Source organism: Paroedura picta, chromosome 6 (assembly GCF_049243985.1).
Source record: "Paroedura picta isolate Pp20150507F chromosome 6, Ppicta_v3.0, whole genome shotgun sequence".
NCBI classification, from domain to species: Eukaryota; Metazoa; Chordata; class Lepidosauria; order Squamata; family Gekkonidae; genus Paroedura; species Paroedura picta.
In genome coordinates, this window is record NC_135374.1 from 95,498,139 (window position 1) to 95,642,317 (window position 144,179).

General features: G+C 43.1%; 1 long non-coding RNA gene across 1 annotated transcript; it reads left to right on the top strand.

Moving 5' to 3' along the window:
• Positions 1–3,020: 3,020 nt before the first annotated feature.
• Positions 3,021–116,191, top strand: LOC143840739 (uncharacterized). Its single transcript, XR_013232364.1, has 10 exons — positions 3,021–3,278; positions 10,125–10,249; positions 34,756–34,829; positions 35,888–35,980; positions 47,667–47,784; positions 59,003–59,153; positions 91,225–91,347; positions 92,063–92,177; positions 95,650–95,854; positions 114,652–116,191. It is a non-coding gene; the product is annotated as an uncharacterized LOC143840739 (long non-coding RNA).
• Positions 116,192–144,179: the final 27,988 nt, after the last annotated feature.

The window sequence follows — 144,179 nt, forward strand, 5'->3', positions numbered from 1 at the left end:
ACTCCCTGTTGCTTTAAGGCTAAGCGAATGGTTTTGTTCTGGTCCTTTTCTTCTCCGCGTTGAGTGACGTTCAGCTTCCTGCTATTGATGTTTTCTTCCAACCCAGTAGGAAGGATCGGGGGGAATGTTTGACCAATGCACTTCTGCTTCCATTTATATAATCAAACTTTGCAACTTGGGGGCGGAGGGAGGGAATTAAGGGGAGAGGCAGTCTATCAGAGGACCTTACCCAGCTTACCTTCAGCAAGCACTTTGCTGTATTGTTGAGTCAGCCTTTGCATGTTGAACATTGCAAAAGGCCATAAATGCAATGTCCCATACATATGGCAGTAGTTAGTGTAAGCTGCACATACCCACTCTAATAAGAAACAATAAAATAGAAAACTTGGTCCATTTTCTCTAGCTGCTGTTCAGATAATTGACAGCAGAATATATAGCAGCAGCAGACAGAAACATTGTGCTTACATTGATGGGCAAGAGAATAGAAAGAAATACTATACCTACTCTGCTCATTGAGGTTTTTGCCTAAGCAGGTAATTATTTAATATAACAATAATGGGGGGGGGGAGGTATTGGTACAGTCCTGGTGGTCTATTGGCCTGGGCCAGTCTAGCTTTGAATGGGCAGTTCCATTCAAGGTGAGGAAGAGTCCCACCTTGTATACAGCATCCCTAGACCTGGGTCGCTCCCTGCAGCCACTGCCACCAGCCAACCCTGCCTCCATGGAGTGTGTAGTTAGTGGAGCGGCACAGCCCTTTCCACAAGCTATTTGCCTCCCCCCTGTGCCCCTAAACTGTGCTCTTATCCTAGCCCAGTAATCTACATAGAGCAAGAAAATATATGGGAGGGGGGAACCTTGTAAGAGAAAGACACAAAGAGAAGTAGAAGGGAAAGAAAGAAAGGATGCTAAGAATGCTGCCCTTCACCCTCCTCAGTTGCCAACACAAATGAAGTAGAATATTTATTGGTGCTTATGACAAAGTTGTGGATGGGCTGCAAAACCAAATCGGCAAGTGATTGAGGGCTCCTTCCAGCAATCAGTAGTGGACAGAGAGATGCAGTATAAGACACCTCTAAGAAAGTTTGCTCCTAAAAGAGCCAATTTGGTGTTGTGGTTAGGAGTGTGGTCTTCTAATATGGCGAGCCGGGTTCGATTCTGCACTCCCCCCCATGCAACCAGCTGGGTGACCTTGGGCTCACCACAGCACTGATAAAGCTGTTCTGACCGAGCAGTGATATCAGGGCCTCACAGGGTGTCTGTTGTGGGGAGAGGAAAGGGAAGGCGATTGTAAGCCGCTTTGAGACTCCTTCGGGTAGAGAAAATCAGCATATAAGAACCAACTCTTCTTCTTCTTCTTCTAAAAGAAATGTTGAGGTGGTGGTCTATGAAAAAATGACATGTTCAGTAATGTTTCGTGATCCTTACAAATGGAATTTTACTTGTACTAAATACAACATTTAGAACTGTAGTTTTGGGGGAAAGAGAACCCTTTTATGCTATTTTGCCCTATACCATTACCTCCAAGTTTCTTCCTCCCTTAAAAGAACACTACAAAGCTGCAAGATTTTTTTCCTCACATGGAACAAACTGGGGAGCTGATTTCTGTACAGGAAACAGGTCAAGAGAGATAACCTTTCTGTCCAATCCCTTGTGGTTAGGAGTGTGGTCTTCTAATATGGCCCTTCCCTTACCACCATGGACGCTTAAAAAAAAAAGTTGATCTGGTGATCCAGGTACAAATTTCCAGCATTTTGTTTAGCTGAGCTCTAACCAAAATGGAAGGGAAGAGGGTTGGGTGGTTGCTCTACCTTCTGTATTTATCTGCTGACGGTATTAAAGTTGCTATTGTTATGCTGAGTTTTCTCTCCTCCCTTTGTTAGGTCAGTATTGCTTAAAAATGGCCATCGATACCTGACCGACCGGAAGACCACTAGGTCTTTGCCTTTGAACTCTGAAATCCCAGTTCATTCTATGCGAAACTTGCCAGAAAGAGTGCTATTTAACTCCCCCTCAGAGAGAGTGTGGCAGCTTATCAAACTTTGCTACCAAGTGAAGCATCTCTCATAAAAAATTCAGTGCCAAAATATGAACGTGTGAATTTTTGCAAAATGCAGTATTTGTCCCACCCTCGATTCGTCTCCACTTTTAGAAACAATGTCAAAACAGTGAAGTGTAAATCAGAAAGCCCACTGAAAGCCAACATTACTTGAAATTAATATATATGTAATTTCTCCTACTATTAACCTTAATGTAGAACAATCGAATTACCAAACATTCATGTCTATTTATCTCGTGAGCCTGTAAGCGGCTCAGCTTGCAACCTCTTGGCTTCCCCCCCCTTTTTTTTTTGGTCTACATCACACTGGGTTTCTAGTCATCATTTTTAAAATAAATAATACCTGCTGTTAATGGCTTGCTTTTGTTTTGCTTAAATGTATACGGCAGATGCTCAGCCTGAGCCCACAACAGCAGAATAATTCTGAAGTTGTAGCATTGCCTATGAATTCCAGCGACACAGTTGGCACCATTACCCCCACATTCCCCGATATCATTAACCTTGGCGTTCCTCAAAAGATAATGAAGCCAGTCTCTAGTGCATCTTTCCATACATGGCAATATCGTTTTGGAGTTAATAAAGCGGCGTCAATTGTGTCACACCAAGGTATTCTTCAATGGGTTCGCTTGGTTGCCTTATCGTTGTTAGTTCCCTTTTTTGGTCAGAAATTGCAGCGTTTTGTATGTCTCTCACCTTGCAACATTCACAGTTTGGCTCCAATAGAGCTCTAATCTTGGTTCTGAAGACAGGAATGCTGTCTGTAGACTTCAAATGGCAGGGTTTTGTCAATACAAAAATGCAAACATTTACACTCCAGTATCTAACCGACATGAGAAACAGCTTTTATAAGGGCAGACGCTGTCTGTTTTTAAAGAACACTCATCAGTCATGTCCATCAAAGAGAGAAAGAACATGCATTATGTAGGCGCATAGAGGATTGTCTGTGTGACTTTCCTGGGGAAGGAGGCACTGTCCTTTGGTGCTAATCAAAAAAGCACGTGAACCTAGAAAACTATCTGCTCATAGAAGTAATGGCTTGCTTTTCATTGCCTCATGCATCCAGCCTGCTCTTTCAGCCTGTGAAAAGAAAATCGTTGCATGTAGTGGTACTCAAATTGTGGGCCATGATTCAAAAGTGAGTTGACTGCAGCAGAGCCATAAGGCCAGGAGGGAGGAGAAGGATCTCCATGACCTGAGAGAGGAGCTTCAGGAGACTTGCTGGTAAGTTTGGGCTTCTTTTATTTACTATTTATTGATGTCTAATTTGATTTATAGACCACTCCTCTCGCTCTAGCCATTTTGGGGGCAGTGTGCAACAAAAAATAAACAACAGTTGACTGTACATAAAGCAACAATTAAAAGTTAAAAGGGTTAAAATTAGTTGCTGCCTGCATTGGTCTGTATGGTGTTATAAGGCAAATCAGCTAGACTGAGAGAAGTTGGAAGCGGGGGGATGAGGGGAGAGAGGCCCAGTTTCTGTGTGGTATAGTCTGCTTTCTTGGTTGGCCACAACCAGAGGCCCGGTGGAAGAGCTCTGTCTTGCAGACCTGTGGAACTTAGCAAGTTCCATCAGGGCCCTGATGTCTTTGGGGAGCTCATTCCACTAGGCAGGCACCAGGGCAGAGAAAGCCCTGACTCTTGTTGAGACCAAGTTAATTTATTTAGGGCCAGGGATCCTCAATTGATTGGTCTTACTTGATCAAAGCATTCTCTGGGGAATGTATTCCGAGAGGCGGTCCCTCAGATACACAAGTCCCAGACCACATAAGGCCTCAAAGGTAAGTACCAGAACCTTGAAATACAACATGCTGCTCAGTAATGTTGTATATTTAGAAACATGACGCATGAGCTGCCCTGACCTGGATGTCCCAGGCTTTCCTGCACTTGAATCTCAGAAGTTAAATATGGTTGGCCCGAATAGGAGACCACCAAGGAACTCCAAGGTTGCTATGCAGAGACGGGCAATGACAAGGCACTTCTATTCATCCCTTGCTTTGAAAAGACTGTGAGATCAACATAAGTTGACAGCACTTCCCACCACCACCAAATAGGAACGTGGGTGGTTTTGACATTTTTTTTAATTGGGGGAGGGGAAAGTAGCACGGACCTATTTCACAATAAATTTAGAATGGTATCCTTCAACATGGTGGAGAACCATTCATCTATGGGCCTGTTGCTATGCTGCTTCTCCATTGCTGAAGATAACGCCATGTAGCTTGTTTTCCACCCCACTCTTATATCATAGAAAGCCTGAAAAGACATGGGAGGGGATGCTGATGGCTACTACTGCCCTTTACTTGAATTACTTCTGAAGGTGACCATTGCATGGAGCACCGTGGCCAGGTGATCAGAGGACAGGTAGGGTGCTAGTAGCCATGCCTGACAAAGATGGTAGAACACCTGGCAGGCTACACTGTTGACCTGTGCCTCCAAAGTTAGCGAGGCATCTATGGTCACTCCCAAATTCCTGGCCTGGGGCATGGTAGTAAGTAGCATCCCAGTCAGGACAGGTAAGCTTTATTCAGCTTTTCACACAGCCATATTTAGCAGTTATCCCTTCTAAGCCTATTGAATCTAATGGACTTCAAAATTGTTTTGACTGGCACTATCAGAAACTTAGCTGCATCAAATATTCTGTCTTTCTGGTTAGACTGGAGTGTTTTAATTTTGATGTTTGTAATTTTGATATGCTATATGTGTAAGATTGTAATGACCTTTGGCCACTGCCAATCAACTTACTTGTCTATCGTCAAATATTCTGTTGCTCTGAACAATTTGTTGTTTGAGATGTATTCCTCTGCAGGTTCTAATGCAACATTATCATCACCTCTACATTCCATAGTATGTTTTTTGTACCTGGTTCCATGCATTCAAAAACACTCGCAGCATGTGACAACGTGCTGATGGAGAAATAATTACACTATGTCTCCTTTGCTTTCCTGCCCTTTAATCTCCAAGCTCTACACAAAACAATGCCAAAGTATGAAGAAAATGAATTCTCTGGAGAAAATTCTTACAATATATTTTATATTTGGGATGATATAGGGGAGTCTTTAGGAATTCCCACTGAAGTCTTTTCTTACACTGAATAGCACCAAACAGGCTCTGGCAGTTGTTTTTTAAGGCCAATATGACTTAAAGGGTGTTTCTCCGGTCCCCATCCCCAAAAATCTCTCCACACTTTTTGACTGATGGGAGGTAGCGGAGTAGGGATGCCAGCCTCCAGGTGGGACCTAGGGATCCCCCAGAATTACAGCTCATCTCCAAACTACAGAAATCATTTCCCCTGGAGAAAACAGAGGCTTGGAAAAGTAGACTGTATGGCATTGTACCCCACTGATGTTGCTGTCCTCCCCAAGCTCCATCACCAAATCTCCAGGAGTTTCCCAACCTATCCCCTATCCCTATCCCCACCCTCCCCCAAGTGGTGGTGGTGGGACTTGGCAACCCTAATTTGGAGAGGTTCCTCAAACACAGTGAGCCACTGAAATGCTTGTTAGGAATTGCCAGAGCTTGCTTGGCCTCCTGCCTTTGGTGCAGATACCTAAAGAATTGTCCTCATACCTTTCCAAATGGCCTGAGGAGGCTTCAGATAGTTAATCCTGGTGATCAACACTTCACTCTGTTTTTAGAGGTATCAGGCCTGGAGAACCATCTGTTTTTGCAACCTCTTTGTTTCTTCGGAGAAGCCAGGCCAGCATTGGCCTGGTGTTCTGCAGCTCTTTCCTTCCTTATCAGCCAGGCCTCCTGCTGTTTTCAAGTCCTTGGTGTGAAGTAGCTTGATCAATAATAGTTTATTTAGAAGACAGGTGCTTTGTCGGTTCCCTTAACCTAGGACTTTCTTCAGTCTCTCCTTAATATTGTTTTGCAGCAGTTTTAAACTGGCCTGGAGAACTACCTGTCAGTATTCTGACTCACTCCTTAAATATTCCACTGAAACTCTGTGTTTATTCTAGCCAGAAATGTTCAGAATTCACACCATATATTCACTTCAGTGAAATTATTATCAGATATCTATCCAGGAACACGTGCCCTTTTTAACATGCATTAAGTCCATATTTTTTAAAACATATATACATTCACATGACCAAATAATACCATGGAATCCATTTTTCATGTTTCTGATTATTAGAAAGATAACATTACATCATCATAGTAAATTACACTCATGACAAAGATAATCCAAATACAAGAACATCAATATAAGTTAATACAGGAAGCGATTTCTCAGTTATTTGTCCACGTGTCCACCTATTGAATCTCTGTCTACTAGTCAGTTTTCCTACACAACTATCATAAATACTTATTATTATTGTTCACGTGGATTGGCTTGAAATTTCCAGTTTCAAGCTGTGGCTCTCCTTAGGGTGGAAAGATAGAGCCACTGTAGTTTATGCCATGGTAACATCTAGTTTAGGTTACTGCAACATACTCCAGTGGGGCTGCCTTTAAGGACAGTCCAGAAACCACAGTTAGTGCATTATGCAAATTAATCCAAATCTAATAATAAATAAATTACATTAAATGCTACGGTCGGAATGTTGACTGGAGTTGCATGGAGGACTATCACTTCAGTCTTGTTTCATCTACGCTAGACCCCAGTTTGTTTCTGACCCAGTTCAAGGTGCTGGCATTGATTTGGGGGGGGGGCAGCATACAAGAAGTTGGATTTTTGTACCCTGCTTTATAAAATCCGGAGAAGTCTCAAAGTGGCCCTTCCTGCCTGCCCTTCCTCCCCCCACCAAAAATACCCTGTGAGGTAGGTGAAGTTGAGAAGAGCTCTGAGAGAGCTGTCACTGGTTCAGGATCACCAAGCTGGCTGTATGTGGAGGAGTGGGGAATCATACCAAGTTCTCCAGATTTAGGCCACATAGAATCATAGAATAATAGAGTTGTAAGGGATCTCCTGGGTCATCTAGTCTAACCCCCTGTAATATGCAGGATATTCACAACCCTGTTGCTCATCCACTGTAACCTGCCACCCCCTTGAACCTTCACAGAATCAGTCTCTCCGTCTGATGGCTATCCAGCCTGTTTAAAAATTTCCAAAGATGGAGAACCCACCACCTCCCGAGGAAGCCTGTTCCACTGAGAAACCGCTGTGTCATGAACTTCTTCCTGGTGTTGAGAAGGAATTTCATTTGAATTAATTTAATCCCATTGGTTCTGGTCCGTCCCTCCAGGGCAAGAGAGAACAACTCTGCTCCACCCTCTATATGGATGCCTTTTAAATACTTGAAGATGATTATCAAATCCCCTCTCAGTCATCTCCTCTTCAGGCTAAACAGACCAAGCTCCCCTAACCTTTCTTCATATATCTTGGTCTCCAAAACCCTCACCATCTTTGTTGCCCTCCTCTGGACACAGTCCAGTTTATCTACATCCCTCTTCAGCTGGGGTTCCCAAAACTGAATACTGTATTCCAAGTGAGTCCGAACCAGACCAGAGTAAAGTGGGACCATCACCTTCCACGATCTGGGCACAATACTCTGTTTGATACAGCCCAAAATCCCATTCGCCATTTTAGCCACTGAGTCACACTGTTGACTCATCTTCAATGTGTGGTCTACTAAGATTCCTAGATCCTTTTCGCACTTGCTACTGCCAAGACAAGTCTCGTAACCACTACACCAAGCTGGCTCTGCCCTATGAAGTGACCCATCCACTCCAGTCCTTTTTGAAGGACCTGCTCTGGGTGTCCCTGTTTCACAAGTCCCACAATAAAGTTATTGGCCTCCACCCCAGTTTGGGGTTTTATGACTGTTTATATGTTTTGAATAAATTATTGTATGCATAATTTATTTTAATTTTTTCATGTTGGTTGTTCATTGCTTTGAGGACCCTATTTGGGTGGAAAGGCATCACAGAAACGTTTTAAAGAACTACATATTTAAAAAAAACATTTCTAGCTGCCACAGTGAAATACTACAATCCTAAACATAGTTATACTCTTATAGGCCCATTGATTTCTATGGACTTAGAAGGGTGTAACTCTCCTCTATTAATACTGTACAGCAGGCTTTCTTGACCAGATTTTCATGAAACCCTGGGATTTCTTGACAGCCCAGGAAGAGTTTCCCAAATGGGGGAAAAGTTATTTTTAATATATGTTTTACATGTGTTAAACATTGATCTGGTGATACGACCATCTATGGTCATGTCAACCCATGCCCCTCCAAATGGCCAATGTTGAGCCTGAGAGTGTGGGAAGGGGAGGAGCCCCTGGCAGACATGTTTACAACTGTGCTTCCCAACAATTGCACCAATTCTGATGTTTCTTGAATCCTGAAGAATGTTTCAGGTTTCTCAACAACAACAAAAAAAGAGTTGAGAAAGACAATGAAGTTTAGAAGATATTTCAGAATCAAAAAACAACTGAATTTTCATCAATATGGTGTTCATTATATAAATGAGTCTTGGTGGGCGAAAACTGGCAAAGTCATCCAAAGATGAAGGGAATTGCGAAGTTTACCTCTTGCAGCTGCCTGTCTAGAGAGCCTTACAACTGGTGAGTTAAATTTAAAAAACAAACAAACCCTCCTGCCCAGAATAGAGCAAAGAGATAGAATCAGGCCTTTCTCAGCACATATTTGGGGTACAGCATTGAGAAGGTACAGAAATACTGTTGTGTGGAGGTTTGAGACAGGGCGATTGATGCCACTCACATGGGCAGCCTACTGGCACCACCAAATCTGCTAGGAAGCCACTAAGATAAGAAGTCATGTTGCTGACCCGGTTTTAATAAACCCTAGCTTCACTTGTTCTTTGAATCCCGTGTCTTTCTTCCAGAGCGCAAACAAACGACAAGGAGAGATATGAGGATGATCAGAGCAGTCTTAACATGTCTGCACACAAGCTGGCGAGTTCGTTATTAAATGATCCGAGCTTTGCTCCTTTCAGCCAGGCCGCCTGTTCATAGAAGCGCAAACACGGAGACAAAAGGCATTGAGAGCCATTTGAGCTGATTTCCAAATTTGTATCTGAGTGGCACCCATCCCTTTACGGGAGCAGAGCGAGGGCTGGCTCCACAGCACTACTGGAATGCTCTCCTTGTGGGCTGCCATCCTAACAAACACGCCAGATATGGCTGCTGAAATGAGAAAGAGTGGGATGGGATTGCGTTTGGATGCTAAATAATGACACTGAGAAAAAGTGCCTGCCAGGTGGGGTATGGTTCAGTGCATCAGGCTGAAGGGTGCAAAAACACTAGAGGAGCTGCTTCAGCTGGGGAGAATTTAACTCTTGGCTCTGCTGAGTAGCAATTAAATTCAGGGAGGAGGAGGAAAAGGGGATTATCGGAATGTGCCGCCTGGGCTTCGGGTCGCTGTTGTTCTCGCTTTGCTTGTAAATGCGGTTCTCTCTCAAATCTGAATTCTTAATGAACCTCTGAAATTAATCGATTTCTGAAATGTAGAAATAACTACCTTTCACGAAAGCTAAAATGTTCTTTTAAAAAAAAAATCTCCAAAGCAATTAACCATTTATAAATGTTTTTAAGCCATTTATCTATGACACAGCTCTTGTGACGGAATGGCATTTGTGTATGTGGAGGAGGGGGTGGCAATTTCTCCCAGTTCTCCCTTCTCATTGCCTACTCCACTTTGACCTTTGAGGAGGGCAGGATGCTGTTCCTGTTGGCTGCAGAGGAGAAGACGTGCAGTAATGGGTTTAAACTTCAAGTACAATGATATACAGGACAAAATTTTTCACAGTCAAAGTAGTTCAGCAGTGGAATAGGCTGCCTAAGGAGGTGGTGAGCTCCCCCTCACTGGCAGTCTTCAAGCAAAGGTTGGATACACACTTTTCTTGGATGCTTTAGGATGCTCTGGGCTGATCCTGCGTTGAGCAGGGGGTTGGACTAGATGGCCCCTTCCAACTCTATGATTCTGTGATCTCAGTGCTGTTTTAGCAGGCCTGCACACCTGCAAAAAACATTGTGAGAACTCAGTGGTCTGCTGCAGGAGGGGCGAAAAGGGAAAGTCCGTGGATGCTTGGATAGATGCCAGGATCCAAGTTGCTCACTTCCAGGGAACAAAAAGCACAATAAGCTTTATTTTATTTTTTTAGGAGAGGATGTATCCTGCAGAAGCTGAAAAAACCTATTAAGGGAGACTGATGGATGAAGAGATCTAGGTCTCACGGAGGAATGAAGAGAGAACGAATATGCCAGAAAAGGCTGCTGGAAATCTCAGGTATAAGAACAGAAACTGGGGGAAAGAGGATGAAGAGAAAAACCATGGTCTATGGCCCGAAGGATGTGTAGGGGGAAGAAACATTTTAAACATGCTGGTATTCCGTTCATATGTCATTTTGGGTTTTAGAGCTACCTACCAAATGGTTAAAAAGCATGAATGGATCATTCTCCTTTAAGTAACTGAGCTTCTTTGCACCCTAATTTGATCTATGATTTTCTTCTTCTGATTTTCAGGGTAATCCTAAACAGAGTAATACGCTTCCATGCCCACCTATATTTAGGATTGCACCGTTAATTCCTTCAGCATAGAACTCTGTCCATGATCACTAAACTTGGAGATGTGTTATGGAATTTCCCCCAGTTTTTTTTTTAAATAGTAGCCATTTTGTAGGAAAGACGTTTGACTTCTGTGTTTTGCACAGATTTGACATTCAAAACCATCTCCTGCCTGTCATGAACTGTTTCATCTTAGCATGGAAGGATGAGTCCTCATTGGAGTACGAGGATAACCTGTCCCAAAGGCCTGCCTTGGCAGGTCTTCCTCATGGGGCTGAGGTCTCAGGGTCTTCCTAAAGAGACCCTGAACCAGCACTGATACAAGGCTTGGAGGCGCCAGCAAAGACTTGCCCATGACCAGACCCATCACAGACTCCCAAAGCACTCCAGAAGCAGAGCAGGAGATAGCTTTCTCTTTTGTAGCCCTTCAGCTTAAATGGTGTTGCATAGCTCATCTTTCCTCTATGTAAAATACTTCTGTTTTAATCATGTTCTGCTCCCTTATGTTTTGTTTTTAAGTTGGGTGTGGGGCTATGTATGAATAATCTTTACAATTCATGGTTATAAAAATTACAAAAGTAAAACAGTATTTTCCCATAATCTAACAATTATTAATTGCTTACGAGAGTTATGGTAATTCTACCTGTTTCCATAAACTTAACGTTTCTAGCTTCTTGATGAGCAGTCAACTTCTGTCCCACATCTTAAAAGGCCATTTTTTAAAAAATAAGGGAGGAGCTAACCATATTTAGCATCATTTCTCTATATGGAATTTAGAACATACTAATAGAATTCAATATAAAAGACTTCGGCTCATTGGAATTCTAGTCTGCCAAACATCAAAAGTTACCCTCTGTATCATTTTTATGTCTTTTCCAAAAAGGAAACCCATATTCTTAAAATTAATTTCCCCAGCCTATATAGTATATGTACCAGTATTAAGTTTAAATGAAGTGCAAAGGTACTATTGACTCCTGGGCTGCCTCATTTGTTGCCTCATGTACAGCAGTCAATTAGAGGGGCGCAAGAGAGGCAATTTGAGCTCTGTCCTTTTGTGAAGTTGATGTATCCACTATCCCTGGGCATGATGTAGGATCAGAAGTTTGCCATTTGAGGGCCTTCTTCAGATTGGCAGTGTGTCATGGTGAGTGGTGGTATTCTCTAATAAGGCCCTGGTTATGGTTAGGTCATAACCGTGCAAGGAATAAGGCAAATTACTACAACCTAGGTAGAGCTAATTGGTGAGCACCCTGGGCCATCTCAGTGGGGCTCTTCCCAAGGTAGCTCATTACTAGCTAGAGTAGCTGTGTGGGCTAGGGAGGGAATGTGCTTGATAGCTGAACAGTATCAACTGAGCCCTTACCTGCTTGAGTTAGCAATGCCAGCCTCCAGGTGAGACCTGGGGATTCCCTGGAATTACAGTTCATCTACAAACTACAGAGATCAGTTCCCCAGGAGAAAATGGCTGCTTTGGAGGGTGGGATCTGTGGTCTTGTACCCAACTGAAGTTGTTGCCCTCCAAAAGCTCCACCCCCAAATTCCCAGGAATATCCTAACCTGGATCTGATGTCCTGCCAGTAGCCAGAGGGGGCCTGGCAGCCCCAGCTGGACATACATGAAGGAAGGGAGATGAGACTTAAAACTTCTCAGTACTGTTTTGTATGCTGGAGAAGTTAAACAAAAAGGCTAAGTGAGAGTCAGAGTAAGTTTACCCAACATGCTGGTATGCATAGTAGGCTGCTTCTTGTCAGAAATCAGGGGTAATTATCTGATGTATTATAAAAAGTGGTTAACCCACACAGAGCTGTCCTGTCCTGTCCTAATCTTGAGGAATGTATATCTTCAACACACTGGGACTTTCATTGGCTAAGCATTGTGCTTTAGAAACCGCTTTATAATATCCATTCCGTCATATCACTCCTTTGTGTTTTATAACTCAAGATCGTACAATTTCCTAATGAACTTTAATCATCTTTTTTAAAAGAAAGGGCCATGAGTCCTGATAGGCAGAAGAGGAAGGAAGGGGTAACATGTATCACTGGCTGCATCAGCTCCCACAACCAATAGGTGTACATCCAGTATGGTTGCCATGGAATGCCCCGCCATTGGCAGGAGCTTGGGGGATGCAAGAGGTGTTGGTGTTGTGTGCATCATAGTGTCACTTCCAAGGGATGATTGGAAATGACATTGTGTAATTATGAGAAACTCTAATATCCACACACATCAACCACAGCAGGACTGAATCACACTGGAGTATTAATTTAAGGATTTCATGTACCTGTGCTTTCACACATCAAGTTCTTTAAAATGGCTAATAATTTATAAAATGATTATTTATAAAGTTATTTTATGTAAATTTAATACAATGCACATTCAAAATTAAAGTATACAAAGATTACCGGATGTGGTAAAATTAACTTAATCCAGTATTTCTCAACTTTTGAGAAACTCCTGAAATATTCTTCAGGCGTCAAAAAACCCCAGAAGTAGTGCAGTCTTGTAGAATATGGTTGTATAACAATAGCTGCATACCCACCCACTTGGGACTCCTGCCCTTCCCATCCCCTTCAAGCCCATCATTTACCTGGGGGGGGGTCAATATGATGGTCATATCACCCAATAAATGTTTAAAATTTTCTTTAAAAATATTTAAAAATGATTAACTCTCACCCATTTGGGAAATCCTTCCAGGGCCATCAAGCAACCCCATGATTTCATGAAGCCCTGGTTGAGAAAGCCTGCCTTAATCTATAAATCAACCCGTAAACATCACACCATACACAGCAAACACGTTCCAATACACAATCTAGACTTTCTGGAAGTTTTTGGACAGTCTTTAAGGATAGTTCCAAATCTCATGTTTTGTTTTGTTTTTTAATGGGGATAGGATTCCTGTAGTGCCCCATAAAGCAGTGGTTACAGCATTAAGCAGAAAGGGCTCAGCAACACCTTCTGGAACACCTTCAAGCAAACACTGAACACATGTCTCCTAGGCTCATATTTGATCTAGTTGACCAGAAAAACATAACCAGAAAGAGCCAGAAAACCGTCAGAGTTGAACTATGCTTATCAAAGCCAGTTCCATAACGCAATCAGATTGAATCCAAACTAAAAAGGCTGTGGACAGTCAACCTCATCCAATAATAACAAAATACGATGGTGGGAGACATCTATCTTCTACCAGTGTATGGGTTTCTGTGTGCGATTCTTACAGGGAGGAGGAAGAGGAGGAGTTGGTTCTTATATGCCGCTTTTCTCTACACAAAGGAGGCTCAAATCGGCTTACATTCGCCTTCCATTTCCTCTCCCCACAACAGACACCCTGTGGGGTGGGTGAGGCTGAGAGAGCGCTGATATCACTGCTCGATCAGAACAGTTTTATCATTGCCGTGGCGAGCCCAAGGTCACCCAGCTGGTTGCATGTGGGGGAGCGCAGATTCGAACCTGGCATGCCAGATTAGAAGTCCACACTCCTAACCACTACACCAAACTGGCACCCGGGCACCTGGTGAAGTGTGCTAAACCCTCCACCACTTGTTTTGTACACTCAGCATACTAACTCAATGATATCTTTCCCTTATTTAGACCTGATGAGCCCAGTTTACAATCACCTTCCCTTCCTCTCCCCACAACAGACACTTTGTCAGGTAGGTGAGGGTGAGAGAGCTTCTGACGGGACTGCTTGTTCAGAACAGCACTATCAGGGCTCTGCCTAGCCCAGGGTCACCCAGCTGATTCATGGAGGAGTGGGTCGAAGCCGAGTGTGCCTCCCTGGGGCCGGGTATGACCAATAAATTTGCTCCTGCAGAGTGTAATACTCTGCGGGGGGCATAGGGCAAAAGGCGGTCCCTAAGGTATGTGGGACCCAGACCACGAAGGGCTGTAAAGTTAAGTACCAGAACCTTGAACCGGATCAGGGCAGCAATCGGAAGCCAATGCAGCTGCCTCAGCACAGGCTGCATATGGGCCCTCCAAGGTGTTCCTGTGAGAACCCTAGCAGCCGCATTCTGCACCAGCTGCAATTTCTGGATCAAGCCCATGGGCAGGCTCATGTAGATCGAGTTACAGAAATCTATTCTGGAGATGACCGTCGCATGGATCACTGTGGCTAAGTGTTCAGGGGACAGTAGCCGAGCCTGGAGAAGATGGGGAAAAAGCCTTTTTGACCTGAGCCTCCAAAGTTAACGAGGCATCAGAGGTCACACCCAAGTTCCTGGCCTGGGACGTGATGACCAGTTGCGTCCCTGCCAGGGTGGGAAGACGCGCTTCCTGAGCTGCCCCCCTACCTCCTAACCACAGGACCTCCGTCTTGGAGGGGTTGACTTTTAGGCGACTCTGCTCAAGCCACCCAGCGACTGCTTCCAAACATCTGGCAAATTGTTCTAGGGGAGAGTCTGGGTGGCTGTCCATCAGGAGATACAGCTGGGTGTCATCCGCATATTGATGACAACCCAAGCTGTAACTCTGCACCAGTTGAGCCAGAGGGTGCATAAAGATGTTAAACAGCGTGGGGGAAAGGATTGAGCCCTAAGGAACCCCACAAGGGAGCCGAACTGGGCCCGACAGTTCTTCCCCCACAGCCACCCTCTGGGTCCGGTTTAGGAGAAATGAGCATATCCAGCACGAGCCTGTGCCCCGTATCCCCATCCCGGCAAGGTGGGAAGCCAGCAGGTCATGGTCAACCATGTCAAATGCAGCTGACAGATCTAATAGAACCAGCATGGCTGTACCGCACTGATCCTTACCTCCCTCCCAGGAATCCATACACCCATTCTGAACCATGGACCTGTTCGAACTGTTATTTCTAATAGAATGTTACTTTCAGTTATGATTGCCAGTGTCATTATTGTTGTAGTCTGTTTATATGTTATGTAGAGCTAGGTAATTATATGTTATATATACAAAGTCCCATGTACTGTTTTTCCATTCCATGTGAAGTGCCCTGAGCCTCAGGGGAGGAGGGTACACAAATATAATAAATAAATAAATAAATAAATAAATAAATAAATAAATAAATAAATAAATAAATAAATAAATGAATGAATGAATGAATGAATGAATGAATGAATGAATGAATGAATGAATGAATATGGAGATAGTACACAACAAATAAAAACAGTATCACTTTTATCATTAATTTATTTTGGATTTAAACTATTTTGCAGGATGGCCTTGCCTTAGATTGCTTGGAGTTAAATGAGGTAATAATCTATCCTGCTGTGCATTCAGGTTAGAACAGACGGCAATTAAATGCAATCTGTACCTTAAGGCATTGCCGCGCAATACAAGAATGTGATTCATTGGCAGTTTAATCAATGTCTCACTCTCTGGGACGACTTTCAGTAATTTACTCAATGATTCAAGGAGATGCATGAGTCCTGATGGTGGACGATCTTTCTTCTGTGAAGCTCTCTCCTTTTTTAAAGGATGCATTTACAAGTTATTCTAAGTAACGTTTTATTTTTTCTCATATCGCTTGGTGATGTACACTGCAATTCTGAAGAGTTACACCAGGGGTAGTCAAACTACACCCTCCAGATGTCCATGGACTACAATTCCCTGGTGGCAGGGGCTCATGGGAATTGTAGTCCATGGACATCTAAAGGGCCACAGTTTGACTATCCCTGAGTTACACTCTTCTAAGTCCATTTGAGTCAATGGCTTTAGAAGGTTGCAACTCTGTGCAGCATTGCACTGATAGGCTGTAGTCCTATTAACCTTCCCAGAGCATAAGCCCCCTGGGTGAAATGGGGTGGATGTCTGACCTGGATGGCCCAGACTGGTCCAACCATGTTGTATCTCAGAAGTGAAACAGGGTCAGCCCTGGATAGTATTTAGATGGGACACCAGGGTTGCTAGACAGTGACATACTGTTCATCTCTTTCTCCTGAAGGCCCTACAGGGTTGCCTTAGGTTGTCTGTGACTTGACAACACTTTCTTTTCTACCACAACTTCCGAATAGGGATGTTTGAACACCTGCCAGTTCAACTCATATCCTGTTTGCCACAGCTGATTAATCAATGGACTGTTCGCAGCCTGGTCATGTCTATTTGTAGAATCAAGAAGCCATCAGAATCCATATGCACCCCCCCCTCCCCGGTGACGAGGATCTGCTGGGAATCGTATTCTGGTCTCCTACTGAGGAAATGTTGCTTTCTACTCAAAGTAGTTTTTATGCAGGATCAGGAGGTGTTGACTTGAATGGCAGAGAAAAGGAGCAGATTGCTTTGGTTTTAGAGATAAGATGAACTTTCTCCTCTCCCGCAGCAACATGGTTTGCCAAGGAAGGATCCTTTTTTCCTTTCCCTTTTGGCAATGGGAAGATTAGAAGCACTGATTCTGTTCCTCCCAACTGGGCAGGTCAGAAGTACCTTTTCTTTCTTCTTCTATAGGGAGATCAGGAGCTGTGTGAGAGCCAGTCTGGTGAAGTGGTTCGAATGCTGGGCTGGGATCTTGGAGTCCCAGTTTTGAATCTCCACTCTGCCGTTGCATCTTGCTAGTCATGCACTTTGAGCCTAACTTGCCTCACTGAGTTATTATGAGAATGAAATTATTTTAAGTACTGTAGGGAGAAAGGCAGGATGCAAATGCAGCAGTTCTTTTTTTGATCAGCTACTGGTATAGCTGTTTGAGTGACAAATAGGGTTGAAAAATACCTGGAAATTTGGGGAATGATGTTTGGGGAGGGGAGCGACCTCAACAGGGAGATACCTCTGAAGAGTGGAGAGATACATGATGTGATGTGATTAGAGACTGCCTTATGAAGTCTTAAGAGTCAGTTAACTCAAGGAGCATACTGGTGGATTTAGAAAAGAAGTTTAGAAACCAAAGAGTCAGACTGTTTCTGCAGCTGTTGCAGTGGCCTCCCTAAAGTCTCACAGAATAACAAATCTTTTACATACAGGTGGGAGGGGAAAGAGAGCTGGAAGATGCATTTAAAGTGTGGTCCCTTCTCTGCCTGGAAACGGGAGCAAGTGCATACAACCACCCCCGGCCCCTGGAAACTTTTTGGATTTAGCCAAATTGATCCAGCTGAATCTTAAAAAGGGAAGAGTGCTTTGGGAGCTTCGGCTTGGGCCCAGATTGGTTCAGACCATATCCAAAACAGTCCAATTTTTTGCATGTGCACATGCTACACTGGAAGCATATCCATTCACAAACCACCACAAACATCATCATGAACATCATGGCAGTTACCCTGCCATGACCTTTACTTTGCAAACCGCGATCTGTCCAAAATTCATGAGGAACCTTTGTTTGTGAGCTGGTTTGTGGCCATCTCTATCAATCACTGAAGGGCAGAGGCCAGAGGCCCTTTGTCTAAAGTCATCAAATATTTGTACCCAAAGTTTAAATGAAAAAAAGTTTTGACATTCCCACCCAATGTAGTTCTGTCATACATAAGGCAATATATGAATTCACTTTTCAGAACATAGATGGATTATTTCTGATGTTAATGTTTGACATGATGAATTCCTCATGTGGAGATACATCATTGCAGAGTTGCACGAGACCCCTCAGGTGAGAATAAAACAACACCAAGGGGAAGTTATTGCATCAAAGGAACAGCTTGAATAAAAACAGTGTTTGGAAATTCCTGTGGAGCCACTGGGACTGAACTGTAGTCTTGCCAGCAGGTGCTCCCTACTCAGGTTGTATCCCTCAATGACATTACCTCCTGTCGTCTTGCACAGGGAGTACTTTGTGCTCCAACAAACCTGTTGAGTTTGTGCTACCAACATTTAACAAAAGCAGGACCTGGGAGGAGGATAAGGTGCTCAGGTAACAAGTTGGCTAACCATAAAAAATCAGGCATTTCCTGTAAGGACCACAAATAAACACTGATATTACAGTTGTTTAAGCATGGCTGGCCAAAGTTCTGCTCCAACGGTTGTGGTATTTACAGGTAAACAGAGGAGTTGAAGGGCCTGCTGTGGCAAGGTGTCCTTGAAATCTGTCACCTCTACTGGCTCAACCAGATGTTCAGAAAAGATGGCAAAAGTAGAAAGTTTTGAAGTTGGAGAAGCTGACTTTTCAGATTTATATTGAATCTGCCTTTTTCCCCCTAGATATTAATTAAAATTATACCAAGGACGGACCTACAAGACTCACAGAGGATGTACCGTCTCCCCCATCACTGACCCCAGAATGGCATTAGCATTCACTTTTGAGCCCAATCTCAGAAGCAGCAGTGTCTAATAACTGCTCTGAGCATAGAGCGACTCCCAGAGTCCAGAGCAGCTTCTGGAGTTCTCTGCCACCATTGATGGGCTCAGAGCAGTGCCCGGAGTCCTCCTCTACCACCAGCTCTGCAGAAACAGGGTAAATGTGTGATCTGTGCATGTGCAGATTTAGTGGTTGGTGGTGGGGTGTTTATTCTCCCAAGTTTATTTTTTCATGTTTTCAGATTTTTCTGCAAACCGGGTGAGTTCCTCCAAGTTTGCAGAAGAATCTGCTTTTAATCACTGTAAACTCAATCTGTAGATATCTGTTGATCAGCCCATGCTTGGCTATAAGATATAGAAATGACTTGCTCGCTTTGATCTTATTTATGCTTGATGGATTTTGTTATACGAGCCATTTGAACCAGAGCGGCAGGAATGGAAATCGGGGGAGGGGGGGGCGACCCAAATTATTTGAGGGTAACAAACACACCCACAATTGACTTTTCTTTTAAGGGTATTAAAATTAAAATACAGAATTGGGATGATTGCTTGATCACTTGCTTTAACCACCCATGTGCAATTTGAATTAGCTTGTTTTGTCCATTCAGTTCACTCCTTCTTTGATTATGGTGGATGGAGGCTATTTTTTATTATATGTTTGCATACATATTCAACAACACCTGACATAAACAGATTCTCTTCTGAATACAGAAATTCTGACCTCTCTTTATTGAGCAGTCATGTTTTACAAGGGATTGAAAACTACTGATTACTTTTTACAACATTTCCTTTGCAACTAAATGGGGAAATTATAGCTAATTGTCACTAACCGGACAAAGTGCCCAGTGTGTTTATTGCTCTACAGTTGTTTTTATAACACTTGACCTTTTTTTGGGGGGGGGGAATTCGCTCATAAAATGTCTCCCATTACTATAGAACATCTTAGCAGAGAAGCCAAAGAAAGTTATCACTTCTCTCTCCTACTTAAGGAAACCATCTATTTTCTATAAATCAGACCCTCCTGAGTCAATGCTTTGAAGAAATATAATTCAGGCATTAAATATGCTTTGTATTGTGTTGGTTTGTTTTAAGGCAACGGAGAGAAAGACTGTTTAAATGTTCAGTGAAATTCTACTTGTTGATAATTTGGCAAATGTTTTATATGTTGATGCATATGTACAGTAACAGTTATAAAACTACAAAAGGAATACCCCCAACTGGACTAGGGGTTAAATGACCAGGTTTGCCATTTGCCTGAATAATTTCAGGAGTAGGAATAAAATGGAAGCCATGGTGCTAATTCCTTTAGGAATTTCCCGCAAATCTCTGTGGTAAACACCCAGAAGTGATGTCATTGACCCTCCATCTGGAACAGTAATCTTATCCCCTATGACTTCTAGAAATTTCCTCAACCTCTTTTTCAAAAAGTGGTAAAAATATTCAAGGGATCAGGGTGTTTGCAGGTTTATTTTTTTTTCCAAAAGAGAGTTCAACATGCACAGCCCTAGCTGCTACTATACATGTAATTGGTTCAGGAATGGGATCAAAAAATTATTTCAATTGTAAGCCAATCTCAAGAATAATTGCTGGTTAAAGAGAGGTATAGTAATCATGGGGTTGTTATCTAACAAAATTAAGAAATATATTATCTAATGCTTAGTAAGATCATAATTAAAATTATAATACAAATTACATGATAAATTTTAATAGCTTATTCTCTCTCTCTCTCTCTCCCCCTCCCCCCCCCTTTCTTCCATTCTCCATAAGTAAAACAGATACGTTTTAAGGTTTATATTTTTTATATTCTGTTATCTTGGTTAAAATAAGTAATTTATTATTCTTATTATGTAAGTATACCCATAGAAATCAAATACTAAATTAAATTAAATTGCTAAATTTTACAAGATTTTGGGAAATAATTGTATATGTTTATTAATATCAATATCTGTTCCACATAATATATTTCTGGTAAGGGCTTGGAGGAGGAGTTGGTCTCATGGCTTAAGTGCCACTCAGTGCTTAACACCCACTCAGGGTGGCTATCTCGCCCCTGAGTGCTGCCTCTTCCTCCAACCAGCTTGTTTGTCTGTCCAGTGGCCAGCCAATCGCCTTCTGTCCCCCACTCCTAACCACCCCCTCCTCCTTCCACTTCTCTCAGAAGCTGCAGATCCCTCCTGTGTGAGAGCTGCCCCTGCCGATGAGTTCCCTAACAGCTGCCTGCAGCTTTTCCAAGTCCTGGGGGGAAGGAGAGGCCAGTAATTATGGCAGCCAACTGAATGTCTGCAGAATTGGAGTGATATGTACTTTTTGCCTAGCTCCAGATAATAACCAACCTTTGACATTTTGAACTAACAGGAGTCTCCAAACTGACTTTGAGGGGAGGCCGACATAGAGTGCATTACAGTAGCCTAATCTTGATGGCATGGATTCAGCTTGCCAGATTGGCTCAGTCAAAGCAGGAGGTCATCCTGTAGGCTAGGTTGGGTTAGAAGAAAATAGAGTTTGTTTGGGGTTTGCAACGGTGTTGACGTGCTTCTCCAGTATAACCTCAAGGCTGGAACCCATCAAAAGTGGGAGGCACAATGTCCTTCAAGACATCTGCCTGCCCAGCCCCCATTGCTCCTATCTTCTCTAAGTTTAGTTTATTGAACATCCAGTCTCAGGGAGAGTTCTAGGGAACTCAAAAGCTCATAAATGTTTAATGTCAGTTTTTTGGTCCTAATAAAAGGTGCTAAACCGATTTCAATTCTTGTTTCTGGTTCAAGATTGTCCAGGCAGCTTCTATAGCAGAGTGGGTATTTGAATTCAGACTTGCACCTGACAAAACAATGTTTTAATCATGCCATAGAGTGCTGGATTATTAAGAACAAAGTTTTAGTCCAGCGGGACCTTTAAAGCCAACCAAGTTTTATTCTGGGCATAAGTATGTGTGTGCACACTTCTTCAGATACCTGCTGCTTCAGACCAACACGGCTACCCACCTGAAGCGATGGGATTATTGAATCACTTTTTATTGTGTGCTTTCTTCAAAGGAGCTCTCTTCAAACAGAACTACCCTATAAATTTGAAAAAACAAACAAATAAATAAGCAAGCTATGCTTGCAGTATAGTGATTATCCCAGGGGGTCAGTTTATGCAAGAGTGGGCATTTGAACCCAAGCCCCCTTAGTGCTAATCTGATAGTTTAGTAGTGACACTATACTCAAATCCCAATTCATGCCTGGAATGATCTTGGCATTATATAAAGGAACTATAGAAAGAACACAGTTCTTGTTCAAGTTAAGATCATAAGAGCTGTTTTTCTGGCAACATTCTATTTTGTACTTGGATGTAAATACATAATTGAGTTAATTCTGCATATTTGGAGTAATGAAAAATTGGGGTGGGGGAGCGACTGCTTATTATCTGTGCTAAAAACCTGAAGTTCAGCTATGCATCTTAAGTAGTAGTTATTTCCATTTATATACATCCTTATTACTTGAAAACGGGGTATGTAAGTTGGTAATTTTTTTAAAAAATCGCAGCATAGCTTTTCATAGTTGCGACGTGATTACATTTAACAGTATAATTTGGATATATTTGATGTTCTATATATTCACTATAAAGTTAAAAAGTGATCTTTTATTAGATGTTTCAGTTGGATTCCTGTCAGTGGCTGCAAGTTTGCCACGAGGTCCACTCTGAAATCTTTTGCTAGGAGTCGTTAATTATTGTCTTTTTTTCTTTAAAAAAAACCCTCATCAACGACCCATCTGTCAAAATCTTATAAATTTAGTATAAAGCTCTAAAATATTTTGAACGCTCTACTCGTCTGGAGAATTTATGACTTTATAAACTACATTAATATATTCATGACTTTCCTCTTACTAATGAAGGGGTTGTTTTGTATTCACACCCCTCTGCAGGGTTTGATGTGGCCCACTCTGTTAGTGTTGATGTTAAATCAAGCTCCATTTAGTCAAACAGCCAACATGATGTCATGTTTTGAGCATCAGTCAAGGATCTAGGAGAAGTGAATTTTAATCCCAACTCTGCCATGGAAGCTCACTGGGTAACCTTGGGCCAGTCACACACTCTCAGCCTAACCTCTCTCAGAGGAAGGTTGTGGTGTAATGGTTAGGAGCAGTGGCTTCTAATCTGGTGTGCCCATTCCTCCACTTGCAGTCAGCTGGGCGACCTTGGGCTCTTCACAGCCCACATCATGCTGTTCTCATCTTGTCAGAGCTCTCTCAGCCTCAACTACCTCACAGATAGTCTGTTGTGGGGAGAGGAAGGGAAGAGGATTGTAAACTGCTTTGAGACTCCTTCAGGCAATGAAAAACAGGGTAGAAAAAAACAACTTCTTATAGGGATAAAATGGCGAGGGAGAGGAGAGACCAGCGTAAGTCACTGTGGACCCCCGCTGAGGAGAGAGGCAGGGTATATTGTTGGCTATTCCAGTTTGGAAAACCTTGGAGATGGTGGCATTTGGAGAGGGGAAGTTGTTCAACAGGGAGGCAATTCCATATAATCCATCCTCCAAACTGCTGTTTTCTCCAGGGGAACTGATCTCTTTTAATCTGAAGATCAGTTTGTAATTCCAGGAGAACTCCAAGCCCCATCTGGAGGCTGGCAACCACAGCGACATATAAAGGAATTAAATAACTAGATGTCTGAATTTGTACTTGTAAAACGTTAGAGGCATTGAAAAATGGCTCCCCCCCCCACCCCCGGAACACCAGGCTCTGAAATTGTTTTGTCCTTTCTCTCACTACGTGACTGTCATCTCGTTCCCATCTTGCATGTGTTTGACCTGGCCTAAGTACCCTTTCCTGATGGCTTATTTTTGTGGGTGATTTTTCCAAGGACAACTTGGTGCCCTTCCAGAAATTGCAGCTGGCCTGTCAACGTCAAAGGTCCCCTTTTCCCTCAGAAAGGAGATTCTAAAGCAACAACACTTCGCAAAGATACCCCATTGCCCACGTTTGAAGAACCTGCTTTCCTAGCAGAAAGTCTGTTCAAACACCACAGATACTCAGCTAGAAAGCTGTTGTCCTAAAATATATTCCTTTGTTAAGTTCTTGCTGCTAACCCTGGAGGGTATTGACAGCCTATTATTTTTTCATATGTGCCATCTCTACCCAGGAAACTGAAAGAATTACTAATTATATCCTTTGCAAACGAGGCTAGCAGAATGGCTTTTGTTCACCAAAAATTCTTAAGTCTATTTGACATGCACACAGAATTCACTATGGATTCCCCCCCCCCTTCCTAATGTACATCCACTTCAGTTGCATGTGAAGTTTGGCATTTGAAGCTAATTGTACACTCTGCTTGGGCTGCTGTGTATTCAGCCAGTTTGCTTGGCTGCGCATTGCATTTGTACTTAAGGCTTAATTGATCATTTTGCAGAAGGTTTTGTATGTTGTTTTTTGTGTGATTGACATTGGCACTATTATTTTTAAAGGTTGCACTAGCACTGCTGGAAAAGGCCATGGTGGTAAGCAATTAAAATGAAGGTCACTAAAATAAATCTATTAACAAATGCACAATGTTTCTGTAGACCAGTTTATACCCCCTCAACCCCTGCTACAATGCTGTTTCATAAACAATTGTACAAAGGGGGAAAAATGATGTTGAAAACTTGACCATGGAGCTGTGAGTTTATTTGGCTTAAAAGAGTGAGTGAGTGAGTGAGTGAGTGAGTGAGTGAGTGAGTGAGTGAGTGAGTGAGTGAGACCCTTTCCGCACTACTAGTGGTGCCATGCTGGGCTGCCACTGGGTGTTTGCGACAGGGCAGTTTGCCCTGTTTCTTCCTGGGTCCAGACGGGCGAGTAGGCTTAGATTCGCCACTCCCCTGCATTCAGTCAGCTGGTTGACCTTGGGCTAGTCACAGTCCTGTTCTCACATAACAGTCCTGACAAAGATCTCTCAGCCTCACCTACCTCACAGGGTGTCTGTCAAAGGGAGAGGAAGGGAAGACGATTGTAAACCACCTTGAGACTCCTTTGGGTAGTGGAAAGCGGGATATAAAAACCAACTTTTCTTACCATCTTCAACTGTTTTGTTTTGTTTTTTTATCAAATTGACACTGACTTATGGAAACTTAAGGAAAGCCCTGGCCTCGCTAGAAGATGAGGCCAAAGAACCATAAGAAATCTATGTTAAGAATGTATAAAGAAAGTGTATGTATAAAGAAAGTGTATGTGAAAGAGAGAGAGAGTCATAGGCCTGTTCCAGTCCTGTTTCTGGCACTGGGGGAGCTTGGCCTATGCCACTGAAGGCTCCCTTTGGTGAAGAAGAACAAACTGGTAGCCAGCCCAGAGTGCTGTAATGGCTCTATTCACAAATTATCTGAAAATCTTTCTGTGCTGTCACTTCCTTTGCTGTAGGAGTGGCCCGGCCTTTGTGAAACGTGCTGAAATACATATCATTAGGAGAAAGGAATGTTTTAGGCTTCTGAATGGAGACCTGCTCTGACACTATCACTGTTTGAACATTGCTGGATTAAACTTTGATTCCAGAATGGAGTTTCTATGGGCATCATTTCCGTGCTTGATTTCCCCACTTCTGCTTACACAGGCAAGCCAAAATGCCCCGTTTCAGTGGACTGCTGCAGAAGTAATGTGGGAAACTATTTCACAGAAATGTCATTTTGGATCCAAGCCTGAGACCATGGAATGTGACCTGGAGGTATGACTCACTAATATCAGTATGCCATGTATATGATTCATATATAAGAGGCCCACCCAGGACAAATTTTGAAGAATAGTGGTCCTTCTCTTGTTTGTTTCTTAATGTAGCTGCTAGAGCCATATTTGTGTCATTGTTGTCAATGAATTCTTTGTCTTTGGTGACACTGGAAAAACACTGAATATTTAAGAGTGAATCATTGCCAACAAAAATGGGGAGGGGGGAGTGTCAAACCAAAGTGATATTGTTTGTTTGTTTGTTCTATTTTCTTCCAGCCCAAATGGTTGTCTCATTGCTATATCAGCTATCTCTTGAAAACCTGAGTCTACAACTTGGCTATTGAAACCTGTAAATATATGCCTTTATTATAGGCCTTGCCAGGTACTGAGGGCTGACATTTTGACAGATGCTTGCACACAAGTGGCTAAAAATATTGTTTGCAATATTGTCCCCTGGCACTCCATGGTTATACATTTGTTTATCTTGCTGCAGTGTTGCATCTCCTGTACTTTTTAATGCAGGGGGTGATGGATTCAGAAGCTGACAAAAATGAATGCATCCACAATTAATTTGCCATCTGCCATAGCTGCATGAGAGAATGAGGAATAATTTTCCACCCCTTGTTACCATGATGTTAAGTTAATTGTTGAGAGTCTACAAAAGATCTTTTGAGTCATGGCGGAAGATGGTCATTACTTGGCATATTGAGGGCAGCATTTTGTAAATCCACATATCTACTCTGGGCAGGGAGTGGGCATTTCTCTTTCACAGTACAGAACTAGTTAAAACTGATACAATGAAAGAGGGAAATTCCTGTCTTACTGAAAGTAATCTTCTTTCTAGGAGATTGAAAGGTTCCATATATACTTGTGTAGATATACATATGCACAGCCAGATATATTAAGTGGCAAGGAAATCATAGAGATGGTATCCTTCTTTGCTAATCACATATACTACTCCTTAGAAGTATTATTCCCTTTGACTAGGGCTGAGCTGAGTTTTTGTAATTTACAATTTCTACATCCAAACATATATTTTGGATAAAGAAACCATTGTTCAGTGAACTGTACTCATATTGCTTGTAACATCCATTTGTTTTCAGAGCAGTTTGCACTATTTCCCCCCATAATCTTTTATGCTGCTCTCCTTTTCACATAAGAGCTAAAAATGACAGGTGTAAAAGAGTTGCCTAAAATTTGACCAGTCAGGTAAATCCAAGTAGGATATATATTTTTTTCTAAAGATTTAGTTGGAACGAATCTAGCCTCTAAAGGAAACTGACCAATTTGTGCATATTTGGTTTTCATAGTTGAACTACTGTGTGAAAGTTTCCAAGATCATTTCCAAGTCAGTTCTGCTTAAGAATTTCAAAGTAGTTCATTATGGAAGTCAGAACTAATAGTGAACTAGCAGTAGTTTTTCATCTCCTGCCCTTCATTTCACAAATTTATTATTTATTATTTATTTTTTATATTTATATACCGCCCTCCCCGAGGGCTCAGGGAGGCTTCCAGGAAACAGAAAACGATACAGATAACATATGGTAACAGGTGATAGCAGTAATAACAATAAAATTAGAAAATAGAAATTGCAAGAACTTCTTCAAAACAACACAATAAACTGTTATTCAGTCAGTCCCAGACTGCCATTCTTGGAAATAAAGATGACCATTTGTAATGAACTGATTCCCCCCCCCCCCACACACAAGACAGGTATTTGTTGTGCTCTACTATAAAAGACTGCATAAGAGTTAGGTGCTTTCTTTTAATACATTTGTGGCCCTCAAAATCAACAGGAAATTACTACATATATTTTGAATAAAAAGGGAAAGGGAAAAAGATATTTATATCTTCTCTGTATCAGCACAAATTAGATAAGTATCTGTTCTTTCTCAAACCACACTTAAGCTGTCATCTGCATGCTTATTGTGAGAGACAGTTCCCTCAAAGTATTCTTTTTATCTCAAAACCTTTTCCTGACCAGACAGAAAAATTTGTAGAAGATGGAGTGCTGCTTGTTTTAGGGATGGCTATTCTGGTTCTCATGTAAAGCACTCATTTTTGCAGGCTAGCACAGAAAAACGTGTCCGCATAAAATGTGTTAGAATTATAAGGAAAAAACAAGTATGTTGGGTCATCGAGGGAAAAAGTGTCATCCACTTATCTCACACTGGAAAACAGATGGCAGAAGAATGACTTTGTGCTATAATTGCTGTTTCCGCCTATCTGTGTTTCAGCTCTTTTCAAAATATGCCCCCAATGAGGCTGAATAAAGTGGCATGTGGGAAAAGCTCGTCTGATCTTTGCAGCTGGTGACAGGAGAGACAGTGGTAGGTGACCAGAAATGAAGGCATCAAGTGGTTAAGGAGCTGAAGAGACCAGAGCTCAACCAGGGTGATGAAAAGTGTGAAGGAGATTAGAATGTAAGAATGCCAAAGGGAACGTTTAGTCTATGTGTTGGGTCAAAATGGAAAGAGCAGAGATGGAGATTAAGGAGGAGGAGAAAGAATGGTTTCTTCTTTTCTTCTTGGGAAACTAGGAAGAAAAATACGGCAAGTCAGCTCACCTCTTCTCAGAGAGGAATTGACCTTCCTCCTTCATTTGTGTTTATATAACAATGCTACTCCTTTGAGAACGTATCAGCCTTGCTCTGTCATTTGACCTTAAAGGTGTGTGTTTAAATTGAGTTTCTTTATCCCTTTCTGGAGCCAGAGGGACCTGACATATGAAAACTTGAATGTAGCCATTGTATGCAACTTTGCCACCATGCAAGTCTTCCTTTCAAACTTCAGGATTATTTTCACATCCATCATTTTGCAAGGCACACCATATAACTCATACCCAACATTTATATTATTTCCTATCTTAAGTACACAGTTCACAACAACCCATAAAGACAGGCATTCTGTAATCTTCATATTACGGAATGGTGTCAAAATTAGGAATAGACGTTCATGTTTAAGATCGTCAATTAACCCAGAATTTAGACCATCTGGCTGATGCTCATACTTTGATTTAACATCAATTGGCATTCCGCTCTGTTCATTTCCCAACTGGAAGCTTCACGTTTTGAAGGGACTGCAAACAGAACCTCTCTACAGAGATTGGTTTGATCTGCTAACTACAAATCCGTTTTTACAGAACTGCACAAACTCCTGTATGGGAGGAGGTGAGCAGAAATGTGAGGAACACCCTTAGTTCTTTTTGAACTCCAGATAACATAAAAGAACCCATTCGATGCAAAATGAAGCACAAAGTCAGCCATTGCTTCCGTTCACAGGCAAGGCTGTGTTTAGGCTGGGGGAAATCTTTTTTTGTTACATACCATTAGTGATTTGACCCATCGTTGCAAGAGCAGCCATGAAACTGAGGGACTGTGTGCGTGTTCCAGCTATTGGACTGGATGGGGGAGTGTTTGAAGGACATATACACAATTGAAGGAATTCACACTGGTCTCATAATTTAAGTATAGAAATATAGCTGTGTGGGTTTCTGAAGGTGTGTCCTGTTGCCTCTACTAATTGTAGTGGAAGTGAACACACAACAGCATCACAGTCTCCTGGAAACTATGTTTATATCTAGAAAACAGTTCTGGTCACCTTACTTCGGAAAAACATGTATTCATTTTAAAAGTACCCCTTTCACTCCATAATTAAATGCTTTAAGCAGTCTTGGGTGGTTTCGTTCTGTATGTCAATTGACCTCATAGTTATAAACAGTTTGTGAAGCCTCAGTCCAAAGCAGCATGAGCAGAGATGTGGGCATTTTGGCATTTTCGTTTGTTTGTTTGCTTGTTCATTCATTCATTCATTCATATTCATATACCGCCCTCACTTGCGGCTCAGGGCAGTTTACATAGAGCATTGGGATAATAAGTACAGTATAATACAATGTCAAACCCAATAGCAAAAGTGGTTTCAGTAACTAGTAATAACTGCTCCAATAACTTTCCCATATAACAATTCCAGCACTAAAGGTGATAACGTTAACCTGTTAACTGTGGTCCCATAGGTTGGTCGGCTTGGGATTCAGTTCACAGGGGGGAGGGGGTCTGTTGTTTCGGTCATCCTTAACATAATGTCTGGTGGAAGAGCTCCATCCTGCAGGCCCTGCAGAACCATGGTAGCTTCCAGGAGCTCATTCCACCAGGTGGGGACCAGGCTGAAAACTGAAATATCTCTTAAAAAAAAAAAAAAAGTATTAAGAACAATGTTCCATCCACAAATAAATAACAAATAAGTAATCTATACAAGATTACAAAAATAAAATAATGATTTAAAAGCATATTTAACAACAATCCCGGCCCTGGTTAAATGCAATATCATTATCCAAATCAAATGCATTTAACGCAGTCTCCATTCTTAGCATAGTGGGTCCCCAAATACTCTCAAATCTCTCTACGTTTTTGTTCTTTAGGTTTCTTTAACTCTGTTACCCCAAGCATTCAAATAGGGGAGTTTCTTATCCTTCCAAACTTTAGCAAAGTTCATTTCAGCGTTCCGCAGGGCCTGCAAAACAGAGCTCTTCCACCAGGCTTATGGTTGAGGCTGGTGCGGCAAGGAAGATCTGGTGGGCTCCCCAGGATTAAGAGCATAGCACCCACAATGTGATCTGTGCTCCCTCCTCATACTCCTATATTAGATTTTTGAGGGGCTAGTGGGTTAGCGAACCATGTTTTTTTAACTGTTTTAGGAGTCACTTTTTAGGAATCTGTATCAATGTATGTCCAGATGGGTTTTAATGGGGTTTTAACAGACTGTTGTAACCTGCCATGAGCCTGCCATGAGAGTGGCGGGTAATAAGTTAAGTTAATAAATAATAATAAAGAAATAATTGTTGTTAACATATAAAGGACCACAGATAGACATTCTCCTGTCAGTCCAGGAATATAGTTTAGTAAAACTATTTCTGGTTTCATACAGATATCTTTCTCTAAACGTATCAAAATTATTTTTATCACTTTCTCCCAACACATCATAGCTCTAATACAATCACACCCCATATGACAAAAATCTTCCTTTTCTTCTTTGCAAAACCAACATCTACTTTTGTCTGCTTTCACTTAAAAAAATTTTTTTTTATTTTATAAGGAGTTAGATGCCACATATGTATCATCTTAAACAAGTTTTCTCTAAATGATAAACACTGTAGCATTTAAACCTTCCATAAAAGTAAAATGCCATTGTTTATCTAAAATATCACCAATTTTCTTGTTCCATTTAATCTGGGAAGTATCTGTCTTTAAAAATTTTTCTGTAGTATTATTGGGTAGACTTTACATGTACAAAGCTTTCATGATATAATCAAGGTTCCCAATTCATTCACTTTTTTGCAGGGAAGGAAGAGAAGGAATGGGCCAAACCTTCCTCTTCTAAACACTTTTTCAAAAAAGGGGCTGTGGTTGCACAACTTTAGGCACTGAATCAAAATAGGCAACCATACATGCAACATTTGTTTGTCAATTTGCAATTCCACAACTGCTGGGAATATGCATTTAGATGACCATGTTTCTCCAGTTCCTTTGTATTTCTATTTTTCCTTGTTGGTAACATGGATTATAATCCTAAAAAACCCTTCCCTGGGAATAAACCTCACTGAATAGAATGGGACTTGCTTCTGAGTACATCTTCTTAGGATCGCTCCCTACGCAGAGTTCTCAGCTAACATACCACCAAGCATTGACCAGAAGAAGACCTGCTTAGATCTTACCAGTCCTGAATCACATAAGATTTTCAGGTGATAACTCCAGGTAAATTAGCAGTGCAGTCTCCTACAATAGTTACACCATTTTAATTTCCTCATTTTCTTCAGTGCATGTAGAAAGGTCTAACTTTGTTTTGGCTTGCAGTGTAACTGGGAAATCCTGAATATTAATTTCCCTCTCCATTTAGTGGTAGCAAATGATTTTGAAAGCCAGTTCTTTGACTAAGCAGCAGGTTCAGTCTTTGCCTATTATTGTATGAGGTAGGAAGAAGCTACAGGGAGACATAAGAAATCAGTTTATACTGGGTATGGGACACTAGTCCTGAAACTAGAGCATAGTGTGGCCAGATTGCCCACCAAACTTCCCACTGTGTTCCCCACCTCCATTCAATCAGATGGCAGGAGGGAAATGGGGGTAAAACGGCATGATACAAAATAATTTATGGCTACATAACTGGAAGTGTCATGGAAAACTCTAGTATTAACCCCCAAACTCTATGGCTTTTAGCAAAAAGTTTTGAGGAAGCTCTATCTAGCGCATCACATGGTGACTTTACTTTGTGTTATGTAGCTGGAAGTGATGCTGTGGTATTTGGGGACACCAGTTTGGTAAGTCTTCATTTCCCCAGTTTTGTAGGGGTTGCTAGACAGGCAGAGTTACAGCCTTCAGAGAGCAATGAACTAGAAGGATGGTTGGTTAGGAAATCTGGTGGAATGCTAGAAAGGGGTGGGGACTTCCCATGGAATATTTTCTCTTTTAAAATGAGTGGGATGTTTTGAAGACAAGGTTGTAATTAGTCAGAATATATAGCATGAAGATTCTTATGTCAGAGAAATGACGGGATTAGATGTTGTAGACATACACAATGCACTTGCATATGAGAAATTTTGCATGTTCGAATCCACTAGGATTTACACTAGGAATCCACTAGGTTTTCTTTGTATTATGTTAACTTGATGAGATGTTTGTTGGAAGTTCAGATCTGTAACCACAGAGTCCATGTTCACTGGAGGCCAAAGTCACTAGACGAGACACAGAGCTGAGCAATGGCCAGTGAGTAGCTTCCCAAATGTTTAACATCTGTGTCAAGTTACCACAGCTGTACAGAATATCCCAGACAGATGATATTGTCATCCTTGTGAGGGCCAATGACCTCACTGCTTTTCCAGGACTGGAATTGCTTAATGCTTCTTAGGTTATATCTATGGAACAGATGTTTACTGGGGTGATGCTAGCACTGGTGGAGTTGCAGCTGCATAGAATTTGTTAGGAGAGGGCTGCTAACTTAATGAAGGTAGATTGAGCAGAGGCATGGCAGGTGTGGTATTAAAATAGCCAAGAATTTCATATTGCAGCTGAAGGTCAAGTGTGTAGAAGAAGAAAAAAACCCAGAAAGAATTACAAAGAAGAAGGGATGATTCTGAAAATATTCTCTCTTCTGAGTTGGGGAATGGCAGAGAGAATCTTACTCTTTGGGTGAAGAAGATTTGGTTTTTATTTCCCACTTTTCACTGTCCAAAGGAGTCTCAGTGGCTTACAATCACCTCCCTTCCTCTCCCCACAATAGACACCCTGTGAGTTAGGTAAGGCTGAGAGCGCCCTGATATTGGTGTGAGCAGCACTATCAGGGCTGTGATAGAACTTACTAGTGTATCTGGCATGAAGCCCTGGGCATTAAAAAAAATGGGCTCTTCTTCATACACCCCTTCCTTGTAATACTTGTGATGGATGTAGTGACTTCAAAGATAAAGGCTGGGGTTAACAAAGTGGCAGCCTAGACAATCCATTCTATTCTAGGCCTCACCAGGGCCTAGTCTGCACACACAGGATAATGCACTTTCAATGTGCTTTGGCAGCTGGATTTTCCTGTGCGGAACAGGAAAATCTACTTCGAAAGTGCATTGAAAGTGCATTATCTATTGTGTGCAGTATAGGTCCAGGATAGCTTGAGTTGGAAATTTTAAAGTCCAGCTTGGGTAACCTAGACTTCTCTTTTCATTGGTTGTGTTGCTCTCGGTGCTCATGTTTTTTTTCATGGAGCAATGATTTTTTAATTGTAGCCATTTATGGCTGCCTCTTGTGGCGCAGGATGGTAAGGCAGCCGACATGCTGTCTGAAGCTCTGACCATGAGGCTGGGAGTTCCATCCCAGCAGCCGGCTCAAGGTTGACTCAGCCTTCCATCCTTCCAAGGTCGGTAAAATGAGTACCCAGCTTGCTGGGGGGTAAAACGGTAATGACTGGGGAAAGCACTGGCAAACCACCCCGTATTGAGTCTGCCAAGAAAACGCTAGAGGGTGTCACCCCAAGGGTCAGACATGACTCGGTGCTTGTACAGGGGATCCCTTTACCTTATCTTTACCTTTATTCCTTGTGGAACAAAGTTTGAGTCCAGTGGCATCTTTAATACTAACAAAAATTTATTCAAGATGTGGCGGAATGAGTCCTGGAGGCGGATTTGTGTCCTGAAATGGCTGCCCTGGGCCTGTATTTTAAAATGGCTACTAGGGGGTGGAAAGGCTGTAATGGCCTATGCTTCTCAGGAGACTTAAGGAAGGCAGAGAGTCGCATGCCCCAATGAGAATGGCAGAGTCAGGCTCCACCAGGGGGAGGAGCTTGTGGCTATTTAGGCTCCAGACCTTCTGGGAGGGGGCAGTCTCCAGGATCTCCAAGGGAGAAAGTGGCAGATCTCCTCTCCAGAGAGGTCCCTGGTTGCCCCAGGCAGAGGGACAGGGCCTGGCTTGGCCATAGGAGACAGTGTGGGAGGCCTGAGAAGCAGCCACCCAGGAGGTAGACGGTGAGACTGGCTGGCAAGTGGGAGCCTCTCCCCCGCTTCAGCAGGGAGTGCAGGGGAAGAGGAGTTTGTCTAGGCATCCATTTAAGCTCATGCCCAGAGTGTGTATTAGTGCTGTGGCTTGATTTCATGGGGGGATGTACATTTACCAATCTAATTGTTCAATAAACCTGAGTTTTGGACATAACCAAGTGGCTGGTGCTCTGGACCACCTAGTCGCCCCCTGCTTGGATGGTACTAGTGCATTGGGAAGGCCCAGGGGAGGAAAACCAGGCAAAACTGGGTGGTTGCCAACTCTCCAGGCGGGCCCTGAAGATTGATGGTTTTGGTGATAAAACACCAAGAATCTAGCTGAGGGGACTCACTGTCCCTCGGGAAGGAGTATTCCAGTCAGCGAGTGGTGGCAGTGACGGACAGGAAGAGATAGGCTTGGCACCAGTCGAGCGGGTGGCCTGTTACACCACATGAGATATAAACTTTCAGAAGATGTGTACTTCCACACAAAAGCTTATATCTTCAATAAAACTTTTGTTGGTCTTATAAGTGTCTCTGAACTCAAACTTTGTCCTACTGCTTCAGACCAATAGAACTATCCATCTGAAATCTATGCTTCTTGTTACAGATACAACACTAAATTCAACAAGGAAAACTAGAATCATTATGTATACCAACACATTATAGCATGGATTAGTATTTTGAGCTTTATGGCTTATCCTTTACATTTGTGGACTAATGTTTGAACTATTATTATGCCATATACAGAGTTTTTAATTTAATCAGAGGGTCTGAGTTGAATCAAGAAAGGTATTTAAGGTTCCAGGAAATGTACAATGCAGTCCTATGCAGAGCTTCTCTATTTTAAACTTATTTATTTTAAACTTATTTATTTCAACAGATTTATATTGTAAGCACTCTGCATAGCACTTGAGTCATTTTACAATTCCAGAACGGGATGAAGATGGGTTAAAGGTAGGCTTCTGGATGTTTAATGTCCACAATAGTCACAATATTCAAATGATCCATATTCAAATAAAGAACAGCTTTTCATTCGTAAGCTTTTAAATGGTGCTCAGAGGAGTTCTCGTTTCAAATGACTTAAGATGATTTTGGTGGCTCTAATGCTATGAATGTATGTGTACTCGATATCCAGCCTAATTTACACTGAAGTACTTCTTCCACAAATGACTTTATAAGGACTAAAATAGGAATTATTCTTTGTCTTTTCTTTTAAACAAAATCACACTCCCAGCAGCTTGTCTCTGGAGTCGAATAGGGTTGTCTCTGTCTTCATCATTTTTACATATAGATTTCCATGAACGCTAAAAAAATTATAATCACCTAATTATAAATTCACCGTTAATATAGCCTTAGAGCCGGGAACATTTCACTCCAGTAGTTAATTTAGTCTGTGGTAAATTCTCACTGTTATTTAATGTCATTTATCACCTGCTGTTTTGTCTTACTGTGAACATCCTGTCTGCCCTGTACTGCCTACTGTACATGGACCTTCTGTGACTTTAATGTACTCAGAACAAAGGCTCCTAAGTGCTTGTATCGGGAGGATTTTGGCAAGTTGCCTCCGATATATTCAAGCCATTTTGCTGCCTGTCACTCAGTGCTTTACAAATTGAACTCTGAGGAGAGGTAAAAAGGGTTCGGGAGGCATTTTTTTTTCTGGGAAGAATATGCTAATAAAGCGCCATCAGCAGGAAGCAGGTTGTGTCTGAAAGAGTTTTGTCAACTCTGAATTAATTTGGTGTGTTAAGAAGCACGCGGGGTGCGTCTAGAGCTGGCCCATAGTAATTAATCCTTCCTGTTTCTTGGAGGACAGGACCACAGGGGAAAAAAAAAAAGTAAGCCAGATTCCACAGATGTGTGTTTCTCACAATGTCTGCTTTATGAGGAGCCCAAACACAATGAGGGGTACAGAACATGCACACCCTCGCAAACTTAGAAATTAAAGCAATATGAAGATTATCTAAGCTTGCATTCCCTCTGCTGATGCTCATACTGTTATTCCTTTAAAGGGTAAGGGAGAAAGAACAGCGAGTTTTGGAAACCTTAGTCCATGTGAAGAAATGCTGTGAAGAAACTGAAGAGGACAGATGTGACTTTTACCGGTTCGTGTTTTATAGTTTACCACATTCAAAGAAAGGGATAAGGCTGTGGACTTGGAAGCTGCGCCCTGAGGAAATAGGTACTGAAAGCCAAATGCTACATAATCTTCATCCATGTCCCAGCCTATTATCAAAAGTTGCTAATACATTTCCCTTGTTTCTTATAGATGGCCAGGAGAGTTTTCAACTGACATTGGCCTGCTTATAAATGTGTGCCAGGCTCTAGCAAACATGCAGTGCCTCTGTACATAATTTTATATCAAAGAGGTACTGGTTTCTCCTTTCACCCATTTGAGAGCCTTTTTGGTGTAATGGTTAAGAGCAGCAGCCTCTAAACTGGAGACTCTGGGTTTTGATCCCCATTTTCTATGTGCAACCAGTTCTGTGACTTTGGGCCACTCACAGTTCTCTCAGAGCTCTCTCAGCCTCACCTAACTCACAGGCTGTCTGTTGTGGGGAGAGGAAGGGAAGGCGATCGTAAGTCATTCTGAGACTCCGAGTAGTAAAAAATGGGGGACCAAAAAAAGAAAAACCAGCTCTCCTCTCTAAAAAGGCAACAACAGAGAACAACAGAGGTGGGTTCTGGGGGGGGGGGGGGCAATTCAAATTGGGGTCCCCTACAGACCTTAAGCCAAGCCTGTAGAGAGAGTTCTCCCCACAGGATCAGCTGTTTGGTGGGCTCTGCTTCCCAGGCATTTAAATGGATGCTGGTCCATTTAAATGCCTAAACATTGAAAAAATGGCTTGCTTGAATATTTTCTGAATCCCAATACCATATGGGTATTCAGGAATATCAGAAAATACTGGTATTATCTGGCTTTCATATACTGAAACCTGAAAAATGCTGGGGAGGGGGGGGGTGCACACGCCTACATGTATATAAGAACCATGGAGGTTTCTGCCACAGGGTAGAGTAATCTAACAGAAGTAGAGACCCTTGAACAGTTGCCAGAAATAGTGAAAGGTGATTGATCATTCTATGTTCCTTGGCATCCAAGAAGCAGACCTCAAGAGCTTTTATTTGTTTGTTTGTTTATTAATTTAAATTTGTTACTCACCTCTCCCCGGAGACTCGAGGTGAGTTACAGCAGATAAATACCCCAATGAACCCATACATTAAAACCCACAAAACAACAGAACGCACAATTAAAACACAATAAACCAAGATGCAGCAAAAAAACTTAAGCCTTAACTAAACCACCCATCAATATCCCATCCTAGAGAGGGGTGGGGGGGGGAAGAAGAGGGTGCTAATTGGTCTTCACTACTGCTGCTATACTCTGTGAGACTTCGTACAAGTTCAATATCTCATCAAAACTATTCTGAAATCCGCATAGTTCAAACCCAAAGAGCCATAGTCCTGGTTGATATGCTATCTAAGCATGCAGAGCTGCTTTGCACAGACTGAAGCGCAGTTTGAAAGAGACACCGGGCCCCTCTGCAGTTTGCATAGGTGAGGCTGAGAGAGCGCTGATATCACTGCCCGGTCACAACAGTTTTATCAGTGCCGTGGCGAGCCCAAGGTCACCCAGCTGGTTGCATGCGGGGGAGTGTGGAATCGAACCTGGCATGCCAGATTAGAAGTCCGCACTCCTAACCACTACACCAAACTGGCTCTGGTTTGTCACAACTTTGCTTGATGTGTGACATACTGTATAGATTGGTGATTCCCAATGTGGTGGTCCCAATAGAGATCAGTAGTCCTCAATGTGGTGCCTGAAAGCACCTTTCCTGCTACACATACCAAGTGTTTTTAGAAAGTGTGCAGGTTCGCATTGTGTGCTCAGCCAGGCTTCTAATTGGCAAGTGGAGACTGAATTGGCTGTGCAGATTTTTCAGATTCTTCACTTTATGACTGAAGGTAAGCTGCAACCACCATTTTGTTGGGGGCTCTGCTTCCCATGGCAGCCATTTTGTGCTGTACCTCCCGCATGGCAGAATTCCAAAGGTGCGCTAGGAGTGCAGACTTCTACAAGCTTTAAAAGGATGGTAATCCTGATATTAGATGGTCCTATTGCTGCATAATAGTGCTTAAACTATCCCTGTTCACAAGTTACACTGAACACATGTAATAAAAATAATAATAATAAACCTTTATTGGCATAAAACAATTACAGGCAAATACAGCCAAGCAGGGTAAAAATATAATAGGGTAAAATAAGCTCATATTATAAACTAAAACAGAGTAAAATTGGCTGATTAAAACATCTTAATTCTCGCTCGATAAACAACCATTAAAAATTCAGCTACACACAATGTAGTCTCTGCAGAGAGATCATTGAGCAGGAACTGGAGCATAGCTACTGAACACATGTATAAACTGTGTGCAATGTACACTTAATTTTTCTTTATAAGTCCATTAAGAAATTTGCAGTTGAATGTGTGATTTGAACCCATACTGGTCTCCAGTTTCCTTTGTAAAGTGAATGTATGTTGGCTGTTTTTGACATGTAAGTCCATTCACTGTAATACATGAGCACGGCTATTCAGTCATATCATTGGCCTATCATCAGCCACTTCGATTGGGAGAAGTTCTGCAAGAGACATTTCCTACCATGCAGGGTTTGCTGTAAGACCTCCTGCATCCAAATCATGTACTGCACCATCTGAGCTGTGGTAATTTATTTGGTGTTGCTCTCAATATGTTGTCACTTGGTGGCTGTGGAAGTGAAAGGGATGTATGGTAGACTTTAAAAACTATGATTGCCTACAAGAGATTATAGGAATTTGTTTCACACAGATATGCCTCCCTCTAAATATATGGGGCAATTTTTAAGGGTCCACAGGCAATACAAATTTGCATTATCTTTGAACCATTCAACAAAAGGCAATGAAACCAGATGACATGGCTTTATACTGTCTCATAACGTTGGTCCATCTTCTACTCTGACAGCGGCTCTCTAGGACTTCAGGTAGAGGGCTTTTACTATCAGATTCTTTCAGTGGGTGAGCCTAGGGATTGAACCTGGGACCTTCTGCATGCCAAGCAGATATTCTACCAAAAAGACATTGTCTCTAGACCTGTAGCAACCATGAATAAAGATGATTAATGTATGGACTACTTTTATACTGTTTTATGGACTAGTTGAGGTCACCACTGAGCCGTATGGGAGGGTGGTATAAATATCTAATCAATAAATACAAAATAAATATTCATACCAAGCAAAGTAAAAAAGATATTTTTTTAACTTAAAGTGCCTAATGTATCAGATAATACATCTTGAAAAGTTTAGTGAAGCTGTCAAACCATTTGGGGGTTGTGCACTCTAGGTTAGAAATGTTGCTTCTGTCAGGCTGACACTCTGATGGCTACCATCCCTGAGGCTATTTCAGAAATTAACATCAATAATGAGGGATGCAGAATTGTCCTTATCTCTTGTCACCTGTCATCCTGTTACTGAAATGGTTTTAAATAAAGAAAGGGGAGGGAAATCATTTTGAATTTTTCATAATGCTCCTTTTCCTGAGTAAAAGAGTTTATGCATAGGGATAGGCATGAACTGAAAAACTGTGATTCATGTCTGTTTGTGGCTCCCTGCTGTGCAATTTTAAAGGAAGTGTACAAGACAGCCCAAAACAGATGTTCTTGTGGCTTTCAGGCAGAACAGAAAGCAGGAGTTTAAAGGGAGTGAGAGTCCCTTTAAATCACTGCTTTCTGCTCTATCCACAGACCACCATGAACTATTTTAAAAGTTTATGAAAGTTTCTAATGGTAGACCTGTCATGAACTTTGGTTTGCAAATCATACCAGGGAGTATTATGCACCATTTTTCACCGAAATCAATTAACGGGCCCTTTTAAATTGCCCCTTTTAAAAATGGTCCCATTTATGTATGTGCACTGATACTGTGGGGCTTTTTTGCATACCATAATAGACCATAGTAAATGATGTTACATTTGAAACAATTACAATGACAAATCCCCAAGTGGGAGGGATACTTCCTCTGTTGTACTAGTCACTCATTGATAGGCTATGGTCAGCTGCAACTTCATCTCACTGCAACATGCTGCTGGCAGGGCCTCATAGGAGCTGTAGTTCATGATCATTGAGACTTCAGCAAGAAATTCCCATGGGGGTACACAGCCTTTTGAATGCCAACCTGTATCTCTGGAAACTACCACCTTTCCCCCTCTGAGGTATGCAGTGCCTCTTAGAGAATGGATTGAAATGATTCTGAGGGAATGACAGAATTATTTTCTGCTGGTGTAATGTGTTCTAATAGCAGAGGTGGGAGGGGCTGCACCAAACAGTGGGTCCATCAGCCTCCCATTGGTGGACGAGTGACTACAAACAGAAAGTATATGATAGCACAGGGGAGGAGAGAAAGGAAAAGTCATAGCAAAGCAAGTTTATAGTAGTACAAGGAAACGACACCAAAAAGTTGTGCTCGCTGTCATGAGGGTTGAATGCCATGCAGAATAAAAAAAAAATGGTGGGGCTTCTGTGCCACACACAGAAACTGTGGTAAAGATTAGTTTTTTGCAGAGTATTTGCGAGGGTTTCCTCAGTGCATAATACCTCCCAGGACAAAATTCATGACCAATTTTGCTTTGTGGTTCAGTTCATGCCCATCCCTATCCGCACCACCTCTATGAGGACCTTGTAAGGCAAGCCAGTATTATTTCCCCGCATAATAAATGAGAGACTAAGAAAAAAGCCATTCTCGCATAGAAAGTGCTGGCACAAAAGGAAAAACCCTGGCAGAGAAACTATCTACAGCGCACGGAACTTGTTTGTAGGATCCAGACCATCGTCATTAGTGGCAGGGAAATTATAAAACTTTTCACAAGAATTGGATTTTGCACGAATGTCGGCCATGCAGCTCTGTCCTGAAATCTGCCTTGTTTAAATCGGATTTCTAAGTGAATAGCTTCCAGTACCTGTTCTAATGGTTTCTCCATTGTGGTGCCTCTAGTGCCACACAGGTGTTTCTGAGGCATCTGACATTATGCATAGAGTGTTTGAAAAGCGGCGGCGTTAGAAAAGGTAGATCATGCCCCCTCCGCTGACAGAACACTCAGTGACTGCCAGGCTAAATAGGGTAATGTGAATAGATTAGTGGACATCTATATGGTGGTAGAAGTAAATAATTATCTACTTTTTAACTTCATCTCTGTGTGTTCTTTTAAACCTATGCTTGCAAGGAAAGCCCACTCTTAAAACATCTGGCCTCCTTCTTGAAACAATAGCATAGTTTCGGCGGTAATCTCATATAATTTCTGCTGAATAGCAGGGTACATTTAAACAGTTCCATTGGGGTGAACAATACTATTTTAAAGGGGGCTTTGATCATTACTTATCTTTCAGCTGATTATAGGAATCTCGTTGGAAGCTTTCAAAGCATTTTTAATTTTGACTCTCTTTATGTCTTCAGCCTAGTGCTGACATTAATTTCCCCGATTGCCTGTGAAAAGAAACACAGTTTTGTCTCAGACGGTTTTTGTTCCTTGTGTCATGTCTTTTGTGCATGCAGATGGGACTGATTAATTCCACGGCCTGACTTGCGTTGCCACATTTCTTTCTCCACCCTCCCCCCCCCCCCCGCTTTAAGAAATAAATAAAGAAGGAGGGACACAAAAGTAGATCTGTCTCCCCTTTAAAAAGGGTTCAGTCTATGTTTTTGGTAGGCTTCTTGGAAAAAGGACTTAGAGGCTTCTTGAAAAAAAGTAAAGAGTGCTGCTATGTTTGGGTGAGAAATATCCCCCCAGCCATGGGGAATGGGGCCACTTATGCTTTCCCTGATGCCACAAAAAGTAATTGTGAGATCCATCGTTCCTTAGCAGGTCAGTGAGAGGACTCTGAGGCTCTTAAGTCCCCCGTAAGCTTTCAAAACAAGGTTTAAGTGGAACTTAATTGATGCATAAGCTGGTGCTGGCCTCGAAGGTCAACGTCGCCTTTTCTGAATTCGCAAGGCTCCCACTTCACACCTGCGAAAATTGAGGGAGAACTCAGATCATAAATTTCCGAAGAGGAAGAAGGCGTGGGTCAAACACTTCCAGACTGACACCTACACCTGCGGGGGGGGGGGGGGAGCAAGGCAGAGATTATTGGTTGTATAAGCAGTTTGTTGAAGGGCTGCAATAAGTGTCTATAAAAGCACCTAATCATATATACCAGGGGTAGTCAAACTGCGGCCCTCCAGATGTCCATGGACTACAATTCCCAGGAGCCCCCTGCCAGCAAATGCTGGCAGGGGGCTCCTGGGAATTGTAGTCCATGGACATCTGGAGGGCCGCAGTTTGACTACCCCTGATATATACCATGCATAGATGAAGATGTCACATGTAGATATAAATAGAGATGCAGATATTCGCAGGTCACTAATTACGAAATTATTACATTTCAGTTAAAAACACAGCCTAGTAAATAGCTCAGGATCGTGGCCGAGTCACTATCTTAAAGGAGGAGATTGCCGGGAAAGAGGTTTAGGATTAAGGTAAACTCAAACCCTACAAAGTCATAATCCAACCTAGAAATCTTAAAACTCTGGTTTCGAAGAAAAAATGCACATAAAAACCACCAGCAGCAGTAAACCCGACTATTTAGAATGCACAGTTCACTTTCCAACTCTCCGTTTGATTCAAACATAAGGAGGATCGGGACGTTCGGAAGGGCATTCATACATATTCTGTATGCAAAGTTGCCTGAGACACAGTGGATCCAAACAGCAGAAAGGAGCTATAGATTATGGAAAAGCGTAAGGATTGCATTCATTAAAATGCAATTGCCCTTCTTTTGGAAATCAGAACGTATAACACCGGCCATTGCAAACTGAAAAGGCTGCTTTGGAGCTTTGAAGACAGGGTTGGAAATGGCAATTTCCCAGCCCTAGCAGCTACACCTTGCTGCTCGGTGGCTGCAAATGCAAATCTGTTTCAAAAACACGAATACCGCTCAAGCACCGAACGGGGGCTTCTGTGCAAGCATGCTGCCCAATTGCTTGCTCGGACAGAGGAGATAAGAAGCAGCGTTTAGTTAAAAGACCGTTTCTGAAGTTGTAATTGCTGTTTTGCATGACAAAAGCAACAAGCGGTGTTTAATTTATTTTGAAATCGTGAAATGTGTTGTTAAAAACTCTACAAAGGACCGAGGGCATGCCCGACATCCCCAGCGCAGCCATGACAAAGAATTATGCACAAAATGCATTCCTGCGGAGATGACAACTGTCAAGAACTGCAAACAGATGTGACAGGCAAAACTGTGAGTTATTCAAGGCTGCAAAGCTGTAGGACACAACGTGAAATACTAGAAGCCAGAGACGAGGAGAGCTACAGAAGTTGTTTGCTTCTCTTTCTCCACCCTAACATAAATCATGACACACACTAGCATGGGAAGATGTCATCCATCTTCAGCATACAGTTGTTCATGATCAGCATATACAAAATGAGAGAGAACAAAATGCACACACGCGCAAAAAATGGCATGGTTTCATATCTCAAAATGTTGCCCTCGCCAGAGAGTCAGTGGCTCAAATATAATGAGAAAAAAGAATGAGAGGGAAAATCCCCCCACAACCTGTTGCAAACTTGTATTTCTATGGGCTGTTAGCAGTTTTCAATTAGACTTCAAAGCAATGAATGAAAAATGCCAATCAAACGCATTTAAACCTACTGAATCAATCTATAATATAAATCCCTCCCTCCACCACCCTGGCTGAACTGCAAAGCAAACAACAAAACAAACAAAAAGTCATCTCAAGAGGATTGGTCCAGATGTAATTTCTGCTGACACAAGGGAATTTCTGTGGAATGGAACATTGTCACCTCACCCATCCCACTGAAGCCCAAAATGCCCTTTTGAGAACCCCCACCCCAAACAAATAAGGTCATATCGTATCTGCAGTGGAAAGGAGAACAGGTGAAAATGTAACTATAAAAGTTCTATACCCTCCTCAAAGAGAGCCTGCTTGATGCAGCTTACCAAGTAAAACGTGGACAAACATTAAAACTTCAAAATGAAATCGTGAAATGCTTAAAGGTAAAGGTATTGTGCACGCACCGACTCTTGGAGTGACGCCCTCTAGCGTTTTCATGGCAGACTCAATCCGGAGTGGCTTGCCTGTGCATTCCCCAGTCATTACCGTTTACCCCCCAGCAAGCTGGGTACTCATTTTACCGACCTCGGAAGGATGGAAGGCTGAGTCAACCTTGTGCCGGCTGCTGGGATCGAACTCCCAGCCTCATGGGCAGAGCTTTCAGACTGCATGTGTGCTGCCTTACCACTCTGCGCCACAAGAGGCTCTCATGAAATGCTTAGGCTTGAGCCTAAAAGCAGCATGAAAAATCTAGCAGCTTATAGTTAGTCTCACAAAATGGTTTTAGGCTAGAAGCAGAATGTAATAAGTTCAAGGTTTGGGTGTTAACCTTTAAGGCCATCTGCAGTCTGGGCCCATCGTATCTGCAGGACCGCCTATTTACCTATGCACCCTGAAGGCCACTTCGCTCTGCGGGTGCTTATCTTGGAGGTCCCTGGTCAGAGGGAAGAGCGCCTGGCCTCAACCAAGGCCAGGGCCTTTCTGGTGGAATGAGCTCCTGGGAGAGCAGAGGGCCCTGTCAGAACTTTCTCCCTTCCGCAGGAATTGACAGAGCCTTGCTGACCTGGAGTGTGGAACTGCTGACGGGTGGTGTGGAACATTTTTTGCAGTTTCTTAAAGGTGTCTTTCTTTTAAAAGAAAGAAATGCTATGCATCGCCACGAAGCACAGGGAAGCCACATGGAGCATTTAAAAGTTTTTAAGGAGTTATTGTGTAATAATGTTATCATTAATTGAAAAAAAAATGTTCCACGTGGTTCTGCTGCACTGCAGGGTGGCGTGGAGAATTTATGTCATTTATTTCATTTTTAAAAAATTAAGACTCCTTTGAGGAACTGCAAAAAATGCTTCACACCACCTTGCAGTAGCGCAGATCCCGGGAAGCATTTATTGTAGTTTCTTAGAAGGAGTTTTTGTGGGTGAGGGCAAGTAGGAGCCAGGCCAGGTTCTGTTGATTGAAAACTTCTAGGATAAGTTTGAAAAGTATAGGAGGAAACAACCACTGATAAAAGGTCTACTTTGAAAACGGAACAAAATCTAGAGTCCGTTCTGGTTGTTTCATTTATCATTAAAATAGAGATTGTATAAAAGATATTTCCAAGTGATTTTGATAGCCTGGGACAAGTTCTCTCTGTTTCTGTTGATGGCGGCAGAAGCAGACAGATGATGAGCAGGCAGCCAGTGGAAGTGACGCTGGGGGGGGGGTGTTGTTGCAAGGGCAAGGAAAGCACACCGGGATGGTCTGAGTTTTGCCAAACACACGGCCCAGCCCCAACATATGGCCTGTTCCAGCCCGGATTTATCTGCTGATGTATCCATGTTCCCTTGTTGGGGGGCAAATGTGTCCCTGGATCATGGCTGCCCTGGGGCCACCCCTGATTGGATCGGATTCTATCAGGAAATGAGAATTAGACCCATCCCCAATCAAGCAGTGAGGGCAGCCACAGGCTCTCTTCCCTCATGCAGAAGTGGTCAGAGAACAGGTTTCAGTAGTCTCATCTAGGTGTTATCTAGAAATACTAAGACAAGAAGGTCCCTGGTAGAAGAAACGCTCCCTGAGAAAATGAGGGCTTCATACAGCACTTAGAATTAGGCTAAAAAAATTGTTGACTGGAAAATTTTAGCCACCAACAATAGTCTTGAGTGGCCTGAATCATCTTAAGGGAAGATTCAGAGTACCTTTATTGGCATAAAATTGCAAAGCATAAAATGAAAATTTCAAACAGTTCCAGATGTAAAATCCATCGTAAAAAGATTTTCATTTAAAATTGCCAGCAAAAACTTTGCTACTTTTATAATAGCTGCTGAGTCCCTCACATTTAGTATCATTTTAATCCAATGTTTCTCATTAACACAGCTACATTTCAATTTCTTCAGATAATTAGCTAACAGGCGATGATATACTTCAAACATAGGACACAGCAGAAGTATGGGGTACAACGTGTCAGGGACACTACATCCATGTAAACAGCATCTCTCCTGAGGAGGGATCTTCAAAAATCTACCTTGGGTGACACTTGAGGGAAAGATATTTAAGCGAGCTACTAGAAATGCTCTTCTTAACTGGTGTGTCTAGGGAAGTTCCACATAGAAGGCATTACAGGAATCCAATCTAGAAATCACCAACCCATCAAGATAGCCCTCATTAGATGATCTCAGATTTTCCTTGGGCTAGTTGTTATTATGTAAAGACTTTCACTTTAAAGTCCAAAAAGAGCTCCATTAACTTTCCCCCTCTTTTGCCATATTGTGTATCCAAATCCAGGGTGGAATTAAATCCTGCAAAAGAAGTTTGGTTACTGATGCCAGCAGCCATACATTTCCTCCCCATTTATCCTCTTGCTAGCATTTATAATGTATAATATATAAGAATGACCTCACTACCCAACCAGTTCCCCCACCTCTGCAAACAGCAGGCAGGGAATTTGAGTGGGTGCTGATGATCAAGGTAGAGTACAATGACATCACTTCACACATTTTTGACTTCAAGGATATTACTGGGCCAAGTCAAAGGGGAGATCTAGCATTGCTGTATCTTTTTAATGTTGCAGCCTCATTTTTGTATTTAATGACTTCGAACAAGATTGTGTTTCTAGAGTTTTTTGCCTTGATATGCAGACTAAACAAGATATGGTGGAGTGTGTAAGCTTCATGCTTAGTTTTATTAGTCTCCCAAAGTACATGGGACTTGTTGTAACTTTGAGTATATATTCCTATATAACTTTTGTTTCTTTTTAAAAGAAAACACCAAAGGGGGAAGTAATCCAAGGGTGAGGCAAACGACTTTATTCAGAGCATTTCATTTGGAGAGGGGTTTAGTTTTAATCTATCTACTGAATTAGTTTCTCAGAGAACTGACTAATTGGTTAAATAGGCTCTGGTGAAGCAGTTAGAGATGAGCACGCACCAGAAAAATGTGGTTTATATCAGTTTGTGGTTTGTGACCAAACCACAAACTCAGCTGGTTGGTGGCCCTGCAAACCCCATTGAAAAGAACTGCAATGCCTTTAAATGGAGGAGAAAGCCTGAAAAACAGCAAAGAAGGGGGCACCAGCCTGTTCCTCACCACTCAGCTGTTTTGGGCCGCAGTCTGTTTAAAGTATAAAGAGACTTCACAGGGTAGCCAACAACAATAACAACAACAACAACAGCTGAGCAGCAGGGAGTAGGTTGCTCCCCACAACTCAGATTTTTTTTCAGCTTTCATGGAGAACAGAAAGCAGGGATTTAAAGGGACCCTGAGTCCCTTTAAACCCTGCTTTCTTCTTTGTCTGAAAACCATCGCAAACCACCTTGAGCTGCTGTAAAAGTGGATAGATGTTCATGCTTCTTGGATCAGTTTGTGCACATCCTGTGATCTAATGCCAGGCAGAATGTCATTATCTGTGCTCAGTCACTTTTCTGTAAATCCTTCATTACAACAGATACACAACACAGCAAAAATAAAAGAAAAAAAACTTTATTTTTATTGACTATGTATCTTTTCTGCTGCTCCTTTTCTCCTTTTCCAAGTAAGAAACCTTTGGAAGCAATCATTAGTTCATTTATTTAAACACTGCCAAAGTATGTCGTCTTAGATTTCTCTTGATTATTCCCATCCATTCACGTTTCCAAATGCGTCTAATCTACCTCTTTATTCTTTTTTCCCCATTAAAGTCATTCATGAGAGTCCAAGGTCTTCCTGATCACCAGTCGGAAAATATACTGATTATTTTTGGGGAACAGAAGATCAGCCTAACCAGCAAACACTCATTGGTTGAGTTGCAACAAGGAGGTACAGTCCTAATAAATTCATCAGATTATTTTTCAGGTTTTTTAGTGTAAATGGTTTCATTATAAAGACAGACAACACTCTGCACCCATAAACAATAACTGCCAATGTAAATTTTCAGTTGAGTATCAGAGGGTCAGATTTTGGGTTATACTGATTTTCTGTTTTTATGAGCATCACTGACAAATTTTCCAGGCCTCACCTTTCTTCAGCCAGCTTCTTTCTAGGTAGTTTCTTCATATCTCCAGCACAAAGTCCTTTCTAATTAAGGAGTGATATTTTGATTAGACTCATAGCTTTACCCACACTCTTTAGACCCAATCTTGTATGCCATGTTTAAATAGGGTTGCCAGGCACCTCCAGAAAGCTGGAGGTAAGTTGAGTTTATCTCATGTTTCAGTGATGTGCCCACATGAGTCCAAGAAGTAATGTAGCTTCCATCCTAGATTTTTTGTCCCAAAACCAAAGTGTCACCCCACCACCCCAAACGTGCCTACATCACTTCCAGGTCTCATTGAAGTCACATGGGCACATCTCATATTCCTCTCTTTTTGGTGAAATAAATTTCCCCCCACATGCCAGCTGATCAGCAGCAGAGAGGTGGGGCCTGACAGCAGGGGAACTCCACCCCACCAGGGGAGGGGGTCTGGCACCCCTATGTATAAACAGTAATTTCCGCCCTAAAACCTGCATTTAAAATCCAGCTGATATGGTTCTCACTATATTGTTTTCAGGTTTTGAGAGGACAAAAGTCTTCATAGGGTATACCTTCAGAGGGTATGCCTAGCTTGTTCCATTCACTTTGGAACGGGTCTGCCTGTGCCTATTGTGAAATGTGCCAACTAGGGAACAAATGAGGGCTTGGTGAGTCTCTGAAGACTCGTTAATGAAATTAGGGATCCTCACATTGCCAAAGTTTGAGAACATCTGGGGTGCTCTAACTACCAGTCCAGGGACTCAGGCAGAGAAAGGCCTTAATGTCATTGTCTGTGGTCTGGTTTCAACATTACACAATACATTCCTAGTCAGCGATGTAATATGTGTCATGCGTTCTTGCCATGTGTGATGAACATTGTAGACAATATGGCAGACAATATTATGCATTTCTTTTTAAATTAAAAGACCCCTTTTCCATTGCAGTGGCTTTCTTCCCCTCCTTTCTCTTGGAATTTTATATCCATGAGTCACTGCAAACATTCAAGGAAGTTTTAAAAGCCACTATTTTAAAGGAAAGCCATAAACATAGAGAAGGCCATTCATTTGGATGGCTTAAAATCTAAACACAGTGCTTAGGCCAGGCTTTCTCAGCCAGGTTTTTGTGAAACCCTGGGGCTTCTTGATGGCCCTGGAAGGGTTTCCTGAATGGGTGGGGATTAATTAATTTGTTTTTAATGTGTTAAACATTTATTGGGAGATATGACCATATATGGTCATGTTGACCCGCCCCCCCTCCAAAACAAATGACCAATGATGAGCCTAGAAGAGTGGGGAGGGGCATGCACACAGCTATGCTTCCCAAATAATTGCACCATTTCTGGGGTTTCTCAACAGTAAAAAAGTTGAGAAAGGCTGGCTTAGGCAGATACATGACGTCAACAAAACGCTTATCCCAGGTGAGCCAATTGCAAGCTGGCCAAATGCCACAAGCCAGAAAGGTCACATCAAATCATTACAAAACCCTTGAGGTGGATTCCTAACGTGGCAAGTCACTAATGCAACATGCCAAACTTATGTGGTGACTTTTACAAAATGAATAAATATGTCACGTGAAAACAGAAAACTTCATATAATCCGTTTAATCTAATGTTGATCACAAGTATAATGTTTAGACCCAGTATGGGATCTTTCAATTCAAAATGCTAGTGTTTGTTCCCAGTCATTTTTGGTAAACTGGTGAGTTGGAAGTGCCCGTTTTGGTCCATAAACAAGTCTAATCCTCAGGGACTCTCAAAAAGCTCCTTGGCTCCAGTTTTTTGAACACAAGTTCTCTTGTAAATCTTGAGATGGAGGATATTTCTTTTTTCGCTGTAAATCAATGCAAAAAATCAGTGGCCAGTCTGATTGATGTCAGAGATAAGAGCAATATTCACTTTGATGCTCAGACATGTTCTCCTATGGCCTTGGGCCTCAGGTTAACTCCCTTACTGAGATTCCTTAGTTAGCCCAAAGCTATGTAGGGCCTTTATGTGTTCACAATTCAGTTATCATGCTGGCTCGTCTGTTACGGATCCATTTTTCAGATGGTTATGTTCCTGCCCCCTCCGGTCAGTGGACTCTGTGGTATATATTCTCCTGCCATGTCCTTATGTGCTCTAGTTCAGGCTAAAATGTATTATGCCATGCCTTGATAAATGGACTCTTCCTCTAGCAAAAGTGGGGGCATTTCTGCACATTAGTAAAAATAGCATCATACCCACTGAATGGCAAAGCGTGACATTATATTGGTCCCCCCCCCCCCCGGTCCTCCTCACCTTTTTGCTGTCTCACCTTTATCTGCCTTCTTTTTGCGCATCTTACCCTCCTCGCCTGCTACTGGAAGAGGTGAAAGAAAGCAACACACCTTATAGGCATAGCACTTCTACTTGTGAGTCAATTTAGGTAACCAATCCCCTCCCTCCATATTATGACACAGTTTATAGGTAAATTAAATGCCCGGTAAATTTTTAAAAAATCATACTTCTCTGTTGCAATGCCTGTGCGTAGAATCATCGATGCATAGTGCTTTTGAATGCCACACGTTATGGGATCATGAGTAGGCTTGTGCACGAATGGCCCGATTTGGCGGATTCAGCTTTGGCGCCCATGGAAGTCAATGGCTCCATAGACTATAATGGGAATGTTGCCATTCCCACCTTTCCCGGGGCCTGGGGGTTTGGGGGTTTGAGGTACAGCCTCCAATCTTTCAGGGTAGCTCTGGGAGGCTCTTTCCTGACTCCCCTCCAAATTTCAAAATTATTGGTCCACGAGGCTCCTGAAGAGGGTGGTCCGATCCCTCCATTATATCCATTGGAAATGACTGCATTTGGGGGCAGGGGAGAAAACTTTCAAGAGGCATGCTTTGTTGAATGAAATATTCTTTTATTTCTGGCATTGCCTACATGCATGTCCGATTATCCGTTGCTCCAGATAGTTTGCCATTTAAAAAAAAGTAATTATCGTCCCCAGGAACAAGGAGTGAGGGAAAGATGCTGCAGGCTACTTTAGTGCATTTGAGCCTCCATACTAGAGTTGAGCATTCTGGTGCGCTTCAGCGAGCACCGACGCCCGAGGCAGCCAGTGCCGCAGAGGGGTAGTGCCAATGACAGCACACTAGCCAGTGCCCACACGCAGGTGCAGAGCTCTCTGCATCACGGCACTGACCACCTCGGGCATCAGTGCTCGCAGAAGCATGCCGGAGCATTCAACCCTACTCCATATCTTCCTTCTGCTGATTGCCTGCTGGTTGCTCTCCGGTCACTCGTGCCCTTAGGGTGGTGAATCCATTTTTGGGGATTCCCAGAGCAGCGCTTTAAAATGGAGGATGTAGTAATCAGTCAGTGGGACAGACCCTGAATGTGGGCAATGTCATGCGGAGGGGCCGGAATATTAAGCTTGAATTTGACTGGCAGCATGCTACATTTAAACGATTTCCCTTAAATGATTCTGATTCTCTAAATACTTATTTTGTTGCTCGACTTCAGAGAAAGGCCAAAGGGAGATGTGTTTAGATTCGGGGTTTTATTTAAGTTTTTAGGTTTTATTGTTCAGAACCTTGGCCTAAGCACAGGGGGCGAAAGAGAGAGCTGCACGAAATGCCTTTTAGTAAAGTAAGTAGTTTCATTATTCCCATATGACATAAAGGGGGCATCACCAACATTTTCTGTTACCTGTGTTTTGCACCATGCCCCAGACAGACAGAAGGCTTTGTGCGTCTTTCTGGCCAAGTCAAGCAAACGTTCCAGGACAAACAAACCTATCCTCACCACTGTCCCAGGACACACTGTTGGGCTATTTTCTCCTCTCTCGAATCCATTCAGCCTGGCTTCCACTGTACAACTGCCAAACTATTCATTACATTGCTAAATAATGAATTTTGCCTCCTGTTCCTGTCGTGGAGGCGAAGAAGGTAAGATCTCTGCCGCTGGTGCTGCTCTTTTTAAAGTTTTCCCCTCCAGGCTGATTTTATCAATTAAACTTGTGATCTTATTAACACCTTCCAAAGTCGTCCCCCCCCCCCAGTGGAGTGAGAATATTCTTGCCAAGGCTCACAGCTGTTCTGCAAACAAAAAAGACTCGCTCACTTAGTTCATTAAAATTAAAAAGAAAAACCTCTTGCCATTCGGCATGCTTAACTATCTCTTGATTTAAAGACATCATGCTAATAATGGTTATGACTGAAGCAGTTGTAGCTGATGAAGACCCTGCTTGGGTGGGTTATAAAAGCTCATTTCTTAAAGCACACAGTCGTAATATATAAAGAACGCAAGGTGGTGAATTGGGTGTGCAGATGGTGATCCACCGGTTTCTACTACTGCCTCTATTCTGGCAGCCAAAGAAACAAGTCACTGTTCAGGTAATAAAGTGGCTTTCCTCTTCAGCCGTGGAGTTTCTAGAGAGAAGAGTTAATTTTTTTCATTTGAACTCCAACATATATCTATGCAATGAATCCAAGGGCTTGCAAGGGGGAAAAAAACATTAGTTTTATTTCTATGACTTTAAGTGTTTACAGACATTACAATCAGCTTGTTCGTACCAGCCTGTCTCCCAGCCCCATGAAGACACAAGAGAACAACATGTGAGTCTAACTAGTTTTTAAAAATTAATTGATTGATCTGATTGATCAATTTACTCAGTTTTGAAGTGCAGGTCGCATCTAATGCCGCATACTAGCTAACAGCATTTGGGCAGCACAACCTTGGATCCAAATGTAACCAGCATTGACAGGCAGGTGGGCATCACTGGCCCAATAAAGATGCTCACACTTGTTATGGAATTGGTATAACCAGGCCACAGCTTTTTATTATTAACAAAGTCAGGAGTGTTGGATAAGCATAGAGGGGATGCCTGCGGCAGTGGTCAGCCAACCACGCTCACCCTTATTAACTTATCCCAGTGGTTACAAAGTATATCCCCCCCCCCCCGTCTCCCAGTCGGGAGCATGGGCTCCTTTGCCACCTGGTTCCTTGTATGGGATGTGTTCCACCAAAGGTACCTCTGGAGGCCCACACCATCCTCGGTCCACCTTGAGCCACTTGGCTGTATGAGCCCCATGCTGTCTGGCCCACTCACACTCAGTCACCTCTTAGGAGGCCCCCAAACTTGGGAGTCCGGGTCCCAGGCCGGACCTCGCTACAAAAACACAGTCTCCCCCATGCCATCCCGCATGCTGTGACAAAAATTCCATTCCAAATACAACCAGTGAACAATAAAACCAACAGAACATTCATAACCAAGAAACAAAGCTGGTTCATAGTTAGCATAACTCCAATCACAGACATTTTCTCAGACAAAAGCACAGAAATAACTTGTTGTGGCCAGATTTGCTTGGAGAGCTATCAAAACAAGGAAGAACTGGGTGGATTCGGAGCAGGTAGAGATAGGCCTAGTCTGCACACACAGGATAACGCACTTTCAATGTGCTTTGGCAGCTGGATGCACTTCGAAAGTGCATTGAAAGTGCATTATCTATTGTGTGCAGACTAGGCCCTTGTCTCAATTGCTTGAGATAATGCTTGTGAGTTTTAAAATCAGAATGATTCTTATAGTTGGAATGTTTTTAAATTTTGTAATATTTTAGTTATCAATGATTCTTTTATCTTGTTAATGCTCCTCGTTCCCTTTTGCTGCAGTGAAGTTAAACATTAATAAGCCCATGGTTTGTTTTTAATTTGCCATGTTAAATGACCCAAGAGGCAAGTCTGATTGGTAGATAGAAGTGATACATTTGAAAATACACAAACAACGATCCTCACACCACATGTGTGCATAAACCCAGAATGATTGATAAGTGGTCTGTGAAATCATTTGCCATTCCAGACTAGGATCTTTTATAGGCTGATACTTGTACTTACTTCATTCCCATTTCCTCTATCTAGTCATTTATGTGCAATTTGGTTTCTATGCATTTTACATATTGCAATGTAAGGAGGGGTGGCCCTATTCTCACTCATTATGTCACTGCGTTTAAATCAGAAAGCAACAATGTGCTACTTGACAAAAGATGAGCGCCTGTGTGTGTGTGTGTATGTCTCTCCCAATTGTTTGTTTTTTTCACACTGCTGATAGTGCAGAAGCACTTTCCATGCACTACACTGGCATCTCTGCCACGCATCCTGCCAGGAGGTGAGCAAAGAACTGGTGTCATGCAGAGGTGTCTGTGCAGGTGCATGGAAGCCCCAGGATACATACCCAAATACAGTATTAAAGCCAGGGAGGGGGCAAAGCAGAGGACAGTGTCCGATTCCAGATTATTTTGTTATAGATTAGATTGGCCTGCTTGGCTTCTATCAAAGTTTCACAAGGCCTGAAAATAGCACTCTTCCACCAGGCCTAGGGTTGAGGCTAGGCCGACCTAGAAGTACTATAGACCTCCCTCCTCCCCTCCCCTCTCCTTTCTATTTTATTTTATTTATTTTTCATTTATTTTATTTTATTTATCCTATTTATTTTTGGGATTTATAGGCCACCCCTTTTGAACCTATCATCTTGGAGCAGCGTACAATATTGTAGATAAAACGAATAAAACACATAAATACAGGAGAATACAATAAAAACTACTAAAGCTAATAATAAATATTCTAAGCTGATTCCCCTTATGAGGGAGGATGTAGGAGGAGACCTCCAAACTGGTAGGGGAGGCCCATGTGATGTTCTGATCTTCCATGAGTACTGGCCTCAACCATGTGACTGCCAGAAGAGCTCCATCTTGCAGGCCCTGCAGAACTGTGTTGGCTCTATCACGGCCCTGAGGTTTGCCAGGACCATATTCCACCAGGCAGGGGCCACAGCCAAGAAGAACTTGCCCCTGTTCAAGCCAGTTGCACTTCTTGGGGGCCAGGAACAGCCAATCAGTTTGCCATAGTTGACCGCAATATTCTCTGGGAAATATATCCAGACAGGTGGTCTCTTAGACCTCGCCTTCCCCTATGAGGCTCCCTCTATGGAGGATAGCTTTACCACCATCATGATGTTGAACTTACCAGCTACACTGCAGTGGTGATGGAATGCATTGTATTTTATTATGTTTTGGGAGTGTTATGGTTTTAAATGCATATCATTGTTGTAAACCGCCCTGAACCCACCATTGGGGAGAGGCAGTCTATACACTGATTGATTGAGGATGATGATGATGATGATGATGATATAACCAGGCTGACGTATTTGGCGCCTGTTTTTAAAATGGCATAAAACTGTGATGTGGAACAAGCCAGTTTGCAAAAACCAGGACTTTTTCTTTTTGGTGCATTGATTACAGAAGCCTATTTTACCGCCAGTGTTTCATCCTATTATCTTATGTAGGCCTGTTAGCTCTGGGTTGGGAAATACCTGTAGATTTTGTGGCTGAAGCCTCAGGAGGGTGGGCTTTGGGATATAACACCACAGAGCTCAGCTTCCAAAGCAGCCATTTTCTCCTGATCATCTGATCTTTGTCACCTGGGGATCAGTTGTAACAGGGGAGCGCTCCAGTCACCATGTGGAGGTTTGCAAGCTTAATCTTAGTCCTGTTCCATAAATTTTAACTGTCTGGAATCATTCAATGAACTCCCCTGTTTCTATCAGATGACCATGCAGGGGGAGGAGCTAGCCCTTCATTCCATTTGTTTTGAATGGAGATCTCCTCAGCATAACATCTATTCTGGTTGGCTTTCCCTAATGTCCTGCATCCTGTGGCTGTATAAACCAATTGCAAGAGGGAGAAGATGCTCTTTGCCATCGCTGTGGGCTTTCCCCTTTAACACCTGCATTTGGAGAATCCCAAGGATTCAGGTTTCCTCTTTCAATGAATTTAGAAGTTTCTGACCAGGAAGTCGATTTCTTTTTTATCCAGACAACTTTGAGAACAGCATGGAGATCAGACTCTACCTTCTTCCAAGGACCCAGTTTCAAAATAGTGTGAACAAATCCATCCAGAAACTAATTAACTTGCAGCCTGATAGTATCTTGACCCCTTGATCACCTTGACAGCAATGAAAGGCTTACTCCTTAGGTTCTGTTTTATTATCTTTGGTGAAAGTTGTATTCTTTCGCTGAGTCCTCAGCAGAACTGCACAGATTTCATTTCATTAGCATCTCCTGTCTCTGGAAATTGCCACATAATGCATACACATGAACGAACTAACACTGGGAAACATTTGTGCCTGAGAGGACATGGGCGTTCTTCCTGCATTGAGTTGTGATGGCTCATCCTCAGCGGCCTGCAAATGAGGAGAAAATATGTCTGAGTGGACCAGCCCTGCAAAGCAGAGAAGCGAATATAGTGTGAACCAATTCAGTAACAAAACCAGAAGTATAATGACCTTATTATCCCTACTAGCAAGAAAGCCCATTGCAACCAGGAATGCAATGGGCGCTAGGACCCAGGGGACACCAGGAGGTGCTTTTTTTTCCTGCTGCGTGGAGCTGTGAAAGGCTCCTACAGGGTTTTTTTTTTTCTGCTGCTTGGAGCTGGGAAAGGCTCCTACAGGGTTTTGTTTTCTGCTGCTTGGATCTGCGAAAGGCTCCTACAGGGTTTTTTTTTCTGCTGCTTGGAGCTGTGAAAGGCTCCTGCAGGGTTTTTTTTTCTGCTAGCTCTCGTGGGCGTTCCGGCTTGGAGCTCCTACAGGGGTTTTTTTTCCTGCTGCTTGGAGCTGGGAAAGGCTCCTTCAGGGTTTTGTTTTCTGCTGCTTGGATCTGCGAAAGGCTCCTACAGGGTTTTTTTTTCTGCTGCTTGGAGCTGTGAAAGGCTCCTGCAGGGTTTTTTTTTTCTGCTAGCTCTCGTGGGCGCGGCGGCTTGGAGCTCCTACAGGGGTTTTTTTTTCTGCTGCTTGGATCTGCGAAAGGCTCCTACAGGGTTTTTTTTTTTCTGCTGCCTCTCGTCGGCGCGGCGGCTTGGAGCTCCTACAGGGGTTTTTTTTTTCTGCTGCCTCTCGTCGCGCTAGCGGCGAAAGGCTCCTCCGGGGGTGTTTCTTTTTTTTCTGCAGCTTCTCGGCGGCTGGAGTCTTGTGTTGTGTTTGCGGCGGGGGCTTCCTTGGGGCCGGCCTGACGCGGTGAGAGACGCTTCGCGCCTCTCACCGCGTCAGGCCGGGAGCAACTGCGAGCCGCGCTGAGCGCGGCTCGCAGTTGCTGGGGCTGGGAATCGGAGGGACCAATCGGCAGGCGCTTCGCGCCTGCCGTTTGGTCCCTCCGGTTGTCTGTCATGAGGAAGGGTCCAATCCGGACCCTTCCTCATCCCGGACACATCCCGCCCCAGAACCCCTTACTGTTTTATTTAGTCCGTGGCACCCGCGGCGCCACGGGCGGTGTACAGATTATACATAGGGATCAAAAGAGTGTGAAAATAAAGCAAGTACCAGAAAACCTAGGAATCTTGTTTTATTTGGAATCACATAATTCTAACACCTCCAAAGAGGCTATTAAGATGCCATTTTTTGCGAACTTCTTATTTATGAATTTAAAGCAATGCATTTTATTATCCCCCCCTACCTGCCCCTTCTTATTGTAATTGTAGCAGCATATTTCATGAAGATGCTAAAAATAAACCAAATGTGTAAAGTGCAGGACAAATGAAGCTGCCAATGCTGCGTCAGCCATTTGGTCGATTAAGATCAGTACTGTCTGCTCTGACTTTCAGCAGCTCTCCAGGAACTCAGGCAAAAGTCTTCCCTATCCCATACTAGTACCTGATAATTTTAGTGGGAGATTAGCCCTGGGATTTTCTGAGTACCACGTAGATGCTCCACCACTGAATCAGAACATGCTTCATCCCTGAGTCACAGAAAGAAAAGATCACTGAAGTACAAGACTATTGAATTGATGATCCCACGTTGTCTTGAAAACAATGAGAGAGTAAACTAGAAGAGAGTTTGTGGGATGGTGTGCTGAAACCTTTAGTGAGTAGGGATGCCATCCTTCAGGTGGGTCCTGGGGATGCCCCAGAATTACAGCTCATCTCCAAACTACAAAGATCAGTTCCTCTGAGGAAAATGGATTCTACAGCATTGTGGAATTCTACAGGGTGGATTCTACAGCATTGTAGCCTCCTGGGTTCCTTGTCTTCCCCAGGCTCCATCCCAAATCAGGAGCTTCCCAACCTGGGTGTAAACTGCATGGAGCTTTTATTGCAATCCCAGGTCGATTCAGTCCCTGCCATTTACACAGAATGTGATTTCCATTTTGATTTTGGGCGATTTAAATTTTCTTTCTGCAGCAAGACGGATTGTTCCGGAGTGACCCTACCTTTATTGTGCGATATCTTAGAGTGCTTTTAATGCTCAATATTTCAAGATTCGGATTACCTCCGTGGTAGAGACTCCCAAAGGTGGCCATCTGACAAGCTTGCCTTAAAGGAGAAGCCCCTAATTTCTCTCAACTTCTGTCCGTCTTGGATTTTTTCCTCCCTCCTCTGCCTTTTTCAGTCCTCTCCCCCCCCCCCCCACTCCAAGTAAAGAAAGAGCCTCCCTGCTGGGCTCCTCTCCCCCCTTCAAGAAAAGAAAGAAAGAGGCTTGGCTCCCTCCCTTCTGAACTACCCTAACCATGTGCAGAACACTTTCCTGTTTCAATGGGGGGGGGGGAGGATCTGATCAAATCTGATCAAATCGATCTGAATTCAACAGGATTGACAATGGAATAAACAAAATAAGTGCAGACTCTGCCCTGAATATGGCAACTCTACACCACCATGTGCAGCCAGGGGGGATCTGGCAACCCTGTCTCTGAGCAATGGCAAACATCAGCTATCTTGTGACTCACATTCTAGTTCTTCATTGCTGTACCAACAATCTGACCCTAATTAGTCTTATTCAGAAGTGTTGATTTCAGTAAGCCTTGCTTCCATTGATATTTAGTATTTTAATAATATGCATATTGGGCGGGATGGACTCCGGTTTGTTTGTTTGTTTAAACATTTATATACAGTCAAAACCAAAACTAAAATAGCTAACCCCAAATCCTTCTGGGACACCCCCCAAGAAGGCAATCTCGGCTGACTCACAGAAGCACTGGTCTGTTAAATTGCTCTTTTGACTTGAATACCTTATCTGTTTAGCTGCTAATATGAGACCTTCGAGAGCTTGGTGTTTTCTTACTCTGGAAAAGCAGCTCAGATGTGAGGGGAAAAAAGAGATTGCAAAGGAATTCAGATTCGCCCTCTCCATGAAAAACAGCTGCCCATCAAGGACCTGCTAACGAAAGAACTAGTAAGTGAAATCTCTCCTCTCCTAATAAGTATAAGGTATTGGAATTAGACAATTTGCTTGAGAGTAAGGCCTATTGAATTCTAGATTTCTCACCCAGTTAATCTGCAGTAAATTGAATTGTAAGAGGGAAGTGATATCTTAATTGCATATATTTCATACCTCTTCGGAGAGTCAGAAATTACAATGCCATGAGTCAGCATTACCAGACTTCTAAGGGCTAAGAAGTTCTATTTTTTGGAATGTAGAAAAGTAAGAAAGGTTACCTTAGGAATGGTAATAAACTAATTAGGCTTGCAATGAATCACCTTTACTTGCTCACATAGCAGCCTTCAAACTTTTCAGACTCAGGATCCACTTTTAATCACTGAGTGATAGATAGCATGAGACTCAGGACAGAAAGCATGTCATGTGACATTAGTGTCAAAGACAGAGGAAGACCCAAACTTATGACTTCTCCAGTTGTCAAGGTCACAGCTGAGTGAAGCAGACCATGAGGTATTTTGCATGGAGCCAGATAAAACAGTTTAAAAAACCACCAGTTTAGACCGCTTTATTATATTACAATCGTTGTTCTGCATTGAATATAGTCTGTTGAAAAACTACGTTGCAATGCTCTTTGCATGGAACAATTCCTAGCCCTGCCCCCTGTTGTTTTGCCAACTCTGCTTTGTTCTCTAATGCAGTAACTAATCTGCATAACTAAGGAGCTTCTCTGAATGGCGAATAGGTCGTCTCAGGCAGGCAGGAGAGAAATGAATCGGTGAAAAGCCTCTTTCAGAAACAACGCTTAAAAGACGCTTAAAGCACCAAAGAGGCAGTTCACCATGCAGAGCAAAATCACTTTTGCGGAGTAAATTCACTCTTCTGTGCAGAGATCAGAAAAACAACGATGTATGTAGTGAGTTTTCATCAGCGTTTCCATCATGCAGAAGAGGCCCATGAGATGCAAGGACAGGAAAATCACTGCAGGCATTGGGTGATAAAGTATAGTGCATAAAAAGCTTGCTGAGAAGGATCAGAGATACCTCCCTTCCTAATCAACACACTAAACTTTATGCCCACCCCTGATAGTTGTCCTGTGTTCCCAACACATGTTTGTATTATGCAAGCCTCCTCCCTGCAACAGGTCAGATTGTGGGGGGAAGGACTTTATGTGCAAGCATCACGGAGAGCATTAGACGCCTGATGGATGAAACTGGGCGGGAGCCAGACTGGGTAGATGGAGGGAACAGAAAACCAAAGAGAGCCTTCTCAGGGAATGCGTGCACATGGTGCCCTGGAGCACTGACTGGCAAGAGTAAGAATGGCCAAGCCAAGTGAATGAGTAGAAAGAAAAGATAAAGGAGAACTTTTGTGAAGTGGAAGGACTACGAACCTGTTGGCAGCACCAAGACTGATTATGCATGGGGTAGAATGCCTGGGCTGGTAGCAACAGGGCTGCGTAGCTAATCCCCGATTATGCCTGATGTTGCTGCCATCCGGGCCCGACTCAGGCCCTCGGATTCTCCCACGTTCCCTGAGATGGCACCATCAGGGCTAGGTTGGGTCAGCACTGTGCATAATTGGAAGACCTACAGTGTCCCTGCAGCGACACCACATGCCCCTGTCAGATCTACGGAGCTACAGAGCTGGCCGGGGCATTCCCCCACCCCCACCTTGGTGGGCGAGCAGCACGCTGCTCTCCTGCCATCTTGCAGTGGGGTCCCATGCCCCCTACTCCCCCTTTGCTGCCGCTGCCGGGTAGCACACCAGGCTTTCCAGCCCTGGTGGCGTGTGTGCACGTACTACACCGGGGCAGTCCACATACACTGGCGGACTCCTTCCCCCATGCATACACGGGAGCAGTGGGGCATGCCACCCCAACTCAAAGATCTAGTAACAGCTCGGCATGGCTGCTGCTGTGCATAATCAGTCCAAGAGTTACTGCCCTTCACCATCTGGCTGCTCCTCTCCACATGTATTGTGAAGAAAAAAAGGGACAGAAGTTGTGGCACTCTTGCGCACTCTGCATGAACACTCGCAGCAGGCCTTTCTAAACAGGAGCAAAAATGAAGGTGCTCTGTGGTGCTCTCAATCCCTGTAGGAGACCAATGACCCATCTGAAACTTCTGACTGACAGACTCATTGGACGAGCACATCCACAGAGGAGTCTACCCCCTTGTGTTCGGGATGTGCTTTCATTGTGGAATAATGGAAACTCAGAGCAGAGACTCCAGCAGTCAGAGAAATAATGTACTGTTTTCTTTTAAGACGGATGGGATTTCTATATTTCTCCAGTGTGAGTGACTCATTTATGTTGCTGTATTATTGGTACATGGTTGAGACTGATTGGAAAGTTGTAAATTCAGACCAATGACCTAAAGGACTGACTGAGCTCCAAAGGTTTGTCTCCACTCATGTGAGGAGTTGCTTTGTACTTGACTGCGGTGAATCTGGTTGGGGCCTATGGGAAGGGCTTTTTTGACTGCTCTTTTTCAGAAAGCCTATAAAATGCTGTCCATTTAGGGAGTGATCGTTTTCATCTGAACCATGTCTGTAGAAGTCTTGTGGGTGTTTCAGATGGCTAGTGATAGCATTCTGGTTGTTCTTATTCCCTACCGTAGTGTTTCGTTTGATTTAAGTTGCTTTGACCTTTTTGGGTAGTAAAGCAGCCCAGAAATTACCTAAATAAATCATTACTGATATACAGTATAGCTTTGGCCAACCTGCTAACCTGGCATGCAATTTAAATCAGTAACACAAAGTCTGGCCTGCTAAGCAGCACTGTTCCTCACATACCACTGGCGGAGTTTGAATGTGAGAGCGCTGGGGTTTTGTACCCTACTTTTTACCACCTGAAGGAGTGGCTTACAATCACCTATGCTTCCTCTCCCCACAACAGTCACCCTGACCATTTCCACACTGGGAATTAGCCCCACCTTGCCACTCATCTAGTGGTAGGGCAAATTCCTGGTCCCTCTTGATGTTGGTGGTGAGTTGGGGCTGTCCCAAGCGTGGCCCAACTCAGGCCCTCTGTTGCCCCATGGCAAGGGAACACAGATATATCCATGTTCCCTTTTTTGCCCCAAGCGCCAATGGGGCCAAGGTCGGGACAGGCCCGTGTGGCAGGGAAGAGTCATGCCGTCCTGGCCTGGCTCCTCCCCTAACAACGGCATCCTGGAACGGACCTAGGAGGCTCCTCAGCACTGCACAGTACCGTGGAGCTATCTGGGGCCATTTTCTTTCATTGTGGTGGACTGCAATACCACATTCTTAAAAATGAAAAAACAAACAAATACCAGGCCCATGTTGCCCCATGTCTTCCATGTGCGGAGGCACAATTCCATTGTGGATGAGGTATACCAGGCCCAAGACTCCCCCATGCGGAGCCAGGAAGAAGTAGGGCAACCAGCCCTGAAGAAAACACCAGGCTGCAGCCATCATGAGGTAAAGGCCCCTGTGAGGCAGGTGAGGCTGGGACAGCTCTGAGAGAACTCTGACTGACACAAGGTCACCCAGCTGGCTGCATGTGAAGGTGTGCAAAGAGGTATGCAGCACCAAGCTGCTTAAAAGAATAAAATAGTTTTATTGTGAAGAGAAACAACTTTATATAGAAAGAGAGAAGCGAGAGTCTTGACTAATTTTTCTGTTCTGCAGTCAATCATGCAAACTGTTCTGTCTGTTGTGCAGGCAAGCAGAGAGGAAGTGCATATGCTTTTGAGTCACTACAAATCATGACCAACCATGAGGGGGTGGTATAGAATGTCATGAATCTTGGTTCATGTCCCCTCCTCTGATAGCAGTCTCCCGGTCTTCTCCAGGCCAGTTGTCATAAAACCATAAATCCCTTTGCTGATTCCTGGCAGTCCCTGCATTTCAAAGCTGTCCTAGGCAGGGTTCCCTTTTCACCCTTACCTGTTGTGATCTTGCCAGTCTCACTGGAGACTCAACAGGAGGAACAGTTTAGATCAAAGCTGGGCCATCTGGCTCAGCTGGGAACTTTTGTAACTTTTGCATATGTACCGTATTTGCTGGCATATAAGACGACTGGGCGTATAAGACGACCCCCCAACATTTCCACTCAAAATATAGAGTTTGTTACATTACATTACAGTACTATGGGCCACTATGGGCAGCTATGTCTATCCCAACTGAAGTGCACCCGGCGTATAAGACGACCCCCCCCCCACTTGGAGGCATGTTTTTCATGGGGGGAAAGTAGTCTTATACGGCAGCAAATACTGTACGTTTCCCGCCATCCTGATCCCTCATGCCCCCTCCCATGCTTGCTCCCCCTTGTAAGTAAACCCTAATGTCTATTGTATCCTTGTCTCTGCCAAGATGTTTGCTCATTGAGTCTTGGCATGTACTAGCTGTTGTATTGTTCTGTTTAATAAAGGCTTTCTTTTGGATCTTCGCTCTGCCTGAGATCTTGAAAGTTCCTTTATTACAGACTTTGCTTGCTGACTTCTGCCTGATTTCTTGCATATCCTAATACATACCACCATACGTGGGTCACTGCTGTTTATCAGATGTGAAGATTTATTGTGATGTATTAGGCTCTAGTTAAGGTGTCCAAATTTAATTTGTGGTGGGCCATTATATTTGGACTCCTGCAGACAGTCAGTTCCTGAACTGACAGAAGTTTTAATTGGTTCCTCAAATGTATCACACTACAGTAAAACACCCAGATTTGCTCACAATAGTGAGCAAACAGTTCAGATTGGGGTACAGATAATCCTAAATTAATTATTTTCACAGCCTATGCCAGACTGTTCCAACCAGGGTTTCTAGAAACCCTGGGGCTTCTGGACAGCCCTGGAAGGGTTTCCAGAATGAGTGGGAATTAGTTAATGTATATATATTTTAAATTAATTAACATTTTTCAGGTGATATGACCATATATGGTCAAGTTGATCTGTCCCCCCCCCCCCAGAATGGCCAATGATGGGCCTGGGGAGGGGCAGACCCCAGGTGGGTGGGTACACAGCTATGCTCCCCAACCATATTCTGCATGATCATGCCACTTCTGAAGGTAAAGGGGTGGAAGGTTGCAGTAGATGAGCAATTGGGATGTGAGTGTCCTGCATAGTGCAGGGGGTTGGACTAGATGACCCATGAGGTCCCTTCCAACTCTATTATTCTATGATTCTATGATTCTGGGGTTTCTCAGTCTGAAAAATTTTTCAGGGGTTTCTCAATGGTAAAAAAGTTAAGAAAGGCTGGCCTACGTATATAGCAATGGAAATGTGAAAAAGTTTGGATTTTATTTATTCTGATCTCATGGGTTTTATTTGATTCCCTGATATTTTAGAAGGGCTAGACCAAGAACGCAGTGATTGGTTTCAATGGGACTGAAGCGTGAGTAAATCCAAGAGAGAATATAGTTAGGAATGCAAAGCTATCAAGGCATACCTTTCATCGAAAGCCTGAGATGAGGATTTTCTTCTAATGGAAAAATACAAGAAACCTCACTTCATTTAGTTTCGATATCAGATTTGATCCCCTAATCGTCAGGTATGCTACAAAAGACCCCTCTTGGAAATATTAAATTGGTAAAAATGGTCTTGAGCCTAAGTATATCTTTTACAAAATTGGGAGGGCGGTATCTCTGAAAAAGAAGCTAGCAGAAAGAATTGGACGAGACCAAAATATCAGTACTTTCCATCACCCAGACAGACGTTCTTTGGATTCTCTAAGTGTTTGAATTTGACCTAAGTAATTTAGGCGAGATCTCTCCTCCTTTGTGTGTGCGCGCTCATGTTTGTATACAGTATATAGATGACAGATAATTTTTAAGCAAGGCAATCTGAGTTCCAGACTAGCACAAAGGGGTCCCTTTGTTTTACTCCCAGATACATCTATTTGTGTGGTTTCAGTTTTATTACTTGGCTGTGGCAATTAAACCTCCCAGAAGTAACAGTAAGAGGGGTAGGAGATTGGGGGGGGGGGAATTATCAGACCTTAAACTGCAATTTGTGACTTTATCACTTAATTAGAAATGAGTGTACATACAGATTTGTCTCAACTTTGGGCTTCTCTGCATTGACTTATCACCCTAATGTTTATTGCTCTGGTTACGGCAAGGAGAACTGTCCCGGGCCTGCCACAGCTTCACCCTCTTCAGGATTTGAACTTCAATTAAATAATGCCAGAGTACTTTCCCTTCTGTGGAAGCCACTGTGTACAAAAATAGAAACCACAGGAATGTTAATGGGGCTTATAAAAGGAAGGAAGCTGACCACCAGTGGAAGGATGGGCCATGCCTACTATCAAAAAAGGCTCACAAAACCCTTGGTCAGATATGAGGTAACATAAATCACTAGTCACATTTAAAGTGGAGGCAATCGTAGTGCTTCATCTCTTCCATATAATTATTCAGAGGGCCAGCGCAGTTGCCGAAAAGATTAGGATAGGCTGTGTGGCAGTTTGTCTAACCATCCAGCGTTAGGGCTGTTGCCTAAATGGGAGAGACAGCAGACCTGGAAATGTGAATTAAGACCTGCCAAAAAAATGAAAGAGAAAGCCTGCTTACAAATGGTCATCCCAGTTCAGCTTGGTTGCCGATTTCAACTGAGAAGGGGAAGATTTTTTAAGAAGTGTTCTTTCTTCCCCCTTTCAGACTACAAACAACTAAGTTGCTTATGGGGCAGTAACATTTGAAGATTGATTTGCGAGGCTGGTTGAAAAACCATGTGTGCAAATGAGATTGGTGTACTTCACCAAGCTACAATCTATGCAATGGCTATTGAAGAGACTGAATGATGAAAAGAACATGTGTGATGTCTTGAATTAATTAAAGCATTTATTGGCTCTTAAATGTGGTGTTCAATAAATTAGTGGTCTGTTATCTGGTACCAAATACTCTATTTGTATTATATTACGAAGGCTAAAAATCACTACATGACCCCCAGACAAGATTTGTTCTGGGCCTATCATCATACTACCAAGACCCAATCTGAGCATTGTATGAAACTATCAGTAGCATTCAATTAAATGGACTTAGAAGAGCATAACATTACTTAGGATGGCACTGCAAAGCACACAATGCATTCAGTCTTGTGGGATAGCAGAAGGACCATCACATTCTAAGATCCCCCCCCCCTTCACCATCATATTCCGAGATCCCCTCTTCCTTGGCACCCAGGCTGCAGGAGGAATATTTTGTAGTCATTCTGTAGAACAGAGGTCCTCAACAGGTTTTGACCCTGGGGACATATGAAGAAGAGTTGAGTTTTATACCCTGCTTTCCTTTCCCATGAGGAGCGCCATCTTGTCCTCACAACCATCACCTTGTAAGGTAGATAAGGCTGAGACAGTTCTGAGACAACTGTAACTAGCCCAAGGTTGGGAGCTGGGAATCAAAACTGGTTCTCCAGATTAGAGTCCACCATGCTGAGTTGCTGGCTCAAAATTTGGAATTTTGAGAGGGTAAGTAAGGACCATCCCCAAAAATGGTTTCCACAGGAGATGAAGCCAAATCCCAAATGGCTTCTGCAGGAGGTACAGCCGACTAGAATACCTCCTACCTCCTGGGAATAAAGAAAGCCTGAACTGGGAACGGAACCGCACACCAAGTAAGGAAATCCCAGGTACTCTTGATCCTCCATTGGAAAACCCTTTAGAGGGTAGCCAATAACAAGCCCTGTCTTGCAATGGCTCCATCCACCATAGCACTGATGGGCACCATTTTGGGGAACTCCACTGTACAATGGGGTCAAAAGAGGAAAGAAATCCTGGATATTTATAGTGAAGCTTGTCATACCAGGGTGCGATAGCTGCATCTAGTGAAATTCCCTTTTATGTACCTGCTTCTAGCCAAGCTATCACTCCCTCCCTCCCTCCCTCCCTCCCTCCCTCCTTCCTTCTTTCCTTCCTTCCTTTAAAATGATCATAACCTTTATGGTTTAAATTAATATTTAATGGTGTATTTGTGTGTGCGTGTTGTAGAAAACGAGAGAAGGGGCTTTCCCACCGTTATTCCTAGTACCAAATCAAGTTAATAGATTCCTGGCTTCAAAACTGACAGTGGTGTTCAATTCTACCCACAAGTGGCTGTGCATTATTGTAAGGCCAGACTTGAGAAAATTAAGAAATTATCATTCCCCAATGAGAAGCAAACCTAATTCTCAATTGTTTTAATGAAGCTTTCTAACGGGCTTTCTAGGGACATTAGTAGAGAACAAGGTTGCCCGCTGGTGTCCAACAAAAACACGGTGGGTGTTTCCTCATGTAATCCCCCCCTCATTTTGCTTTGTTTCAACTGGTGGCTTTTTAATTTGTTTGAAGTGCACTGAGAGAGCTCTGTCAGGTACATTATTTGTGCTCTCTGAAGTTGACATCAAAGGGGAAAGTTGTAGGCTGCGCAGGTGGTAATTCACTCCTCTGTCAGCCGTGTTTTCTTTTCCGTCAGCAGCTAACCACAGATTTGAGAAAGGGAAAAGTAAAGGTCTGTGCTGATAGAAACTTGGCTTCTCTGCCCTATCTGGAGTCGGTAGGACCCTTCTGTGCAGGGCAGCTGCTTTTAAAACTTTGCAAAGATATTAATCATTGGCTTTCCGCAGGCATCATGTAGGAAGTAATCTCACATGCCTTAGATGTGAGTATCCATGAACCGCATGGATGCCAAAACTGCTGTCTCAGCCCCGATGATTAGATTCTTCACAAGCATGATGCCTCCTCACCCTCGTGTCATGTGTTAGGCACATGTTCCACTTCCATGCAACTTGAACAGGTCAGCTACTTCTCTGAGTCCAAGAGAGACCTCCTGCATTGCAGGAACCCCAAAAGACAATCCTTTGAGAAACCAGGAACGATATATTAAATTACAGACACGGCTTGGAAGGACCCAGACCCAAAACTTCATTAACTATCTGTAAACGCTCTTATTTTTCCCTGTCCTTGGAACTAGCTCAGAATCCTGTCCTTCAGATGGTGATGATGTAGTAATTAACCCCTGTCTGTACATAGACCAGATGAGGAATAAATGTTTCTGTATTTTAAATGATAAATCTGAGTTTTCACTTTAGTGCACATTCCTGCAAAAAGAAAGAGAACAGAGAAAATAAAGCCAACCTTTCCGAACGGTTCCGTTATGGGATGGAGTTTAGCCATGATTTTTAATGAAAGAAAACTTTTATTTCATTGGAAGGAAGAAATTACTTATTGAAAGTGGGACAAAAATGATTACCTAGGCTAGAAAATGGGGCTTTGGAACATAATAAGTGTTTGAGTTGAAATTACTGGTCTTTGAAGCGTAAGGCTGAAAACACTTTTCTGGCCTCTAAACACTCACTGACCTGAAAATTCATTATAATTTGGTTGAGGATTTGCTCCCCGTCACTGTTATCACATAACATTCATGTACGGTGGGACAGAGTTTGAGTCCACCATCCTGTCCTTAAGCCTCATTGACGTCAATGGAATTGAAGCAGTCTAAATACTCGGAACATTTTGAAATCCACACGCCACAGGATGCTGGACTTGTGGCATTCCTTGCAAAATCAGATTGTTTTTAGTTGATGTTCATGTGTCACTGTTTGTTGTTTCTTTCTGATTGATTTATCTGATGATGTTTTTAGTAGACTTTTTTTTGCTAGTAATATCACAAATCTAATTGCTTTGCTTTTCTGCCCCCACCCTCACCCCCCTTCCCAGTCTAGCAGAGAAGATGACACAGTGCCAAATGCCTAAATTCTTTCTGTATTTTTTTGGGTACAATCCAAGACTATTAAAATGAATGGGAATTGTGCCACCATTTTCCATGGCAAATGCGTGGCCCTGCATGAGTGGTAGTTTCCCTCCACTCTAGCCAGTAAAAGTCAGAGCAGCTCCTAATTATACTCTGTAAAATTCAGGCAATTTCCCTGATTGATACGTGACAGGTTTGGAAGGGGAAAGAACTTTTATCCTGAAACAATCAAATAAGAGATGTTGAAGGTGCATTCAGTGTCATCTTTCAATCAAGTCCAGGTGGACATCCTTGGGCTATGGCTAGAGGTTCCTGAATTTCAGCAACCCCACGTTGGAATTGTACTTAGCAGGTAATTTGGTGAAGTCAGCCTTGAAGGGCTGTTGTTAAGCTGTTTAAGCAACTAAGCTGCACCTGTGTACTCACTAGTGGTATCTGGATGTCAGTGGTAAGAAATGCAGCCATGTGCAGGCGTAAGTCCCCAGAATGTGCTCTGGGGGATTCCTTTGCTTAAACTGGGCTCCCACCCATTTTCTCTTTCTTCAGGAAAAAGAAGAGCGAAGTGTGTATGCTCTGCTAGCAAGGAGGAGAAATGTTCGCCATTAGGTTTAGCTCTCTCCATCCTCTGATGTGTGAGATTTAGCTGAAACGTTTCAGCTTGTAGCTGAAACGTGCTGCTTTTATAACTATTCTTCAAGTTTTTGTGCTTTGCTTCAGTAAGGAGACTGCAGCAGATGAGTATGATATATTTTGTAAATAATCTTTCCCAGTAAAGATTAAAGGTAAAGGTATCCCCTGTGCAAGCTCCGAGTCATGTCTGACCCTTGGGGTGACACCCTCCAGCGTTTTCATGGCAGACTCAATACGGGGTGGTTTGCCAGTCCCTTCCCCAGTCATTACCGTTTATTTATTTATTTATTTATCATACTTCTATACCGCCCTCCCCGGAGGCTCAGGGCGGTTTACATTATAACAGTTTAACAGTTTAGCAAGCTGGGTACTCATTTTACCGACCTCGGAAGGATGGAAGGCTGAGTCAACCTTGAGCCGGCTGCTGGGATTGAACTCCCAACCTCATGGGCAGAGCTTTCAGACAGCCTTTAAGCCACTTACCACTCTGCGCCACAAGAGGCTCTTCCAGTAAAGATTACTTTCTTTTAAACCTGAAAGAGCTATAAGTCTAGATCTATGCCTCATCCTCAAAGCTAACCAATAACTGTGTACTTTCAAAACACACTGTTACTCAGCAACTTGGTTTCTCTGGAGGGACTCAGGATCCAGCCAAGTCCCAACAATCCCCACTTATACTGCTTGCAGATCTGTGGTGTCCATAATCCCCATATACACACGATACAGGTCCACCTGGAAGTACTCTGGCATGAGTGAGGAAGTCAAAACCACCAGTGGCTAGGAGTCATCATGAACACTGACCCAGTCCTCTATGAGTGGCAGTGGCTGCCTCCTTGCTGTTTTTTCTGCTCACTTATGAGGGTAAACTGGCAACCAGGAGCATCAGTTGCCAGCCCAGGATCTCAGAGAAAGGGGACAGAGAGGGAATAATTACTGTGGGAAGTGGGGTGCACAATGCATCTGGAAATGGCAGGGAGGGGGGGGGGGAAACATGTCAGCATTTTGCTCATACTCTCCTAAACCCAAGAGCATCCATGTTTAATACCCTAATGCAAGAACCAACTTGTCTGCCTTTGTTTTAGCTTTTATCACTGCAGTTTAAATGTGATAAAAAGCGTGGCGAGAGCTCTGTTTGCAAAACTCCCCAGTTTCTCTTAGTGAAAGAAATGGTTTGCACACATTCTGTGAGCTATTCCCTTTTAAACCTTTAGAGATTAAAAATGTTGGTAAAGCCGGCTTATAGACAGCTACAGGCAGGCCAGGTCTCCACTGCATATGGAGGGCTACCAAACTTTAGGTCAGTAACTTCTATTGACTGTGATGGAAAATGGGGGAAAGTTATGTTTTCACTCTGCAAAGGGTCGCTGACCTGGATTCCCGGCCTACACAAATCGTGGCAGATCTTGTAACTAAGTAGGATCAGACCCGATTAGTACTTTATTTATCTATTAGATTTTTATACCGCCCTTCCATACGGCTCAGGAAGGGGGACTCCTAAGGAAGTCCTTGGTTCCTATGCAGAGGTGCCCCTGAATGTCTTGGGCCTTGTAAACCTTACGGGGTCTCCAGAAGTCCTCTGCAACCTGACAGTGCTACTGACTCTGCCGTCTGGATGGGCGAGGATGCTCTGGTATAGCAGCATCGTATTGAACTGTTGCGCGGAAGCCGGACCAGGGAGAGTTGCCATCAGTGGGCAAGTTTTCCACTCATCACGACCCAGGGCATTGTACTGGATAAAATGAATAGACTTGCCAGCTTCCACAGGACGCCTGGAGTTCTCCTACAATTACAGCTGATATCCAGACTAAGGAGTTCAGTTTCCATGGAGAAAAGAGAAGCTTCAGAGGATAGAATATGGGGCATGGTACCCTGCTGTTGTACCTCCCCTCCCCAGGGTACTGCTCTCCCAGCTCCAGGATTTTTCCAGCCTAGAGCTGGCACCCCTATATGCTGCCTTAGCACTGATAGGGTCGCATGAGTTGGCCATAGAAAAAGCAATGCACTTGGTTACCTCCCCCCCTCCCTAATATAAGAGGACAACTAATGAGAAAAACAATAGTTGATCTATGTGTTCTGAAATAAACAACAGACACCCTGTGGGGTGGGTGAGGCTGAGAGAGCCCTGATATCACTGCTCGGTCAGAACAGCTTTATCAGGGCTGTGGCGAGCCCAAGATCACTCAGCTGGCTGCATGAGGGGGAGCACAGATTCAAATCCGGCTTACCACTACACCAAGCTGGCTCTTTATAGTATTCCAAGGGCTTTACATTCCTGGATAATCATCCTGGAGGAAAATAATTTACTATTATTAAACCTGAGGCAAATGTTTCAAATGTGGTTTCCTTAATATAAAGTGTTCTAGAAATGATCGTGTTGCACATCTGCAGGATCTTCTTCCACGTGATAATTTTCATTCATTCATTCATTCATTCATTCATTCATTCATTCATTCATTCATTCATTCATTCATTCATTCATTCATTCATTCATTCATTCATTCATATACCGCCCTCCCCAAAGGCTCAGGGTGGTTTACATGAAACTGAGAACTATACAAGAAACCATAAATATAAATAACTATAACATTAATATTATTAACTGATAATATCAGGGTAACAGTACAACATTAAACAGTAATAATACAAACAGGTCCAGGAACAGAATGCCTTGATAGTTTTCTGGGGGGGGAGGGGCCAGGGGCCCTGCAGATGTTGTTGGTTGTGCCTGGTCTCATCCAAATGCCTGGTTGAAGAGCTCCCTTTTGCAGGCCCTGCGGAACTGTTTTAGCTCTGTCAGTGCCCTGATCTCCTCTGGGAGTTCGTTCCACCAGGTGCGGGCCAGGACAGAGATGGCTCTGGCCCTGATAGAGGCCGGCAGGCTTCTTTAGGGCCAGGGATCATTAGCTGGTTGGTGATGGTAGAGCGTAACTTTCCGGTGGCAGTAGCAAGGAGGCTTACAGATGGTGGGTTTCCCAACTGTTTCTTCACCCTGTTCCTCTGAGGCTCCATGGTTCTTTTAAAATCAGCAATTGCTAGATTACTACAACATGGTAACATCATAATGATCAATATATATTGGGTTCTCTGAATTCCCATGTTTCATTTAAAAAGTGTTGTGTAACCCTTTTCCTTGTGGAGATAGCAGGGAAAAGGTTGTCCCAACAATGAAATGGGCAGGAGTTCTACTTTAAAAAAAAAAAAGAAAGAAAGCTTGGAATTCTCAGAACTTAACAGGCAGATCATTTTAATGTTACAAAGCTAAAGCAATCTAGGCAATGGTGTGTATAATGCATATGGTGTGCAATGTGCAATTTACATGATATACAATGGTTTGAATATGGCATGAAAAATGGTTTGCACCAGATATTATTGAATTCCTGAATCACATACATGAATCTTGAATATATATTGAATATATTGATGCACCTGGAGATTTTATCCATTGTATTATTTGCTTTATGCACTTTTTCAGAGCTAATTCATTGAATGATAATAATTAATTGAACAGAACCCTAGCTTCCATGCTTGAATACATACTGAAACATTGTGAGTTAAACCTGAGAGCATATGAAGCACATGTAGTGTAAGGACAGCTACCCTTTCAAACATTAATACGATATAGCATTAATAAAATTAATGGCACAAGTCTATCTGATATACACAGAGTCATTCCATTCTAAACACACAGAATTCAATTGGCTCAGACTGAACTAAGTCTGCAAGAAACTATAGTGTTTGTTTTTTGAAGAGACTCGGATCCTGTGTATTTCCAAACATTCCCTCAGAAATCTTCCATGTATTTTACTTGGGCTCCAAAGAAAATTAGTTTAAACAAAATGTTCTCTCTGTTGAGCTAGAAAGAATTTGTTCTAACTCTCCTGTGTAAAAAAAAATCATTTTTTTAAAAGATATTCTTCATCACCCTTCAATTTTCAGCTGGTTGATAAGAGCAAAGCAGAGTTCAGGTAACTTAAGCTGAGGGTGCTTCTGTTATGGCTGGCCTATATTGCATGAGGGAACTTGGGAAATTCTGCTGCCTTACCACCCTTGATAGCGGGTGGAAGGGGCCTTGTCTAACCTGAGATCAGCTTGCATCTTTCACATAGAATGTATTGTGCGTTTCTCTACCCAGACGACGCCAAACCCACACACCCGGACAGACTGATAATGTCCTCTCAGATTAAGGGGTGGGGGAGGAGGTCTTAAAAGCTTCCATTTCTCTCCCCCCCCCCACCCCAATCTCCTTTTCCTGTCAATGAGCCATTTTCCGAAGAACAGCTCCTGATCAGTAAATTTTGTCAGCAGGTTTAATAGAAAAGAGTTAGCGTATCAAAAATTGATGACAGAAGTGCAGCTGAGACTTGGGACTCTTTAGAGACTGGGCCTCTTATCAGGGTGTCTATTTCAATTAGTCTCCTTCCTCTGTGGAAGCACATCTCAATAAGTTTTAGCCCCCCAGCCCGGCTCATTCCATTAATAATTTCCCATAGACAGAATTGGTAGCTGGTGTGTGTCACATAGTCTTGAGCTACGGTGTCCTGGTGATTTGTCTATGAAGGGTGGTGCTTTTAAAGGGGGAAGGTTCTTTCAAAACCCAATAATGTATTAGGCCCAGAGTAGTTTAGTTCCAACAAAAAAGGGGGGGCCTTGTGTGCCTACATTTTTGTGTTAGATAGTTGAGGCCCAAAGTCAGATTCTTTGATGAAAGTGGGAAATATATAAATACCGTAGTGTTTTTAAGAGTTCGTTTCAAAATTTTAGGTGTTTTCCCTTGTGATCTAAGATCAGTATTTGGTGCCCAGCTTTTATTTTATTTTTAGTTTATTTTTTATTTTGTTTTATTACATTTATATACCCCCCTCCCTTGCAGCTCAGGGCGGTTCACAATGAAAGATTGGTACAATACAAAGGTAACGTCATGAGTGTACAATATTTCCAACAGCAGAACTTGGAACATTTTAAACAGTAGGACCTTTAAAACTTGACAGCTCTGTATATGAGAAATTTTTTTAATTGTATAACTGTAATTCCTCTAGGAGTGTTTTCTTTTGGGTGCAGTTGGTGGTGGGAGGGGCCTGAGGGCTCTAGTTGGGGTGGCTATTTCATTGACCTCAATGAAGGCTTGGTGGAAGAGCCCCATTTTACAGGCCCTCCTCTTGGCACCTCAGCATTGGCCACCTTGGGCTTCAGTGAGCGCCAGGGTGGCCGAACCGCACCGAAGCGCTCACCCCTAGACTGTGTAAAATGGCCCCTATTTGTAAAAAGAAATGAGCCAGTCGTGTGAGCTTCTGTACTCAAATAAAGGGGGCTTCACATCAGTAGCGCAAAATGTGGTGAGACAGACATTGTATGGCACAGCTGTATCACCTGGGGACTGGGCCCGAAGAACCACTACTGTCATTCTTCATTTATTTTAAAATTCATAAACTGCCTTTCCACTTCACACGGACCCAAGGTGCCACGTGATGGCGTCTATAAAAGAACATTCAAAACACATCAGTGTAAAGCCGTCCAGAAAGAAAAACAAAAATCAGCTTTAAAGAGTCTCCTGCAGCAAAACATTTCAGTTAAATTAAATAGCAAAATGGGCTGGCAGGACCTGTTTTGGAAAGCTATTTTATAGCAGCAGTGCCACCCAAGGCAATTGGCTGATTTAACTAACAAGGCTTAATCATCCCGTCTCTGGGCCTGGTGGAAATGTGTAACATTGCTTCTGTACACTCTTACACACAGTCCTGTCCTGTGCACACTTCCTTGAAAGAAAGAAAAACATCTATTTTCTTTTATAATGACCCAAATAGATCACAACATGGTAAATGGCTTGCAGGCTGTGTTGTGTGTCTCAGTTCCAGAGCATTATAAAGTATATCCATTTTTGTCCCCACGCTTGATCCCCAGCCTGACTTTCTAATATATTTACCATATCATTTACTGATTTGGATTGCATCCTATGAAACTGTTGATAACAACTAAAATGTGATTTGGTGCTTATTTGATTGGCTTAAGTGGCAAGTAAATTGCAGTTGGCATGGATAAAAATAGCATCCGTGCTTTCTTGTTTCCTTGCAGGGGACTTTAAGAACATCCCGAATGGATAAAGCTCCGTGACATTGATCAGACCAAGTAGGGAGAAGAGATTTGGGAGCATGTCGCCATGAAAACTATATTTATTCACGTTCGAGTGAAGTTCCATTGCAGATTATCTGTTATCTGAGTGGAGCTTTCAGGCCTAGTGGGAAATCTAGTTTGGATAGAATGGCCTTTTCCTAGCGCTAGGCTCTTCGGCATGGCAGTTTCTGAGTTACACCCATTTTGACAATGGAAGTCACCTGTAGGCTGCAAGCCACAATTGAGAATGTGTGGACATCCTTGAAATTCTACTCAGTCTGAGCAGGAGCTTTCGAATTCTCATTGAATTTCATTTGACCTGAAATTTGATAGCAGCTCTACTGATGGCAGTGTTTGGGGATAATTCCATGAATTAAATGTTAGTAATCTACCATGGGGATGGTGAGGTATATACTAATTGAACAAATAAACCTATGGAACGAGGAGCTGCTTTAGACATTACAAAGACACGGTCTGGAATTCCATACCACCCAACCAAGCAATCTTCCAATTTGGATTAGAAATGGGGCAAATAAGGAAAGTGTCCTTAGGGGAGGAGCTGTGGCTCAGTAGAAAAACCTCTGCTTTCCATGCAGAAGGTCCCCAGTTCAATTCCCTGCATCTCCAATTAAAAGGAGCAGGTAGAAGGTGACATGGAATACCAATGCCTGGGGCTCTGGAGAGGAACCACCGCTATGGAGCAACATTCTGATTCAGTATAAGGTATCTTCATATGTGTTCATAAGTGTGTCCTGACTTGAAATGTTTTCAGAGGCCTGCTGAGAACTGGAGGATCTACTCATGGCTACATGTTACGTTTCCCCAGTGGGAGCTGCTGATCCTTCAGATGTTCCCAATGGATTGTCTCTCTCTGGGCAGAAAAACAGCATGTGGAGAGGAGGCTTAAGCAATCCTTCTCCCCATGCTGTGGTCCATACCTGATAGGCAAGGAACTCCTGAATCTTTGTAACATGGGACACAGACCTAGAATTGTTGTGGAGGCACATGATTCTGCCACCTTGGCCCATTACGCACACATTGGATAATGCACTTTAGAAGTAGATTATTCTGTTCCACTTGTGAAAATCCAGATGTGAAAACACACTGAAAGTGCATTATCCAATGTGTGCATAATGGGTCCTTGTTAAAACTAATAGGGTTTTAATCTAGGGGCTGATTAGAATATATGGGGGGGGGGGAGACTCCAGCCAAATTCATGTTTAACATGTGACTCAGCACTTACCTTAAAAACAGTGAGAGGAGGAAAATTTGGCTCCCACATGCACAGAGCAGCAGGAATGTCTTCATCATTTCCTCCCTTCCATCCCACAGGCTGTCACTATCAGGAAAGAGGTATGAGGGGAGGACTGGTGGACTCACTGTTGATACAACATGAGTGCCCAGCAGACAACTGGAACTGGCAGTAAGTCAACTACCCTCTTGTCCCTTTTCTACTAACAAAAGCATGCTGGGTGAAAGGGAGGGAGGCTGAAACCCCCTCCTGCAGTTGTGCCATGCTCGGGAGACAATTCTAAAGTAAGTTATGCATTAAACACAAGTTGCACTGAGGGAATCTGTAACCCAACCTGCATTTAACGCTTCATCTAAACGTCCCTTTAGTCAGTCGTTGGGTGAAAGACCACCTAGAAATGTTACGATTCCGCAAGGACCACTGTTTTATAAATGCAAGGAACAAACTAATAAACAGAATTCTGATGTGGCTTCTACTATCCTTGTGAATTTGAAGAAGGTGCTCTTTAAAACTCCAACGCATTCCCCCCCAGTTACAAAGCAATGCAAGCATTTCTGGTTCAAGTGAATGTTGAAACGCTGCCAGAATCCCCAATGTTGTGGTTGGAAATGAGCAAGCAAAAATAAAAATAAAATTGGAGCAATACTAAGGAGGGTCTTCAAAATCAAACGATGAGCGCTGGCAACAGAGATCAGATAGGAATATGAAACAAGATATGCCTATGAAGGCATCCTCCCGAATTCAGCACGTCCAGCCCAAGTTCTGTTCTGGAAGCTGGTTAAGAAAACTCGCTTTAATAATACATGCTCTGGTGTGCTTGCAGTCCCAGCAAGTTCGTTTTAATGACTCTTGTTCTTCTTTTGGGGAAAGCAAAAAACTCTCACTGGGAATGTTTGAAAAGCAATTAGTGTCAGAATACTGCGTGGGTTAAGGAGAGATGGCCATGGGAGCAGTGCTGGGTTTACGGGACCTCTGGTTAAATATGAACAAGCGCCTTCTTCCTCTAATCCCTGACTTGTCCTTAGAGATGCAGGCAGGACTGATGCCAAGGTGTTCCTCCCTTTGATGTTAATGTTGTGGCATGCCAGTTTCTTGAAGCATAAGGGCTCTGTATTGCATGATCTACCAGAAAATCTGCCGTGCATAACCAGATGCCAGTTCCGTCTGGTTATGTAGTCTTTCAACTATGAATTGGGGAGATGGTGGGGGGGGGGGAGTGTTATTTCCTACAAGTCTTTTTGCTTTAGTAAATTCCCAGTGCAAAAGATCACTTCATCCAGGCAGAGACTTGGGGTCTTTCTGAAGTACCCTCTGCCTAACTTGCCAGTTAGCTGGTAGAAGTAATGTTAGGTAGCTGGTCATAACTGGTAGAATTATGATCTGACCCTTTAGCCAAGCTCACAACATTCTTGCCTAGGGGTCTGTCTCAGGCTGTGTTGCACCCAACATGAGTGAGAGGTCTATGTGCTAGATTTGATCATTTATGCTCCATTGGATTTGGGGGGGGGGGCTTTGAATTGGGTGAATATTTGGATTTTTTTGGCTTTGATTGTTACCTGAAAAATTGTGGCTCCCTGAAGTACTGGGGGCCATTTCCCACGGCTTAAAAATAGCACAATGGTTGCTAATTGAAAACGCTACTAATTTGGCATTACCCACGACGTCGTAGACAATCTGCAACACTCCTGAAACCGATCAGCAATCAGCGCTTCGTTTTAGCGCTTTCAGGGGAATCCAGAAAAGTGGATTCACCCTCCGGATAGCGATACACTCCTGCAACCAATCTGCAACACTAGCGCTAAAGACCTATGCGTTACCATTGTTGCTGGTTCTTCAAAGTCCCTCCCCCTGGCTCTCTTCTCTGAGCTTCCGGCGAAGCGATCGCCATTTTTTTTTCTCGGAGCGAGCGGGGATAAACGCACCGGCGAGCCTCTTTCTGTTTAGAGGCTTCCCTGGCTTCATTCCTTCACCTTTAGTCACTAAGCACAAACCACTTAAAAGCCCGTTTGCTGAAATAAAGTCCCTTTATTTTTTACACATTAATTCAGCCGAAAATCGAGCCCGTGAGAAGGGGGGGGGGAATTTTTTTTTATCACTCGAGGCAGCGTGCAAACGATCATACAATCAAACGACAGCTCACATTAGGCAGCTGGATGGGTCTATCCGTAGCAACGAATCTACACAGATTCGTTGCTATGGGTCTGTTTTTTTTTAAAAAACCTTTCTTAAAGGGAAAGCGGCTGTTTGGGAGCATGCTAACGGCTGCCCATTGGCTGCTTGACGGCCAGGGGCGGGACGAGCTTGGCAATAGCGCTTCCTTTCTAGCGATTTCTGCCGAGACCGGAAGCCTGTGGGAAACGCTAAAAAACGCAACTGATTCCACTACAAAGCCAGGTGTGCAAAACGACGAATTCCACTATTTTAAATGGCGATTTTTCATTCCGCAAACAATTTGCAACAAAGATCCCTGTGCGAAAAGGCCCTGGGATGCTGAAAACTTCAATGCATATATGATCAATTAGGTGAAATGCGCAGGTACAAGAAGGCAATGTCAGTTATTGAAAGGATTAGGGTATTTTTGCAGAGTGGAATTTCTTTTCCTGAAATTCACTTTTTGAAATGTAGCCATTGGTTCCTCTTATTCCCTTCTCTTTTGCCTCCCATAAGAAGGACAACAGTCAAACTGTGGGGATTCTGTCTCTCTCCTCTCTCTCTTTATAAAGTCGTTTCGGTTCTCAGTAAAGCTGTTGATCTTTGAAGCAGCTGGTGCTCTGCTCCTTTGCATGCTTGAACCTTGTCAATACCTCTCCCAAACACTATGGTCACTTCCCACACATCTGCAGTCACAAAAGAATAAAGTAATCGGGATGTGGAGGAACCATAGTAGCAATAAGAGATTAGGCCAGTTTGGCCAAGGTTGTGACATGGGTACGGAGATGAGGGCCCAACTTGACTCATTGTTACATGTAGGATTCATGGAACTACTCTTGTTGTGTTCTGTGTGTCTCCAGATGCTGCAAGAGAAGGACTTCCTCTGGAAATGACACAGGAGTAGGAGGGAGGCCCAAGGTGCTTCCTTTCCTCTTGCAACATTTGGAGACACATGGAGCAACACAATATTCTCCAGGTGAGTTACACCAGTCCTAGGTGTGACAGGCCCCAACTTGCATCACGTGTATTCTGTATTTTGCCCCAAGCATAATGCTGTTGACTTGATCCCATATGGCCTACTGGTGCCTTCATTCTTATGTAAACAGAACCACAGGGAAAGCAGACCCAGGAATATGGATCCCGTACTCAACACATACATGGGTTTAAGTACAAAGTGGTACAGCAGAAATTTTATCACTATTTTAACAGACGATGTACACAGTTTGGGAACTGTGCTTGAAATAAAATAAATCAGGATTTCTCAACCAGGATTTTGTTAAACTCTGCCGTTTCTTGACAGCCCTGTAAAGGTTTCCTGAATGGGTAGGAGTGAATTTTTTATTTTATTTTTGAAATTTGTTAAATTTTTATCTGGGGATATGATCATCTATGGTCATGTTGACACTCCCTCCCACTCCCAAAATGGCCAATGGTGGCCTGGAGGCAATGGGGTTTCGGGTGGGCATGTACACAGCTATGCTTTCCAGCCATATTCTGCATGATCGTGCCTCTTCTGGCGTTTCTTGAAACCTGAAGAATGTTTCAGGGGTTTCTCAATGGTAAAAAGGTTGAGAAAAGTTGCCTTAGATACAAGTAACATTTCCTCTTTTGCTCTGTCAGCTCTCCAAGTCTTGTATGGTAGCACCTTCCATTCCCCCCCCCTCATTCCCAGCATGCCAAGGGATTCAGCGGACTTAGGACAAACCCATTTGTGCAGGGTGTACCCTGTCTTTTGTAGTTCACCTCTCATTTACATGACAACACCCCACCCACCCCCACCACACTGTGTCTCTTTTCCTTGTGACTTCTGCTTCAACCGTATACAAGGTTCAGGTTTCTTATTTGTGAGAAGGTAACGGCGCGTTTTGGGGGAGGGCTGTGTGTTGTGCCTTTAATTTTGAAACTGCCTCGGGGCCCCATGGGGTATATTAAATCTGTCTCATTGCCATATATCTTGATGTACATTTTACTTGAAACCAGGTGTTTTGTATATTGAACTTTTTAACACGGCAGGGAGGTAAGTATTCACAGCTGGAGTTTTATGCTTCACACATTTTCATGTTTCAGAACAAGAAGCGACCCTTAGGAGGAAAAAAAGAAAAGAAAAAGAAAACCCTCTTGTAGCATGAAAAGAGGCAGAACAAAAGCGCTTCTGTATCTGGTGGCAGGACATGGATATGATGAAGTCACAGATAGAGGGCTTGCATATAAAATAGTTGCTCCTGGTAAAGGGAGACACAAAAAGTTGCCAGCAATCAAAGTGTGGGCCTGCAGATCAGTCACAACCAATGAGGTTGTCACTGCAGGGAGCGATTCTAAAAGAGAATGAAAAACTCCCAAGGAATGGGCGTCAGGATGCTTTTTTGCATTGTTGGCTAAGTTTAGAGCTTTTGTTTGCAGCAGGAGTTTGGAAGGCTCACATGCAGCGGCTCCGAATAACTAGCTCAGTTGGTTGGCTGGTTAGTCCCTTGGCGTTGCATGAAGAGAATGGCCTGAGATGGCACAATAAGTTTGTCCACGGGACTGGATCCGTGCAGAATCTGAGTGTAGCTTATTGCACATAAATTCAGTGGCAGCTTTAGAACAGCAACGATCTTCAAAATTCCTGTTTATGCTGCTGTCTTTATGCCTAGAAAAAGTAGTTGTTTATTTTTTAAAGGTATTGTTGAAATATATTATCCTGGTCATGTTTTTCATGTGTTTCGGTTTATTTAAGAGGCAACGTAGTTGCGTTAGAAAACATGTGAGTCAGCAGCTCCTTTCTGGAAGACGAGTTGCTGTTTTTTAATAGAGAAAAATAGGGGCCACTTGAACATTTGACAGATACTTGAGAACTTCTTCAAAAGCTGTGTTTGTGTGCGTGTGCGGGCTAAGAGACTTTTTTCTTTCCCAGTGACGAAATTTCTTCAACTCAAAACTCGACAGGGAATCTCAGACCAAGCACCAATATTTTCCCCCTCCCCCCGAGCTGTTTTTCTCTCTGCAGGGAAAATGTCATGAGGCACAGATATCTTTCCATCCAGGGATGGGAAAGGAACAGTACTGCTTTCTGGTTTCCTGTGGACCTAACTGGCAGGGTACTGGTCTGGACAGCACAGGTTAGCCTGATTTTGTCAGATCTTGGAAGCTAAGCAGAGACAGACCTAGAAGGACCTCCAAGGAAATCTCGGGTCATGATGCAGAGGCAAGCAATGGGAAACCACCTCTGTATCTCTCTCTCCTTGGAAGCCCTTTGGCTTTGTACACATAGAGGTGATAGGGTCTGTCTCCTGGACATAGAGGAAAAACTGAAGCTATCACTGATCTTCACAACTGTGCCTACCTGCCCTTTGTATTCTCTTGCACAGGTTTAAAAATAGCTGGAAGGAACCATTGCAGTTGCAGAACTCCATCTAAATAGCATCTTTAAGCCGCCAGGGCATAAACAAGAGCGTTGTGGTAGTAATCATTACTTATTTAAAATTTTAGGGCACAGTTTTCTTTTTGGAAATGCTGTTGTACCTGCTTTGTTGAAGTGAACAAGAGCACAGCCTGAGCAGTGAAGGGCATTGCTCCCATTCATTCCAGGGGGTTATTCCACTGGCTGGCTGGCATCTTATAAACTGTATCATCCCACACTGACCATTTTGTCTGGAATGTCACTGTCCAGGCAGTTAATGCCCCATGGCCGACTTTTCAGTTCTGTGGTGTCCTCTTAACTTTTCCAGACCTGGTTTGTTGTTGCCAAATCTGGTTTGTTCTTACTTTAAATGGAATTAAAGTTAGTGTCCTCCTGACCTGTATAGCCCTAGATCGCTCAATCTTGTCAGCGCTTTACTACTAAGCAGGGTCCGCTCCAGTCAGTATCTGGAAGGGAGAGCATCAAGGTACATCCGGGGTGCTACACAGAGGCAAGCATGTAAAACGTAAAATGGAAGCTGAGAGAGTTCTGAGAAGTGTGACTAGCCCAAGGTCACCCAGCTGGCTGAATGTGAAGGATTGGGAAATCAAATCTGGTTCTCCACATACCGATTATGCTAGTGTTGTATTTACCCTTCCAATATACCGTAACAATTTCATTTAAAATGCTAAAGGTAGGCACCTCTGAATGTAAAGAGCAGGCTAGGAGAGCTCTGAGAACTGTGACTGGTCCAAGGTCACCCAGTTCTCAGCACTCTCTCAGCCTGCTTTTACAGGATTGCCATAACTTGAGAACAACAAAGAAAATCTGGTATGTGTTGGAAGAATATTATTGATGCAAGCAGGAGGTGTGGCTAGTGATACTATTGGTGAGACCCCACCATTTTGTTGTTGCCATGTCCTTTTAAAATGTCTTTGCGACACAGTTCCTTCCCTAATTATTTTTCATGGACCCCAAATGGCAAAGTAATGAAGAAGGAGAGGTTGATTCAAGTGCAAAAATCTGGAGAACAGTAAGAAGTATAATCAGCGTGTGTGAAACAGTGTGGCCAGAAGACCAATTATAAAGAATTAACAATGAATGGCGGGATTGCAACCAAGATCAAGCAATAATTAAGCAACATGCCATTTATACTAATGATGGTGATAATGACGGGGAAGGAGAGCTTTGTAGTGTAATGGTTTGGGTTTTCTAATCATTTTTATTGGTTTTTCTTCCATTACTTGAATTCGTTTTCTTTGCTATGGCTTGCTACAGCTATTATGCCAGATCTTGTTCCTTCTTTGTTTCTGTGGGTTTCGACAGGGAACATATCATAATGGTGACTTTTCGTTTTTTAATTAACTTCCTGTGTGCAGGATGAAATTTTTGGAAATTATGCCCATCTCACAGTGGAGTTTTACCTCTTGTATTTCAGGCAGCCAAAAGTGACCAGTCTTGCTTAATATGCAGTTAAATTTCTCACATTCAGAGAAATTAGAGGCTTCATGGGAGATGTTTCATGTTTTGCCCCTCCCACAGCATTCTTAGGCAGTATCTGTATTGGTGTTTTGGTGTTTTAATCATTTTTCTCATGGAAAAGCTCCATTACCAGAAATCACCTGGGTTGGGGGCAGGCGGCTGGGATGGAATAAGGTATGGGAAGGGTAGGGTACAGTTCCTGTCTCCAGAAATGTTTAGAACTAGAACTTACCCCTTTCTTTGTTGATTAGTTTTTTTTCTCCTACTCATAGAATCATAGAGTTGTAAGGAACCTCCAGGGTCATCTAATCCAACCCCCTGCAAAATGCAGCAAATTCACAACTACTGAAGGAAGCCGGTTTGGTATAGTGGTTAAGAGTAGTGACCTGTAATCTGATTCCCTACTCTACCACAGCTGGGTGACCTTGGGCTAGTCACAGTTCTCTCAGAGCTCTCTCAGACTCACCTACCTCCCAGGGCCTATTCCACACATGTTGGATAATGCACTTTCAATGCACTTTAGAAATAAATTTCCCTGTTCTGCACAAGAAAATCCAGCTGCAAAAGCACACTGAGGGTGTCTGTTGTAGGGAGAGGAAGGTTAGTCTATGGCAAGCCACTTTGAGACTCCTTCAGGTAGTAAAAAGTGGGGTCCAACCCCCCCCCCCAGCTCTTTTTTTCTTCCTCATCATGTGGCACAGCTGATTTTTCAAAAATGCTGAGACAGGTTTCAGAAGTTTAAAACTGACTTCCAACTGATAGTGAAAGGAACAATATTTTAGTGCAGTGGTTCTCAACCTGGGGGTCAGGACCCCCTTTGGGGTCAAACAACCCTTTCACAGGGGTCGCGGCAGGGAAAGCAGCTTGGCTGGGGAGTGCCATCCACACAACAGCCTTGCGGGGTAGATCGAGATACAGCATTCGTCTATCTGGAGCAGCGGAAAAGAGCGAGATCGGCATGGTGGGACAAGAGGCAGAACTGAACTGAGAAAAAAAACCAATTTATATACAATCATGAACAATGGATCTTCACGCCATTGGTCAGTTTGGGTTTAATTTCTGTGAAAGAACCCTTGCATAATTTTATGGCTGGGGGTCACCACTACATGGGGAACTGTATTAAAGCGTCACGGCATTAGGAAGGTTGAAAACCACTGTTTTAGTGGTACTAAAACAATCATGGTAGGAAAAGAGCCTCTGAAGTGGTGTCTCTTGTGAAAATTCTTAGTCCTTCTGGGCATTTTCTTGTATTTTGCACACCATTTGTGGCTGCTGGTCTTAACAGTGCAATGATGTAGACAGCGACACCAGTGCTTTAGTAGACAGATCTTCAATGCTAGCAAACACTTTGAAGAGTGTGAAAATGAAACCTTGACTTCATTGAGGTACAATTAAGCTCCACTACTATTAAGAGCTCTTTCTCACAAGACTGTATCCAAAAATCAGTCGGTTTTGAGCCTGGACATTTCTTTATGCAACCTCATGCGCTCAAGCCATGGTGTTCCTTCAGTGATGAATGAAAGGTGATAGAAACATCACAATGAATTACATTCTCAAATCAAATGCATCCCTGATGTATTTGCTACATCTTGCCCTCCTTTTCTGCTACATACCTAGGCCAGCTGAACTATCCATGTGCTTTCTGACTCCCGAAATCTTGCACTGTACTGTAGCAAATTAGTCCTTCTCGAGAGGACGATGACATCTATTTTTTGTCCTCGCACTTCCCTCTTGGTCTTCTATTTTATTTATTTGTGTCTCTTCCAATTGCATGCTCTACTAAATCTGCTATCAGTTGTTTTGTTTTGTTTTTCTTACCTAGCCAATGCAAGGTTTTCCCTGAAAGGTCATGACCAAGCTCTTCATTCTGGCCAAGAAGAATGAGAAGTGATGTTGCTGAGAGAGGAATGGAAGAAAGTGACAAGTTAGTGAACCCACCTGAGCCCATATGGGGCGGGGCAGTACAGAAAGTATTCTGCTCTATTCTACTGTAAAATATAATGGCTCCTCTGATACCAGCAAAACCAAAACTGAGGGTAGAATTCTTTGCCTATCCTAAGCCTAATCCCTTGTGATATTTTTTGGTTGATATTACTACCCACAGTCCTGCTTTTTCAGCATTTGCCTTTACTTGATGTCAAGCCATTTAGACCCCTCCTTTGGCATGGGACACTCCTCTCCACTGGACTTCCAAGACAAGCAGCTATAAATTGTAGTCTTGCTTTCTCTTGCTGCCTTGTCTCCCTAACACTGCTCCCTGTTTCCCACATGAGTACAATCAATGGCCCAAATTCTTTAAAGCAGACTTGCATCCAGACAGCAAAATCCCGTTTGATTATTTTATAACAAGGGTCAGCTACCTTTTACAAACCTTTTGTTGGAACTGTGATCCGCAAGTAATTTGGTGAAGTCAACTCTGACTGAAAGGTTGTTGTTGTAAAGTTGTTAAACTGCTAAACTGTAGCTATGTGCTCACTAGTGACACCTAATGGCCACTCTGGGATTACAGAGGAAAAGTCTCGGGCTCGGGTTCACCACCTCCTTAGGCAGCCGATTCCACTGCTGAACTACTTGTCATTTTTTTCCCCTCTCTGACATCTAGCAGGTACCGTTCTACACACAGTTTAAACAGGATGATAAGACTTCAGTGTGGCAGAGTCCTGTGTGAATCACACTCAAGAGTGCTTTTCTGACAGATCTTAAGGTATAATTTTCAAATATAAGGCCATTGTTTCACAATTAAATATCCCTAATGTGCTACACTGGGACTTGGAAACAGCACTTTGAGGAGATGTTTCATCACTGATAAACGTTGTGAGTTGTACGGGAATGTATATAATGAGCTCAAGTGAATGACTGTGGTAGTGGTCCCGTGCTTGAGTTTTGCTTAAAAGATCGCTCTCGTGGAGCTAAAGCAAATACCAAGGGGCACTTAGCAAAATCCATAACAGGACATCAAATTGCTTCTCTTTGACATGACTTCAGCTCATTAAAACACCAGTGGCCCTGTTTCTGTGGCAGGAGTGATATTTTATGTAACAATTACCATCTTGCCTTGGGTAAATATCACATCTCCGTACAAAAGAAGAGCCTCATTGGCTGTAGACAATGGAATGTCTTCACAACTCCTGACCCTGTGAGCCTGGCATGCAGCTTTCTGGACAAATAAATGACTGGACTGTCTGAGGGAAAAACCTTTTATGAGATACTGAATGGCCTCTGTTCAAACCTTCAAATATAAGTGTGTCTGTCAGTCACTCTCTCACAGCCAAGCTAGATTCTTCCCCGATAAGACATCTAGAGTGCTAAAAAAGACCTTTCTTTCTTTCTTTCTTTCTTTCTTTCTTTCTTTCTTTCTTTCTTTCTTTCTTTCTCTCTTTCTTTCTGACCTATAAAGTGGATTCCATCCATGTCTGAATGTTGGATTTTTGCCATAGTCATAGAAATGTTTTCTGCTCCCAACACTAGAACTTTTATTTCATTCACTTTAAGAGGCAGAATCGGATAAAAGACAAGCACTTTTAAAAATGAAATGCTAATTCCTGCTCCTTAGAGTTCTGTCCTTAGAGTGCTGCATAGAGTTATTCCAATAAATGTTTACCTTTTAGTAGTGGCTAACTTATATTTAATCCACAGACTACCAGTGTGAGCTTCATTTTCATGCTTGCTAACTTTCTGGGAAATCGATGACATGCACAGAGTTCAGAGGGGGAAAACTGACCCTTTTGTCCCTTTGTGTCCTGGGAATTTAAGATTTCCACTTCTGAATAGGGCTCATTTCACCCTGGTTGAAATCAATACCGTTGAATGTGAGTCCTTGGTAAAGACAAGGAAGACAGAATTTTAATAAGTCTTCAGAGACTTCCCTTCCTAAAGCACTGTCTAATTTTTTTAATGTGTGTTTACATTAGTCTCCCATGCAAATCTTAAAGCAAGACTGATGTTTTTCTCTTGTCATCTTACAAGAAGTAGAAGACAGTTAAGGGCAAAGGGAAGCAAGTTTGCAGTAGTAGAACTCTTGAACTGTTGTTGGCCTATGAACTTCACTTTATATGCGTGAAAGAAAGGGAAGTGAATACCCACTCCAGTATCTTCTTAAAACGTGTTTAGGGATAGAACTGATGGGAGAACATGTGAGCATCGCTACTGTTAGCTGGAGGTTAGCATTACAGTATTCTTTGATAGAGCTATCTTGATAAGGGTGGTATAGAAATTTAATAATAAATGCATAAAAAATTAAAACCTTAAACAGAGTTGCACCATTCTAAGCCCATTGACTTAAGATGTAGAAAAGTCATTCCATTCTAAGCCCATTGACTATTGATACGCAAAAAAAAAATGGAAATTTTAAAACAGAGGCTAGATAGCCATCTGACAGAGAGGATGATTCTGTGAAGGCTCAAGGGGGTGGCAGGTGACAGTGGATGAGCGATAGGGTTGTGAGTGTCCTGCATAGTGCAGGGGGTTGGACTAGATGATCCAGGAGGTCCCTTCCAACTCTATGATTTTATGCTTCTATGAAAAACATTATTAGCAGGTATGGGATACATTCAACAGTTTAGATCTTCTGAGTTCTAAAACTGAGCCTTTCTGTCCCTTTGGGTTGAATTAAAACCAAAGACTTGAGAAAGAAAAATTACAGTATTTTAGGATTTCCATGGATACAAATTTCACATTAATAACAAGAAATATTTCTTTAAGGTTAATGTATGGTAAGTGATGAGCATAAGCTCGAAATGAGACACCTACCTTTGAGAATAGATTCAGGTGGTCTTGGTCTGAAGCAGCAGAACAACGTTTGAGTCCAGGAGCATCTTTAAGACCAAGGAAGTTTTATTTGAAGTATAAGCTTTTGTGTTCATGCACATTTCCTCAGATACATTGAAATGGGAGTTACCAGAACATACTTAAAGTTTGAGCAATAAATTAACATACAGATGCCACAACCAGACATGGATAACAAACTTCCAGTGGAAAACATAGTAAAGGAAATAAATATATCAAAATGGGAGAGTTATGTTCAGACATATCTTTAATTGTGAGATGCTGAGAGCAATTGGCTCTGCCCTTATGCTCCACCCATCGCCTTTGGAGCATGGAGGCATCTCTACAACAACTTCCTCTTTGGAGTGATTCAGCCCCTTGCATCTGTATTTTCAACAATCCCCAAAAGGGCCATAGGTCCTCTTTATTTTATTTTATCTCTTATTTGGAATAATAGATTTGAATAGTGGACTGTAATGGAAGTATAATGGAACGATATTTGGAATGGAAAATTAATGTCCTTTTCTGGTCTGGGGAATAGGGGAGATGACTTTGCACAGCCCATAACCTCACTTCAAAGAGGAAGATGCTCTAGAAATGTATCCTCTTCAACATGGGGGTGATTTGGCTGTGTAGTTATATTCCCTGTCCCCAAGCCAGAGGAATATATTTCAATCTCCCATTCCAAATTATATTACATTCTATTATTCACTATATTACACTAAATTACATTAAAAATCTACTATTCAATTCTATTATTCCAAATAAAATGAAGAGGACATATGGCCCTTCTAGGGGACTGTTAGGAATCGCCCAGCATCAAAGAAGAAGATGCTGTAAAGATGCCCGAGAAGAGGTGGATGGAGCACAATGACATGGTCTCAGTTAATTGCTCTCGACATTCCACATTTCAGAATCAGACTCACAGGGTGTCTGTTGTGGGGAGAGGAAAGGGAAGGCGACAGTAAGCTGCTTTGAGCCTCCTTCGGGTAGACAAAAGTGGCACATAAGAACCAACTCTTTTCTCTCTCTCTCTCTCTCTCTCTCTCTCTCTCTCTTTCTTTCTTTCTTTCTTTCCTCTTCTTCTTCTTCTTCTTCTTCTTCTTCTTCTTCTTCTTCTTCTTCTTCTTCTGTTACCATTATACTGGTAATTGGTAGTCCACCTGAACTAGTGGAAGTTCTTTTCTTCTAGTCCTATTGCTGTTGTGCCCGCCAACTCAAGAGCCAACCTGTTGTTATTCAGTGTTATTTCCTCCCTACTGCTCCTTTAAATATCACTCATGTCACCTTTTCCTTTCTTTCCATGTGTTGGACAGGTACTCCATTCTCTTTTCTTTAGAAAAAAATACTTTCAGGAGCCGATGTAAATTTAACAAGTGTTTAGTTAATAAGAAGAGAACACGTAGAGATTGAAAAGGGGACTCATTTTAAAACCTGTGAGTCAAGCATGTAATGAGCTACAACTCTGCACTTTGATATGTTCAATTAAAATCTGTGGGGGAAACAAATCTACTCCACTATGTTCTTTAAAGGAAAATTATCTTTTGGAAGAATGATAAAAATTGGCAAGGTTATCTTGAATATCGTTTAAAATGCCACATCTCCCTAAGATTCACTGGAATGCTGCCAGTCTACACCCTTTGATAATCGGCTCTTCTGCAGCTTACATGCAAGGAATGCGCACATCATTCACATACATTTGTTCAATTAATCCAGTAGGTGGTATAAGACACAGACTGCAAATGATAATTGCCTGTCTCTGATTTTAGCTTTCTGAACTAACATCAATTTGTAATGGCTTTACATTTTTTACTATGGAAAAAAGTCTGTGGCTATAATTCTAAGAACCCTTCCCTGGGAGTAAGTCCCAATAAATAAAATGGGAATTAATGCAAAGTTCATGGTTTTTTTTTTTAAACGGGCCCTTTTAAAAACATGAGCTTTCTAAAAATAAAATTTAAAAATACTTCTATGTGTGGAAAAACTTAAGACACACAGCAGTTTCCAACATTGTTAAAACGCAAGGCAATTAGAATCATTAAAGCAATTTAAATCGATAAATAATTAAGCCAATCAAGCAAACAATTAGTGATGTCCCCATGGTTCTTCTCGTTGGGGTAAGCAAAGAGCTGTTGGGTTCCAGCCAGGGAGGCCCACTATTGTGTGTTTATTTGTCCGAACTGGCCTCAACCGTAAACCTGGTGGAAGATCTTTGAGACTCCTAAGTGGCATATAAGAACCAACTCTTCTTCTTCTAAAAAGATATCGCTTCAATTCAGTAAGAATCAAAAATAAACTGTGAATGCAGAAAGCACCCAGATATCAGAAGGTAAGCAGGGTCAATCTTGGCTACCACTTGGAAGGGTAACCTTCAAGAAATACAGGGTCATGACATGGGGGCAAGCAATGAGAAGCCTCCCCGAACTGTCTCTTGCCTGGCAGCCAGACAGGATCTCCTGGCTACATTACACATATCTCATACAATAAATAATTTACAATATTTGTCTTTTGTAAGGAAGGACCCTATGTTTGTAAATTGTGGACTCTTGAGGAGCCTAGAGTTTGAACATGCTCTTTTGGATAATTGTTTCCTGGGAATAATCTTCTGTTTGTGTTTTCTTTTTGTCCGATACAGCAGCATCAATTGTGTAACATATTTCAGAGATGAGAAAGTATGGAACTTTGCAGGGACACAGATGCCCAACTGGAACAACAACCTGGAGATGGCAACTTTGGGGTGAAAAATAGGATTGGACTTGTGAGGGTTGGCGTGTGTGTATGTGTGTTCAGGGGGGTTAGAGTGGAATTTTATTGTATTTTGTTTTTTTCTTTACTGTTTTTATCCATAGCATAAATAAGTATTGTACAAATTGTCAAAAACACTATACTTTGCACTTTGTTCAAAGTAAGGGGTATACATTAACCTTTTTCAATATTTATGGCCACTATTTAAGATAGGTCAGTATTATCTCCCCATATTGTAGATGTGGATTAAGGCAGATTTTCTACATCCACCTAAAGAGTTTATAGCAGTTATGCAAGGTACACAGTTGGTACACAGTTGATGCACAGCTGATACACGATGTCTTAATTTTTTTTTAATTTGGAAAGCAGTGTGCATGAGGGAAATGGTGCAGGGGAAATGAGTTAATCCTTTCTTTCCCCCCTAGCACTGTGGCCTTTATCAAATTCTCCCCAGCTTTCTTTAAGACATTTTAAAACTGTAGGCCTTAAATGGCCTTTTCACACATTACGGAATACCTGCAGCCTGGGTTAGACACAGCCTCATATGAATTGTGGTCTGGTCTGAACCTTAATATTCCCATTGTTCCTAATGAATTGGCAAATGGGTACTCATTTGCATGTGTTCTCACTGCTTCAACATGCAACATTTCTATTCACATTGAATGCAAACACAATCCATGATAGAAAGCAATCAGGGAACTGTGTTTTGTTTTTTTTTTGTTTTTTAGGAAGACAACCCTAAGGATAGATGTCTTTTGAACAAGAAGTCTTCTGGAACTGAAAAGATCTGCCGTTTTCAAAATGTTCTTATACTCATCCAGCTTTTTCTTGACGCTCTAATGAGTAAGTCCAATATACGTTAATTGTGGGTCAACTACATAGTATAGATGTAATTTTTACATGTGGCTGTAAATACTATATGATAGCCATTTCTTGTTCACAAAACTGAACTTTGTTTAAGATCTACCTTATCAAGTGATCTTTGGAGACAGAATAACTGCCATTTTTCTTTTCTTTTAAGGCTCATTAGTATTTTTTTCATTTTTTCCCCTTTTACTGTTACTTTTGCAGACCTGCTTGCATATGTGAATTGATACACTATTTAGTACTAGCACAAAAGCCTGTTGTAAAAAAAAAAGAAATACAACAGGCACTAGCCTTCCCTCCACCCCCCTGGGCAGCCTTGCCTAAGCTTGGTGAGGCCACAGCCAGGGCTGCTCAGGCCAGGGGAAGTGCTGGCGTGAGCTGCCTCCCCCCCCCCCCCAGGCCCACAGGCCCAGACCCTCTTCCCTCCCTCTCAGCTGCCTGGCTTACCATGGGCTGGCACTTCTTCCACATAGAAGTTGGAGAGGGATGCGGTCAGAGGTGGGACATCCTACCTGATTGGCCGTTTGTTGGACAGATGGCCAATTAGTTAGGTGATAAGTCCCAACTCTTCCTACCATCCCAGTCAGAGTTTATTTATGTTACAGATGTTTATGTATGCAATTGATAGGGATGATCTGTGCATGACATCTCAGTGAGTCTGAACTGCCTTGAGTCTCAGTAAGAAAAGTGTGTTATAAATGAATAACATATCATGCGGATTTATTGGTGCACAGTATACATTGGCAAAAGTATACATTTTACATGGGGAAGTTCTGAATTCAGAGCCTCATTCTGCTCAAGTGAGAAGGAAAATCAAAATGGGAACTTGGAGGTTGAAATGGCAGGGATCAGAAAACCACAATGATTTATGCAGCTACTGCAGCCTAGCTCTTAGAAGGCTAGCTCTTAGAAAATGATGGTAAAGGAGAAAACTCTTTAGTGCTTTAATTTCTCCCAGACATATGGAGGATAGGATGATGATGAACATAAATTGGTATGATCATGCTAAATCATAAAACTAATTCAAGCAATTGAAATTGAAAAAAAGGCTTGATGTGAATGGGCAAAGATGGTGAGAATGTGTAAGAAAAGAGACAGTTCTGCTGGAAAATTCAGTTTGCTGGCACTATAGGCCTAAAATATGCTTGAAAAATGAACAGGAGATGAGTTGATAAGTGAAGACAATGCAGGTTCATGGTGATCTTAGAGGAAAATATGAGGACATCAGTATTGTTCACAATATGGCTGTCTACGGGAATGTGTAAGAAGCCTTGCAAGATCTGGGCTAGGTCACCTACAGCAGAAACTGTAGAAACTCGCTGCCTTGCCTTTGGCCCATTATGCACGGGGGGAATAGCGCACATTTTGGGTGGAATGGCGGCAGCTAATATCACCGATAACGCACGGTGCCGGCTGCAACCGGCCGCAGATTCAGTGCATGCTGCCGAAAAAGCCGCGTTAGCGAAACACGGAAGAAAGCGCAGCTTCCGGGTGACCAGGCACAACCAGAAGCGGCGCCAGGGTCACCGCATGCATACTCTGGGTTTTGCCGCCATTGCATACAAAGTGGTTTGCTTCACTTCTTCCCCCTCCTCGTTTTCCATGTGACCCGAAATCGCCGTTTTGGCGGCCGTGCATAATGGGCCTTTATGTCTCCCTGCTTTGCTTGCTGCTCTGTGAGTTTTTCCTAGTTCCTCCTTGGGAGTACTGACACCTTCTCATCCTCCTGACCTGCCTTCTCATCCTTTCTGGAACTTAACTCTGTTTGCCTCGTCCACCTGCAGCTTCATTTTGATCAGCTGCTGGGGCTGAGAACGTTTCTGCAAAACACCTGCCTGCGTGATGCTTCTGCTTAGGAAGGCACAAAACGGACAGTGGGAGGTCTCCTCTTGTGCATAACACAGATCTGGTTATGCGTGTTAAGATGAATTTATACTATTTATGGCCTACATTCCATGCCAAACAAATTGTGCAGTTAAGGGAGCCATACTGTTGTTTGCATCTCTTGACGGGCATAAAACAGATGGAACTGAGTCAAACATATTCAGCCTCCCGTTGTCAACTCGAGTAATGTCTGGCAACTCAAAAAGCAGTTATATTTTGGAGCACTAACTGCTATCTTCCCACACAATTCATCTTAAATAGTGAGCATTTGCTTATTTTGTTCCCCTTCCTATGGATTCTTTATGTAGCTCTTCAGCTGAACAGATTGCAAATAATTTTTTACATACTAAGAGCAATCCAGGATGTGCGTGTTTGTAGGTGGAGGTTTCATGAATCTTTCCACTTTACAGATGGGAAGAAGGGGGCTGGAAGAGCATAATAATGTCATCTTAAGCTAAATTATTCCTTCCTAAGGCCCTTAACTAGGGATTCATCTGGATCAACTCATGAACCTTCATTTGTGATGAATTTTGGCCAGTTCATGGTTTGTGAACTGCAACCTATGAACCTCCACAAACTTTTAAGGCAGTTCATGGAGGTTCATGGAGATGGTTTAAACCCCTGCTTTCTCCTCACTGCAAAAGCTGCCCAAACAGCAATAACTGCCAAAATAGCCGAATGGTGAGAGGAGGCTGCTTCCAAGTGCTTAGCTGTTTAAATCAGAAACAGCTGAGCTGCAGAAGTAGCCTTCTCCTTTTTAAGAAACATATTTTTGCAAGCATTTATGAACTGTAAAAGGTGGTTAGATGTTTGCAAGGGCGATTTTATTTTATCTTCTTGATGTGGAACACATTGTCTGGCGCACCCCCTGGGACAGAAATGAGTACGGACATGATATCCGTAGCCCCGCCCCAGGGAGCACACCAGAAAATGTGCCGAGGCCACCAGCAGAGGAGGCCGAGGTCTTGGCTGTAAAGTGGGGCAAGAGAGAAGCCAATGCAGGAGAAACTATGGAAGCAGTTAAGGCAGCACCTTCAGCAATGTACAATGGTGTCTGTTCAAATCAGTGACTATTTTAATACCATTGGCTTCAATGGAGTTAGGCGTAACTTTGTGTACAATGACATTGCTACTGTGGGAACAAGCAAGAGACAGTAAGCAAGGTTATCCATGCTCTCAACCGTGTAAAGTTGGAGGGTTTTTAATTGCACTTTCAAGCATTTTTTTTTAATCACAATCTTCAGTTAAGTCCACTCCATCCATCTGCTCAACACTGTTAGCTTTAGGGCAGTTCAGTGTTTCATTCTCTTATCCCCCACTGGCTGTGGTTGACCTGAATTGTTTCTATGTCATCTAGAAGGTTACAGGCTTGAGATCAGGTTGCTTTTTGACTGATATGAAAACAACCTGGGCAGCTGCATCCAGTGGTAATGCCATGATGCACCTGGGGTATGACTGATAACTTGCTGCAAACAATCTCAACCACCTCCAGGCTATTATAACCTTTGCAAAACATTTTTGGGCATGTCCTGCTTCCTAATTGCTCGCTGCTTCCTGATTTCAGGTTTTCCAACTGAATCCATGCCCCCCCCCCCAAAAAAAAAGGCTTGAATGAAATATGTATTCATAGAAGCATCAGAAAAGAGTGCCTACATCAGGGGAGAGAAGACATGGAAAAGAGAGATTTTCTTTAACTGGGACCAATGTTAAGAGCAATCTGAAGACAATCAGAATCCTCTTGGAAATGAGACCCATACAGAATCACAAAGGTAGCAAATGTTTGGTTTTTTCCTTGTGTATTTCTTTCATCATGGAGATAATTTCAGACTTGAGATCAATTTATAGTGGCAGAAGCAGCATGAAAGGAAAGGTTAAACACTCACTTTTGCTGTGTGTTCCCCAGCACTGTTTATTTCCAGGGTTCAAAGCATCTGTACAGCACAGCAGTTAGTTGATTAAAAAACCTGGGAGAGCCAGTATGTGATGTAGTAGTTTGTATATGATATAGTGATTTTGCATATCATATTAAGACCTCAGAGATCCAGGTTTACTCAGCCATGCTACTGATTGGGTGACTTTGGCCAGACATAGTCTCCTAACCTAACCTATCTCTCCCGGTTGTTGTGGAGGCAAACTGGATTATCTCCTTGGAGGAAGATTGGATAAACTCTGTCACATCTGATTGAAAAAAAAATGGATCAGAATCCTGAGTTACAGAGGGCGGAGCTATGGCACTTAGATAGCTTGAATACTTCGAGCTCCTGTTCCACTGAGGGTCAATCGCTGCTGTGATTGACAGAATCGGGTTTTGGATACGCAAATCCACCTACCATCAACTCAGGAATTCCTTGTGAATCTCTGGGGCCTCTCTGTTCCGCAGGGAAATTAATATTCCCTGGAACGCAAGCTCAGTGTGCACAGGGTCCAGTAAGTGCCGTTCGCCATTTTAAAACTTTCATCTTTCCTTACAACTCTGCAATCTACACAGCTCTTACTCTAATCTTCAAAGCTAATTGGATTCCTCCTTGCAAGACTTTTGACTCATTACAACTCCGGAGTGAAAACAACTGGCAGACATCAGATCAAGCCTACAAACAGTGAGTGGGGGTTTCCCTCGGCACCTTCTCTTCTGGAACAAACTCTTGGCGTGCAAAGCTGCTTTCTTTAACTTAAGCAAGCTAGAGATACAGAAAGATATGTGAGAGAAGGTAAAGAAAGGAGTTAAGGTAGCCAGAATATCCCCTCGCCACTGCTTATAAATCGGAGATTGAAAAAATAGATACAAGAATCTCGCGAGAGCTGCTTGCCAGAACGAGAACTGGCTCGGAAAAGCTTCAACAGGTCATTAAAGCGACGGACGACAGCTGGTGAGACATTACTGTAATACCAAAACAGACTGTTGCTCTTCGTTTGGACACCGTAGGACCTCTACTGGTTATATGCAAAATTGCCTACAAAATGTCCATGCTAAAGAGATTTGCTTATCTACTGGAACTACAGACAGAAGACCTGAAAGCACATATAGATGGCTTGCTTAAAGATATGCTCAAGGAGTTCAAGGGTGGTAAGGAAGAAGTCTCTAACAGGAATGATAAATCAATAACAGTGGCTGATGACAGCTCTAAACAAGGTGAAGATATGCTCAAGGAGCTCAAGGGCGGCAAGGAAGAAGTCTCCAACAGGAATGATGAATCAATAACAGTGGCTGATGATAGCTCTAAACAAGGTGGAAAATTACCAGTAGAAGAGAAATTGGAAATTATGGAGATGGAAAAGGGGATGCTGGAGCTTTGCAGCCTAGATAAGGACTCCCTACCCAAGAAGACATACAGCCACTCCAAAACAACAGTATACAAGAACCAATCAAAAGATATATGGATCTGCTGTGAAAGTAATCGACTGAAAGGAGCTTCTTGGAAAAAAAACTGTACTGATATTGGAGCCCAGGAGGTACAACTGTTTCAAGATTCACCGATGTATACACCGAGGGAAAGACTACAACTCCACTCGAACATGGGTCAGTGGGAACAACAAGATGCGGCAGGCCTCGATATGAGACCCCCTTAAGCCTCCTCCTGCTTTCTTCAGTAGCCATATAGGCAAGCTGAATTTGAATTAACATATCTCTGTAGTGACTCTCAGCTTAAACTTAAAGCATAACTAACAGGAGGCAGCTAACTGAGGAGGTGTAAATGTAACTAACGAAGACCTTATTTTACAAACTAATGAAGACTCTATCTAATCATTTTTTGTATTTAATACTGTACACTTATATAGCTTACAACCTTAACAACCTATACATATATATATATTTCTTTTTCCATACAATTAAGTAGGCTTTTATTCTTTTGTTTTCTTTTCCCTAGTGGAAATGAGGATGGCTCTGAGACCACGTTAAGTACAAATTGTTTATGATTGTTAAAAGTGTTAAAAACTATGCAAACAAATGTTGAAACTTCTCTTTTTAAATGTGGTGGAAAGGTGAAAAACTTTATAAGCTTTGGGTAAAAGTCTATAATATTGTAGCCATGTGGAGTCTTATAATTTAAATGAAGAGAAGAGGCTTTTCAAGAACAATGGGGCTCTTATCTGATCTACCTAAGAAAATAAGTCAAAAGGGGATTGAAACGGGGTATCAAGTGTATCAATCGAAGAACATAATCTTTTTCTTTCTGTATCAATAATGTAGATTATTTGCATTGTATTATCTTTAAATATTACAAAAGGGGATTGAAACGGGGGACTAAATGTATCAAATGAAGAGCATAACCTTTCTTTTTCTGTATTAACAATGTAGATTGCCTGTACTTTATTATCTTTAATCTTGGAAAACAAAAATAAAAATCTTATTAAAAAAAAAAAAAAAAAAAGAATCCTGAGTTACCTCAGTTTGGAAGAGGAAGCATAAAAGCAGTTTAAAGAAACAAACAGGAAACTTTTTTGTTTTCATTTTCATGACCCTCTAAGATTAGATCCAAATGGTATAACATTCTTTTTAGTTGTTGACTCACAGACCTGCTAATGAAAGGAGAGAAGAGCTAAGAAACCAATTGGGAAATCAATTATATTGATTGGTCAAAGGATGTTAAAGGATTACTCATCTACATTAGGTGATCTTAAATTTGCACCCTAAATTTATACAAGAAATCTTATGGGCCCCCTGTAGTTTCCTTATGATGTTCACCTTGAAGTTTCCAAAGCTAATTGTTTCAGGAGTAGGCCTCAAGTGTGCCTAATTCTTCTAGCAGGGATGAAGAATTCACTGAACAAATAAAGAGAGCTGTCAAAAATGTGATTACTTCCAATTTTACTGCAGTGTAATGGCTTGAATGAAAACATAAGTACCTGTCTGAGTGAGTGGATTTTCTTTAGACACTGAAGTCTGAGAGTTATTTTCTGATCATCTGAGAAATATCTCAAAGGAAGGTAATTGGCCATCAATTTAAACTTTCATGGGGAACTTTATCGACCAATTCAGATGGTTTAAAGAAAGTCAACTTTTTTTTTTCCGAGATAGTCCTTAGCTCTTTTAACTAAAGTGCACATGTCATATTTACTCCTCCATAGTGCCAATGTGAGCATGATGGAAACGCTTGGTTTCATACATGGCGCCTTTGATTATGAAATACCAAAATGTCTGTGGTGGAACAGGCAGAGGAGGGTTAGATAAGAGGCTCGTGTGTTACAAGGAACATTATTACACTTAATCTTAGCCAAGAGAAACATTGGGTTAAGATGCTTTCCCCAATGCAGTATTGCTCCAAAGCACAGTGTTTTAGTTCCTTGTTGTTGTTAGGTGCGAAGTCGTGTCCAGCCCATCACGACCCCATGGACAATGATCCTCCAGGCCTTCCTGTCCTCTACCATTCCCCGGAGTCCATTTAAGTTCACACCCACTACTTCAGTGAGTCCATCCAGCCACCTCATTCTCTGTTATCCCCTTCTTCTTTTGCCCTCAATCGCTCCCAGCATTAGGCTCTTCTCCAGGAAGTCCTTCCTTCTCATGAGGTGGCCAAAGTATTTGAGTTTCATCTTCAGGATCTGGCCTTCTAAGGAGCAGTCAGGGCTGATCTCCTCTAGGACTGACCGGTTTGTTCGCCTTGCAGTCCAAGGGATTCACAAGAGTCTTCTCCAGCACCAGAGTTCAAAAGCCTCAATTCTTTGACGCTTGGCCTTCCTTATGGTCCAACTTTCACAGCCATACATTGCAACTGGGAAGACCATAACCTTGACTAGATGCACTTGAGCTAAATAATTACTTATATGAGAAGAACATAGAAGTATATGTATTGAGGCATATTGTTGGAGCATCTCGAGTATAGCAGAGACTAGTATTAACTTGATCACTCATATACAAGCAACGAAAATGGACTCCATTCACATCTGCACAGTCCCTCCCTTTTCCTCTAGTATGATCCATTTCTTGGTACTAGATGGCAGGACAAAGATGGGACCCATAAAGAAGACTGTATTCTCCATGACTGTTAGCGGAATGCTTGACCACTGACTTGCAGGAGGACATTTTGGGCTGGAATAAGATGCAACACAGTGATGTTGGGTATAAAGAAGACCATGGCTTTATTATGGTCTAGTTCTCTCTGAGAAAGCTGCTTGAGCTGTGCCACCTCAGAGCACAAGTAGGGAGTCAAATGATTGAATTCTCCTTTGCACAACAAATTGAATTCTTATATGCCGCTTTTTCTCTACCGAAAGGAGTCTCAAAGCAGCTGACATTCGCCCTCCCCTTCCTCTCCCCACAACATACAACCTGTGAGGTAGATGAGGCTGAAAGAGCCCTGATACTACTGCTCGGTCATTGGCACAGAACACTAAATATAAAGGAAAATGCTAGACCAGGGGTAGTCAAACTGCGGCCCTCCAGATGTCCATGGACCACAATTCCCAGAAGCCCCTGCCAGCGAATGCTGGCAGGGGCTCCTGGGAATTGTGGTCCATGGACATCTGGAGGGCCGCAGTTTGACTACCCCTGTGCTAGACCAAATCCCTTCTCCCTTATATCTATTTTTCTGGGTCAAGGGTTTGTTTTTTTTTAGGTGTCTTTTTCATCTGCATATTTCCTCACTGCTGCTGCTCTCTTCAGACAGTCATTTCCCTGTGGGGGTCTTCTCTCTCAAGAGAGTCTATCTGGCGGCAGTTCAGGCTGTGGCCTTTTCCGTTCAGAAGAGCTTCCCAAAGCTATTCTGGGTCCTTTCACTTTCTTGATTCACAAAGGAGTGAAAAACAGTTTTACTTCAGAGGAGATCAGATAAAGGATAAAACAGATCTGATTGTCTTTGTATTTGTGTGTGTGTGTGTGTGTTGTCTTTATTTTGTGGATAGGGTCACCAGCTCTAGATTGGGAAATACCTGGGAATTTGGGGAGCAGAGCCTGGGAGAGGGGAATGCTCTTAGCAGGATATAATGCCAAAGAGTCTATCTTGCAAGCAGCCATTTCTTCCAGGTGAACTGATCCAGGTCACCCGCAGATCAGTTGTGATCCCAGGAGAGCTCAAGTTACTACCACACCCCTTGTTGTGGATGGATTTTTAAGAAGAAGAAAATTGGTTCTTATATGCCACTTTTCTCTACCCAAAGGAGTCTCAAAGCGGCTTACAGTCACCTTCCCTTTCCTTTCCCCACAACAGACACCCTGTGAGGCAGGTGGGGCTGAGAGAGCCCTGATATTACTGAAGAAGAAGAGTTGGTTCTTATATGCCACTTTTCTCTACCTGAAGGAGTCTCAAAGTGGCTGAAATTCGCCTGCCCTTTCCTCTCCCCACCACAGAAACCCTGTGAGGTGGGTGAGGCTGAGAGAGCCCTGATAATACTGCTCAATCAGAACAGCCTTATCAGTGTCATGGCGAGCCCAAGGTCACCCAGCTGGTTGCATGTGGGGAAGTGCAGAATCGAACCCAGCTCACCAGATTAGACATCTGCACTCCTAACCACTACACCAAGTTGCTCTTGTTTTGTTAGTTGCCTTAAGTTTAAGGTGGGATATAAATAATTTAAATAGGTACAAAATACAACCGCACCACCTCAATGAGCACTCAACAAGTTACTTTTTCTGTGTCGGGATGCAAACCAGTTTGCTCATTAAGCTTTTACCCTTAGACTTTTATTTAGGAATGACATTTTTAAAGTGTTTGATGTGTGTGTCCTCTACTATATGCTTGGGGTTCATCCCGCCTTACAGTGTGAGGAAAGGAACGTTCTCGCAACAGTTACATTCATATAAATAAATGTCGAATGGGTGAAGGAGCTTTTCTTGAACAGCGCAACAAATCAGATCAAAGCTGTAAACATCGTCTTCATGGAAGCGTGTAGAGTACAAGGGTTTTTCAGGCTAAAGTCACAGTGACTTAGATAACTTTTTAATAAGCAGCAAAAAATTCAGATGATCTTTATTTCTCAGTGAATCTGTTCTTTTCAATCAGGCACCATGGCCACAGCTTTCCTAAATGCATGCTGAAACTTAATTTTATTTTTTTTAGCAGCAAGCGCGTTTCAGTAGGAAATGCAAGGAGTTGTAAATAATATATGTTTGTTCTGAGCATTCTGCCACACTCCAGGGTGATCAAGAATCTGAGCCAAGATAGCACTGTGCAAATACAGACATGGGATTACTTTGGCCTTGATTTTTCACTGGCCAGAGTCATCTCAACAGGAAGTGAGTTAGCCCCAATCCAAACAAGTCTCCTGGAGAGCACTTTCTTCTTCCCTTTCAGTGAAATGGTTGCCATTTACTGTATGGAGCGGAAGAAAGTGCTGTACTTTGTGCAGTGACATGGTGAGACCAAACTCTGCTTTCCAGCTGTGACAGTCCTCCTACCCTTGCCTTTCAGGGGATGCGTGGTGATTTTCATCCCAACCAAGATCATTCCCGTTAAAAAACAAAAACAAAAAAACCCAAAAAACAGTTCATGCAGAAAACGACAAGCTGTGCTCGGGTCACTAATGTTTGTTTTGTTTTGTTTTTTAATGATAGAACTGAAAATAGTTCTGTAGAACCATACTTTAAAAGCAATACATTTTGAAGTATATTAAATCATTGACCTGAACTGAGCTGATCACTCAAAACCTGGTTTATCTTAACAAATGTTGGTGTCTCTGCAGATGGAGAATATTCAAGGCCAGCCCTAGAGAACCATTCTCATTGCACAAGATACCTGTGTCCATACATCCCGTGAAAACATAGTCAAGACTCACTGTGGTTAATAATTATCATCTCAGATCCTGGTTTGATAGCCCCAGAGTAAATACAATGATCTACATTCAGACAATTATAGTAACCATGGCCAGCATGGTGTAGTGGTTAAGAGTAGCGGCTTCCAATCTGGTGAGCCGGGTTTGATTACCTGCTTCTTTACATGCAGCCAGCTGGGTGACCTTGGGCTTGTCACAGCCTGGATAGTGCTGATCTGGCTGAGCAGTCCTGTCAGAGCTTTCTCAGCCCCACCAACCTCACAGGGTGGCTGTTGTGGGGAGAGGAAGGGAAGGCGACTGTAAGCTGCTTTGAGACTCCTTTGTTCAGTGAAAAGCAGGGTATAAAAAACAACTTGTATTCATTCATTCATTCATTCATTCATTCATTCATTCATTCATTCATTCATTCGCGGTCTTTGAGACCAGTATATCTATTGGCACTGCAAGTCAAAAGATACAATACATTTCAGTTCAGTAATGTACAACATGTATCATAGGTGTACAATTGAAAATTATCCAAAAAGCATAACTAGTTTTAATGAAATCACACGTTTATGAGAGGTCCCCGTGGCTCCATGACCTTGGCTTTGCTTTCAGAGGGTCCAAGCTTCAATCACAGACATGTCCATTTTTAAATGGATCAGGTAGTAACTAGGCAATGTGAAAACCTTCTGCCTGAGATCCCAGAAAGCCACTGTCAATCAGAGCAGACCACATGACTCTTCAAAGATCTACTACAATAGCACTCAGCACATGCCCCTCTGTGTGCCCAGTCAACATGCACAGACGAGGGAAGTGAGTATAGATGTTTTCGCCCCACTCTCTGCTGAAGCACAAATGCTGGCTTATAAGCATGACATGCAAGTACAGAGAGAGCACATCAACTCCCTCCCTGTGATAGGCAGCACTGCTGTCTGAATATTCTTGATCAAGCAGGCAGAAATACCCATGCACAAACTTCCTCTGTGCATAGACTCTAGGTCAGTGGTTCTCAACCTGGGGGTTGGGAGCCCTTTGGGGGTTGAACGACCCTTTCACAGGGGTTGTGGCAGGGCCAGAAGCTTGGCCGGGGGGGGGGCACCATCCACACAACAGACTTGCGGGATAGATAGAGATAGAGCATTAGTCTGTCTGAAGCAGCGGAAAAGAGCGAGATCGGCATGGTGGGACAGGAGGCAGAGCTGAACTGAGAAACCCTAGAAAAGAACCAATTTATATACAATCATGAACAATGGAACGTCACATCATTGATCAGTTTCGGTTTAATCTCTGTGAAAGAACACTTGCATAATTTTATGGTTGGGGGTCACCCCAAAAGGAGGAACTGTATTAAAGGGTCGCAGCGTTAGGAAGGTTGAGAACCACTGCTCTAGGTCCATGACCTCAGTGACTATGGGGTGACAGAGGAAGTGGCCAGTGACCTTGTACCTGCTCCCTTCTGTAATGTATTGAGTGAACATGCAACAAGATCACCCACAGAGGACGTGTGTCAGGGAGCCTCGTGAATTCACATTTTGTCTGATCTGAGCCATCGTAGGCTGATACATTTCCCCATCTGCTTTGTACTGGTCAGGATCCATTTTTTAAAAAGTGGTGAAAGGTTCTGCCTAGAGGTGACAATCCGTCAGTTTTGATAGCTTTCAGCTTGAATTACGGCATTGCACGGAGAAAACGTCTTTTCAAATGCAAAGCCAACCTACTGAAATACCGTCATAAAAAAAGTTACCGATAGCTCACTCTAGCCCAAATGGTGACCATCAAAGCCACAGGTATATCAGCAACCTGTGATTTGTGTCTGCCAGGTCCTTGATACTCAGCCGCGTTTGAAGTTCCTCAAGAGCTGCCGTATATTACAGGCTGGTCATGTGGTTTTGAAAGTCACAAATTCTATGGGCCTGAGGTAATTCCTTATATTATATATTATTTACACTTGAGTGGGGGTGGAAATAGCTCACATTTCTCTGATATGTATCTCTGGCTTGCTAACAGTGGGCAACTTCACACCCTTCTGTGCTCCCACTGTATTCTGCCACTCTCCAGGGACTCATGGCGACTTACAATTTAAAAATTCCATGTTTAATAAAAACCTCAATAAAACCCCAAACAAACCCTGCAAGATTGATGACTAAAATACTCTCTTAACTCCTGAGCAGACTGACCTAGGGGTGGGGGTGCAAAGATGTAAATGCTCAGCCTGGGGAGGGGCCACCTTGATCTTGGTTCTGGCCTCAACCCCAGACCTGGTGGAAGAGCTCTGTTTTGCAGGCCCTGCGGAACTGTGACAGCTCTGTCAAGGCCCTCAGCTCTCCCAAGATCACATTCCACCAGGTCAGGGCCAGGATCAAGAAAGTCCTGGCCCTCGTTGAGGCCAGGCATACTTCCCTGGGGCCAGGAACCTCCAACAGATTAGTGCCTGCAGAGCGAATATACAATTCTGGCTTGTCCTAGAGTTCTTGATTTTTCTTGGTAATGTGCTTAATTTAAAAGTCCTGTTCCTTAAAGTCTGGCAAAATAAACCACAGAAACTGCTTATATATCCCCCCCCCCCCCCGGGAGGGAATCTGAAGAAACTTTTGTTTGGCTCTGAGTTAGAATTAATTCTTGTCTTTCACCTTTCTCCAATGGGAATTTCTTTCCAGATGGTAGTTTTGTGGGAACCACTGCCATACCCCACTAGCTCTGCTGTCTGGGGACTGGGGTGTCCCTGAGAAGCCAGGTTCGGATGAAGGCTATTAAGGGAGGTTCCTGTGACTCCCAGGAAAGTGGCAGGCTTTTCTTACTTGGCGATCCTCATAATTGCCATTACTTTGATTTTTCCTAAGTGGTCTGGCATCAGTTCAGTAATTACCCTTGGTGGGAGCTGTGAGAACTCTGACCACCTCTACTGTGAACTGCCTTCTGGGACCGGATCAGGGGGACTGTTCTGGCTGCTCATAAAAGAACAGGTTGAAGTCCTTAGGCTCCCTTTGAATGGTGAATTTTGATTGATTGGTAAAAAGTGAACAGTTGTTTTCAACTGTTCTAATCCATTTAGAATATAAATTGAAGAAAGTTTGCCCATCAAGGATGAAATCTATCTAGAACCAAAAAACAAACAAACAAACAAAAAAACACACATACACACCCTGAGATGATGATGATGATATTTAGATTTTTAGCCCACCACTCCCGGTGACTCGTGGTGGGTACAACATATATAAAAGCCCCAGTAAAATTCCCCCAAAAAACAGAACTACAGGTCTTCTACTAGTAGTAGTATTTATGTATGTATGTATGTATGTATGTATGTATGTATGTATGTATGTATGTATGTATGTATGTATGTATGTATGTATTTATTTATTTATTTATTTGGATTTTTATACTGCCCATTCTTTGTAGCTCTGGGCGGTTTATGTGGAACATTGTATAAATTTACATGGAACATTGTAGCGATCTATAACATACAAATTTTAACAGAACATCATAACATAATAGCACATCATAATAGAATATCAAAGCATTATCATGGCAGTGCAAAATACCACATTCCACCATTTCTCCATTCACATCATGAATTTAGTGATTTTCCTCTTACCAAACCTGTCCACATGCTGCCTGTGACCAGCATGTGAAACTGTTCCTAGCAAGCCTCACCAAACGCCACATGAGCAAAAATAGACAATGGGGGAATCCAAACGTCCGTATTCAAATTAAAATCACAAAATCAAATATTACTACAAACCTAGGTTTGCCTTAAGCTTTTAACTTTTACTACTAGTACGATTACTCTTGCATGTGGCTGTATTTTGTTCGGAGTGATTTTCAACTAGCACCATTGGAAATGAGTGCGTAGTCCTTAGCATGTCTAGGTGGCCTAGTGTGGAGAAAGTCTTAGTTGGAAAGGGTGGTGAGTTAGGATGACTCTTGGTGTTGTTGTTCCGCATGCTGTTGCAGGCACACCAGAAACCAGGGTTGCCTATTTATGCCACGGTTCCAGGCTGCATACATGCTCCATGATCTGAGGCAGATGTATCTTTTGCACAAATCAGAGGTCTTTTCCGTGGAAACATTTTCATCATGTGGGAAGCAAAATGCACGTTCAGTTTTGCCATGCCAACCCACCAGTCATCTTTCTAAACAAAATTCCAGAAAAACAACCACAAAGTGCTGTTTCAGCTCAGCTTTACTTCCTCGGAAACTTTCATTATCATGGATAATAGCTCTCCCTGATTTCATCATGTATTGCACTGTGTAGTCTTTCGCTTAATACACATTTCACCATGGAAACAAAAACAATCTGCCAGAGCTGGTGGTCACATTTTATATTGATTTTCCCCTCCATTCTCTTCTCCCAAACTTTTTTTCCATTTTAAACTATAGCCTTCTTCATTTCTTTATCTGCTTCTTGGTGATAACAGGGGTGGTGATTGCTGGTTCGTCTCGTTTTTTTGTAGATTGGGCTTGAAAGGTTAGAATCCTGGTTCTGAATACCTATTAGGATCACTTGAAAATCTGTTACAGTGCCATCCTTAGTAGAGCTACTCCTTTCTAAGCCGATTGACCTCTGTAGGCTGTAACTCTGCTTAGGAAGGCACTGCTCAAGAAGCTCCTCAGTGAAAATATCAGGAATGGAATGAACGTCTTGTGGCGCAGGGTGGTAAGGCAGCCAATATGCTGTCTGAAGCTCTGCCTATGAGGCTGGGAGTTCAATCCCAGCAGCTGTCTCAAGGTTGACTCAGCCTTCCATCCTTCCGAGGTCGGTAAAATGAGTACCCAGCTTGCTGGGGGGTAAACTGTAATGACTGGGGAAGGTACTGGCAAACCACCCTGTATTGAGTCTGCCATGAAAACGCTAGAGGGCGTCACCCCAAGGATCAGACATGACTCGGTGCTTGCACAGGGGATACCTTTACCTTTACTCGCATATAAGCCGAGGCACCTAATTTTACCACAAAATCTGGGCAAACTTATTTACTCACATGTAAGCTAAGGGTGGGAAATCCAGCAGGCTAATGGTAAATTTACAGTGTGGCCTAAGTGCTTAATCATGCTCCATCATCACAGGCTTTCCCATCCAGCCTCCCCCCAACAAATGCAGAAAAGTCAAGAGGATGAATAGCTGCTGGTTTTTTTACCCCACTTTTCAGTAACCAAAGGAGTCTCAAAGCGGCTTAAAATCACCTTCCCTTCCTCTCTTGATGACAGACACCCTGAGAGAGCACTGACAGAACTGCTCTGTGAGAACAGCTCTGGCAGGAGAACCAAACAGTGCCCCCCAGGCCAGCAAACCAGAGCAGTACCTGAAGTTGGCAACCTACTACAACAAGTACAACAGCTACCAATCTGGGAGCTACAATCCTTCCCCCCCAGAACTGTAAAACTGAAAACTGAAAGAAAGAACTGTAAAAATCAACTTTTAAAAGAAACACAACCCCAAGAAGAAAAGGCAAACATATCAAAATCCCTCAGTCAAACCATTGATGTCCCATAAGCTGCCAGAGGAAGCTCAGATTTCAAGCTTTGCAGAAGGCAGTGGTTGGCTGGGAGTGACTAGTTCTCTTGCAAAAAGTTCAGCTTGCAAAGGTAATGCTGCGTTTGGCTGGCTGGGAGCAACAACCTCTGCTTGCAACAACCTCAGCTTGCAAAGGCAATGCTACTAATGGCTGGCTGGGAGCAGGCTGCATATAAGCTGAGGAGGGCTTTTTATATTACCTGTGTATAAGCCGAGGAGGACTTTTTAGTGCTAAAAACTGTGCTGAAAAACTCAGCTTATATGCGAGTATATACAGTAACCCACTGTTGCTCTGGTTGCCAAATAGGGCCTTGCAACTGATGGACAGGAAAATGGAGTGGGTGAGTTAAATGTCAGCTGTGGTTTTCTTTTGTTAAGAACATGGAAGTGATGTATGGTAGCTCTAGGAATCTCTGGAAACTGTATGGTAAAACCATAGAGTTTCCAGTGGTTCCTAGAGCTACTCTTTGTCAGATCTGCAGAAGTGATGTTGTGCCTAACTCAACACTGCCATTTTTATTTTTATTTTTCCCTTCCCACCTCAACTCCAGGAGAAACAGGAGTGGGAGCAGGGGATCACCCACCTCCACTGGTGGCTTTGCAGCTCGAACTGCTACCGCTATCAGTGTGCAGTTACTGGGGCCAATGGATGCGTGGAAGCTTCCTATCTGTTAGCAGGAGGTGGCAGAAAGGCCTTACAAGTGTATTGTCTGAACTGAGTGTGCACCTTAGAACATGCTGAAGGTTTTTCATCCCTGTTCAGGGATTCCACAGTACAGAAAAATGTGCCAGAAGGCAGAAAGTTTGAAAATCACTTGTTAAGCAGTAGAAATAGTGGATTCTGAAATAATATCTGTATAACAGCATAGACAGATAGATAGACAGACAGAATCCCACACTGTCTTTATATAAGGACATGATCATATGCTGCTGCCTGATATTGTGTCAGATCATTGGTCCATGAGCACCAATAATATCAGCTCTCATTGGCAGCGGTTTCAGGTAGAGGTCCTTGATGTTATCTGTAAGTGATGTTCTGCAATTGCTTTAACAAGTTCACATGGTCCTTCCAAATACATGACCTTAAGACTAAGCTCACAAAACGGGAACAAAAAAAGCATTCGTATGGAAGTATATATGCAAGAGCTATCGAATCACAACTCACTTACGGCAACCCCATCAAGGGGTTTTTAAGGCAAGTGAAATGCAGAGGTAGTTTGCTATTGCCTTCCTCTGCAGAGTTTTCTTTGGTGATCTCCCATTCAAGTACTGGTCCTGTTTAATTTCTGAGATCTGACAAGATTGGGCTATAGTTTGCTGCCTTCCCTCCCAGTTCTGGAAGTAGCCATTCACATATCTCATCCTGCAAACACAGCCTGGCTGGCATGTTCTGGAGTATGAATGTGTTTGCAAGTTGCTGCCATGACTATGAGTCATGACCAAGCCAGCATAGAATCATTGTAGGGTGTGCTAGCTCTCTGGAGTTTCAAGTGGGGAGCCATGTTGGTCTGAAGCAGCACAACAAAAATTGGGTCCAAAAGCACCTTTAAGACCAACAAAGATTAATTCAAGGTGTGAGCTTTTGAGTGCACGCACTCGAGAGAGCCAGTTTGGTGTAGTGGTTAGGACTGCGGACTTGTAATCTGGCATGCCAGGTTCGATTCTGCGCTCCCCCACATGCAACGAGCTGGGTGACCTTGGGCTCACCACGGCACTGATAAAACTGTTCTGACCGAGCAGTGATATCAGCGCTCTCTCAGCCTCACCCACCCCATAGGGTGTCTGTTGTGGGGAGATGAAAGGGAAGGTGACTGTAAGCCGCTTTGAGCCTCCTTCGGGTAGGGGAAAGCGGCATGTAAGAACCAACTCTTCTTCTTCTTCCTCAGACTAAATGAACAACCATCATAAGTGTAGAGAGGCAAAATATATTGTGGCAAATTAGTAAACTGTGTCATAATATCCAAATTGTTTGATTTCACAAAAATTAGTCTATTCTCCAGCATGCATACTCTTCTTCTCTTACACAAAGTACTCGTTAAAGACCACCATTTGTTGTGATATCCACATGCCGACACTTTGGCAAATGGGAGGTTGTGTTTGGTTCACAACACAAACCTCCGGGGAGGACGGTATATAAATATAAATAAATAAATAAATAAATAAATAAACCCTGATTTAATCATCGTATGCCATCATAAGAGCCTCTTGTGGCACAGAGTGGTAAGGCAGCAGACATGCAGTCTGAAAGCTCTGCCCATGAGGCTGGGAGTTCGATCCCAGCAGCCGGCTCAAGGTTGACTCAACCCTCCATCCTTCCGAGGTCGGTAAAATGGGTACCCAGCTTGCTGGGGGCTAAATGGTAATGACTGGGGAAGGCACTGGCAAACCACCCCGTATTGAGTCTGCCATGAAAACACTAGAGGGCGTCACCCAGTGTTTGCACAGGGGATACCTTTACCTTTATGCCATCACAGCTTGGAGGCAAGAAACAAACTCCATTTTTTTAAAGCACCCAAATTAACCAGGTTCTTCTCCTTTTTTGTGTATCACAAATAGCGCATTAACTCACTGGAGATCTTTATCCAAGCCACTCTGTCTCTTGGCTGAGCCTCTAATCTGCAATATGAGGATCATAATCCTGACCTCCCTCTTTGTGTAGGGTCGTTAGAAGAATTACTGAAATCGTATATGTGAAACAATTCAAGAATCCTCCAAAGCCCTTTATAAAATTCGACTTAACTACTCTCTCCAATATAGTCCTCTTTCTTGTATCCTTTGCTTATTTTTCTTTACTGTCCTTGTCCTTTCCCTCCTCTCTGGAATCCTCAAATGAACTCAATTTAGAAAGCATAGTTCTTTTCCCCACTCGGAAAGGAGGTAGAAAGAAATGGGAGTGTTTGGTTTCATTCTCTGTCTGATGTTTGATGCTGGGTGCTAATTTGCTAAGGTATTTTCTAAACTACTTCTAAGCATTCAATGGTGCTTTTTGGAGAAGCGTTTATGAAGAGCTTTTTTTTGGGGGGGAGAAAGCAGCACTGATAAATGTTTATTCAGTATTTTGTGTTTGATTTCACCCCCCACCCCCACGTCGTACAATCTTTATACCAAAGCTGGAATCTATTTTCTGTGACTACATATAAATGCAGCACACGCTCAGCGGCCTAACAGATGCCATCTGTAAAAGCATTTACTTTAAATTAGTGGAATAAGTAATCAAAAGGGCTTTGTACTTAATGCAGAACTTTTGGTGACTATTAAATGCTCATTAGAGGGTGTTTTTGCTGTATGACTGTCAGAATCAGCAGGACATTTATGATAGATTTCCTGAGTAGGTCAAGATTGAATATGATTTTACAACTTAAATAACATAAATGAATGCAGGTTATTTCAGCATCTGCAGATGTTCTTGAAACTCCCTCAACCCCCCCCCCCCCGCCCCAACCCAAAAACAAGAAAAGCTAACAGCCAATTTAAATTTTGCAACAATATTACAGTGCAGATTTAGACATTCACTACCACCAGCCTTTTAAGAATAAAGATGTTTTACTCATCATGTGTTCAGAAAGGCAGTCTAGGATCTAAAAAAGAAATCTGGGCAGAGCCTTACCAGAGATGTACAAGGACGGGACTAGGCTCTCTAGCCCCTAGGGTCACCCGCCTCAGACAGGGGGAGGGGGAATCTCCCAGGATTACAGCTCATCTCCAAAGTCCTCAGAGCTCAGCTCCCCTTGAGAAAATGGCTTCGTTAGAAGGTGGACTGTAAGGCATGCATCGTTAAATGATGTAACCCACTCTGAGATGGCAAGACCATCAATAAATAAAATGATACACCCCTGAGGCCTGTCCCCTCACCAAAACTTGCTTTTCCCAACTCTGTCTCCAAGTCTCCAGGAATTCCCAAACCCATAATTACACCTCTATTTTTTTTAAATCTCTTTTGCATTTAAGAAGACATTTTTGACGAGGTGCAAGGGAGGTGCAGTTTAGATCAAGGCCCTATCCTTTATAACCTTTTTAGTCCATTCGGGCTGGCTGGAACAGCACGGCTCTGGGAGGAATTGGATATGAACCAAAGTATTCCTCTGAAATATGTGGCTATAATGGTTAATGCAAAAGCTTGGATCCTATGGCATCACTCCCCTCATCATTCTCTCTGGGCACTCCAGAGGCTTTCCTCCAATTTGGCTCTCCTCATCTGCTAGCACTTTCATGTGTGCAAGATCTGTATTTTTCAAGGAGGCCTTCCACACAGGGAAATGCTGGTAGCAGAGAACAACAAGCCCCAGAGCAGAGAAAAGCCTCTATAGCAGTTGGAGAGAAGTACAAAAGAAACAATACATGGGATCTAAGCAAAGGAGCTTTTGTTTGGATAGTTTTGTTCATCCTTCAAAGGGTGCTCTGTAGTGATTCTTCTGCTGTTTCTTACAGTGTTCAGGATATATCCAATTTAAATGAGGGTAACAGTAAGGAAAACTTACATAGACCCTTTCTGCATGGTGGCTGCCACGCTAGGCTGCCACCGGTTCTTTGCAACAGGACAGTTTGCTCCAACACTTCTTGTGTCCCCAGAGGGGAACATGTTCACGGGTGAACACTGTCTGCCACGGATTTCTGTCTTCTTTCAGGTGGTATGTGTGGAGGTAGTGGGGGCCATTTTTTTTTCTGTTTAGGAAAGCGGTATCAATACCACGTTCCTGAGCAGAAAAAAAATGTCCCAGACACCTTGGCAATGCTGCACAGTGCTGTGGAGCCACCTGAGGCACTGTGTTTCCCTCCTGGGCCTCCAGGGTTAGGGGAGGAGCCAGGCTTGGAAGGTCTGATTCTTCCCTGCCGGACAGGCCTGGGCGGATGTAGGCCCAATTGTGCCCACAATAGGGAAGGGAATGCCGGAAGGATCCGCCTTACCTTGCCACAGGGCAAATGAAAACCTGATTCAGTCCAGGGCCAGGTCAGCACCAACATCTTCTGGAAGTGGGGATTAGCCCCACTGCCAGACAAGCGCCCGCCCAGCCTTTTCTCCTTATGTGGGCCTCCCTTCTTCCCTCTCCAGAATATCCCACCACTGAATACAAGAAGAAGTAGGAAAATAGAGCACGGAGTATTTATTGCTTTATTGTGTTCATTGTATTTTAAACTGAATGTTAATATGTTATAAACTACCTCAAGTCTGTTTGCAGAGAAGTCTATAAATTTAATAAATTAATATACTTTCAGCATTTCAAAGAGAAAATTATTTTAATTAGGAATGATTTTTAACTTTTATTATAAGAAAAGTTGAAGAAAGAAAGAAAGCAGGAAAGCAAGCAAGCCAACTACATCATTTTGCTTATTTATTCCCCTGTTCTCCTGCCTCCAGCTGGTAATTGGCAACCCTAAGTATCACTGAGAAGGCTCTGCCATGAATGAAGGCCTGACCACTTCATGAGTTTTAGAGTAAAACAAATCCTTTCTGGCTGATCTTAAATGTTCATACTGGAGAAAGCTCTCTTGAGGGACTTATGGCCTGGATCATCAAAGGCTATAGGCCACGTTCAGCATATTGACCCAGAACTGAATGGGTTACTAAGGTATTTCGCCCTAAATACTATGAGAGTGCTGACTAATGTCTGACTAACAAGCGTTTGTCTGCACTATTTTGTATCAGCCTGGAGTTTTTTCCGTGGTAGCCTTTCCATATGCTGTTGTTCCTTGCACATGGTTCTGCCTCTCCCACGTGGGCTCCTTTCCCCCCTCCATTGCCACAATTGCATGGGGATACTACCCTACTGCTCCTGTAATTTTCACAACCACCCTTCTGCCGCTGCATCATGCAGGGCACTGTGACCACCAGTCTTTCCGCACTAGCGGCCCATTCCGTCCTGCCATTAGGAATCAAGGTGCTTTCCCCAGCATGCAATTACATCATTTTGCATTAGTTTGAATGGCCAGTAAATCTTCCTTTAAAGGCCTTAATGCAGCTTCATGATTATACATTATGACTATGGAAATGTTCCCAGTGGGATCTGGGCACATTTGATATAGCTTAGAAGGGGGAAACGACATGGAACAAAAGGAAGGCAGCATGTTCTTTAAGTTGGCAGGATTGTGTTTTCCATTCTATATGTGTGTGTGTGTGTGTATTTTCACTGTGAATCGATTATGCAAAAACGTGTCGTCTATGGATTCTTTACAACTATGGAAGTGAAGCTTCCTGTTAGGAAACCTCAGCACATGATTAAACTACTCCTATTGAAACATGATCGACAGAAGATCCTGATAGGATCCAAGAAACTTTGTTCCATGGAACTGCTTGCATGCATTCACAGAAGCTGACTCTGGGGGTCAAAGTATGAAGGTAGTTTTTCAACTTTCCTATTTCTCCCACAGAGCAGATCGTCTGGGGCCTGCAGCATCAACCACACACTTACCCTGGGGCACTGCAAGTCTCCCTGAAGGCGTTCTTCACCAGCAAGCCTTGAAGCCGGAAAAGTTATCTGCCATGTTGCAGCAGGGTGTGGCCTTGACCAAGTCTCCTTGGGAGACAGCCAGCTTGAAGGAATCCAGCTGGCTTTCAGGAGTATACACTCCAGCAGATGCCCACCCAGCCTAGCTCCTATCGGAGGGAACCCTGGCACTGAAACCCAAGGGAACAGACAGCACTGGCTTTCTTAGAGGAGTGTTGAGCTCTTTAAAGAAGTTCAGCAGGAATGGCCAGGGAGCTCACTAATCCAAGGCAAGTAACTATTGGCTCTTATGTCTGTCACTCCTCAGGACTGAGTTGGAGAGAGAGGATTGGCTGAGCCCAGTGCTGATCTACCCTTGCATTTAAAAGAGCTGCCCAAGAGCAGCTAGAGAGGAAAAGCCAGACTCATTCCATGGCAGGTGGGAATAGGTTACTTGGCAGAGCAGTGTGGAGAAATGGGATGAAATGAAAATCCTCTTGCTCTATCCTGGGGCACTTGCCCCTCCCCCCCCAAAAAAGCAACCCAAGAACAAGAGACAGTTCTGGGCTCAGACCCAGCTTCAATGGATCCTGACACAGATATTACAAAGGGAAAAAGCATAACTTCTTCAACCCAACCTCCTCCCTGTTGTCACAATACAGTTGCAGATTTGTAGGCAACATGTCCCCATGTGGCGGTTGGTTTGGATTCAGCCAGATATTAGCTATCATGATGGGCTTCAATTGAGCCAGTCTCCACTATAGAATCTATTTTGAAACCCCCAAGTCTGGGAGCCAATAATAAAGGTGCATAAATCTCAAGTATCTGAACACATGCCGAACATTTCGTTCCTACCCAGCTACCAGAACCATAAAGCACAATGATTATGGAATATCCAGGCAGGTGTAAACCTTTACAGGTACTTTTGTTGTTAGAAATTGAGACATTAATTTACAAAGAAAGAGCTCTGGGGAAACCAAGAACCTTTAGATTCCTTTTCTTTCCCCACAATATCTTGGTTTTCGTTTAGAATCGAGTAACTATTTTTGTTTCATCACACGTTACCATCCTGTGCCCAACAGACTGAGATGCAGAAGAGAAGATACTTGGATTCATTCAAGGGAGTCTTCACTTCAGGTTCCCACTGTGCCATTTCACACTTGCTTGCACAGCCCTTCTTGATTGATCACTTGGTGACTTTCTGCTGAGAGTTCCAACTGGCGCTGTCGAATGGCATTGTGTTTCAGGATACAAAGAAGCGCGTCTGCATTTGTTCTACCACAATCTGATCACACAAGCAGGTCTTTGCTTGGTGGTGGTGTCACCCATACATGCTTAGGACCTGGTTGAGGTTGTTATTAAATAGTAATCCTTCTCTGTGCTGCTAAACAAAGGGATTAGTAATGATCACAGCCTTATTTATGTTGTTTGGTTTTATTAGCATATGTTTTTCCATGGAAGCGATTTTAATAAGCTTGTGTTGCAGAGTGCTGCTTACAGAAAGCTACTCAGCTATCGGTAAGTACTTGTACCCACACAAATGTGTGTGGTAGAAACTCAATGGATAATATATTTACTGTCCAATGATTGCAAGGAACATGAAGAACCCCTGAGCTGTAACATCTGAGTGGAGTGTTTGTTCATTTTTCGTGTCTTGGCACATGCCCTGTAGACATAGATGAGCTGGCCTTCTGGATCTGGGATTGACTCATGTTACAACTGGTTGTTTTTGTTTGCTTTATTTTCCCAATTTGTTCCAGCTGTTTTGCTGTCAAGTCACAACTGACTTATGGCAACCCCATCGGGTTGTCAAGGCAAGAGAGGTTCAGAGGTGGTTTACCATGGTCTACATCAGGGGTAGTCAACCTGTGGTCCTCCAGATGTTCATGGACTACAATTCCCATGAGCCCCTGCCAGCATTTGCTGGCAGGGGCTCATGGGAATTGTAGTCCATGAACATCTGGAGGACCACAGGTTGACTACCCCTGGTCTACATCATGGCTCTGGTATTTCTTGGTGGTCACCCAACCAAATACTAGCCAAAGCTGACCCTGCTTAGCTTCCCAGATCTTTTTAGTCTGGGCTGTTCAGGTCAAGACAATTTTTATAATACATAATATATTATGAACTATATTATTGGTCACTGCTTTGCATAGTTTCAGTACCTAAATATTTAATAACTGCTTATAATTGATATACATTGCTGAGAATATCCTGCATTGGACAACCTAGCTGGAGAATTCATATACAAATACATATTCTACTCCCCTCTCTCACCCATGCAAATTAAATTCACTCACTTTGAGTCCATTCATGCAATTAAATACAAAAAATTCTTGCACGAACGTTTGGGTGTGCCGAGTACCACCTGAAAAAACTCAAGCAAGGTCTTCCATGAAAAGAAAAATACATTCTTCGGGTATTCTGCTGGGTGTTCATTCACTCATAAAACCAGAGCTTACTCAACTATATTCTGCAGCACATAGTAAATATATTAATGATGTCTCTAAGGACTGCTTTGGGTACTACAGGTTGTACAGTAAATGGAGTGTGCACGTACTGATCCTCTGATGAAACTCAGAACACCAAACGTGTTGAGCTATGAGCCATACAACGCTATGCAAAGACCATTCAGAAGATGTTCTACATCTAGCATGACTTCTGTCTAGTCACATGCATGGTATGACAGCCTAGCGAACGATGTTGCAGTCCCAGGTGCTATCATTCATGCTGTTGTTGTTATTGTCTTTTTGCAAGTTGGCACAGGGCGATTTATAATATAAATTAAAACATTCCTAGTCAGATTTTTAGAACATACCAGAATTAAAACTCTGTGCTCTTCCACGGCTCATCCCTTTCCAACTACCTTCAATATGATCTGCAGACTGGCTTTTGGCTGGGAACATACATCCAGCCAAGAAGAAAAGGGGGTTAATGTGGAGAGGAGAGGTGGGAGGTTCACATGCTGTTAAGCCATCCTGGCCTCAACTATAGCCCTGGCGGAAGAGTGCCAACCCTGGCGGAAGAGTGCCAACCCTGGCGGAAGAGTGTCATCTTACAGGCCCCTTTGGAACTGTGATAGCTCTGTGAGGGCCCTGCTCTTGGATGACAACTCGTTGCTCATTGATAACAATGGTAACTTTTAGATCATTAATCCAAATCAAAATGGTTTATGTCATTTTTCTTTCCCCCCCCCCCCCAGAAACGGTCTCTCCGTTTAATAGAACAGTCAAATAATGTCCTTGAACAAAGAGCCTCACATCAACAGCATCTCTTTATGCCTTTTCTTTCATTGTTAGAATCAATTCAGTCAATTCTATGAAAATGCGTGCATGTATGTGTGTATGTTCATTCAATCTCACTTTACACTAATTAATGCCCTTCTATTCTGATTACACCTAACAAAAGCCTTTTTTTGAAAAGCCAAAGGACACTATTTCCAAAGGGATTTGTCTGATTGACTTAATCAGTGTGAAGATAAGGCATACATCCAGAATACCTGCCAATTTCTTCAACAGGCTAATTAAAGTCAGGGTGGTAAAGGCTGTCCTACTGAAGGAATCTTTCAATTATTGACATCCACAAACTGGTTTTCAAACTGCGAATCAAGCACTCTTTAGTTCCTCAGGGTCAAACCAGGAAAAGCATCCAGAGTTCGATGAACAGAGCTCCCAGAATTTTTACATGCACAATTATCAGGCGCTCAGGATCCAATCACAACCTCAGTACTAAATAGGGTTGCCAAATTTGAGTTGGGAAATTGCTAGAGATTTTGGGAGTAGGACCTGAGAAGCCAAGGGTTGTGGAGGGGAAAGAGCTAAATACATCAGAATCAAATCAGTGCTCAAATCATCCACCCTGAACCCCCTGGGGAAGGACAAGATATACACCTAAAAATAAATACATACATAAGAATGCCATAGAGTCCACTCTTCAAAACAGTAATTTTCTCCAGAAGAACTGATCTCTGTGATTCTGGGAGATCTCTAGGCACCACCTGATGGATGGCAGCCCTGGCAATGCACAATTTTTCTGATCTAAAACAAACTCCATTTGCCCTATTGGTATGTAAAGTGTGCCAACCTCCAGGTAGGAATTGAGGATCCCCCAGAGTTACACCTCATCTCTCCACAGAGACCAGTTCCTCTGGATAAAATAGTTGCTTTGTGTTGGCAGAGTTTAAAGACGCAACCATCAAAGCACCAAGCTGCTTAAAAGAATGAAAATGTTTTATTTAGACGAGAAACAACTTGGTATAAAAAGAGAAGAGAGTCCTGTCTAAATGTTCTGTTCTATTCAGGCTGTTATGGAGGCAAGCAGGGAGGAAGTGTGCTCAAAGCAGCAGGAAGTCTCCAACTGAGCCAGTCAGGATGCTGGAAGACATTATTTGCAAAATATCAGGAAGTCTGAAGGGGCAAGATAAGGCCTGTAGGGTGACTATATGAAATCCTCACAGTACAGCCCTTGAAGAATGAGCAGGTGCATTGCCATAATGGGGGGGGGGGGGAATCCTCAGTGCATCTTCCCAGGCCTTTTTCTCACCAGTGTTCTGAAAACTTCTTCCTAATGAGCCCTCGTGATCATCCTATGTTCTTTGAGAAAATTGTTTTGCTCGGAGTAAACTCATGCATGTAGCAATACTTTTTGACTCACCATTGTACATGCCCAGAACCCTCTCCGCCATGCCGAGGTTCCGTATGGTGGACCCCTAGGGATCCCATGGCAAACTGACATGGAAAAGTGTTCTCAAGGAGGAATTGTGAAATATACAGTTCCTAATTCAGGATCTCTCCCTCTTAGAGATGAACAAATGTTTCCCATTTAAACATTTTTGTTCATGGTTTCAGGTCTCCACTGCTTGCTATTGCTTTTCTGTATTTGTTTCTACTGTGACCAATGTATTTTGAAATATGAAATTTTTCAAGCCGGGAGGACACTGAACAATGGGCACCTTGTACTGGGGATATTTTGTAAAACACAAGTGAATCGACAAGGACATCTCTCTTCAACCGGTGAAATGGTGTTACGGTTCATGTGATGCCATCTGGGGCCCTGTAGCTGGTTTTTGTTGCTGTTTTTTGAACTATTTATCCACAACAATTTGCCATTGATAAGTATGTCCCAGGAAAAACTTCCTCTGCTAATTTCTGCCAAAGGCAGCCAAACAGGGTAGGACTTTGCCTAGCGGGACAGGAGGCAATGGCCTGGGGGCTACAGCTGTCTTCGTGAACCCTCTTCAGTTTGTTTTTAGAAGAAGAAGAGATGGTTTTTAATGCCTTGCTTTTTGCTATCCAAGGGCATCCCAATGCGACTTGCAAACACCGTTCCCTTCCTCTCCCCACAACAGACTCCTGTGAGGTAGGTGGGTCTGAGAGAGTTCTGAGAGACCTGCTCTGTGAGAACAACTCTAAGAGAACTGTGACTAACCCGAGGTCACCCAGCTGGCTGCATGTGAAGGAGTGGGGAATCAAACCTGGTTCTCCAGATTAGAACCTGCTACTTTTTAACCACTACACCAGGCTAGATCTCAGGAAACAAAACAAAAAAATCAACCCACATTTGTACCTAGGCCTGATTTTCTATTGTTAGTCCACTCCCGCACCCCTGCTTTTTCTCAGCAGTCCAGGCTAGGCTTATGTCATATCTCTGGCTAGTCCATGGATGGCAGATCCCCAAGAAAGTCCAAGGTTGCTGTGTAGCGGCAGGCAACAACTAACCTACCTCTTTGCTTATCACCTGTGTGATAAGCTTATCACCCTGCTTATCACATGTATGATAAGCTTATCATCCTGCAGGATCATCATAAATCCATAACTTGTAGGCACTTTCTGCTGAAACCTAGGTACTGCCCTCCCCCCCCCCAACATTATTCGATGGAATGTGGGATTTGTTTCTAGACTGGACCTCTTCCTTCCATCTACTGTCTTGCTCAATTGACAAAATAAGCAAACAAAACCCCTTTTGCAGTCCACACTTGGGTTGCTAGTCCATCTGACCTGCTCCTGTGTATTGGGGAGAGGCTAAGGATGTAGAAGTCAGCAGCTGGACCTTTAATGGCCAGAAGCCAAATGGGATCATTGCTGCAGCTCAGGCTACAAGTGCTGGTTAAGAGCTGGCAACCTCCCACACAGGGATAAGAATGTAAAAGGTGAAAATACTTGGGTCCATCTCCTATTATAGCTGCTGCTGTAGGATGAAGGAAGATGCAATTAGAGTCCCCTTTTGCCTCTGGTTAGTGGCAGTGAAGGAGGAATTAACTCTGCCTAGTCCATTATGATGCCACCCTGCCTCCAAATCGCTCAGGGCAGCATGTGTGGCTTGAACACGTTCTCACATTCTTTTCCATCTTTTTTTTTTAAACAGGCAGCTCGACAAAGAATTCTTGTATGCATGTTCCAAGTTTGCCTCCTCATAAAAAAACAAAACCCCCAAAAAGGATTTCTGTTAATTTAAGTTCTTTAATAGGCTACCTGTTTGGGACTTAATAGCTTTTTCAGTTCAGTCCTTTCTAAGATAATGAGAACAGTGCTGTTATTCACCCGTCAGGTGTATTATCAGGGCAAATCCATTAATTCTTATTACTCATCACTGATTAAAATCCACTTCAGGAAGAAAAGCAATCTGCCATTGTTTCTATATCATTTCATTGTTTTGGAAAAGCCAGAGATTTCTCTTTGCTTTCTGCAGTGTTAAAAAGGGTGAAGGGGGGAACTGATCCTCAGGAACATGTCCCTGTGAAGATGCGGATGCAGAAGTAGTAAAAATGGATGAATGACAAGGGAGGCGAAATCTTTTTTAGAGCATCTGTTTCAAACCCTGATCTAGAAGATGCTATTTAGCTTTATAATAATAATAATAAAAAAAAAACATATGAAGCGTGACAATCAAATGCAACCCATTAAACTACGAAAGCCCAGGGAAGGGACCTTCTTCTGTTAGCCATTTTTCAGCCTCTTAATAAGTACGACTAGAGCAGAACATCCAATGTGACATATCCATAATAATGGGGAGGGGGCTGGAATCTAGCGAGGAATGCAAAAGGATTTTTGCTTCCTCCCGAGGCAAGCAGCATGTGTTGAATCATACAATTGCTGCCTATTCGTTCCTTGCAGGGTAGCCGGTTTTGAAGGCTGCTTCGTCTTCCTAAGCAGCTCCACATTTATTGCCTGCCAGTTAGTTTGCTATTTCAGTGATTGTCAACGTTTCTTCCACGTGCATCTCATTTTGAGTCCTAGGGCAGTATCACCATGGAATTTTCTCTGTAGGATTCTTCAGTATGTATAAAACTTCCCTGTGTCACATGCAGATGACACTTTTATATAAAATGGGGGTAGGGGGAGTTTCTGCGATCCATTTTGCAAATCCCAAAGTAAAATGTGTGTATTCCAGCATGAAACTAGCCCTTTTCAAGCATACCCACATGAACCTCCACATGCAGCCATCTGGGAGAGGAAAGGGAATTCTAAGCCACTTTGAGACTCCTTCTGGTAGAGAAAAGTGGCATATAAGAACCAACTCCTCCTCCTCCTTCTTGTTCTTCTTCTCCTCCTCCTCAACCAGGACTCAGGCCTGTCCCAACTCCATTTTTAGCTTGACCATAGCCACCATTTTGACCTGACAGTTGTAACCCACATGTTCTGCATTTATTCCTCCCCCACTCCATTGTATTGCCAATCCAGTAGCCAGCAGAGTCCTTTGCACCTGAGGGCTCTTGTCCAACCTCTTTGTCTTCACACCTGTGACTCAACCTAAGCCACTCTTCCTGGAGGGAATGTCCCTCCACCCAGCTAGCAAGTCTCTTGAGGCTCCTGGAACGTTCCCATTGTACGGCCATGGTTTTCTTTCTTCAGAGCCATCAAGCCCCACCCGCACCCATCTCCAAAGCCATTAGCACCCATTTTACGCATTGCCTCAACCCTGAGACAACCCGCCCTGTGTGCATGCAACCTCTAGCACACACCACTGTCCAACAGGGTATAAAAGTCTCTGTTCTGGGAAGCCACTTTGCCAACTGTGGAACCTTGGATCCATCCAGAGAGCCCGACACACTGCTGGACTTCATGCTGCCTCTGCCTCTCCTGGAACCGGTAATTATTCTTCCATTGACCCTCTATCCCAGACTCTTTTCCTTTCAATCCTTTCCCCATGTGCTAGATCAGGGGTAGTCAAACTGCGGCCCTCCAGATGTCCATAGACTACAATTCCCAGGAGGAATTCTGGGAATTCCTGGGAATTGTAGTCCATGGACATCTGGAGGGCCGCAGTTTGATTACCCCTGTGCTAGATTGATGGTGTACATCTTACATGTTTGTCTATGTCTATTTATTTTATTCTCTATTAAATAAAGACTGCTTATTTTACCCTTATACATCTGTTGTCTGCCTCAAGTTCCTAGGGTGCAATTACCTGGTATACCTAGGCATTTTGATCTTTTGAAGTTCCTTGGCCTCTTACAAGCCATTCCCCAAACTTGGCACGTGTCTCGTGACATGACCTATTCAGGTAACAAAAATTATAACAGATCACCAGAGTTCAGAGATCTGGTCCCCTGAGGGAAATGGCTGCTTTGGAGGATAGATGGACTATGGCAGGGGTAGTCAAACTGCGGCCCTCCAGATGTCCATGGACTACCATTCCCAGAAGCTCCTGCCAGTTTGACTACCCCTAGACTATGGCATATCTTTCTGAGATCCCTCCCCAATTTTTGGCCTCCAGAAGCCCCATGCAAGATCTCCAGGAATTTCCCAGCCTGCAGATGGCAGCCTTACAGAACCTTTCCCTTCTGTGCCTTTTCTAGCTTCCGTGTCCTTTATGCATTTCCTTGAAAAAATCCCTCCTTTGTTTTTTCTGTTGTCCTGGCCAGCATGGTGTAGTAATTAAAAAGTGGCAGACTGTATTCAGGAGAATTGGGTTTGGTCCCCCACTCTTCCAAATGCAGCCAGCTGGGTGACTTTGGGCTAGTCACAATTCTCTTAGGGCTGTCCCCATCAAACTGTTCTATCTGAGCTTTCTCAGCCTCACCTACTTCACAGAAGGAGGAGGAAGGGAAAGGTATTTGTAAGCTGCTTTGAAACTCCTTCAGGTAGTGAAAAGCAGAGTAGGAAAAATGCAGCTCTTAGAATCATAGGATAATAGAGTTGGAAGGGACCTCATGGATCATCTAGTCTGGTGGTCCCCAACCACTGGGCCGCAGCCCGGTGCCAGGCCGCGGCTCCCTGCCTCCGCAGGGCCGCGCATGCGCTTTTGCACCATGCACAACTGCAAACATGCATGCGTGGCACTCCTGCGCATACACAGGAGTGCAGCGCATGCGCGTTTGAGGCCATGCATGGCGCAAACGCAATCGCCTTCCCCGCCGCCGCCGGCCCGCAGCCTGAAAAAGGTTGCGGACCACTGATCTAGTCGAACCCCCTGCATTATACAGGACACTCACATCCCAATCGCTCATCCACTGTAACCTGCCACCCCTTTGCCTTCACAGAATCAGCCTGTCCGTCAGATGGCTATCTAGCCTCTGTTTAAAAATTTCCAAAGAAATTCTCTTCCCTCCCCTCATCTTCCTCTGCTTTCCCAAACAGGTTATCTTGAGACATTGGCAATATCTTCAGCCGAATTGACCATGGAGGCCTTTAACGCACCTCTTATTTCCCCCAATAAGTGGTGGAGTCTGAGGCTGCAAGACAAACATCACAGATGACAGTGAGTGAGGCACAGTTCTGTGCCAAAATGCCAGGGACCACCCAAGCACCTTAGAAAATGCCTCAACTTAATGAACCTCAGCCTCTGGAGAAAGGGATCTGTGGGAAGCTGTGGATCCCACAGATATGGCTCCACTTGGGAGGGATCCAGTTTCGGTGCTTGTCCCCATTCATTGCAAGACTGGCTAGAAATGCTAATGGAGAAAAGGCTGCAAAGAACAATAAAAGTGCCAGTGCCTTTGGGAAAAGGCATCATGAGGCAAGCAGGCACCTTTCCCAGTGGTTAAAGCAGTCTGCTAACCAGTTGCTTGGGATTTGGGGATGGGCATGAAATGAGAAAATGTGGTTTGTGGTGATTCATGGTTTGACTGACTCTCTGGTAATGATTCTGTCAAGGCAGATGGAGAATGAGCCTCTCCAACAGTGCCAACAGACAGAATAACCTCTGCTGATATACAATACACTGGAAATTCAGCATCTTCCATCCCTCAAAGGTGGAAAAGTCCATTGATCTAGAGGAAGAAAATTGCCTCCTGAAGTATGCTCCTTACCAAGTCAAATGGATTCACTTTTCTGTGTTTAGAATGGAGATCAAGGAAGAGTGGATGGCCCTTTCTGACCGCTGAACTTGTGTGGACAAACAAAAAGAGTGTATGTCTTTTTTCCCAAGCATCTAACTTGCTCATAATTCCAGGGACTGGCTCTCTAATGACTAGCCTGGCTTCAGAGGTAGCTTTGACAGAGAGAAGGAATACTCAAAGATACCACCAATAGGAAAAGTGAAACAGTACAGTGTAAATCTCATGAGGTCGATCCATCCAAGCAAACGAGGATACCTCACTAATGTTTAGGGCATCAGTTGTATGGATTGAGAAACTGATAAGAGAGTTCCCAGAACTGAATAAGAAAATCACTGCCTATCACTGCAGTTGAATATGTCCAATGCTAGTCTGGATTCAAGTTTACTGTGAGAGGCATGGCATCTAAGTGGTGGTCTGACTGTAGATATGGCTGAAAACTTTAGTGGTGGCTGTTCTGTTGAAGTCTAATTTATCCACATGGCTATTCCTGGGGAAGAAGCTCTTCAGAAACAGTCTCAAGGAAATATTAATTGAAAACAAAGGCAAGAAGAAAGCAATGTAATTCACCAGAAAATAAGGCAATAGGAGTTCTGAAGATTACAGATCTGGATCCTTTATGATCAAAATAACCCTGTTCAAGTTTTGAAGCTTCTTCAAATATGCCACCCTGGAATAAGACTATACAAAGCTACAGGACCAATGATTAATCAGATTCTTCAGTGCACTTTTCTGGAAATAGCCAGAAAGGAACAAAACCAGCACAGAAATTGCAAAAGTTCCTCCTGCCTTGGAAGATCTTCACTTCAGACTGATGGATAAATGAAAATAACTTGAGAATTGCCATAGAATTTTCTGCCACACAATACCATGCAACAGATTTCTGAACTCTCCAGTTTCTTGATCTCCAGGAAAACACCATCTCACATTGATGTGATAAATCATCTTGTGGACATCAGTGCAATATAGCTAGTTTCATTATTACAAGATTCTCTTGAATGAATTTGATTTGCCTCCCTGTTCTGGAGAAAAATGGGGAGATTCTTCAAAATTTGGTAGATTCCTCAAGATGGAGACAATAAAAATTAGGGAGACAAAGAAGTTTTTATGTTATCAACTGAATTGATGGCAGTGTACCACTATAGTATAATATTCCCTCATTCGTGCTTATTCAGATTCACATTCAAAGATTGGGATTTTCGGTATAAGGCTATGCCCTTTGAATAGGCCACATCCTCTAAGACAGTGGTCCCCAACCCCTGGTCCGGGACTGGGACCGGTCCGTAGATCAGTTGGTGCCGGGCCGCAGCTCCTCATCTTCCTCCCCAGCTGTTGCCTCGGGGGCTCCCTTGCCACTCTGCCGCCAGCTCACCTTTGGTGCTCTCCGGCAGCCCCCATTGCTGGGGCTCCCCCTTGGCATGGCACTGTGCAGCTGCTGCTGGCAGTGACTCCCAGCGGGCAGCAGGAAGTCAGCGGCACCGGCGGGAAAGCAAGTGGAGCAGGGGCTCAGGTGGCGGCAATGTCACTCGGCAAAAGACTACCCCCCCCCAGGGCCTCAATAAAATTGTCAAGCCTTGACTGGTCCCCAGTGATAAAAAGGTTGGGGACCACTGCTCTAAGATATTTACAGAAGTAATGATTCCAGAAGTAGCCCACCTATGGGCAAGGGCCTTAGCTTGATCATAGCCTTATCTTAATGATCTGCTGATCAAGTCACCTTCCTATGAGAAAGCAGCCGGTGATCTGCAAGTTCTTAATCAATATCTGATGTATCACTGCTTCGTTATCAATTATTAGAAGAGTCAGTTGATTCTGCTGCAAACCATATAAAACCTGGGAGCAGTTAACACAAATTGTCCCCTTACCAGAGCCAGCACCAAAGGTCATAAAAGTAGTTGCAACTGCTATAGGTGGTTGAAACCTTAGACCTTATGTTCCTGCCTTATTGCAAGGATCGATGATTGTGATGATTCAGTCCCATGGGCATGGGGCCATTCCTGATAGCTACAGTGAACTCTACTGCCTTAACAAAGACACCTTGCTCAAACAGTGCATTAAGCTGAATATTGCCCTTGCTTCATGGATGATTGAAGTCCATTTGTACGGGTGAAATCCTTTTAGCTGGCCAACAGATTCAAGTCTAGTGGGATGGTGAGCACATTGACTACACGATGCATGGACATGGATGAAAGCCAAATACAACATCCGCATCTTAGGACTGAGGGCAATTGGATTGCCACTGGGATGCTTCCAGAGTGAAGACAAATGCATGAATATATTTGTCTGAATGGACAACATCACTGTAAGATGTTATTTCGCAGGGAGGGGTGAAGCTGAAGTCCCTGTAGCAAAAAACAAAAACAGTAATTTCATAGCATCCTAGACATATGTGCCTCTTTAATGGAGTGAGTTCAGGTGTTGAAGTATCAAGTGATTTATGTGATTCAGTAAACCAGCTCTTAGCAGGACTCAGTCAGGGGCTGAGGGAATAGATATACTTTACCAGGGCTGTGAGGTCTGGATCTGCCTCACCCTAGACCATAAGCCCATTACAATGATATAAACTATTTCTGTCATTTCAGAATTAGAATCGTTTTTGTTTTCATTTTTTACTCATGAGATTATACGTCTGCCATGGAAGGGCGTGCATTCCAAGCTTTTACTGAAAGAAATCATACCTGGGCCCTGACCCTCCTTCGAGGCAGGTGCTTTAGGGTCTTAGCCAAGGTGGGATGTTGTTCTTTTTGATAATAAGCTAATGATCAGAAAGGAGAAACTTTAAGATTTGTTCTAATCACATGAGAGACTTCAAAAGGTTGTTTAGAAGGTAAACTGGTGCTGGAGCCTTTTCTAAAAAAAGGGAAGGGGAAAGGTTGCATGGAGGGAGTTGAACTTTGACCCTTTGTGCAGAGTTCTGAGAAGCCAAATTTGGATGCCCTCTGTCAAGTAGTCCAGGTCAGGTCTGGGTTGGTCAGAGCATTTAGGAGAGTGCTTCCTTTTTCGCTGGAAGTGGGGATTTCAAAGTGTGTCCTGTTGGCAGCTAAATAATTCCTCTCCAGAGAAAAACAGGCTTCAATTACCTCTCTTGATACAGCAAAATTGGCCCTTCAGGGCAAGATTAAGACCCAGGCTGAGGGAATGGAGGGGATGCTGTTTGGCTTGCATTAATGATAGGCTTCATGTTCCATAGTTAACTGTGCTTAACCTTTCCAGGGTCATCTGACACAGAGAAGTCACCTCTTCTCTCTGAGATGGCGTTCTTAGTTTCCCAAAGAAATCCAGTTTGAAACCACCAGAGCTTTGGGGCTAGCAAGATCTTTTTCTTTCTTTCGTCATATCATTTTAGTAGAGTAGCATGGTGGAAGGCATGCTTTGAAAACAATCATTTCCAAGGCCTTTTTGCATTAAGTATTGTTTTTTAAAAAATCAGGTGTTTTTAAAATATTAATAGAATTATGACCAGACCTTTGGCTACCCAGCAAAGTAATAACCTCAAAAGTGTATAACCTTTCCTGTCTTATAAAAAAGGAAACAAGAAGCAAAATAATATCAATAACTGTGGGAGTTGATTTTATTTTAATCACTTTAGAAGGCTCAGAGTTATTCCGGAAAAGAAACTGTGCTCCTAGCTATCCTTCTGATCTTTGCCTTAAAGCAGTGTTTTTCCTTGTGCAGATGAGCATCCATCATTCCTGTTCAGCTCGGCCTTGCATTGCAATGCAGACTTAGGGACAAATCAGCATCCTTTTGATGAGTTGGGCTCAAGTTTCCCAGACCCTACTTGTGTTCCCTGCAGCTACACAGCAACTACAGGGAATGGTGCTTTAAAAAATAATAAAGTATACAGTGGTAGAGCATCAGCTTTGCATGCAGAAGGTCCCAAGTGCAACCCTGGGTATCTCCAGTTAAAACAAATAGGTAGTAGGCAATATGAAAGACCACCACCTGAGACCCTGGAGAGTCACTATCTATTGAGTAGACAATATTGACCCTGATGGACCAGAAGTCTGATTTAGTATAAAGCACACATTCATATAAAGGAAAAGCCAAATAAGCTCCGAATGCTCCCATGATGGGAGAGGATGAACTATGAGGCTCTGTTGATTACTTCCACTAAGCAGATTTCGTTTGAAACAAAAAAAATCTGTTTATTGATAGAATAACAAACACAGTATCATGGGAACTTTACTAAGACTCAAGTTCCTAACTGAATTGGCCCTTACCTACCCCTCACCTTCAGCCCCTCCCTGTGCCAAAAGGTTTGGTGCAAAGACCACTTCAGTTTGAGATAAAAGGAGCAATGTAGTATGCTTCAGAAGTGAAAAACCCTTGTGCATTAGTATCAGTACTTAAACTTCCAGATTAATTAAGTGAATGTTATGTTTTGCAAGTATTTTGAGTTCTCAAATTTAACTTCCATAATTTCATTAGGCTTGACTGCATATGCTTGTAAATTGCCACACCTTAATTAATTCTTCCTTTTATTTTTGAGGTTTTAGCAGCTGCCACATCAGAAGCTTTATCTTTTTTTAGTGTGTTTTCCCGATACATATATGGGGGGTTTCCCGATACATATTTGGGGGGTATATATATGTTGTTGTTGTTGTTGTTGTCATATCTGACCCAATTTGTCTGAATTTTATCACTTTTTCATAGGGCGGGAGAAGAATGTACAATCTTTACACCGCTCCAGTGGAGCGGTATAACTAAAAGACTAAGGGCTAAAGGGGAGGAGAGGGAGCGGGCGCTGTCCGTGATAAAAACTCAGAGGAGTGAATCAGGAGCCGCGAAGTGGCTCCTGATTCGCCCCTACGAGTGGCACTCCAGGGCCAAGTGGCCAATGCGCACGGCTCCCCATTGGCTACTTGGCCCGTCTTCGGCTGAGCATCCAGCGAGTCGGCCGTCCTCCCAGTCAGCAGTCCTCGCCTCTGCACAGGGCTACTTTCCCGGCTTCTTTCCTGCTCCTTTCCCACCGCCCACCTAGGGACTTTGGACAGGGAGGGGGGTGGCCGCCGGGGAGGGGGTCGCGCCACAGGGCCACACCCCGGGAAAGAAGCAGGGCCACCACATCGAAGACGCGGCGGCACTGCTGCTTTCCCTCCGCCCAGAGAGGGCCCTTGCCTTAAAAAAATGAAGTACATGTGTGAATTATCATCCCACACTAATATTTCCATGGCTTCCGAGATGCTCAAAAGGCAGTTAATAACCAATTGACGAGAAGTCACATGATGTGCATACATGTCCACCCAGTTCTCAGTCTTTTGCTCCCGCAGATATATACCCTAACCCAGTGGTCCCCAGGACCAGTCTGTGCATCAGTCGCTACCGGGCTGCTGCTGCTGCTCCTCCTCCTCCCCGGCTGCTCCCTCAGGGGCTGCCCTGACACTCTGCCACTGGCTCACCTTTGGTGCTCTACAGTGGCGCCATGGCTGGGGTTCCCCCTCCATGTGGCACTATGCAGCTGCTGCTGGCAGCGCTCCCCAGTGGGTGGTAGGAAGTCAGGGGTGCCGGTGGGAAAGCAAGTGGAGCAGGGGCTCAGGTGGCGGCGACATCCCTCGGCAAAAGACTACCCCCCTGGGCCTCAGTAAAATTGTCAAGCGTCGACCGTTCCCTGGTAATAAAAAGGTTGGGGACCACTGCCCTAACCCATGGAGCAATTATAGGACAGTACTCTTATATCTCGACTCTTGACAAAATATTGGTGGATGAACAGATGTATATGTTTTCTCAAAGCACTCGTAAAAACAGTGCAAGTTACCACGAGAGCTCAATGCCTGTCTATTTTGTTGGCTGCCTCTTGTCATATTGCCCCACTGTGATTAATTGTCCTTCAACACTTTCTTTATCGGAAGAGCAAATCCTGGTAGATGCTATTTGCAACATATAGCAGACTGGAGTCCTCAATAGCTGATTTTTAAAGTCCCAGAAACTGTTCAGGGTTTTCTGGTGTTGGGAATAAAGAAGATGTACAACCCTGAACTTGTCTGACTAAGCTTCGGGGAAATTCACCTGAATGATCCAAGAGATATGAAGCTTTCATTTATATTCTCTTTGTAACTTTACCACAGTCCACTGTCACTGTAATTCAATCTGGATTTGTGCCAGTGAAACAAGCATCCCCTAGGTATTTTAGTTACTAAAATTTTCATGGATTCGAGGCCAGCAAATACGGTTTTTGAGCTAAATTCCTTGTTCAGGCCATGAAAGTTCGGGCAGCTTGTGACAAGACATCTTCTCTAATATAGTCCTCTCTGGCTTAAATTCTTCCTTCCTTCCTTCCTTTTATTCTTAGCTGGGATTGATTGATAATGCTCAAGACCTTAAGGTCAGAGGAGGATAGAAATACACAGAAGAAAGAAGATCTGGCGTTGTAGAGGTTCTCAGAGAAATTATGGTGAGTGTATAATACTTCTGGATAGTGAAAGCTGGACAAATTTATATTGCGAACTAGGTAATTATGAACTTTGAGACACTGCAAAAGAAAAGAAAAAAGGACTTGAGGCATTCCCTCTCTAATTTAAGCCTGATTATCAAAACATCAAATACATCAAAACTTCCAATAAATAGCACATAAAATATTGGTTTTGACATAATACTAATAACAGATTTTTCTTTTCTTAATATTTTGAAAATATCTTGACTTGCAGGAGAGCATCTATGGGCTTAAGGAAGACACATGCACATTTTTGTTGGCTTAAACAATGCCACAGCTTTGCTATTAACTGCGGGAGTGTTGGTGCAGCATGGGAGAGGCCTGACTTGCAGTCAGCCGACCACAAGAACTTGGACCCCATCTGTGCCCTGGAGTCCACCCGGTTCCCTCACCAGGAACGTGGGTTCCCTTGCCACTGGGATCCCCCCTCCAAGGGAAAGGTCTAGCAGCACCCTGGAGCCCACCTGGTTCCTCGACTAGGAAACATGGGTCTCCTTGCTGCTGGGTTCCCACCTGGGAAATGTCCACCTGGAGTGCCAAGAGAAGCACATACTTCCCTTGGACCCACCCCATGCCACCTAGTACTGTAAACCATGGGGTACCAAGGAGAAGTGCCCACCTCCTATCTTGGTTCCACCCCAGGCTACCTGACACTGGGAGCCCCATGCCTCCCCTGCCAGGTTGGCTTCATTTGCTGACCTGCCACCTTTTAAGGGTGCTCCTAACCTTAGGAGCCCGATAAGTAGACCGAACTCTCCCCAAACAGGCTCCATCACATGCCAAACTGCCAGCTGTGATGAAATCAGATCAAATACATATGACAGTGGCCCTCTCAAAAAACATAAACAGTATTAGCCAACAAAACAGGGTGGGTGGGAGGAAAGCTGCCCCGGTGGCAGTTCGGGCAAAAGAAGCCAGGCTTCAACATATGGCATCTTTTAAGGCAGTCTGCCTGTGCCTTCCCGTCCTGCCCCAGACACGACGCAACACTGCTGTGCCTACCGAGTGAGTCGCTAGGCTCATCTGCCCCAGTACACCTTTCTTCTCCTCCCGGCTCCTCCACTGCATCAATATGTGGCTGAAGGTAAGTCTCAAACGCAATGATCAAAAAGTACATTAAAATATTTGTTTTCAGGATAACAATTTAATGGCAGCATAATCTCTAATTTCCAAGTTTTGGGGCCCACTTTTAATTATTTTTTTTCTTCTTCATCACATTCCACTTTAAGAAAATCCTAAATTGTGAGGTCAAAGAAGAAAGCAGGATAGCCATTTTAAAGGTTTATTGCATTCCTTTTGCTCTTTGAAGATCCCCTCTGTAGTGAGATCCTTAATTTTGGCATGATCCAAATGCATTTGTAGGTGATCTGAGTCTCTTTGAAAGTACTACTTAGCAGTGGAAGTCTCTTAGAGACAAATAAGCATTGCAATCCTCTGCCTGGCCAGTGTTTCATATATTTTTTATGATAAGTGACCAACCACAAGAGATATGTCACCAAAACTCTGAATATCCTGTTCTGAATTCTCATATTCCTTTGACTGTTGATTCATCTGCATCAACATGACTGCATCCATCTCTAATTGCTCATATAGTTTATCCACTCTTCAAAAGACTACAAAGTCTTAGTATTTCACCCCATACAAGCTGTTTTCTCACTTTCCTAAAAACAGGGGGAGGGGGGGAATTATCCAGCTACTATATTTATTCCAAATCTGCTTGGTAACTGATCTTGTCGGAGAGTTAATTTTATTTTATGTTTATCGGGACTAGGGTTTATCAGCAGCGTCGTATGTAAGCGATTATGAGAGGAGCGAATGTGCAGATGGTGGATAATAATGACTTGTTGTGGGGGATAATTTCTTCCTTTTCACAAGCAAAGACAAATGGCATTTGACTCATCTCCCTGTCAAGTGGGGGGACGGGATACTTGACAAAGGCCCAGGGCTGCTTCCACTTTTCTGAAACGCAAAGGCCGAACGCAGGTAATCAACTTGTCCTTCCATGCCTTCCCTCTCTTGACATTAACTGTTTCCAAACACCAAGACCGCTGGGATTCCTTTGTAGTAGAGAAAAGAGTTTGCAACTGTGAGTAAAATTCTTGACCTCTTTTAAACATCTTCTTCCCCCCCCCCTCCCCTACAGCTGGGCTAGTCAACCTGTGGTCCTCCAGATGTCCATGGACTACAATTCCCAAGAGCCCCTGCCAGCAAACGCTGGCAGGGGCTCATGGGAATTGTAGTCCATGGACATCTGGAGGACCACAGGTTGATTACCCCTGCTCTAGTGCAGCCTTTCTCAACTTTTGTACCATTGAGAAATTGTTGAAATAGTCCTCAGGCTTTGAGAAGCCCCAGAAGTGGTACATTCATGCAGGATATGGTTGGGAAGCATAGTTGTGTACACTGGGACCCTTCTTCTTCCCACCCCCTCTAGGCTCATCATTGGTCATTTTGGGAGGGGTGCGTTGGTCATATCACCCATATATGGTCATATTATCCAATAAATGTTTAACAAGTTTAAATGCATATAAAATTAATTAACTCCCACCCATTCTGGAAACCATCCTTTTGCTGACAGGGGCTCATGGGAATTGTAGTCCATGGACATCTGGAGGACCACAGGTTGACTACCCCTGCCCTATAGCACTTGGGCCACAAACACATATATTGGGGGGGAGGGTCTCTTTTACCTATTCTTTCTTTGCAATGTATGCCCAAATTATTAACATCTTCCACAGGGTTCCCAGCCCATAGCTGGCAATGAACAAGAGATGGTGGGGGCAAGGTCCTGTTTATTCAGCATCATGCCAACACCATGAGGGCACTGCTGGTGTGATCTAAAAGTTGCATCATTGCACGGGGGCAGTCCTAATATTTTATATTTTATTAACTTAAGAGAAAAAGAGAAAGGAACAGAAAGAACATAGTGAAACCGTCTACCTCCATTCATCCATTATCAATACAGTCAAGGAAAAAAGTCCCAGGATTCATGAAAACATTCTGGTGGTTTTCTGGTCACCAAGTTAGCAAGTTCCATCATCGCAACATACTCTCTAAGCTGCTCCAGCTACAGGTCCAGATCGAGCAATTCTCGTTGCTTCCGCCTCATGGCGGCTAAGAGTCTGGCTGCAGTTTTCACATACGAGAATAATTCTCTGGCAAATACTGGCAAATTAACAGGGAAGGGGTAATCCGAGAATGCCAGCATTTGCAACGTTTTTATTTATTTAATTTATAATTCCATTTACAGCCCGCCACTACCAAACATTGGCTCGTGGTGGGCATTAACAATAGCCCACAATAAAATCCCCCTAAAAAAATAAAACCTGACAAAACCCACCCCTGGAGGCAATGAATAAATCCCTCCCTCTGTGGGCTTCATTGCAGTGCCTTAAGGGGGTATATCAGTAAGGGTAGCCTGATGACCTGGCTGGCTCAGGGAGGACCCAGATCTTAACTGCACTGGGCTCAACCAAAGACCTGGTGGAAGAGCTCCATTTTAGAGGCCCTGCAGAACGGAGAAAGTTCCATCAGGGCCTTCAGCTCTCCTGGGAGCTCATTCCACCAGGCTGGGGCCAGGACTGAAAGGCCCTGGCCTTTGTCAAGGCCAGACACATTCCTTGTGTCAGGGTCCTCCAACAGATTTGTACCCACAGATTGAAACATCTCATGGGGGGCATAAGGAGACAGATGGTCACGCAGATATGATGGGCCCAGACTGCAGGTGGCCTTAAAGGTTAACACCAATACCTTGAACTTGATCTGGGCTGCAAGAAGCAGCCAATGCAGCTGCCTCAACACAGGCTGGATATGGGTCCTCCAAGATGTTCCTGTGAGGACCCTAGCAGCCACATTTTCAGGGATGTTCAGCATTCATGTAAACTTAAATGATCAGACATTCACTAGAGCAAGCTTTCTCAGCCAGGGTTTCATGAAACCCTGGGGTTTTGTGACAGACTCAGGATGGTTTCCAGAATGGGTGGGAGTTAATTAATTTTATATGCATTTAAACTTGTTAAACATTTATTGGATGATATGACCATATATCATCCAGACTGCCTCTTGTGGCGCAGAATGGTAAGGCAGCTGTCTGAAAGCTTTGCCCATGAGGCTGGGAGTTCAATCCCAGCAGCCGGCTCAAGGTTGACTCAGCCTTCCATCCTTCTGAGGTCGGTAAAATGAGTACCCAGCTTGCTGGGGGGTAAACGGTAATGACTGGGGAAGGCACTGGCAAACCACCCCGTATTGAGTCTGCCATGAAAACACTAGAGGGCGTCACCCCAAGGGTCAGACATGACTCGGTGTTTGCACAGGGGATACCTTTACCTTTACGACCATATATGGGTGATATGACCAACCCACCCCTCCGAAAATGACCAATGATGGGCCTAGAGGGGGTGGGAAGAAGAAGGGTCCCAGTGTACACAACTATGCTTCCCAACCATATCCTGCATGATTGTACCACTTCTGGGGCTTCTCAAAGCCTGGGGACTATTTCAACAATTTCTCAATGGTACAAAAGTTGAGAAAGGCTGCACTAGAGAAGGGGTAGTCAACCTGTGGTCCTCCAGATGTCCATGGACTAAAAATCCCATAAGCCCCTGCCAGCATTGCCAGGGGCTCATGGGAATTGTAGTCCATGGACATCTGGAGGACCACAGGTTGACTAGCCCTGCACTAGAGCATACACACACAGAGAGAAAGAGAGAGTACTTACACACATACAAAACATCTGGGTTACCTATTTCTTGTTGCTATGCAACCTAGTTCCAAAATTCTTTCCATCAGTCAGTAAACACCCATGCCTAATATAATCTATACATGACTCAAGTCTGTTAGTAATTTTGATGAGATGACCACATTGATAGTTAAGGAAGACATAGGCCCACACGTTTCAAGCAAAAACCTCCCTCTACTGCTGCTAAGTAGAAATGTGACTAGGTCTCATTAGAATATTTTGAAGCCAGAGCTATGTCTTTCAAAGACTTGAGTCAAATCTGGCATGCAAATATTTCAAAATGTTCTGAACAGTTCATTAAAAAATGAAATGGGAAGAATTAAACATTTCTAATTTTTCCTTCTCCTGGCTCATTATATTATATGATTGTATAAATGCTGCCCTTTTAGAAAATTATTTCTGACGATCATGACTAATTAGTGGCATGACTAATTTTTTTAATGATTGTAGATCATTTGTTGCCTGCCTTGTCTTCAGTGCCCATCATGAGTCATTCTGAACCTGTCTTTATTGTTCTCTATGCACTTGCTTAGCTACCTCAGGTGTTAATTCAAATGCAATAGGAGTCCTTGAGTCACTTCATAGATAGAGCTGGGTATCCACAGTATGCTGGGAATAGGATCCCATGGAAAACATCTGTGCATTCAGGAGGGGGTCAGTTTTCAGTGGGAGCCCTTTAACTCCCTCCCCACTCATGCTGTTTTGGGGATTCTCCCCTTCCCCAAGAGTAGTAATTCAGGGGGCATTTCAAGATGCAGAAGGAAGCAGGGAAATCATGCTTCTGTACACAGAATTTAGATAGGATTCAAGCCTGTGCACTATACCAGGGGTAGTCCACCTGTGGTCCTCCAGATGTTCATCGACTACAATTCTCACGAGCCCCTGCCAGTTGGCAGGGGCTCATGAGAATTGTAGTCCATGAACATCTGGAGGACTACAGGTTGACTACCCCTGCACTATACTATAAAGAAGGATGTTGAATTTTGAGGGTTTAATTTTACTCCTCTGTCGTTCTTGTAATCACACATGAAGTTACCTTATGCTGATCCTTTGGTCTATCAGTATTAATACTGCCCACTCTGACTGGCTGTAGCTCTTTGGCGTCTCTGGTCTTTCATGCGACCTACTACCTCAACCTTTTATTTAAACCAGCAATGTCTGTGATAGAACCAGGGACCTTCTCCACGCAAACCAGATGCTCTTCCTCTACATCAAAGAACTTGTATTTTGTGCTCCAATATCTAGCTGTGGATTTTTTGAGAACAAGTGAAGAAAACACTACAGTGTTCAACCAACGAGAACTGCAAAACTTAGCCAGGTGCCAAAACTTCCCTGCATACTTCTGGGCCAAGGGCAGAAATACTTCATCCACCTCTTTCACCCTCATGACATCTTTCCCTCTTTGACACTATCAGCTGTGCTCTGATAAATAGCTCTTCTATGCCAGTCTTGGAACAGATGTCAGAAGTGCCCTCAGAACTTGGTCAAAGAAGCTCCAAAGTTGAACATGTTAGTCATTCCTGATTTTATTTCTTGATTGAAGAAATCCAAGGTGCAAGAACTGTGTGCATTGGTTAAATATTTAGATTTGCATTCAGGAACATGCCTGCATACACTAAACATTCCGTTCAACCCATACCTCAGAGCAAACAAACCAAAGGCAAAGTGCTTGACCCTGAATGCATCTTGGCTGGCTGATAGAAATCAGGCTGGAGGTTCTTTTCTCATTGGCAGAACTTCATCCTCTCTCTGCATTCATTTATTGGTGCCTCCAGAGAGCAGGCCCCTAAAGTATCTTTTTCCCTTCACCAACTTTATACTGCTGTAAAAACAGGAGCCTTATTCTGTATTGTTACCTGTATTTTGTTACCTGTATAATCTTTAATTTCCACGCAGAGCACATTCCTTCATCTGTCTGTAACTTTCACCAGAAATCTATTAATTTTGCCCTCTGTGGTGTTTTTGGTATTTGAGTCAAAAATGTATCTAGGTATAAGAATAGCCCATGGCCTTTCAACAGAGAAACATTAAAAGAGGTCTGGAGAGATACAGCTCTTCCTGACCCTCCTGATCACCTGCAGAACATTTCCTCACCACAGGGAGAGATACTCTTGTTGGAACAAATATTTCTGATAACAAACAGTTCCAGAAATTATTGGATTTGAGAAGATAAGGATGTCAGTGGTAGTCATCTGGTTAATGGGCCGAACCTGAATAGAAATTTGTTGAAGTTTTTTCACTTAAGATTCTCCTAACAATTGGCACAAAGCTATGAAGTCACAAGCCACCTGTGACTTAAGGAAATCCCTGGGCTAGAGAGAAGATGTAGCCAAAGAACCAGAAGAAATGTATGTTAGCAGTGTGTGTGAAGAAAGAGGGAGGAAGGTGTCTATGGAATCTTTACTACACAGTTGGTGGAGGAAAGTGATATCAGGTTGCAGCTGATTTATGGCAGCCCCATAGGATTTTCTAGGCAAGCAATTAGCAGAGCTGGTTTGCCAACCCTACCCTGTCCTAGACTTCCTTGTTCATCTACTATCCAAGTATTGCATTGGTTGCTGGTTGTATACTGGGTCCGGTTCAAGATATTGGTACTGACCTTCAAGGCCTTGTGTGGTGTGGGCCCAGCATACCTGAGGGACCATTTAACCCCCTATGTCCCTCGTAGGGTGTTACACTCTGCAACTGCCAACAGACTGGAGGCCCCCTGTCTCCGTTGGATGTACCTGACCTTGACCAAGGCAAAGGCCTTTTCAGCCCTGGCCCTCAACTGGTGGAATGAACTCCCAGAAGAGTTGAGGGCCTTGATGGGGCTAAATACATTCCACAGAGCCTATAAGAATGGAGCTCTCCCGCCAGGAATTTGGTTGAGGCCAGGCGGATGGAGAGGGGAGATCTGCCCCTCCTCCAGCACTTAGTAAATGGGTATTCCATTACTCTGGAGCCAACCAGCAGTCTGGAAGTGGGAGGGGAGGATTGACTGGCATGGGAGGGTTATGTGGTGTTAGACCACTGTTTTATAGTTTTATGTGTTGTCTCCATTTTATATGTTGTTAACTGCTGCAAGCTGACAGGTCGGGAGCAGCAGCCTATGATTGATATAGACATACACACACACACATACATACAAGCATAGAATCATAGAGTTGGAAGGGACCTCCTGGGTCATCTATTCCAACCCCCTGCACTATGCAGGCCACTCACAACCCTTTCACTCATCCACTGTAACCTGCCACCTTGAGCCTTCACAGAATCAGCCTTTCTGCCAGATGGCTGTCCACCCTCTGTTTAAAAATTTCCAAAGATGGAGAATCTACTACCTCCCGAGGAAGCCTATTTCACTGAGAAACTGCTCTAACTGATGTTTAGACAGAATTTCTTTTGAATTAATTTCATCCCATTCATTCTGGTCTGTCGCTCTGGGGCAAGAGAGAACAATTCTGCTTCATCCTCCATATGGCACCCTTTTAAATACTTGAAGACGGTTATCAGATCCCCTCTCAGTCGTCTCCTCTCCAGGCTAAACAAACCAAGCTCCCCCAACCTTTCCTCATACGCCTTGGTCTCCAAACCCCTCATTATCTTTGTTGCCCTCCTCTGGACACGCTCCAGTTTGTCTACTTCCCTCTTCAACTGTGGTGCTCAAAACTGAACACAATACTCCAAGTGAGGGCGAACCAGACCAGAGTAAAGTGGTACCATCACCTCCCGTGATCTGGACACGATACTCCTTTTGATACATCCCAAAATCCCATTTGCCTTTTTAGCCGCCGAGTCACACTGTTGACTCATGTTCAATGTGAGGTCTACTAAGACTCCTACAGTTTTAGGAGACTGTAGTCCAGGACTGACCCTATTGAGCTTCTGAGATTTGAAAAGTTCAGGCTTACCTCTCATCTAGACATCCTCATGTTCCAGTTCTGGGTGGAAACAGTCATGGGGCATTTCTGTCCTAGGTTATGGGACCCTATCTTGATAGAACAAGATGAACACTTTTTTGCTTGGAGCTTGCAGAGGACCTGAGACTGACCTTGAAAGGCTTTTGAATGCCTGCTTACCACCCAGAAAGCAAGGTCAACAACATAGACTTAAACACAGTAATGGAAATAGAGGGGGGGGGGTTGTTTTACATTTTTTGATTCTACTTTCAAAAGATGCAGAGCAAGAGGAGAATCAATAGCACACCTGAGCATCATCCAATGAACTCTTTGGCAAGCAGCAGACCTGCTTCCGAAGCATCTTTTTATGGATATAAATGAGGATATCTTACAAATGTTCCATTGACCGTTTTAATATACAATTTCAGGGATTTATCGTTTCAGCTACGAAATGTAGCTTGTAGGACAGAAGGTGTTTTTTTCCCCTACCCAAATGTGATATTATTCACAATAAAAATCAATAAAAGCAATATTTCAAACCTTTCACACCTCAATACACATTCCAGCATTAAGTATCAAGGAGTTCCAAGGGGGGAGAGAGGAATATTACTTTGCTTGTATTCTAATTTCTGTAATATAACCCAGCACACAGCTCTTTAGAGGATATCCGCTATGGTCAGAAACACACGAAGGATCAGATTCTCTATAAAGAACATACTTAATAGTACATTAGAGCATTTGGGCCCGCAGGATTTCCAGTATGGATAACGTCAAGGTGAACAGCTTTAACAAGTGAACATACTGTACTTTACGGTCATGATAGTTTGTGAGTCAAACTAAGGATGTTCTAGTCTCACTGCCACCCAGGTAGACCTACTTTGGTTACCTCCAGGTGAGGCCTGGGGATTCCCCAAAATTATAACTGATCTTCAGACTGCAGAGATCAGTTTCCCCAGAGGATATGGCAGCTTTGGTGACTCTGTGACATTAAACCCTGATGAGGTCCCTGCCTTCTCCAAACCCTGCCCTTCCCATGTTCCACTGCCAAAACTTCAGGAAATTTTAGCCCAGAGTTGGTAGCCCACTTTCATTTCTGTATTCCTTGCACATTGATGTTGTTCATGGAGATGGGCATTCCCAAATAAAAGGGTGCCCTCAATCAACATTTTTTTAAAAACCTCAAAGCAGTTGCCTGACGGGCATGTAGAGGAGCATCCAAGGGTGGTCCCCTGCAACTTTGATGTCTCTAACTTGCACATAATTGCACTGTTCAATACACTCCTGAACCTTGACCATTTTGACAGGTACAGGTTCAAGAGGTTCAGGAGTGTATACAATGAATCAGGTGCAAGCTAGAGGCACCAAACTCACAAGGTGCTCTCCAGCTAACTCTCATCTTTGCTCAAGGTTTGGTGAGGATTGGATATATGGGGCCTGAGTTAAAGGTAAAGGTATCCCCTGTGCAAGCACCGAGTCATGTCTGACCCTTGGGGTGACGCCCTCCAGCGTTTTCATGGCAGACTCAATACGGGGTGGTTTGCCAGTGCCTTCCCCAGTCATTACCGTTTACCCCCCAGCAAGCTGGGTACTCATTTTACCGACCTCGGAAGGATGGAAGGCTGAGTCAACCTTGAGCCGGCTGCTGGGATTGAACTCCCAACCTCATGGGCAGACAGATTCAGACAGCATGTCGCTGCCTTACCACTCTGTGCCACAAGAGGCTCTTCTGGGGCCTGAGTTATGGCTCTCCAAAGAGGAGACCCCCAGGAAAGTGCTTTTTGGGGAAATGGGGCTTAACCATAAATCCAACCCTGGTGTCTCTAGCACTCTGGTGGGTCACTCTACTGATCTCTGGACCTTGCTAGCTGAACTGGTTCATCAGGCAGCTAAAAATCTGTTAGAGTCTATCATGAAGGGGGCATGTCATGTTACAAACCACAAACTGAACTGCATTTTCCTGGTCATGCCTGTCTCTTTTGGCGTTTGCTGGCAGGGGCTCATGGGAATTGTAGTCCATGAACATCTGAAGGACCACAGGTTGACTACCCCTGCTCTAAGGTATTCTGCCAAAACTTGTCAATCCAGGGCCAAATCACTTCCTTGGTACATGTGTTCCTGAGGAAGATGGACTCTGTTACTGCCCCAATCTGGTGCACAGATTGTTCCATACATGGTTGTTTTGGTGCAAGCATTGCAAAAGCGTGCTGAGAGCCAACTGCAGCCTTTTATCTAGAAAAGAGTCTGCAAGCTGGCAACCGTGTGTGCCCTGTGCATTAAAAGCAGTGTTGTCCTCCACAATAGTTCTCTCATGGACTAGAGGGACAACTTTTTCTGGGTATGTTAAGGATCTGCATGGTCGAATAAGTAGAACCCTCCCCAGCGATTAACAGTAGACGTTTACGGATTTTTGCATGGTTCAATCCTTCTAGCCCGTTATTTGCAAAGGACTTTCTGACTCCTTGGTGATCCCAGTTCAGAGTGGACAGCTTGGCTCAGTGTTATGTACATACATTAGATGTATATAGATGAATATATGTGTCTTTGTTCAATTACAGTGAATGGGCTGCACAGTTGAATGTACATTGTTACCAGCATTCTGTTAAATATAGAAATATGGGTTTTTATGAATGACTAGAGTTGAACTTGGCAAATGGATTTCTCCCTTACTAACTGATTTATCTATATAGCATTTATATTGGTGTCCTGTGTGATGTATAAGTATAGGCTAGAGATAGCTGCCTAGACAAGTGCTTCAAGAAAGATGTACAGAAGCCAATTATTTTTCTTTGTGGTTTCTCTGTTAAATTCTTCATGTTGGTGCTGCCATTAAGAAGGATTGTACATTTCCGACCACTACTTATTCTCATCTTTTCTGGGTTGCTGGCCACTTTTTACGAAAAATGTCAATTGCTATTTGTCTCAAAATAATTCTATTCTGTCTTTCTGATAGGGCCCATGATAGCTTACAAACATGACCCAAAAGCCATATGACACCACAGAAAACTACAAATAGATACAAAAGCCACCAAGCTATCTGAAGGCAAAATCTAGATTAATTGCCCACCAAACCTCAATAGAATTCCAACTTAAAATACATCCCTTATGAAACAGCCATTGGAAACTAATGGGTTATGGGTTATAAAGGCTAGTATAACCTTTTTCAACATTTTTACCATTGAGAACCCCATGAAACATTCTTAATGCTTTTAGAAACCCCAGAAGAGGCACAATCATGCAGGATATGGTTGGGAAGCATAGCTGTCTACATGCCCATCTGGGGCCCTTCCCCTTCCCACTCCCTCCAGGCCCATCATTGGCCATTTGGGGGGGGGGTGCAGATCAACATGACCATATATGGACATATCACCCATAAATGTTTACCAAGTTTAAAACATATATTAAAAAATAATTCCCACCTGTTCGTGAAACCCGAGGCTGTCAAGAAACCCCAGGGTTTCGCTGTATCTGATAATCTGTTCCATAACTGGGACAAGTGAACATGATCAAGCAGACACAAAATGTACCACATGAGGAAGTGGAATTAAGAGGAGAAGCTGCCATGTAAAGTTCAGTTGACTCGGGTAGATAGAGTAGGTAAAATCACATCACTGCCATCACCTTCACAATATGCTCGACTGGATTTGCATCAACTTTTCTTCCACCTGTATTCTTATCATCCAGCTGATTGTTTCATCTCTCCAACCTCCTTTAAACTGGGGGCTTTCTGAGCTCCACAAGAGGGCACAGGAGAAATTGCATCCATTCTACAGGTCACTTCTATGTTCCTCCTGCATAGTCCTGCCCACCAAGTTCTCTTCTGTGAAATCACATATTGGTGAGATAGGTAGTTACCACCTATGAATTGCTCTCCCCCTGGAAGTCTGGCTGGTTGCTGATTTCATTAGCCTTTAGTGCTAAATCCGGATATTTTAATTTGCCCAGATTTTTAACTAAGCTTTTTATTCTGATTGTTCATTTTAGTTGGTCGTTTTAACTTTAGTTGGCCTTTTTAACATCTCTCTGAAGAACATTCTCTATTATTCTCCTTACCATCTGCTTTGTAAAGTTTTGTGGGATTTGACTGTACATTGGTTTGGGGTGGCTTTTGGTGGTGTGTTGTAGGAGTTGCACTATTGGACTAGGATTT